The following is a 124129-nucleotide window of genomic DNA, read 5'->3' as shown; positions in this document are numbered from 1 at the left end:
GTTTCCATCTCATTTTGTCGGGTAATTGGGTGTCAAGAGTGTCCCACAGATTAAGCAACGACGCCAGCGACAATCAGGGATTTAGAGATTGTGTATGTTTTTTTTTTTTTTGGGGGGGGGGGGGGGGGGGCGGGGGGTTGCTCATGTCTCTGATAGACCTAAGGGGGGTCTGCTATGTGCTGTTAAACATAAGGCTCTTATTTGTTATTGATATTTACTGGGTGTCAACTTGCCTGCCGTGTCCGAGGAGGGATTAGTGGACAGGCTGACAGAGAAGGAAAGGCTTACTGGAACAGTGAGATGTCCACTGGCTGTGCTGTCTCAATTACATACAAATACACACACACACACACACACACACACACACACACACACACACACACACACATACACACACGCACACATTTTAAAATGATCAATTGAAAATGTTTATACAAAAATGTTCAAAGAATAAAAGTCTGCCAGGAACGTTCACCTCTGTTTACCAAATCTAAACACACTTCAGACTTTAGGCTCAACCAGCAACCGATCTCTCTTCTCTTTATACCCCCTAGTCTGCCTTGGCATCGCCCCCTCTGTGTACCTTTGCTCTCTCTACCTGCAGCAGGTGCAGTGTGTTCAGGTGTGCTCAGGTGTGTTCAGGTGCTCAGGTGTGTTCAGGTGTGTTCAGGTGTGGGTGATCTGATTGGCAGGTGAGGTAGGGAGCTTGTTCTTCCTACGCTGGCTACTATTCCTAGCCTGATGAGCCAGACCCACATTAAAATGTAGGGTCTGGGCACTCACCGTTTGCAGTGCTCAGTCCGAGGGGCGGGATAATCGGTTGTCTTTCAAATTCCCTCTGCACGCAATAGGACAGCGGCAGCACTATGAGTCCCATGCGTTTTCCCACTAGCGGAGCTAGTTCAAACTTTTGCCAACTTAAAACAAGCTTAACTCGTGTCACACTGTTGGCCAACAGCAACATCCATCTTCTTTGTTCTCAAGTAGCAGGGAATTCAAGCCAAACCGTTGCAACTATGCCATCAATCATTATGTTAAGCCCGCCTAACGACTCTATACACGATTTGATTGGCCTGATAGAAGTTTACTTTTTCAAGCTCACAAGCCAACGGAGAGTTGCTAGACTAGCCCTGGAAGAAAATGTAATTTGCTGCCGCTAGGGTGCGTCTAGATTTCTAGGCTATACTCCTCCTTCAGTGTTCCGCAAATACAGTAGGTGGTGACATGACTATACTACACTTGCCCCACACATCCCCGCCGACATTTTTAACTGACAAGCATTGGATAAACAGTGGATTTTATTGAGTGGTGCTGACAAAAATTGAACTGAATCGTAATCAACCGAAGCGATCAAAAACAATGAAATCTAATGTCCAAAGTGTTTTATGGTGTTTTAAAGGTAAACTATGCAGTATTGGCAATTTCCTTACTGTTTTCTCGGTTTTTGCTTTTTTTTCGCTGGCTCTGTCATGACGAATGTCTGAGAAACTCCATCGCTACCTTTTTCTAGCCGGTGCCTGGCGTGTATGTTTATTTGAATGCAGTAAAGCAATTCGTTACACTCGTTATACTTCCTGACACTGAGGCCATCGGCCCGCCGGCCCACAGTTGCAAGGGTGTTTTTTCCGCTCACAGGTGCTAGGGGGAAGCGAGACGGCCACCATTCAACCCGAAAAAAGTCATATAACCATTCCAATGACTCTGAAGCTGAGTCTGAGTGACTTAAATGAAGGTAAATTAAGCTAAAAAACTTGCATATTAAGCTAACAAACCTGCATAGTGTGCCTTTAAGCCCCCAATGTCGTCTTCCAGGCAGCGCTGCATTGAAGGCACTAGGGTTAGGGTTAGGGTTAGGTGCCTTGAAGTCGACGCTCGCAGCGCTGCCTTGAAGTCGATGGTGGGGGCTTAAAACACCATCGAGAGTCTATAGCGTGCCACACTCATGTCGGTGCCAATGTGTGGAGCGCTGCATTCCGAGCTTTTGGCTTTTTTCGCATTGCATAACATCCTCTAGACATAGTTTGAACTACATTTTCAGCTTTTAAGTATATTTCATTACATTATTTATTATATTCTTTAATAAATGTACTTATAATTTGGAATCCGCATGGCCTTCCCTACATGTTTCTATGCCTGAGTCGGTGTGCGTAATGTTATATGCATGCATGGATGCAACACACATTTCCAAAATTTTCACACTCATGCACAACTAAGTCATTAAAACTTTTATCAATCTCTCCAGGATTTCGCGAGGATTTTTTGAGATTGTTGCGATCTAAAATGCCTGATTTCGTGACAACTTTTCTAAAAAATTGCGATGGAAGTTGCGGTGTTTTTAGCGGTTTGTTGCAAAGAAATTGCGAAAGGAAGTGAAAATTGCAAAAATAGTTCCAATTTTTTTTTTATTATTATTTTTTAATTGAGGGTAATTAAGGTAAGTAAGACCAAAATTACACTGATCATCTTGCTGCTTATTAAAAAGGATAAGTAAAGGTAAATAGTAAGGGTTACAGAAAATCAAAGTAGGCCTACTTTATTTGTGTAAATACTTTGACTGGGGTAATTCACAAAGCAGTATAACCTTTCGTAGAACTGTCCAAAAAAGACAGCCCCCTAAAGAGATGGCATAATGTCATATGTTTCAATACTTTCACATATGTTGTGAGTAAGGGATAATGTATTGTCCGTCGGTAATTATCAGAAAATAAGTCCCGACAGGGAGAACAGAACCCCGACGCGCAGCGCAGCTACTTGCCAAAACGAGAAAAGAAACCTAACACAACGAATCTTTAAAAATGATTTTGCTACCGTTTCGTGTCTTCCGCTGACAAAATAAATAGTTCGCCACACAGATAGAACTTGACAGTTTCAGGTGTTGCGTGGCAACGTCTTACTAGCTTTCCCTTTCAATGAAATTCCATTGCAATAAGCGAACGGAATTCTTGCGGAGGGATATGAAAGACGTTAATCAACCCGTTGCCATTGACAGCGGTGATTATATACTTTGCCGGTGATTTATATAGATTTAACATAGGCCCGAACATTGGGAAGGCCCATTCATGTGAATGGAACTTTCTGCAGCACTCTGAAGAGCTGTGTAATAATTCATATTAAGTACATATCTTTTTAATAATTCATATTCTGTGACTTGCATAATTACTAATAGCCAACTAAGTATCTAGTCATTTCATATTGATTTAAACTATTAGACTACACTTTTCTTTAATGTTATTACATTGGTGGTGTGTAAGTCTAATTGACTGCCTACCACTTTAAGGATTTGAGAGTAGCGTAATAACATATCTAAGTGGATTGGAACGCTTGCATCTCACTGTTCGGCTACGACTGGAAATACGTTTTTGCATAGTGCATTATGATATGTGGATAGAATTCGGGATGTTTTCTATGTCATTAGTTAAAATAAATGTTAAAAAATAACTTGTATGAAATCATTCTTGGATCATAGAAGAGGTAAATGTCTTACAATGTTATTCATTTCTATGATTTTGGTAGCACTGCACTACACAAACTGAGCCCACAAGCTAGCAAACATGACACAAGCTAAAAGGACATCTCCAGGTGTAAACGTTTGCCAATGGGTTGCATATTGTAGCCTACTCAAATGTCAGTAAACCAAGTAGGCCTTAATTAACTTACTTTCATACTGTAGCTTAGGCAGGTTAGCAACACTAGGTTGAGATGACAGATGCAAGTAAAGCAGATCATTAACGTTAGCCTTAGCCTTCTATTTATTGTCATCAAAACTGCAGAGGAGTGAACAAGTTATAGGGCAGTCTCTGGTGTCTGCAGAAGTAAGTGTGGCATCTGAGTCAATATTCTGCGCGAGGGGCTGTTGTGGTAGGTGAAATTCAAAGTCAAAGTCAAAGTCAAAGTCAGCTTTATTGTCAATTTCTTCACATGTTCCAGACATACAAAGAGATCGAAATTACGTTTCTCACTATCCCACGGTGAAGACAAGACATATTTTACCAATTTAAGTCCACAGACAAACATAACATTCAAGTAAACAAAAAAGTAAGTAAATAAGTAAATAAGAGGGCACATATAATAATGAAAAAATAAGAGCAGCAAAATTTGGTTGAAATTGTGCAGACAGTCAATAAAATACTAAATACTAGTGCAAAGTCAGGCCAATAAAAGGTAATTTTCACGAGGAAAACATGATGATTGGTCAAATTTGCGAAAAAGTTGCAGTGTTTGGACAAAATTGCGAGGTTACCCAGAATTCACAAGGATTTGCTGAATTTGCGTTAATTGTTGCAATCGCAACATCGCAAATTCCTGGAGGGACTGTTTTATATACAGAGAATTTAGGGGACGGCATCTAAAAATAGTAATGACCAGTAAAAACCAACAATGACACACAGCAAGCTGGCCAAACAGGCCTTTCAAAAAGTATATAGACCAGCACAGTGCATGGACTAATTTTAACTCATATTTGCCCCAAGGCATGAAGCAAAAGATACCCTTTGCTGATAGTGTATGAATCCCTCATATCAGATATACAACATTCTTCTGAAACACAACAAAAGATTTTAAAGGTGATGGTGACTGTTTTCACATTTGCACATGCTATGTTTTAAACAAAATGTTACATGTTGAGTTTATAAAGAGCCAGATTCCCACCTCGCGCTTACCCACTCAGGCTGTATGAGTAGACACACACACACACACACAAAACACGCACACACACACACACACACACACACACACACAGGTGTAGTGACCCAGAAAAACAAACTAAACAGGGCCAATGGATTCTCACCAGAGTATCCCAAAACAACGCCTCTTGAGGAACAAAGAGACACAAGCTTTCCCCAAACCAAGGAAACAAGGATAATGGCCAAGTGTGTTAGAGAGAGAGAGAGTGTGGTTGTGTGTGTGTGTGTGTGTATGACAGATATTGTAAAAGAAACAGTGTGAGTGCATATCCAAGCAATTTGGAAATGTCATGCAAGTAAATATTTCATTTCTCTTCGCCACCAAAAAAAGAAAATAAATAAAACTCCACAGGACAATGACCACGTCTGTGCATGTCTTAAAACCCCTACTAATGCTTAGCACTTGCCATCACCGGCCTCAAAAGCTGCTTTCTCACTCATCTTCAGATCTTCATCAAGTGTGTGTGTGTGTGTGGTGTGAGTGTGTGTGTGTGTGTGTGAGTGTGTGAGGACATTTTGAATTATTAGGACATGAAGAGGTCACCCCTCTTGGTCATGCGCTGTAGTGGGGGCCAGCCCATTCATAACGATGACACATTATTTCTGTGTGATTTTCCTTAAGTAAGTAAGGAGAGAGAGGCTGCAGCATGTCCCTCCGTATGAGAACACACTTGTTATGAATCTGAAGTTGAGCTTTTGCTACTTCTGGACAAGTTTTGGTGAGCTTTGAGAAATGACGTGCAGGAAGAGCTGGTCTTAGTGTTCACTGAACATCTGTACATTTAGCAAATACAGTTTTTCTAACATGCATTTACATCAAAAGCATATACCACCCTCCTGAGCAATTATCTAGGCACATAAGAAATACTATTTTAAGTTATATAATACTGTGACACAAGTGGTATAGCAGCTTATTATTTCAGTAGAATGCAAACAAGTTGGATGTTCCCCTGTTTCCATTTGAACATCTCCTTCACAAGCTAAGTAATAAACCAGGCATAATGAGATAGGGCATATATTATTTCTGAGACAAGAAATATGACAGTCTGTTCTCTTCACTGAAGCTGACATTAACTGTAACCTGCTGTATAAAAAATAAAAATATGCACAAATTCAGTTTGAACACTGTTTAAAAAGTTTACAGAAATAAATATAATTAAAGACATTTAAGAGTTTCTCAAAAAATAAGTACAAAAGTACTTGATGACTAATTGTATCATTACACTCTAAATATAATGTGTAAAATTGTGTAATCATAGAAATATTTGTATAGTAAGTTTTTACACTAACATTGTATCCCCGTCACAGATTAACAGATACACAATATCTTATTTAGGCTGCAGTGTCTGTTGAAGTTGGTTATTGTTGTTTCTAGACCGATGCGAACATGTTACTTATACTAGTTTGGGTTATGGGCACTGGACCATTTCGGGTGTCCAGTGCAGTTGTGCCGATAGTGGATCTGTGTGTTCTGGCTATCCCGTGTGTAAAGAGGAAATACGTGGTCTCGTAGAGGCTACAGCTGGCCATGGACAAAAAAGCCTTTACTTCCTCGACTATTCCTATATTCTCTTCTCCGTAGAGAGAAATAAAGAAAGAGAGAGAACAGCGGACTGATTGTTAGAGCTAAGGAGGCTTCAGTGCTGAGAGATAGACTGAAAGAAATAGATAGATAGAGAGAGAGAGAGAGAGAGAGAAAGAGGGAGAGAATGGGACATTCATTATCCAACAACACTCTTTTGAACACCCATGATTGTGTGTGTGTGTGTGTGTGTGTGTCTATCTATCACAAATCACTAGTAGCCTGATCTCATCTCTTCAGTGGGGCCACAGAGCCCTGTGACAACCCATGATAAAAAAATCAACCCCCAACACACACACACACACACACACACACACACACACACACACACACACACCCTCACCCTCCTACTACATCATGAAGCTCTGACACTGGGCTCGTCTGACTGACAAGCACCACAACACACACAAACACACACACGTACACATGCACACACACACACATTTGTCGACAGCCACCACTTTACATGTCACACAACTTCACACAACGCCACATATATATGTCCTCTCTCCTTTCTCCATCCTCTCCCTCTCTTTCTCTCCCTCTCTTTCTCTCCCTCTCTCTCTCCCTCTCTGTCTCCCTCTCTCTCTCTCTGTCACACAGAAGCACATATGCACACACAACCCTACATAGGCCATGACCAAAGAAGAGAAGGTCTGCATTATAAAGACATCACCTTTTCTTGTTGCCCCTTCTGGACAATTAACACACACGTTCTCCACCTCCTCTCTCTCTCTCTCTCTCTCTCTCTCTCTCTCTCTCTCTCTCTCTCTCTCTCTCTCTCTCTTTCAGCAGAGCTGTTGGGATCTATTTATTTATTTTTTAATTTATCCTGCAAGATGTCGTTTTTGTTTATGTTGTCTTAAACCCTCCATTCTTCAAAGACCCAACCAGGAGACACTGTATAGGGAAGATAAATAGAAATTCCTAACTCCAATGCCTCATTTGTCATGGTACGAATTCCAAGAGAGGAATCTCGAAATAGCTCAGGCGATGTTAATGTGCATGGCCTCAGGCAGGATAGCATGTAGGAGGCTTTGGTGATATTTGCTTTTTGCATATTTTGTTCTCTGTTTCATTTCTCTCTCACTCTCTCTCTCTCCCTTTCTCTTTCTCTCTCTCTCTGTCTTTAACACAGATATGCACTTTCCATTGCGCGCAGCAAACAGAGATCTCTTTCTTTTTTTCTTATTATTTTTTTTTCTTTCGTATTTTGTTATTTATATATTTCTCTTCCTGGCATGTGTTGTAGGAGTCTATGCCCATTATTTTGCTATGACACCAAATTTTTAATTGAATTGAATGCAATTTATTCTTTAAGAAAAACTTTTAATTAAACGCCATATGGACGGATTGTGAAGAAGTGGCCTTAGTGGTGTTCCCTGAGGGACGTTTGAGGCATAATTATGAATATGAACTGTAATGACACACGGGGATTTGAATGGAAAGTGGCAAGCTAAGAATACAAGCTATTTATCCGACTGTGGCTGTTGTATGCAGTGGGTGTTGTGGAGAGAGAGAGGCCCCTCGGTGAAGCCAAGGTCCCCTGGGGGGTATCCAACGGGGGAAAGCAGCAGTAGGGTCAGTTGTGAGAGAAAGAAACATAACCCCCACCCCCTTTTCACACACACACACACACACACAAACACACACACACACACGCACACACACGTACACACACACACAGACACACAAACACACACTCATACACACATCACTCACACCCAGCCCTGCCCTGACTGAAAGAACTGTGGTAAAAGTGAGAAATCGCTCCGTACAGTAGTTCACTCTTCATTCTGTGATAACACCTGTGCATTGGCAGTTTAAAGGTACCACAAAATCTACAGCTGCTCCACATTAAAGACTTTCTGTGGGAGGCCATTCCAGTAGGACTTTTAGTAAGAGTTTACCTCCTGGTAAAGCCAAAGTTAGGTGACATCTTTGAACCAAAAAAGCAGCATTTACTAATGACAACAGAAGAAATGTTGCATGATTGAAGATATATGATATTCTGAACAATAGACAAATAGGTAATTCTGAATGAAATCTGGCTCAAGTAGGAAAGAGTAGAATCAACCACAAATAACAAATTATCCCAAGGATATTGTTCAATAGACAAGGCCTGGGCTTTCATGGGTACAAACGTCATCAGACGTGAGGTTATGGAGTCAAGGAGGACAATTTTTGCATAACAATGGAAGCAAGGTTTTTACGTGATGAAAAAACAAAGTTTAAAACCAAAAGTGGAAAACACATGGGGGGTGGGGGGCTGGGTGAAGTCAAGGAGAGATTTAAAAGCTTGTCGTACACAGAGATGTTGTGAGTGACGAGAGAGTAGAAAGTAAACACCAAGGCTGAACCTGGAGAGAGACAAATGTATGAGAGAGGGAAAGAAAGGGAGAGGGAGAAAAACAAGAGAGAGGCCAAATTTTTTCAGCACAACAAACTCATTTAGGGGCTAGTGTGAGGCTCAGGAAAAAAAGGAAAACAATTATCCGACTTTGTCCTCCTCGGCACCGCTTTCATTTGCTTGGTGGGTTCCTTTGTTTTGCCTTCCTCTCTCAAGGACATATTAATTATTTCTGATGAGGCCCGATTTTTCAAAATAAATATGTTGGAACATAAAGACGTTCTTCCGTCCCATCACTTAGATCGTCACTCTTGTGATGTTCTTTTCTGTCTGTGAAAGACATGGAAACGGATTTGAAAGCGTCCTCACTCAGATGAAGAATGTGTTTGTTGTTTGTGCAGAGGGCGGCAGTGGTGATGGTGGTGATTGGGGGGGGGGGGGGCACAGCGAAATATTTGAATTGAATGCACAGTTTATGTTGCCATGCTACCTACCTATTAAGTCTTAACATCTCCGAAGGTGCTCAGGCACCCTTGCCATCACCCCTGAAGAGAAGGCTGACCAAAGGGTTCAGTAAACACCACCGGGGATTTTTAAAACCAGGCCACGGAACCCAGGCTTTGGTTAAAAGGAACCGTTCCCTCGTCCAAGCAAAACAATTCGCACCCACAAACAAACACGCAGGGGGAAGGAACAACGGTGAAAGGCTGGCTGTATGGCAACGGGCACAATGCTGATTTAGCCTTGAAAGCTCAGGCGCCGCTGCTGAGTCAGAGGAGGTCAGGAGTCATCGCTGCATCCAGAGTCCAAGGCAGAGCAGGCGAAGAAAAGAAGAGGAGGAGGAGGAGGAGGAGGAAGAGGGGAATTAGAAAATGCCACACACACACACAGGATTAGATTAGATCAATCTTTCACACTTTCACAGCCAGCAAGGCCTATTCTTCTCCATTTTTTTGTGTTTTCTTTTTCAAACAAGAGGCCTCGGCCGTGTTTACAGACGAACACGGAATGAAGACAAGCGTATAGGATGGCCTTCGAGTCGGAGACGCATTCCACATTTAATTGAGGGCAAAAAAAAAAAAAAGAAAAGAAAAAAAGAAAAGAAAAGGATCCCAGCTAACTAGGGCCCAGTCCAAAGCAAACTTTCCCCAGCTCTGATTTGCTAAGCCTGGGGCGACGAGGTTGCGCTCTCCTGGGGAAAGCCCACCCGCCCTCCACCCTTTTGCGAAAAAAAAGGGGGCATAGATGGCCTATTGTTCCTCCGGCCCTAGATCCTCAGAGAGGTAATAGTGCGACGACGACGACACCCCAGCAATCCCAACGAGCTGAGCCGGTCTCTCTCTCGGCCGCTGGGAGAGGCTGTGTGTGCAGAAACTCACCAAAAGGCCTTGCCCTTAAGAATGGGGCCCATTGTCCTATTTCGGGGACTTTTGTCCAGAGTGCCATAATACTGCTGGAAAAACAGAAATTAGTTTCAGCAATGGCGTCACTCTCCCCTGAATAACTAAACTACATCATGTGAATTAACAGGCGTATATATTTTTGTTAGGATTTTCTTTCCTTCTGTGTGAGAGTAGCTGTGAGCACTGTAGCATGTATGCGATTTCCTACATAGCTGGATGAAACAGGCTTTAGAATGTGGGGAAAATGGAGGGATTTCAGTCTCTCCTCCTCTTCATCTCTCCTTGTCTGCCTCCTCTCCTCTTCACACTCCTCTCTCACATTCTCATGCAGATGGCAAAAATAGAGAGATGGCGAGGAAATGTCTGAATCAATTATTATTCTGAATAAATGTAAATAATATGATGTTAATAAGCTATGTGTACTAACAGCACTCCGGGTTCAATAGGCATTTGTAATAGCTTAGAAAAATAAAGACATACATTTACCGAGAAAGTAGGCTATGAGAATATATTATGTTACATGCCACTGCTAACTATAGGCAAGCGTATTGGCATCAAAATTCTGCCAGACTATTACATTTAGTTCAAACAGTTTAGCTAACGTCATATTGCAGAAATGAACATGATAAACATTTATAAAAATTGAGTCTAATAGGCCTATCAATATCTTTACTGCACTGAAGTTCAACATTTTACAAGCAGTTCATTTATGTTGCGTTTTTGGACGCATCTCACAGTGTAATAGAAAGGTACTCCTAGCTTGTCCCATGATGGAGTCCACGGAGAAGTCCGTCTCGGGCGTATGGTCGGTTGTCCACCACGAGCAGTTTAGATGGTTCGCTGCTGTCACCTCTTGGTTGGTTTATGAAGTGCAGGGGAAAGTTCGGTCGGTGTTTTTGCCCTGGTTAAGCTCTCCAAATCGCAGGTTCTTTTCCATCCCTCTAATAAAGCTAAAACGACCATGTGGCCAACGAATGCCAGTCTGAGGGAAACACGGAGACGTTGGCACCTTCAGAGTTCAGCATTTTAACACTGAGGTCATGTCTTCTGTGGTTTATATCCATAGCAACGTACCTGCATATTTCCCAAACACGGCCAAACACTTGGCCAATGAATGTGTGGAGGAAATGAATGTGTGTAATGTGTGGTATAATTCACATCACATCAGGGCATCAGGATTAAATATGTGCCAAACAACACTGACCGCCACTTGATTTTTCTTGTAATCAATATAAGATTGTTGTTTGAATAAAATGCTTAAATGCTTGTATTAGTTGGTGTTTTCCATTAGATATGACCTCAACTTATTAATGTAGGCTACATAATATCCCAAACGGCCAGTGTGTGTGTGTGTGTGTGTGTGTGTGTGAGAGAGAGAGAGAGAGAGAGAGAGAGCGCAGACTACTCACAGCTTATGTGATGTTGCTATGCCTCCACAAGCTTGTACACAGTAATTTTACGCAATTCAATGTTTGCTTATTAGCACTGTCATTCCCAATTCTAAATTTATCGAGGCCTCTCTTAAGCGCCTGGGGTAGCCTACTACTGGCACGCGTTTAACGGCTCTTCATTCTCCAGATGTTTGTCAGGCTTGCTTCTCGAGGATCTTCTTCGGCTGGACGGCCTAATTGTTGAGGTGCTGAAATGGTCGGGAGTCAGCAGGCGTCTGCGCTGGACGCTCGGGGGGAGATGCAGAGTGGGCGAGGCGGGCTGGTCTAATTGCATTGGCGCTGAAATCTAATGATGACCACAGCGCTTGTGGAGAGACGGCGGCCGCGGAAGCATCCTGTGTCTGCGCTCAAGACAGCTCTGAGTGGCTAGGGAAATAAGGGCACATTTAGGCAAAACTTACTGAGAGAGAGAGAGAGAGAGAGTGGGAGAGAGAGAGAGAGGGAGAGTGATGCAAACTGTGTGAGCTGTGTGAGAATTTCCAACAGCAGTCTCTGTTACGCATTTTGAAACCTCGCTCATTTAAGGCCTTCCACACAATGCCTCCTTTCTCTCGGCGACAGTGGTGATTTAATACCAATGCATTTATTGTAGTGTTATGGAATTAAGGGAGGGGCCGATAGACTCACAACAAAAGGATTGTATCCATTATTTGACGTGGCCAACAGAAGCCAGGCTCGCTGACAATCGCTGCTTTGGTATGGGCCTACCATGATGACAAAATAACACAGATTAGCCCGACAGGGCTCGACAAGAGTTAAGTGTTGAGCGGCGAAGTGATGTAAAGCCCGTTTGATCCAGGAGGATTCCGGGGTGTAAAGCGTTTGAGGATGGCAATCCCTTTGTGATGAGAACACATGTTTTTCTTTTTTCCCCGCTCGGCGCTTTATCCCTCTCCACTTCTGAGCCTATTGTATTTATCCTCTCCAGCGGCAGCTGTTCGCATTGTAATAGCCCCGGTAATCTGCAACAATATCTTTATCTGGCGGGTTTATGACCAGCTGTTCATATTGTCGCAGCGATTTTATTTTAATCTGATTCAGGATCTCTCAGACCGTCAATTGTGACTTTGATCCTAGTCCATTATGCAGCATATTGTGTAGAATCTGTCTTTGCCAGGATGCAATAAGGCCTCAAATGGAAGAGAGAATTTGGCAAAGCGGGTGGGGGAAAATGTAACATCTGGCTGCTGACAGATGTTTTTTTCTTCTATCTCATCTTTGATTCAAAAGAATCCCCGCCATTCGCAGGCGGCAAAGCAAGCCAGCAGATATCCCAGGAGAAACAAAAAAATAGGCAAGTGGTTTTCATCACACACTCTTCATTTGTGTGCTTTGATGCATCTCGACCAAAGGCCTGACCATATTCCCACCGTCCAAGTATTGACACTTACAGATTAATTCAGGGCTGGTGCAATGGGTAGAGAGTTGCGCTAAGGCCTACACCAAACACCAACAACTCTACAAAACTTATCTTATTGTTCACCCATGTTGTTGCAATAGCCCACGCGTTATATTGTCATTAAGCCAAGGCTTTTTAATTTGGCACATCCTGTGTCTGTCTGATTAAAACACTGTATAAAATGCGTCCTCTCAGCAATTATGCTGGCAGGAACGTTCAGGTCATAATGTTAGTCATCAGCTCCAACGCATGTTTTAAAAGATGTTCTTTGACGGCGGCGATACACAATTAGCACTAACAAGTCTTTCGATAAAACAATGGAGAAGCATAATGAGGTTACCGCGAGACGGAAAGTGGAGCGCTTGCAAGCTGTGTACAATTACCCAAAAATATAAATATCCCACCACGCTTTAAACAGCCATTAATCAGATAAAAATAGAGTGAAGGAGCCTTTTTGTGATTAACGAGGTGAAACTTGTGCTAATTACTGTTTCCTCCGCTAGTAATTAGGTTGGCACATTTAATCAAGATAAATGAACGCTCTGACCCGCTTCCCCTCTCTCTCTGCTAACGGCATTGTTATCTGCTTTCAGGCTTATTTTGCTCGCCTTTAAGATGGCACTACTATCGTCAATGTAATCCAGCGGCACTGTGTCAGTATGTATAACGGTGATACGCTCCATTGCCCTAAGAGCTAATCCATTTGTCACAGTCAGCTTCGTCCCACGAGTCTCACAGGTTTTGGAAAAATCGTTGTAATAATAGTGCGTGTGCGCCCCCTTATGGCATCATATTTGGTGGAAATGTCAACATTAACATAAGCAAACAGTTATGGACCATGGAATCAGACAGATAATATGGCTCAACTACGTTAGTGTATGCTCAGTCTTTCCAGACAAAGTTCCCAGGTACCATCACCTTAGCTAGGTAGGGGATATCCCACAGCAGCCAATCAACAACCAAGCCTATTTACCATCAAAAACAAAATCACAAAGCAACCTTTGTGGGCAAAAAAGCCATCAACAACAGAAAAAAACTTCTATCTTGTTTAATAGGAACACCCAATTACTAATGAACAAATGGCATGACACAATACACTGTAGGATACAATATTGTCTGTGTGCATACTTCAAAACAGGTGTGATGTTTGCTGAATAAACTGGTGTAATACTTAACCACTAATGAACAACCTAGTACCCTGAAAGCCATATTGTAGCCTGTTTTTGTGTATGTGAGGTCAGTTTCGCACAGCATTGCGCAGTGAGCGTTTCAGCTGAGAATTCAATTGTGACCCTAAGTGAAATGAAAATTAGCTATCGCGTCGACATACAATATTGAATCTCATAATTAAGACAGAAACCCTTGGGGGGTGTGTGTGTGAGTAAGAGAGGGGGATGGGGGTGGGGTGGTATAATTCAATTACTGACTGAGAGAACGGCAAGGCTGTTGTAATTATTACATTCCACCAAATAAATAAATAAAAACTTCACACACATAATAAGACAAACGAGATACAGAATTATCTGCCAATTCTGTTTGGATGTATTGTTATACTTTGCCTCTCGCATGGATGAAATGCAGAAAAGTGTGTGTGTGTGTTTGTAAGAGAGAGGGGAGGAAGAGAGAGAAACGTTTTGATTAGAGAAACTTTCTTTTACTGTATTTCTGTATTGTGTACTTTCACGCCATACCTCTTTAATAAGAATTGCTGACAGCTAGTTCAATTTCTGCTGCATCTTTTTTCATTTATGACAAATTAAACAGAAAATAGAACAATGCAAAGATTGGGTAGTTATTTTTTATTTTAATTCCAAGCACTTGTATACAGAAAAATCAAATGATACATACTTCACAGTCTCCGTTACTTTTCATCACTAGTTTAAAATTCCCGATTATTTCACTTGATAGCATAGGCTACTTAGAAAAAAAAAGCATGAAACTTTTCTATGTACACTTCTTACAGTTTTTCACATTCATCACAAGTCAAGCCAAATAAGATATTCATTCTGTACATATCCACATAAGCTATACATGCCATAGAGTAATTTCTTAGGGCCTTTTTTGACAAAGAGAAAAGCTCAACAGAGATGCTTTTGAACAAGTTTGGCTGAACAAGTTTGCCTTTACAATGGATGAGGGTCAGATATTATGGTCCAAACATATAATGAAGAAGGTATTTGGATTCTTAATGACAGAAAGCGTGTATTCCTCTGTGTGTGTGTGTGTGTATGTGTACTGTCTGTGTGTGTGTGCACGTGTGTCAAAGAGTGTGAGAGATAAGGGGGACAAGCCCTTTCAACATTCCAGGTGGAATGTTTGCTACAGAGAAGAGGCTTGAACAGGGCTAGCAGTCAGGTGCTTGGAATGATTTCAAAGCACCACTCAAATGGAAGTCATACACTCATTTTGGTAGAAAAACAAGATGTTGTCATAAAGAAAGAAAGGAAGACGTTAGAATAAGCGCAATGTGGAAATCTGAGGCATAGTCATGAATCTCATTCTAGGTCCATAACAGAAACAAGGAAAAGATTCTCCAGTACAAACATGAGAAGCGAGAGAGGTGAATCGTTAGATACTCATTAGAGCACTCACTACCCCATCACACACACACACACACACACACACACACACAGTGTACTTGTGTGTGTGTGTGTGTGTGTGTGTGTGATCAGTCATCAGCTTCAAAGTGCATTCTCTAAAAATAACTACCTGGTCGTCATGGCATCATGTCACATATGACGTCGTACAGGAGTCATGGGGTGGCACTTGTGCTTTTGACACTGTGATGTTATTGTGTCCAGTAAGGGTCGAGGTGAGGGTCAAACGTGTTCATAATATCACTCACCACAAGGCCTCACAGTGAGATGTGCCACCCTTCCTCCAGTCACCATAACGACCGTCATCTACCGAACTGCAAATGTTGTTGGGCATTAAAATGAACAATGGTCTTTTTCAATAAGGCAACCAAACTGTACACAACATCCAGTACAGACACACGCCTACACACCTGCAAAAGTCCTCTCAAAACACAGTTTCATTTAAATAGGTATAAAAAAAAAACTGCCTCTTCCACTTTGTCATCTTAAAAAGTCAATATACATTGTTCATTCTAGGTGGAAAAATACAATGTGCAGTATGTACAAGCAAAAACAGTTCAGCACTTTGGTGTAGGTTTCCTGGTCCTCATGGCAGTGACCACTGGAACAAATCTAGCCCAGATCAGAACCAGAATTGAGCTGGGTCAGAGCCAGACCTGGGCCAGACTCAGACGGCCATGAGGGCACGGACTAAGTCTAACTAACTTCTAAGAGGGAGCTTTTCTCTCTGTAAAAGTACAGTGCAAGATGGCAAGGATACACAGGGCAACATTTTGGCAGGGTTTCTGGGTCACATTTGTTTTTCAATCTGAGGATCCTTAATTGTCAGTGGGGCAACTTGTCTCTGCCATCCAATCGGAACACTAGGAACCGGTCATGTGACTGTCCAGTAACATTGTTCAAAATGTCTCCCCAGGTACCATCACCTTAACTCTTCACCCCAGCACAGTGAAAACAAGGAAGCAAGTGAAAAGAAAGGAGGTGGGTGGGGAAGATGAAAAAGGTGACAAAAAAACTATAAAACCCAAAACCGTTTAGTTTCTGAGGATCACAGTGATTCGTCAACAGGAAATGACAAAAATACCTTTCTCAAAGAAAGAGAAATAAAAACAGAAATATTATCTTCTGCAAGCCATTGGTCCCTGATTAATGCATGACACCTTGACTGCATTTAAACATACAGCACAGTAAGACAAAACAAAACACACAACCTCAACCGAAACAAATAACACATATCCCATCACCGCAGTAACAGATAACCATAGCGTTTCACAATCTCCATGTCTTTCTGTGAACGCAGATGCGCAAGCCACTGCAGCTGTATCTGCCCTTTCCACTTACAGTAACACACATTATCATCGCTAACACTCACACCGCTAACAGATAGCCGCTTGCTGGACGCCAAATCCCTTCTCACAGACGCGTGTAAACATACAGAACTAAGGTGGAGTTCGTTCACAAAACTCACAAAACTAGTGGTCATTGGCCCAAACCCCAAGTCTTGTTATTTATCATCTATAACTCATCAGTGTAGAAGTACATAGGATTAGAAAAGGCCTTATGTGGACCGGTCAAACAAAGTGAGAAACAGGTGTAGCTGTTTCATAGAGGGGAGGGGGAGGGAGTCCAGTTGGTCCAGTTGGCTTGGCTAAGTATCGTGGTCCGGTGAGAGCGTATTCGAGGTTGGTCCGGTGCCAGGCGTTGTGGCATGACAGAACCGGAAGCAAAAGTGTGAGGGAGGTCTGTAGGGGCCAGTCCTCTCTGTGCCCTTTATAACGGGAGGTGTGCTGGTCAATCCTTTAAACTGTGTGTGTGTGTGTGTGTGTGTGTGTGTGTGCGTGTGTGTGTGTGTGCGCGTGTGGGTGCGTTTGTGTTAGTTCAGTTTAGTGGTTCTGTACAGTGTGTTTATAATCTGAGAAGTGTGGAGTGTGTGTCTGCGAAAGACTTTTTTGTGGTGATGTTATGGGTGTGTTGAGACCAGTAGTAGGGCAATGATGCAGTTGGCCATGGTGTCCACTAGGGGAAGCTGTTCTTCAGAGGGCACAGCACTCTCTGGGGAGAGGCCACAGTTGTCTTCGGGTTTATTCAGGAAAGTTCAGGGCCATCACTTCGGGCTTCATCTTAAAGTACTGGCTGAAGCGAAGAATGGCATATCTGAGGTGGATGAGAGGGAGGGAAAGAGACAGACGAGAGAGAGAGAGAGAGAGAGAGAGAGAGAGAGAGAGAGAGAGAGAAAGAGAAAGAGAAAGAGAAAGAGAGAGATCAGCCCTATTACCAGAAAACCGTTACTGAACTACAACATAAAACCGAAGATTACGTAGATGCAGAATACAGTGAATGATGGTAAAGGCCTTTGTTAGGAACTCACCCCAGGAAGTCAAAGTCAATGGTGGAGTACTGGGCTTGAATGAGGGCCCAGAGGCCCCAGAAGAAATGTGACGCCTACAGGAGAGGAGACACAAGAGGGAAAACAATGAACTGGGGCTCCGCCATACTTGTCCATGGCATGCTAGTCACCATACAGCCCATGGCAAATCAAAAACAGCACTGGAGACATTTCCTTAAACATCATATTGATGTCATGCTGCTACCATGCATGCTGAGAGAGCTTACAAAAGCACATCATAGTCATCTCTTCACTCAGTGCAATCACTTTCTTTCTATCTCGCTCTCTCTCAATTCAATTCAAAGGAGCTTTATTAGCATGACTGTTTAGATACAGTGTTGCCAAAGCCAGTGTTAGAGATAACACAGTAGAGTCACAAAAGAAAGAAAATAGACATACAGCAATGCAGGTAAACACGTGAAGACAGAATCAACAATAGCATATGAGTGAGTGTGTGTGTGGGTGTGTGTCCGCGTGCGTGTGTGGGTCCGTGAGTACATATATATGTATATATTTGTGCACAGGAACATGTATGTGTCTGTTAACACAGACAGGTCTTTTTTTTCTTTTCTATACCATGTCCCTCATGTTGTGACATTTTAAGACATGTTGTGCTGCCAGGGCAGCAGGAGGCCCTTCTCCAATAAGTATGGACATCTTTCTCTCTGATACTACTGCTACAATGATGATGATTACAATTCTGAAGTGGAGGCATACAGAAAAACATGGCATTTCTGAGAATATAAGCGCAGTATTTTTATATCTAATAGTAAAGTCTTCTGTTACATTTTACTTAAAGGTATCTACATAAGAGTGACATGACACTGTCACGAACATGTCATAAACATTATAAACAAGTCATAAATGTTTATGACATAACGCTTCTGTCAAAGCGTCATTCGTTTTTTGTCATGACAAGTTAGGGGTAGGGTTAGTTTTAGGGTTATGACAGTGTCATGTCACTCTTATGTAGATACCTTCGAGTAAAGTGTTACCAAGTCTTCTTTAGAATACTACAAAGAGTCATTATAGTATCTATCTGGAGTCACTCTAGGTCAAGTCAAGGTCAAATTCCTACTTACTTAATACACAGTTATTTTAACAACTCAGGAAAGTCCAGATTCAATTAAAAAAAAATCAAGCTCAAAGACCTAGACTCTGGCTCCTAACATCAACAAAACTGCATTCTTGATCTTTTTAGGATCAAGGACAAAATTAAATTGAGCTCACACCATATTATCCCTACTTAATCCTTAGAATCAATTGTTTAGTCAGTTGAACATTCAGCATGGTAGTGAATGAACTAAGCGACAAGGCATGCAGCACTTTACTTGCCATATAAAATAATTGAATTTTGTTAAAAAATATTTCAGTGATAGAATCAATCACCCTTTATGGAAATTCAGCAAGTCAGTCTAAATCGATGGAAAAAGCGCGAGTACTGAGCTTTGTTTGTTTTTCCAGACAGACCTACCAGGTTTGCTAAATGCGTAGGTTGGGTGTCACAACCTTTTGAAAGCCCTGATACTTGTAGAATGTGGCACATGTTTCACAAAACCCCCAGAATCCTTTGCACTCACAGATATGGCAAATGTCAGGTCGGGATCATTAGAAGAGAGCAACACGCTCTCCACGTCGCGTTTCCCTTTTGGGGATTTCGTATTAAATAACGATGACCAGGCAGTTTCTCATATTATTTTTTCCTCGTTTTCTTCTCTCCTCTCGCACTCTCGGGCTTTTCCTCTGGTGTGGAACAAGCAAATTCTGCGCGCCAGAAAACTCAACTTCCTCAAACAGGCCTTAAAAGGTCAGAGCACGTGTTTTATCAACAAAACCCCACTACCTTCCCAAAACAGCCGAGGCATTTGTGAGCTCTCAAGAAATGATGTGCACTATCCAACCAGCCACGTCAGGGGGCACTCAGCTCGAGCCACCAACCTCACGGAAAAATTAAATAAACCTTTAAAATACCACAGAGTGAGTACTGACCTTTCACAAAGTAAAGACACATTTTTTTCCAAATTCCAATTATGAGCAAACAAAAAATGCTGCTATTCAATTCGTCATAACTCCACTTGGTGAAGGACTCACACGTGCCTGCGTACTAACTGCACTTCCAATAACAGGATGAGGCCTTGGTGCTCTTCAAAGAAGAACAATACTGAGGGGATCTCGACTAAGGAGTTAACCACCAAGTCATTTTGTCCTCCATGTCCTTTGTAGTCAAGGTCGAATAACTCAGCTGGAGGAGAGGAGGAGGAGTGGCTGAAGGAAGGGGGTTAGTTTGACTATTCTCTCAAATGCATTCTCTCATCACAGTAGTTGATGAGGCTGAGGCAATCTAGCTGGCGCTGTCTTCATGGAATGTTGACAAAATAGGGGGAAAATTGAAAAATCTTTTCCAAACAATTGCTTGCCCTCTCAGTCCTGTTGATTGAACGGAAAGGCTGTTTGTCTATTGTCTATTTAATTTTGAACGTATGAAAGTTTGAGGGAGGAATTACATCTTTTAATGATGTTTTGCTCGTTTGAAGGGCCAATCTCGTTTCGTAGACTTGAAAGAGCATAGATGGAATTCTTGGAAGAATAAAAGAGACAGTCGACACGTGAGTGCGAACAAACACATACACCTAATTAAGAGTTTCCTGTAAAGCAGGAAGTGACCTTTGTGGTGACTTTGTAAAGATAGGCGTAATAAGTTCCACTGACTTCAGTAATCAGAGACATGCTTTTCGTTTTCTGACAAGTTATAGTGCAAGTTGTAACGACATGGTGTTTTAGAAGAATTTCCGGTTAGCTCAATAAATCTTCAGTCGATAACAACCAAAAACTGACTGTCAGTGGTGGAATGTAACGAAGTACAAATACTTTGTTACTGTACTTAAGTAAATTTTCCACGTATTTGTACTTTACTTAAGTAGAATCTATAGTGCATACTTTTGACTTTTACTTCGTTACATTTTGCAGCAATTATTTGTACTTTTACTCCGCTACATTTCTACAACACCATCGTTCCTTTTTACGTTAGGCTACATTTTATGATCAGTTTTTTTGTCTCTGACAAACACGTTTGTTTTACCAGGGGGCTGGGTTGAGATTCTAGAGCACTACGTGCCCCTTTGAAACATAGACTTCTAGTCTAGACCAGGCAAAGCGTGAGCTTGTAGCCATCTGCATTCTGTAGGCTACAGTATATTCACCAGACCCATGGCTACACTGGACATGCAAATGTGTTCTGTGCCCCGAGCATAATGCTTGCCTTTCTCTCTATTATCTGCAGCGTTAAGGCCTCCTCCCCGATGAGATTGCTAGTCCGCGGAGCAGCGAAGTTACAGGCTATGGTCAAGCGTCTGTCACACGTCTGATCATTTGAGGCACAAATGAATGGTAGACTATTATAGAACCGCTGGCCAAAAACTAAACATTTTCCAGATTAGGAAATATTTCGTAATTGTGTGTAATCAAATAAAGAAGCTAAAATTGGGGGGTAGTAATGTGCGCACTCGTTCTATGTCTATGCGCGTCTGTGCAAGTGAAACTGAACCTCATCATAAAGACATCTTTCTCAACAACTTTTCTGTTCAATTGGGACCAGCAGAATTGGCATTAGGATCTATCGGACGTTTCCCTTGTCTACCCCGTTAAACTTAAGGTGTTTTGCTGAATGATATTAAATTAACTTAGCAGATCACCCTAGTAGATAACCAGAATTACATTCTCCAGAATTGTAAGTCAGAATGTAAACTGTGCCACAGATGGTAAGCACAATTACTGTACATTAGCTTAAAACTATCTAGCCTAGTATAACCTAAAACTAGCTTAATTAAAATGTCACAAAGCCCATAATAATGTTTTTATTAGAATGTAGATATTAAAAGAATAAATCATTATGCAAATACTTTTACTTTTAATACTTAAAGTACATTTAAAAGCAGGTACTTTTTACTTTTACTTAAGTAGGGTCGTCATTGTGGTACTTTTACTTTTACTAAAGTAAAAGTTTCTTTGCTTATTTGTACTTTTACTTAAGTACTGAGTTTCAGTACTTCCTCCACCACTGCTGACTGTGTTCCAACAGATTATACAGAGAAAATAAAAGACAACAGTCTAAATATAGACTTTTGAAGTGTGTAGTGTAGTGGTTAAGGAGCTGGGCTAGCGTGCAGTAGCCTGAACGTTGTCGGTTCAATCCACGGCTTCCACCGTTGTGCCCTTGAGCAAGGCACTTAACCCCAAGTTGATCTGGGGACAATGTGATCCCTTGTAATATAGCTGACATATGTAAGTCACTTTGGTCAAGAAGTGTCTGCTAAATGTAATGTAATGTTTTCTGGTCCTAACTGCTGTGGTCAACACTGCAGTGGTGTGTCTTATACTGCTCTCTCCCTGACTTAATCATCCGTTAGAAATACTTCCGCTTGTCATGAAGGTAATTGCATTATTTTGGTAAACTAGTGTCAGTAAAAACAGATTCAGTTTTTTATGCAAAAAGAAGGTACTAGAAGTAATTAGCTGAAGTGTGACCTCGTACACCAACTTTAGTACTCCACCTGTTTCCCTCGGTTAAGCCATCACTGTGGTAACCAGACTTCAAAGCTAATGTTTAATCCCAAAAAAATGGATAAGCAATTAGAAAGGTCAGGGTGGTTTAAAATGACGGCCTTCCTTGGCTGATCAAACACTTAATCCCTCACTGGAACTGTGGGCTGTGTGTGTTGGGGGGTGGGGGGGTGGGGGGCTGCGGCCAAGTGGTGCTTCAACATTGCTGTGTGGACATTATAAACACAGTAGCACTGGTCTTCACTAACAGATTTTCCCCTTGGAGAGAGACAGCTCTGTGACATTACATGGTAGGCCTACCCTCTAATATGGAATTACATGATTGTGGTTTGTGCACTGTAGCGTTAAAGTCATAGTTGGTATGATACTATTGAGCGGTTGATGTAAAATATTAACTGTGTTAATAAGTTAGATAGAGGTCATAAGTTAGTTACTAAGGAATTTATCCAGGCCACTGAGTCTTTTAAAAAAGCTGTTCACATACTTTGTTGCATTTAGCTTGTTAACTGTAACAATAATTCATAAAGGCATCACCAATAAATTATTCATTGTATTCTGACGGTACATTAACTTATAACTGGTGTCGAGCAGAGTGAAAAGCCTTTCATCTGTGGGCTGTATGCATACACTGGAGAGAGAGTGGATGTGTGTGTGTGAGTGTGTGGTGGCTGGGTGGGGTCAAAGGTTGGGGTCATGGAGAGTGTCATATTGTGTGTACTCACCAGAGCGAAGCGGTTGACCTGCACATAGAGCACCTCCACCTCGGTATCGGTCACCAGGCCGCCCTGCCCCTTGTGCTCCTTGTAAGCCTCCAGGTAGGCCCGGAGCCACTGCAGCTGCAGACATCGCCCAGGGTACAGGCTGTAGTCCACATCACTCAGACCTGTCAATCACACAGGAAACCCACCCATTTAGCCATACCACAAATGCTTTTTTTGTTTGTTTGTTTGTTTTATTTTTAAGACTGGTCTTGATTGTGTAGTAGTTTTCTTTTACCTCTTGTATTTCTATATAACAAGTTATTCATCAACAGGATTTCAAAAATTGGCAATATGAATGCAGTACCACCACAGTGTCAGCAGATGGCAGTAGCAAGGAGAGACCAGTAACATTCACACTGGGGAAGGGGCCTACTTTCAGCTATAATTTATACAGTGTATTATATTTCTATTACAGCTATCCAGTTATCATCATACATGTATGCACTTATATGTGTTGTGTCATGGTTAATATATTAATCTATTAGCTATCACTAATATCTTTACAAGGTGCACTACCTGCAAATTCGTTGAAGTGATTTCCGATGTCGTAGGCCTGGTAGTTGTAGCCTGCATACTCGTAGTCAATGAACTTGACATTTCCTGTGAAAAGAGGCAGAGTGTTTAGAAAGAGAGGCACTGGAGTCTCAGACACACATTGGCTCTGCCCTGGAATGTGGTACATGGGAGAGCTCTAGCAATCATGTCAGCTAAACTCAGGGACTGGAGGCAAGGTGATCTCCATGTTGGTGAGTGAGAGAGGCCTTTTTGTCTGGTGAGGACGGAGTAAGGGTTTGCATGCTGGAAAGAGGAGGCAGGTGTCGTTAAGAGTGGCATTTGATATGCAAAATTCACACCCATGCACACGCACACACACACACACACACACACACACACACACACACACACAGAGTGCATACATGCTGAATACAGGAGGCAGATGCAGTTAGAGAGGCATTTCAGACACACAGCTTTGCAAACACACACAGACAGATAGAAAGACAGACTAGCACAAACTTGTTGGCACGGCTGCAGTCATGCTGAGTTAGGCCAGAAGGGGTCTTTCTGGAAAATGTTAAAGAACTGTGCAATAAAACACAGGGATTGTTGGAAAGGGCATGTTTGCTGTATCTAAGCAACAAGGGGATGAAGAACTTTTGTCATGAGTTGGTCATGGGAAAAGTAGAGAAAGACTGACTTAAAGGTTGAGGGAGATATTGTAAGTTGGCCAACTTTTCTAAAAGACCACTCTATCGCCACAGATAGCACACCACAGAGTCTCTTTCACTCTCTCTCTCTCTTTCTTTCTCTCTCTCAAACACACACACACACACACACACACACACACACCAAGTCAATAACGGTGGTCACAGCAGATGAGGGAAGAAGTAGAAAAAAATGAGGTAGTCCTTCTACTGTTGATATGAGAGACACATCAGACACAAGACAGGAAAAGGCAACATAGCAAAAGCTGAGTGATGAGCGATTCTATTAATAAACAAAAATGCCATGCAGAATGAGAGAGAAAAAAAAAAGACTTGTGGGCAACAGTGCCCTCTACAGGTGAGAAGCTCACAGTGCAAAGCAGATCACGAGTTCATTCCTGAGATGTTGCCAGAGATGATGTCACAATACAAAGCCTTACTCTTGTCACCTGCATTAGATGTTCACTTATAGCCAGATTTCATACTGATTTCCTGATCATTATTACCCAGAAGCTAATAAACACTTGTGATTTAACTTATATATCGTACTTTCCCAGTGCAGTCTTTAGTGTGTTGGTGAATAGGTGAAGAGTTTTATGGCTTACAGTAAACATGTGTGTATGAGTGTGTATGAGTGTGTTTGGGTCAGCAGAGAGAGACACGTGAGGTTGTTACCGGGCGTAGAGTGGTCCTAGCGGAACGCCACTGAACACCTCCAGCCAGTGGCTATGCCCCTGTGCAGCAGACGGAGGAGACCGTTTTGGGGGCAACACACTTACATCTGTCACAGAACACACACAGCCTTCACTGTACAGACCCCCCTCCCACCCCCACCACACCCCCACTCCCCGTCAACCCAAGCCCAGCCCTGTCCACCTCCACCCCCCCTGCCCTCCTCTCCATCCTCCTCCACTTTCACGGCCACCAAACAATTCTCCGTTTTGTTTTTCGTCTTTCTCTCCACCTCCCTTCTCCACCTCCTGTTCACACACCTACTGAAACCAGGCTTTCCCATTGGTCAGTGTAGCACCCAACCAGAGGGCGTCACGGCGGCCACTATGCAAATAGAACTCTTGGTGGTTTCCTGTGCATTGCCAGTGGTGAGAGGATCTTAACTTTTGTTCTCACTCTCTCTCTCTCTCTCTGTCTGAAACTTTGTTGACATGATGCTTCACGGCACACATTGCTTTTGGTTTGTTTTGACTGCATGTAGGGGCCTGTAATTCGAGCTCATAGTGATGGGGAAGTGCTCAAGGCCCAGAATCAGCAAGGCTGCTGCTGCCTAACATGTTAACATTCTTTAGCCAGGGGGAGGAAAGCTTTTAGATGTTTTTTTATTTTTTATTCTTCCAGTTAAAAAAGAAGAAGAAAAAAACAGACTGAAGCACCTCCCTCTTTTTCTCTCTGACTGAAGAAGCTTTGTGGGCTCAAACATTTTGCAGAGGAAGTAGCTCTCTCTCTCTCCCTCTCTCTCACTCACACTCTCTTTTTCTCTCTCTCTCTCTCTGGGTCTCTGGCTCTTGTGATTCCTTGTGATTTCTAGGTTGCCATTCTCATACAGTGAGAGTTCTCCTGAGAGTTCTCTGGCTCTTGTGAGTTCTCCTGAGAGTTCTCTGGCTCTTGTGAGTTCTAGGCTGCCGTCCTCATACAGTGAGAGTTCTCCTGAGGCCAGGACTGTGTTTGTCTTAGTTGTGATGTTCTATATGCTGCGGTGTCATAGTGTTCTACATTGTGTACTTCTACTGTGGATTGCGCAAAACGATGAGTGGGGTCCCCGTGTGTGTGCTCCCCCAGGCCTGGGCTGCTGACACACCCCCTAGGAAAGAGAATCAAGGATCTGTGAGATTGAAACCCCCCCCCCCCCCCCAACCCCATTCCCACACCTATTGCCCCCCCTCCTTCAAAAGTACCCTGGTCCCCCTCCTAGACTGGGGTCTCTGGTGCAGACCCTCTGCAACTTTTTTCCAACCTCACATACAAACATCATCCGGCGGCTTGTGTTAATGAGTACTAATGAAAGCATTCCCAACAAAAAACATCAAGTGTAAAAAGTAAAAATAAAAAATATATATGAAAGCATCACCATGAAAACAAACACACACACACACACACACACACTTGTGTGCAAGCATACACACAAACCCCTTCTGCATTCTATTACATGTAGCAGTGACTGTTTTCAACATTCCCCACACAGTGCAGCCTTCCCCAAAAAAACTTGGAAATCCTCCCTCTTAAGGAGGCCCTGTGATTGGCTGGACAGGGAGGAGGCTGTTCAAACTCAAGCTGTGATTGGCTGGAAAACTCATAAGAAGCCAAGCCTACCTGAGAGGCCAGGTACACAGGCACGGGGAGAGCAGTGGAGGGGTTTTTGGGGTGGGGTCGAGGGAGTTTGGAAGTGTTGAGGGGGTATTGGAGTGGGGTGGGGTGGGACACTGGGCACGACGGAAGGGGGAAGGGGTGGGGTACTCACCTCCTGTCTGGCTGTAGATGATGTTCTTACAGAGCAGGTCGTTGTGGCAGAGGACCACAGGAGAGCCCAGCCCAGAGAGACTCTGCTTCAGCCACAGCATCTCCTCCTGCAGGCAGCGTGCACTCGGTACCTCACGGCTCAACCTGGAGCACACGCGCACAAACACACACACATACATACACACAGACACAGACACACACACACAGGTGCACATATTATTAACAAGTCAGGCTTAGCGATTAAGATTGAGAATCCAAAGCGAGAAAAGAGATCCAAAGCAAGTTCCTTGGTAAGATCCAAATAATGTTGGAGGCATTAAGCAACTCCAAATTCTCTCTCTCTCTCACACACACACACACACACACATATTATTAACAAGTCAGGCTTAGCGATTAAGATTGAGAATCCAAAGCGAGAAAAGAGATCCAAAGCAAGTTCCTTGGTAAGATCCAAATAATGTTGGAGGCATTAAGCAACTCCAAATTCTCTCTCTCTCTCTCTCACACACACACACACACACACACACACACACACACACACACACGTGAAATCATGACTTCCCACCTGGACTTTGAGCATCAAGGCCCATTTCGATGATTATCATGTGCTTCTTATTCATTTTCATAATTACATAACTACAGCAATAGCCACAGGTGATAACTCACATTCTACACAAAGCCCTTCCAACCGTTCAGCCATCAGTGGAAAGGCATGGCATTATTCAGCCTTCGCCTCCACCTCATTCTGACCATTTAAACAAACTCAAGCACGGGCATTACAAGCATGCATTTCCTCTGTTTCGCTATGTTGTGGTCAGTGTTGCTCCTCCAGTACCCATGTTTGGCCAGATCCGTGTACTGGACACTGGTATATGGACCCGTGTGGCACATTCTGGAGAGTGACCTTGGGATGACCCTGCATTGGAATGTGTTAAGTGTGGTGGCTTTGATGGCCCACAACCGCCATCCTGGTATGTTTTTTCAGCAACTGGTAGTTTCATCTGGCAGCCCTTCTGTGGGACTCAGTATAAACATATTTTGAGGGCCAGAGCAGGGTGGTTGAGGACAACGGCGCTGCTCGGGCCAAAATCATACGCACAAGGAAACTGCCGATGTGCTGAGTGTGCACGACTCTTACACAATCTTGTTCCAGGCCAGACATTTGATTTATCACACAGCTTCTCAGAATGCTGCAGAAAATTCCATTGAATTGAATAGGCCATTCTAATGCTCAGAGGTCTGATATTATTGAATAATGCTACAAAAAAAAAATCTTTTAAAATTACTCTGCAAGTAGTTCTTTCACTATAGTCTGCTTGTGGAGCAGAGTCATTTAATCAATACAATGTAGTTATTTTACTCAAAATAAATGCTCCAAACTCATTTTGCTGATACTCAGTCTTACAATATGGTGAGTGCAGTCTCCGACATTGCTGGTGTATGCCCAGAAAGTCTGGTATGTAACCTTGTGGCAGGTAGCATGACCCTTTTCAGGTACTCCCTTAGCATGCTTCAGCCTTTAAAGTGTAACTGTTGCCAAAATGCATCCTATGGTGTTTTTGTGAATGTACCCGAGTCAAACTTTCGTTTAAAAGCATAAGTACGTCTGAAGCACCACTTTTAAGCTCGTACGCGTTGTCGTTTTCGGGTGAAATGGCCTTTTGAATGGGAATCCTAGGGGCACTACTATTTTGATACAGGATCACGTCAAAATCGCTATTTTTCAAACACTAAGAAGGCTTGACACAACATGAAACTTTGATCGAAGTATCATCAGTGTCTCTACACATGAACTTGAGCATTGAGAACATTGTTGGTGTACACAGTTTAATAAAAGAAAGTTTTTGAACAACAGGATGCATTTTATTGCTTTCATGTGGATGTTTTGAGACATCCAATTGCTGACTTGGTCAATACACTGACAAAGAAAATCAAGGGGACCATAGTCATTTGGTGACAGAGCTAAGTTAATGTAGGTGTCATCTGCATAGCTATGATATGAAAAATTATTTTTGATGATTTGTCCAAGTGGGAGCATATAGAGTTTGAATAATAGTGGCCCCAGGATTGACCCCTGGGGAACACCACAGGTCAAGGACATTTGTGTTAAGGTACAGTTGTCGATGGCAACAAAGAAGTTCCTTCCTTGTAGATAACTGTACCTGTAAATCCAACCCAGTGTTCTAATCTGTGTAATAATATGTTGTGATCAACGTTTAAAATGCTGTACTAAGGTCCAGTAGCACTAGGACTGATGTTTTGCCTGCATCTGTTTTGAGGCATATGTCATTTAAAACTTTAATAACAGCTGTTTCAGTGCTGTGATTTGCCCGAAAACCAGATTGAAAGAAATCAAAATACCCATTTGATGTTAGGAAGGTGTCAGTGTTTGTATACATAATGCAGGGGCACACCACATAAGAAAGAAGGAAAACAAATAAAGAGAAGACTGGAAATAAACAAAAAGTAAGAGACAAAAACTTAGAAATTAAGAGATATAAAAAAAATTAAAAAAAGACTCAATTGAACAAATGTCCAAAAGAAAGAATATTGGCAAAAAGATGAGAAGGGCAAAAAAGCAGGCAAGCAAGACATGTAAAAGAGAAAAAATATTTTAAAAAGTGCCCTCGGCCCGTCTCCCTCCCTGTACGTACCTAAGGTTCTGGGCTGGGTCCTGGAAGTGGGTGGGCACCAAGGAGAAGTATTTGCCCATCCTAAACCAGAGGTCAGACTGCGGCACCCAGCCATTGTGTGCATGGATGGCGTGGTACTTCGCTAGCTGCCGTGCTATTAGCCTGAAAAGGACACAGAGACATAAGACACATTTGACACTCTACATTACAAACATTTATCAATTTAACCACTCATAAATCAATCTAAAAATATACCGGTATTTGGTACATTTGTTTCCACTGAGAGGTACTTGAAATTACATTCTGGCAGTGGTTGGGGAGAGGAAGTTTGGAAGTGATGCGTGACAACTTGTTGCCGCTATCATTAAGCATTATGGCTAATCATTACACTCATAGACTGTATATAACTATACTATATATACAGTCTATGATTACACGTCATCACTCAATAATAATAATATCAAGGCATGCCTAATCCAGCTGTACATCATATCCAGCAAACATCATTTATTCCTTCATTCAGGCTCTCAGCCAATCACATATTACTTGATTTGTTATTACCAGCATAACATACATTCTACCAGCTTCTCACACTGTTCGCCAGCAAGTTTCCCTGCCACAAGCCCAAAGCCTGTTGAATACTCAAGAGAATGTTCTAGTGTCTTAGGCCTAAGGAGATAAAAAGCCAAGATAATCCTCTCAAATTAGCTCAATTGACTAATGAACAGGGTTTCGCTAAGTAAATGTAAATATAGAAGCATTGTGTAAAACGGGGCTCAGAACTGGACATGAGATAGCAGTGAGAGGCAGGGGGTTATGAATGACACCCTGTGCACTGGCAGCTATACACAAAGGAAATGGCATGGCAAGAATGTGTGTGTGTGTGTGTGTGTGTGTGTGTGTGTATGGATGGGAAGCAACTGGTTAGTTGAAACTGTAATCTGAGGAGACCATGGTCTGGTGTTTGGTGGTGTCAATGAAGGGAAAATACAGTGTGCTTGTGTGTTTGTGTGTGTATGTGTGTAGGTGAGTGTGTGTGTATGTGTTTGGGTGTTTGTGAAAGAGAGAGTGTGAGGGAGGGGGTGGTCTGTATTTGATAGTATCTATGTTTTGAATAACTAGAGATCTATGTGACTTGTATTAGTTGGTACACGTCCCTCAGTACTATGCGTCTTTTGAACCATGAGTGTTTGAACATGGTTACATTTTTAATTTGTGTATGTGTATGTATGTGTGTGTGTGTGTGTGTGTGTGTGTGTGTGTGTGTGTGTGTGCATGTGTGTGTGTGTGTGTGTGTTTCTATGAAGAGTAGAAGTATAACAATGACTCCACAAACATGGCTACACATTTGTGTGTGTGTGTGTGTGTGTGCAACATTGATAAACATCGCTGAGAAAACTGACACAATTGACAAAATGATACACTGTTGTCAAAAGAAATATTCCTCCAGGGTTTTCTGATCATTCTCCTGTGGTCTAGTTGGTCAGTCACAATCACATCCCTGAGAAACTTCTGGAAGTTTTGTCTAGTAAATGTCCTTCCCCTTTTAGTCATGGGACTTTTGAGAGCTAGGCTGCGTGTAATCCATGTTTGGTGAAAGGTCTTTTTTATCTCATGCAGGTTCAATTTTAAAATACGACTGCATACCTTCGATAGCATGGGCCCACTTCCAGTGTGCATATTTTAAAGCCAACTAAATAACACAGTTAACTTCAGCTCCTGCCATTCACATGTACAGTATGTTGGGGCTATTCTTTAACTGCCTAAATACCATTGAACAGGTTTCAAGCATTTACCTTACCATAACATAACCTCCTCTATGACCGTGGGCTGTATATTTTGTGCGTTTGCTTAAGGCATTCATATAACTTTTGGCATATGTTCTGGGAACTGTGCATATTTTAACCAGTTGGAAACAAAAAAAAGTATCCCCCTAAAAAAAAAGATCTCATAGCTTGCATGACAGGGTGTTGTATGGTTTAAAACAGTGGTCACCAACCTTTTTGAGCCCAAGATCCCTAACCTCGCCCTGAACAAAGGCAAGATCTACCTTGAAGCGTCAAAAGAAAATCAAAGGTAAAATACTTCCAATTTAAGGCCTTTTATTTAGGCAAATGTATCAGGTCAAAAATATCACATCATCCACCCCCTTATACAGGCGTCAATGAGATAACAACACTTTAACATAGTCTTTACTTACATGATTTTATAGTAGCCTATATTTTTCATTTAGTCAAACAGTGACATGTGGTTTAATCAGTGTTGGGCAAGTTACTTCAAAATCGTAATATATTATGTATTACTTATTACTGTCATTTCAAAGTAATTCATTACATTATAATATTACTGTCTCTGAATTGTAAGGCATTACACTATTGTATTACTTTTAAGTTACTTTTACCAAAATATCTAGAAATATGGATTTGGAATTCTAAATGCAGTTTATTATGCTCAATGTAGCTCATTGCACTTCTAATGGAGGGTGATGTGGTACAACATAATGACTGAGCTAGGCTTAAGGCTACAGTAGAATGCAATAGGTGCAGTGATGGCTCATGATGCAATACAAGGAACAATCATAGCCAGAATTTTGTTTAAAGAAGACAAAAGGTCAAAGTCTGGTCAATTGTGATAGAAATGCTGTAACTTTAGGCTTAGGCCTACTCATTAAAATCAACAGAGAGCCCACTACCTGTATATTGTAACCCAAAACTTAAAGACATGTCAAGATAGGCTACACAGTGCAGCTACTGGCCATTTTTGAAAGTTTCACTTGTAAGTAGCCTTCAGTTTAACATATTTATCTAACACTGTATATCTTTCTTCTATTTCTGTTAGGTGCCGCTTCACTCAACTGGATGGTCAGGCTGACTGCAACCGTAGGCCTACTGAATAGATGGCAGGGAAGCACAGCACACGGGAATTTATAAATGAAGAAGAGTGAATAAATGCACTTGCTTTTCAAACTGATAACAAGTTGTCAATGGTTATTTATGCAAGCTTGTAGCCTAAACCAGACATACCTAGGCCTAGCCAAATGTATCCTGGCTGTAGATAAAGCAGGGTATGAATTTCCCAATATTTTGCCAGATTTATAGTGGTTTACTGCGGTTTAATATGAATTGAAATACCATTGAAATCGCATTGATCTTTAGTTTGGTTGTAATTTCAACATTGTTTCAATATTTATTTTAATTGAAATACAATTGAAATTCCGCTGGTCTATAGTTAATAAATCAACATTGTTTCAATATTAACTGAGGGTGCAAACTGATGTTAAATCAACATCGAAATCCGACATTGATTCAATGATTTATGGTTGACAATGTAATGTTGATGGCGAGCACTGGTTTAAAAGAAGATAATGATGCACTAAATGAGTTTAATGTTCTGACAAGGCTCCAAGTCTAGATTGTGCTATTTCCATATTCAAATCAGTGTTTCTGTGGACTTGTATAGGTGTTTGTCACTTGTAGCATGCCTGAGTGCATGCTCTTACAATGTTGGTGCATTGTTTACTGTCATTGTTTATTTTTATTATAATGCAAGTTGCTTTGGATACATGGGTCTGCTAAGTATTCCTAAGTATAACCATAACTTACCGGAATAACCCTGGACTGCGTATGTGTTCGGGTTCTAGTGCGGTTCCTTCTAAGAACTCGTAGCAGAGGCCGTTGTTGAAGGTGCAGTAGAGCTGGGGAGCACACCGGTTCGCCTGCAGTACCCGGAAGCTCTTCACCTCGTTCTCGCGGTCCACAAACAGCTCGGTCTTGTTGCCATAGATGCGCACCAGCACTACATCCTTCATCGCCCCGCCCAAGTAGCAACCAATCAGCTTGTTGGTTATTCCATCGGTGAAGGACTGGAGAGAGAAAGAGAGAGAGAGGATGGAGAGAAATCAGGGAGTGCAAGAGTTGAGTGAGACAAGAGGGGAATGAAAGAAAGAGGAAAGAGAGAAAAAGAAGGAAGAGAAACAGAAAGAGAGGGAGCAGAGAGAGGGATAAGATGAGAGATGGAAAAGACAACCAAAGGAAAAGAGAGGGAAAGAAATGTTGGAGGAGAGAGACAGGCTATTAATTGTACTACTATTCAATGTACAACTGTTCTTTCTGTATTCACATTACAGAACACTCAGATTGCTGTATTTTACCTTCTTTTATTTTTCTTCAAATGCCTTTATTTCCTTACTTTGTGGTTGCTTTGGCAACACTGTAGGCTACTCTAATGCTAATAACCTTTGAATTAAGAAAGAGAGAGAGACAAAGAGAGAGAGAGAGAGAGAGACTCAGGTACTTTCACACGTGTGGACTGCAGCTCAGGCCTTTGGCTGGTCCTCAGCTTGGCTGCACCCCTGAGCTCACACTATAAGCCTCCGCCTCACGCCTCTGCTTCTCCGCCAACGCCTGAGTCCGATGCTGATCCAATTACCATGACGCCGACATTCACAGCCCACCATATCCCCACCTCGTCTGGGGAGAAGTTAGGCACACCCCCCTCCAGCCCCGCTGCCTCCCAAATCATGACCTAACTTCACACCAGTTGCTGCAGCACTAAACTGACCCATGTTCCAAATCACCTGATTTCAATGCACTCTCCATCCCTGTCCTGCATAAGTCGTACCCTTGATACAAATAAGCAAAGCTTTACTTTTTTAATCCTTAAGTGGATAGCTAGCCAACTGTCCCGAAATCAAATTGCAATTGCTAATGGCTATTGATACAAACAAAATGAACTACATCCTGGGACCCGTTGGTGTTATCCTCGGCCCTAGTGAACAATAACTACGTAGTGTGCCTTTAATTCGCAACGGTCAGGAAAAACAGTGTCTGGCTGGTGTTTGGGTCTGCACTGACCCGTTCCCTTTCCCGCCACGTGGATCACATGAGGAGGTATTAGACCCAGACACAAAGAGGGGGCAGACAGTGATTTCCCCCTCCCATGGACCATGATTCATTGTTTTCCTCTTGTAAACAGCACCCACATTTCTGAGAGGCCTGACATTCCGCCCCTAATTGTGTACACTATCAGGGATTCAGTGGAAAAGACGGGAATGTCCGGAATTTTATTTTTCGGCGGAAGTCTGTCTGCGATAGCTGGCATGTGCTGAGTACACAATTTTTTGAACATCACTGATGAACTGCACAACACACACACTTTGTTTTTCCATATCCCACCCCCTTACCACACCCACCAACTCAATCTTTTGGCCTCTAACTCATTATCCAACACACACACACACACGCACGCACGCACGCACGCATGCACACACTCGCGTGCGCAAGTGCGCACATAATCCAACACTCTTTTGGCCTCTCACTGTCCAAACTACTCTATTTGAAGTGTAACACACCCCTTCTGTGTTTACACAAGGTCACTCATCTGTGCATCTTGCAATAACACTGAAACAGACGTGTAGAAATGTGTTATACATTAGGATTATAGTATTATAACCTTTTATCATACACTTTAGAATGACCATTCTCACTGCATTTCATAGCATCTTTATTGATCTATACGTAGCCTAGCCTAAGTGTACTGAAAACTTTTCAGGAATTGGGTCACAACTCACATCTTGTATTTTGGTAGGATCAGTGAGACCTGCACAGTGTTTCCCACATAACTGAATTGTATTTGTGGTGCTAGGTGACGGAGGTGCGGGAGTGTTGATCAAACATTCTGTCGGAGTCAATAAAATGAATAGCCTATATACTTGCCTTGCACGAAAAGTCGATATTGACAAGTAGCTGTAACGTTATAGTGTGCTAACCTCGACGACCCAACAGTATTCTAAGGTTAGCGTAGGGATACTGCTTCTTATATGCTTGCACATAACCTAATAAGAGAGAGTGAGAGATGAAATGAAAGGATTTCATCCCATATAAATTAGTACAACATAGAAAATCATTGTGTGGTGGTCAATGTTGATACTGTGGTGGGCCACTACAGATAAGTCAATGTATGGGAAACACTGCTGCACCTCTCTGTTGACAGGTATACAAACCTGCCCGTATGTGAATAAGGGAGATATGTGTGTATTCCCTTGGGAAAAACTATTGTGACTGTGGACCTGCGCTTAAGGTTAGGCCATAAATAAACAAACAGAAAAACTCACTGAAAGCTGGAGTATATGCAAATTTCTACTAATCTCCATTCAAATATCACGCCTTACCATGGCATGACATTTCAGGGGACTAGGTAAACATATTTTGTGTACAAAAAAAAAAAAGAGTTCTAAGGACTCAGTGCACATAAATTACTTGGGTACATTGGGTAAATGAAAAGAGAGTGAAACTGTCTTGCGGAAAACATGAGTAACTGGTCCTGCTTTCTGCTGCTATGAAACATTCATGGAGCCATCTCTTACGTAACAAAGTCGTTTTCAGGGACCATAACAAAGTGGGGTGCAGTGTAGCCCACGGAATAATTTTAACAACTGCATTGTTATGTAACTACACTCTCTGTGGCATCTGCCATACACCCCTTGTTATGATGTTAATTAGGCTATATTTTCTGAAACAATTGTGTGCTGTTCCCTAGATGGAACCCATTTTAAAACTTCATGTGGAAACTTACTGCACGCAAACATGTGGGATTTATTTAAAAATGAAAACAGGTCATCTATGTGAAAATAACAGCTCAATGGAAAATCTGAATTCATCCATAATAATTAATTCTTCGAATAAGAAAAAGGCTAGGCTATGTGTGGTATGAGCTACCACAAGTTACAAAGTATTCCATTCTAACTGCAGCTGCAACTTGTATGTGACACATTGTAATGTTCATACATTGGAGCAAACCTCACTGACAAGCCAGTTCGCAAGACATTTCGTGAAAGGCCCTATAAATTCTTGCGACAAACGCATTGCTGGGGTTGGATTTAGCTATCTCCCTGTCAGTGGGGAAAACTCTAAATTAAACTGAACTGCTAACACACAAGCCTATTCGTTAAACATGACTATCCAAGCGCAATGACTTCTCGAATAACGCGAGGTGGCTGTGAGGTTGTTAGAAACATTGATTAGCTAGCAACGGTCTTGGAAACCAAGCGAGCAAACGAAACCTTGGCGGTAAGCTCGCTTGCCACTTTGTCAGCCGCTGGTGACGCAGCTTCGCTTCGCAGTAAAGGCGCAACCCCAGGAGTCTGGTTTCTGCCTTATATAACAACCAAATAGCAGGCAAATCGTCAGAATGACGACCCTCGGAGTTCATTGATAGCGAAATGGCGGCACGTCAGGGTTAAATCTATTGAAAATTGTTATTAATATTACCTTCATTTTGACCTCTGATGGTTTCCAGTTGGGTCTCAGCTCCTTGATGAGTTTCAGCGCCCCAGTTCTGAAATCGTGTTCGTCTACTGTGACATCTAATTTGGGTACAGCGGGAGCACCCTCTGGTACATGAATATAGTTAGCCATAATCGGTTCGGGTAGAATGTTCACGGGAAGATACTGTAAGCGTCGGCTATGCACTTTTCAATGAATGCAAGCTGGCTTGGGTGTGGATTTAAACCAGGTCAATCTTGATGCGGCGTGACGTGACCACGCCTCTCTTCGAACAGCTCTCAGGAATATGAGCGCAGTGCATGCTGGTTAAATATGACTCACCGCCTACAGCGCCAGTCGTCTCTTCTGCAGTGAGCGGTCTGTCCAATGGCTCCTTTTCAATGACCAACGTATGACAACGCATCACTTCTACTATGCTTGGATGAAAATAGCACCTCTTCATTAATAGCGTCAGTAGACCTAGGATAAAAGTAGAATTGGTCATGCTACTAAAGCTAGGTCGACACTAAACGAATGTTAAAACAGTATTTGTCTGACCAAAGACATTTCTTCAATTTGCCATAATCTGACACTGCTTGAAAATTGGATTTATTGTGTTTAATCCTTTCGAGAGTACCAAGGTCTAAAGAAATACATTTATTAGCGATAAAAAAAACGTATTCACCATAAAAAATTATGTTTAGGTCTAGGCAATTGGCATATTGCACTGTAGAAAAAGAACACAGGTGAATCAAATTAAAATAAAGCATAGACAAATGCAGATATCAAATGCAGATATCATTATTGTTTATTATTGCTATTTTCCTGAATGGACCCCCCCCTCCACACACACACACACACACACACACAAACACACACACACAACAATATGAAGAAGATATTTTAAGTCTAGCCTACTTTATGTACTTATTAATAATGTATTTGACACTCTACTTAGTTACTAATTTATTTAATCAATGATTTATTTTGCCCAGACACTTTTGTGGTTAACTTTTTTCTCAGGACATTAATAAGAATACACGATTATTAACAACAGATTTATCTGAAAACTATGCGGATTTTTTTTTTTTTTATCCCTGCGTCGACTTCGGAACAAAATCATAAAGTAACGAGAACCACACGGACTTCTTTATCCTCGAGTGCATTTCCGACGGAACATAAAACCGTTTCCTGTCCCCGATGCTGCCTGGAGAGCCTGCCCACCTCACAGTTGGTGTGAGCATAGACATAATATACATAGACGCCGCATCGACCGCTACTCCTTACTAGCGCTGACGAGATTTGGAGCCGCCATCTTGGACCGGTCATCCACTCCACTCAGTGTAATCTGTTTGGCCTGTGAGATGAGCTGTCAGCGCACTTAATTAATCATATCTCACTGAATACCGAACAGATTCTCACTCGGTTTTTTTTGCTGCAAAGGTCATACATGTAGCTATGATACAGGACACATGATTTAGCGTATTTTAATATTCATAGTGGGTTTAACAGTAATAGAATATTCTGATATATGATATAAAGTGACCTGACGTCCGATATCAAAACTGGGAACATAATCCATCTTTGACAGCATAGACAAAACTAGTTTGATACAAGTTTAATGAGTTAAATATAGTTCACAGTTGACAGAAAAGTTCCATCAACAGCATTATTCACAGAAAGGTTCTATAAACATTTAAGTGAGATCAGTGCCATTCAGACATCTGAGGGGTATTCCAAGTAGGCCTATGTGGTTTAGTGACAAACTTGGGTAAATTGACAGAATAAGTTGTAAACCTTCCAGTAGAAAAGCTGTATACAGGAAACATGGTTGTGTGTATTTTAATATTCATAGTGGGCTTAATAGTAATAGAATATTCTCATATATGATATATTATAAAGTGATGACATCCAATATAAACACTGGGAACATAACTAATCCATGTTTGACAGCATAGACAGAAACTGGTTTGATACAAGTTTTAATGGGTTAAATTGACAGAAAAAATCCATTAACATTTTCAGTTCAGTGCCATCAAAAATAAAGTTTGATGAACAGACATTGGTGTGGCATAAGTAAAGGAAATGGAGTAACTGGGTTCAATATCAACAGCATTTGTTAGACAAGTTCCATAAATATTGTAAAGTGCAAGTTTGTAGGTTTGTTTCTGATCCTTAAAAAACAGACATTGGTTTGGCATAGTAAGTGTAACTTCATCAATTCAAGACAAAAAGGTGACTTGTCACTTGTACAGTGTCAATGGGTTCATCAACAGCATCTGTTATTTACAGTTCACAGAAAGCTTTCAGCCCCAATGAAGAGATTAAATAAATAAGAATTAAGAAACATTTTAGAAACTGCTAAGATCAGCCCCGTTCATTGCAATCAGTAAAGAATCGGGGAGTGTCTTCACAGGCTCAGTGAGACAGAGGTTACTGTCATGCAGTTGGTTCTATGATTTCGATAACTGGTGCATGTAATTTTGTATGTTCCCACCTTGCTAAAATTGCTTGGGTACACTTTGGCTAAGAAAAAAGTGCTTCAGACAGCAGGTGGGCAAATAAGATAGCAGTACATAGTGAAACTGGGTAAACTCCCTAAAAGAGGACTGAGTCAACCAGACGATGGGAAAATGGGACACAGAGTGGTGAATGCAGGTGATGAAGGTGGAGCTCATAAATCAAATATTCAGTCACAGTGTAGCAGATGCCCTCCAATACTGCAATGAAGAGCTGCACCTTCCTCAGTTCCAGGGATGTGAGGAGACTATTCAGTTCATTCACAGTCTCCTTGAGCAAGGCAGTTGTTCTGGGGAGATATAAAATAATTAAATTAATAAAATGAATAAAGGAATTTGAGAGGCATCTTATTCTTGTTAGGGTAAATGACATGTGAATAATACAGTGTTGGGCAAGCTACTTAGACATTGTAGTGAGCTAAACTATCAGTTACTCTGCTATGAATAAAACACTACACAATACTACCACCCAGTCAAATGTATTATTAACACAAACACAGCAGTAGGCTAGTTCTCTACATAGGAAGCTACTTTAAATTGTGCCAATTACACATGACAAGAAAAGTGTAGCTTGTGTGGCTAAGCCACTTGATAAATAAAGAAGTTAAGCTATTGAAAAGTTACTTTATTCAGAAAATAGTGAAGCTACCAACACGCTTAGGCTACAAGTAGCAGCTAGCGATTGCCCAATAATATAGGCTACAGTCTGTGCCACTTGTGTAAAATTCGCCAGCCAAATCTAGTATGATTTATTTCTACAATAGCCTTTTTGTGTCAGTTGTAATCTAAGTCAGTGTTATGGAATATGACTTATTAAGTCTCAGTTCAGCCAGGTGAACACCGAGTAAACAGCCTAGCTAGCTGGCTACGATTCTCATACAGTAATATCAAAGATCCTTGCTCCTTCTCAACTCTCTGGTAATATTCTATTCACAAAATACAACCATTAGTACGGTAATGTTAAATCTTACTTGAGAAAAGTAAATCCCCCGAGCCCTGTTTGCGATGGTTCGTCGATGTGAGCAGGAACATGCTGCACAGTACTGGCATCTTGTGTCTTCTGCTGCAACGCAACGAGGAGTATGACCGGTCCAAGATGGCGGCCGCATTTCTCGTTTCCAGCAGCCAATGCGGCGTCTATGTATATTATGTCTATGGGTGTGAGAGCTGCACCCACACGAGTTATCTACACACTGTAGCTGGTGGCACAACATTTTTGCCGGGTGTGCAGCTCTTTGTACTGTAGCAGATAGCATCGGCCTCAAATCCTACACATTTGGTTCAGCCGTAAGCTTTGTCTGCTTTGGTCTCTGACACTTGTTCGCGGAAGGTAGGTAGCTAGCTAGCAGTTCACGTTACCGTTATTGTTTGCTAGCCAATGCTAGTGACGTTGTATGTAAAGGCCGTTAACTTTAGCTTTCCTGGTTTTCTGCGAAAAGATGACACCGAAATGTTAATCACATAGATGATGGCTTGCTTTGTTCAAACAGTTTCAAGTTAGACCAATATAAGCCTTACGTCGCTTTCTAGCATGATTCAATGTTTTATATACATAACGTTAGCCCTGATGGCGTTGTCGGGCTAACCTGCTAACATTAATCAGCTAATTTTAGGTGACGCTCCAGTTTATGATGTTATCCATTTCCAGCTTCCAGTGATGGCTATGAGACAGACTCCACTCACTTGCTCCGGCCACACAAGACCTGTTGTTGATCTGGCCTTCAGTGGGATAACTCCTTATGGATATTTCCTCATAAGTGCCTGCAAAGGTAACAATGACATTTTTATTTCAACAGCAAAAGTTAACGATAGCTCATATTGATGTTGCTGTGTCTGGCTGGTATTTGGGATGTTGTTAATGTAATGTTAAGGTTTATGTGATTTACCTGTCTGAACGATCCAAGGTGAGTTGTGCTTTGACCATCTTATGCTTCCTTTAGATGGCAAACCTATGTTGCGCCAGGGAGACACAGGGGACTGGATCGGTACGTTCCTGGGTCACAAAGGCGCTGTTTGGGGAGCCACTTTGAACAAAGAGGCCACCAAGGCGGCTACTGCAGCAGCAGATTTTTCAGCGTGAGTACTAGCCAACATATGCACTGGGTACGGGTATGTTCATAGAAATATGCAGCCACGGTATTACACTTCAATTGACAGATGACATTGTACCTTGTAGACAGATGACAGATGTAGTGGTGATCTACATTCATGCAGTGTCATCTACCACCACGACCTATATATTCCTGTTGGGTTAAATTGTTCTCACTGTCAGACATAGGAAGTCTCACACTGTTACAGCTCAAATGAACTGATCTAAACCACCTGTTGTTTTCCAGAGTGCTGAGAATTAAATTGATATTGTTTTGTTTCCGTTTGTTTGTTTTGGATGTGGTATCCAGTAAAGTGTGGGATGCAGTGACTGGGGAAGAAGTTCTCACACTGGCACACAAGCACATTGTCAAAACTGTGGATTTCACTCAGGTAAACACACACACACACACACCCACACACCTCTGTACTTACAACATACTGTATGTTTGGTTTTCAGTGGTTGATCAGTTGTGGTGATGTGGATAAGATGTAGTCTCTCATTTATCCCCTTATCTGCAGGACAGTAACAGTCTGCTAACTGGAGGGAATGATAAACTGTTGCGTATTTATGATCTCAACAAGCCTGAAGCAGGTAAGTCAATATGAGTCATGTTTTCCAGGGGCCTATTCCAGAAAGTGGATTTTGTTAGAAATCTGAGTTTGTTAACCATGAGATGAGGATAACTCTGGGTTTCCTATTCCAGTAACTTAACTCAAACTTTGGGTTAGTTACCACAGTAACTGGCTCTGTGAACATAGCCTGCTCCCTAGCTGGTTTTCTTTAACAAACCCAGTGTTTCTCCATATCTCCTCCCTCCTAATGAGCTGTTATTGGGCACATGGGTTGTCATTTTATTTCCTTTATCGGTCCTACACAAAGGCGAATTAATTTACATAGGCCCAAGGAGGATTTTGAGATCCCTAATAATAACCTTAGTCAAATGATAGCATTTTGAAAGCCTATTAGCCTATGGAGTCACTTTTTCCACCTAGGCTATATGGTAATAGCTCATTAAAAGTAATTTAAAATGAATATAGGCTACTGTATTAAAGTCATTGCCAGGTGCAGCAACATCGTAGGTTAAACATATAGGCTAATCTTAGTAGGCTAAAGTTTTTGATGGCTTGTGCCATAAAAAAAAAGGGCGTTTAAGTAATTTTTAAGTCACTGGTCAGGAAATATAGCGCTCATAAAACAAACTATTGTGCTATATGTGCAACCACCAGTTTAACATAATCTACGACTGTGATGGATTTTCCTTCGAAAATTTGCACGCTGTGCTTGTAGGGATAACTTCATTAAGTGACATAGGGGTGGGGTAAGTTTTCTAACTAGTTGCCATGGTGACTCGTCATTTCTGAGCTCCGTTGATGATGGCTTTTCAAAGCCATTGGGTACGCACTGAATTCGGAGTGAACAAACAAACTCTGTGTAGATTTAACTAACCCATACCTGCTGTGATAGAACCAAAATATCGGAGTTTCCCATCTCAAGGTTGATCAACCCAGAGATCAGGGTTAGACAAAGAGTTTGTTAAACCTCCTTTCTGAAATACTCCCCTGGGTTCTTTTTAGACACAAAGGAAATGGTAAGCTTTCTAATAGAAAAGTCCCTATGACTTAAATAATAATTGTAACTAAATAAAGCCAATTAGCTCTGCTTTTAGGAGGTTTACCATTTACTGTGAGTTAATTTACGCAGGTTTAAGCCCTATTCAGACAGGAATAGTTTTACGTGGAGACGTGGAGTAAAGTATTTTTACCACAGGACGTCTGTAATATGAATGGGCAATTTGCACAGGATTAAATATTACAGATGTGTTACAATTTCTTTACCCCACGTCTCCATGTAAAACTAATCCTGTCCGAATAAGGCTTTAAGCGTCTCCATGCTCAAAAAAAACGCAGAAACTATGTTTAAACAGGATATGATGGAATATCTACATACATTTTTACAGAGGGTATTCGCACATGATTAATATTACCCGAGGTTTTTTTTTTAGGACCGTTTTTATTATCCATAATAATCACTGACATGGCACATTCGGTCAGGACTAAACCCCCTGGTAATAATTACTTTACCCCACATCTCCATGTAAAAATAATGCTGTCCGAATAGGGCTTTAGTTGAAATAACCCCGGGTTATTTCCTAATGGGTGAATTTATGATATAATCTATACTTGGTTGGTACACTTTTCCTTTTGAGTGGTGATCATCTTAAACCTCTGCATCCTCACTTCCTTTTCTCAGAACCTCAGGAGATTTCAGGTCACACATCAGCCATTAAGAAAGCCCTCTGGTGCAACAACGACCAGCAGATCCTTTCTGGTGGCGATGACAAAACTATACGGTGAGATCTGTTTATGACCTGTTTACTCTGTGTGTTTCGTTTCGCTTTCTTTCTTCCCCCAAAAAAACTCTGTTTGTGTAAACAAAGAGTAATGACCAATGACAACAGGACTGAGAGATATCTGTTTGGAACTTAATGGCAGTGTTCTAATTTTGAATTTTGTTTGTTTGTTTCATGAATTTCACATAATAGGAGTGTCTATGTGACTTTAATATAAACTAATTAGCCCATCTAGCTTACATTGTTCTGGTTTATTTGCACAGCTTTTAACCTCTATGATCTTGGTGTGTCTCTGGATATTAAAAACATACACACAAGTGACCCTGGTGTACCTCTCCCTGTCTAGCCTTTGGGATAAAACCTCCGGTGAGGCCGTGAAAACCCTGACATTCGACGTGGCTGTCAGTAGCATGGAGTACATTCCCGACGGAGAGATACTCGTCATCACCTACGGAAAGACGGTGGCTTTCTACAACGCCCACAGGTGCAACAATCTTTACCTTTTTTGAATGATCAGATGCTGTCAAAGAGTAAATAATAAGGTCACTTTGCAAATATAAACATACAAATATAATTAATAAGATATTAGAATAACAGAAATATAATATTTGCAACTAATGCAGTCATAAGTGATATTTTTGTTATTCAGTGATATTTAAGTTATTCAATGATAATTATTTTGTATAGGCATAGTGAATGTAGGGGAGATTTTCAATTTCAAATGTTACTATTGGATTTTCAAGTCTAATAGTAACACTCACAGATGTTAGAGTGACACTGTAGCTACCCCTGAATCTGCTGGTACTGTACGTCTACATAGTAGCATATGTCTTGACCACAAGTTCTCGCCATGATGGATGAAGGTGCAACAGGTGGTGCTTCATTCTGAACCCTTAATACTAACAGGCAGACACCACTACCATGGTTGGATAGATTCCCATCTTAATCAGCTCCTCCTTACCCTACCATTTAATTCTAAACTAGACCTCAAACCAGTCTACAGCTTCCTACATTTATGTGAGACATTGCTTTGCACTTGTAATGTTCAAAGGACTTCCCATATTGACATAGCTCACTTGTGTGTATCCCAATAGGATTACAGTCCAGGTCATGGAAATGTGGATATCTTATTTTATAGATGTGTTTTTCTCTGATTGCTCTCGGTAGCCTGGAGCTTATTAAGACGGTAGATGCTCCGACCTCTATCCACTCCGCCTCCCTGCACCCTGACAAGGACTTCTTTGTGGCAGGTGGCGATGACTTTAAGCTCTACAAGTACGACTATACCACAAAGGAGGAGATGGGTGAGTACTGCAAAGACCTCAAGGGGACACAGGGTTTAAACAGAGTTCCCACGGGTCATGGAACTTCTGGAATATCATGGAATTTCAGAAAGTCTATAGTAAAATGGGCATCAAAAGTCAATTTTGTCATTTTTGGAGCAAAGTCCCATCAGGGAATTTTGTTGAAGCAGTTTAAAATGTACTTGCCAAAATACAGTAATACAAATACATTTCCATGCAGAATTGCTGTATATCTGGTTACTAGCTTTACGGCTTGCTTGAATAGCCCAAATTTTTGTATTCATCTCCCGCTGTAAAAAGGATTATTGACCGCTATGCGGGTGCTCTGAAATCATTGGTCAGTATATTGTACTATTCATTATATAGTAAGTTATGGATATTCAGGTTTTTTGTCAGGCAAAATCTGCAAAGTCATGGAATTTTACATTTGACTTGGAGTGGGAACCCTGTTTAAAGCAAGGAAAACACCTCTGCCTGAAGCTATAAGAAACTTTCAAATAGGGATGAATGGTTTTAGGGAAATAGTTGTTTTCTTACTTTTGTCTTATTGGGCAAGACCTATGGGCAAGGACTATTTTTGCGAGCCTTCGTTTGCAGTACATTTGTACTGTTGCGTGTGGTGCTTGTTCAAATATTGAAAAATGTTTGTTGTGTTGCCTAGGGAGGTAGCAAACAATGCTTAACAATAGGTTTTGGATAGTACCAAGCAACATGACTTCTGATCCACCCAAAACACTTCCAAATAATCAGAGCTGTGAGGTACACGATTAGTTGCAGCCTTGGCAACTCTTCCCCTGGGAATTATAAGGCTCTATTTGCATTCTGAGTAGTTCTGAGATATTGAGCTTCAAAGTTTTAGAATCCCATAGAGTTTTATTGATAAGTGGAACAAGCATCTTGGATATAATGCCCAAAAATGCATACAACTTAAAAAAAAAACACCTCACCTTATGAAGTTGTCACAGAATAAGAATATGTCAATAACTCAATTTTGACAGAAATGTCAGATAGAACCTTACAATTCTAAGGGGACGAATGTGCCAATTCAAATTGTCTTAAAGGACTTTAAGCCCTTCAGCAGATCTAAGTGTTTCTACTCTGGTCCTGATCATGGGAATAAAGTCTGATGCCCATTTATAGACACTACTCATTGCAAACTGATCATTGATAAACAAAGTAAATTGTCATATCTTACTTATTGTCATATCGGTCTGTGGCACAGTATGACCTTGAATGTCCTTTCCTGTTGACCCTGTAAAGTACACTTTGATCTGTTAAAGCTGAATTCTGTGTTTAGATGTAAGGAAATGTTTCACAGGATGGAAGATAACAGTTAGCATGCTAGCAAGGTTTTTCTAATATGTGCTGCTGTTGTTTGTCTTTGCAAAGTTTTTGCATGTGTTTTAGGTAGTTAGTGCAACTTGAATTGAACTAAATTTAGTTGTGTACCAAAACTCCACACTGCTACTGAACTTATATGCTGGTTGTAGAATGTAGATGGATACTTATTGCTGAGAACGTGTGTATATGTTGGTGAATGCTCTCCTCTTCTCCTCTTCCTCTACCATGCTACGTGTAGAGTCCTACAAGGGCCACTTTGGGCCGGTGCACTGTGTGCGGTTCAGCCCAGACGGGGAGCTCTACGCCAGCGGATCTGAGGACGGCACCCTCCGCCTGTGGCAGACTGCTGTGGGCAAGACATACGGCCTCTGGAAGTGTGTCCTGCCTGGTGAGTTTGGGCCCTAGCCTCCCTTCATAAGAGTGTTCAGCTCAAACATACTCATGTTGAAGGTGCTATGTAGTTTACAACATTTAGAATGACCTAGTAATGACAACAGAATGTGAAGCCATAATCTTTTTGACATGTGAAATACAATGTACATCCAGTTGGGTGAGCTGGGGGCTTCAGTCCCTTCTCTGCCCTCCAAGGTCGAGGGAGGCTTACTCCCTGTTTAGAGGTGTTTTACCCCAAAAACATTGAACGATTAGAATGGTCAATTTATATTGGAATGCGGGTTGTTCAGCTTTGACCATACTCTTGAGCTTTGGAATTAAGCTGAGAGTTTCGGATCTTACAATGATATGCAGCACCTTTATCATTTTATGTGATATGAATTTATATATAGAGTAGCCTACAGCTGTGCCTCACAAAGTGACATTTTTGCCTTGAGTTTGGGTGCGGATTTTTTATTTACCCCAGTTTTTCCAAAGCCAAACAAAACCAGTGTGGGTTTCTGGTAACAGGAGCATTTTAGGAAAATGACCTAGTTTTTCCAGACAGGTGTGGGAGATTAGGAAGGGTTACAAATCTCTAAACACAGAGACACAGACACACAATCCTCCTCAATTACAAGGATGTATTTAGCTCAATGCTGATTATTGTCAGAGCCACAATACCAAAACGAACCGAAGTTAAAGACGGACAGAAATGTACAAATAGACCGGCGTTTCACCAGAATGTGAGAACATGAAATGGCACTTAGTCAGATCGTTAAGCTATGTTCTCTGAGTGTTGCCAAAGCAACACATGATATCTTGCACCGTCCATTGATTTAGACACTGCCATGCAATATGGGTAGTGTGACAGTTAGACTGAGCTTGGTCTGGTGATAGTGAGACTATGATACAGTGTTTGTGTTGAGTTAAAATCTGCTGTAAAAAGGGACACTTATTTGAATAAGTAACTTGAGCTTTAGTCTATGATACTTAAACGTGTAGGGTTTCAGCACAGCACAGGGATTATAATCGCCAGTATAAGCATTGTACCCTGGAACGTGCTGTGCGTCTGCATGACTTAAGAGGTCAGGAGACATTCAAGGCCTGTGGTTGTGTGTTTAGTTGACTTTATTTTAGTTTAATTGTTTTAGCATTTGAGTTTCTAAATCGCTCTGGGTAATCTTGCTAGAATGGCTGCTTGTGTGCATTTAATATTTTAACAGTTCAGTTGTAACAAATGTGTTTTTTTTTTTATATTTAGCTTTCTTGGTGTTGCAGAATTGTTTCTAATTGTTCAAATTATTTCCTAAAATGAATGAGAAATCAGATAATAAAGCATCCATATTGTATGTACCCGTATCCCATACATGGATTAAGCTGAGTCCTAGATTAAAAGGTCAATTTAAAAAATATATAAATAAATAAATAATGTGCGGGATAATGGCTGCATATAACCCATCTCTCTGCTCACTTTCAACCTTATTCTTTTTGTGTATAGATCGACTGTGCAGAAGTGAATTATTGTCGTTTTGTTTTTGGTGTGTTTTGCTTGTGCAACAGAGGAGCTGGTGTCGGAGAACTCCGACACTCTCTACTGCCCACCCGAAATCAAGGCCTGATGAAGACCACCTGCCGGCACAGATGGACGAATGAAGGAAGGAATAAAGCGAGGGAAGGATGGATGGATGGAGAGAGGGAGGAAAAGAGCGAGACTGAGAGGATGGGAATAAATGGGTGGATTGAGGAGGCCAGGGTTCCATTTTCAGGGCCAGATTGTGCCCACCACCCCTTTACAATCCCCTGCAAAGGTGCTGTGCCACCCGGCTACACCAGGGGCTGACCTAGGTGCAGTGGAGGCTATGTGGGAATGTGTCTACTGATTACACACACACACACACACACACACACACACACACACACACACACGCACACGCAGGAGAGAAGCAGTAGACCTGTGAGCGTGGTAAACTCACAGCTGACAGTCACACTCCATCCTTTAGCCAAGTCCCATTCATTCATAGCTATCGCCCTGCTCCCCTGGTTGCACTGTGATCACTTTGGGCTCTAATTTGTGGTTTCAGGGGGAAAAAGAAGGAAAAAAAACATTAAAATTTTCATTTGTGTGTTCAGTAAAGGGAATTAACTCATGGAATTAGACACACGCGCACATACACGTTGTCTTTGTGGAAATGGTGGTCCCCCCCCCCCCCCCCCCCCCAAAAAAAAGAAATAAATAAAATTGGCTGGGCGTTTAATTAAATTGGAGAGGTCACTGGTGCATACTTCTCTCACTAAGATGTGTTGGGATTTACGAACTATAAAAAATGTCACAGGTTACTCAAGTTCTTTACTGTTGTTTATATGTCTTACGTTGAAACACATGCTTATTATTTTGGTGGATGAAATAAACTGATGGTGACTTGCCTTGAGTGTTCTGTTTTTGACCTATTCTAGTGACGTGACAAGAAAACGTGCGTGCTATCAGTAGGCTACCTGACTTTCTCCACTACGGGGCGGCATAAGACCGTGGTTAGCTTAAACTAATCAACCGTCACAACTCTACTGTGCAGTGTTTTTTTTCTGTATATGATCTGTTTATCAGGTCCAATTCTTCTGGTTTATTCATCAGTGTTAGATATATATGTTTATTGTTGCACAGTAGTTAGATGGCGTGTTTGTATGCCCCGTCCGATTATATTATTTTATAAGACTAGAGTTTTAATTGTTACCATATAGATGCAGATTTTAAATCATGCTTTAAGTACGACTTGCACACAACTGTAAAGCATCCGCAGTGAAATCTTGAATTTGTGTAACTATAACCTGTCAATTAATTATAAACCTGCGCTAGATACAAGTAAAAGTTAATACATTTTAAATAACTTTTTTACGTGCGTAATTATGTAGGGAGCGAATCTGAAATTAGTTCCACTCGCTCTTTGTCATCTTATGCAATTGTAGTTCCTATTTTAACATGTAGCAACATTGAAACAGCAGATTGTCTGCTATTGTAACATTGTAGTCAATGCAAGTTCAAGGCGCCGAAATTTGCATATCGGGTTACCCAATGGTAAACGCCCATCTTAAGTCAGATGTCCAATAGGGCTCCAGGATAGAGAGTGGTAGTTGACAGAATACAAATAGAATGTTCTTTTTCAGACACCGTAATACGACGCACAAACGCTGGCTGGGGCGAAGCAAACAAACATGTCGGAATTCTTAGACGACCCGTCTGTTCTCACTAAAGAAAAACTAAAGAGTGCACTTCTGGCCAATAATGTCTCTCTTCCTAATGGCGAACAGAAAAAGGACGTTTATGTTCAACTGTATCTGAAAAATCTGACGGCGCAAAACAAGAAAAAAAGCGCCCCTCCAGAAGCTTTCTCCAGCGACGAGGAATTGCCAGCCCCCGTGGTCTCTAACAGAAGCCGATCAGGCAGGGTAAGTTATGCGAGTCTTTTTTTTATCTCTGTGCGCAGTTAATTTGGGGACAAACATAGTCTGACTTGTTTCTCCCATTTTCTTTAAGCAGTCTGAACAGATTGGTTTGACTCGTTGAAGTCGCGCGTGGTTGGCGGGTTGCCCATTGACCATTGCATACTGTGTAGCCTAGGCTAAATGCTAAAAGTATAAGCCCATTACTGAAAATTTGAGTACCAAATTGGACCAAAACAGGACGCCAGACCCACATCATTAGTAAGGGACAATTCCCTGTTTACTTATCAGTGATTTAATGTGTCATTGACAACGACGCGCAATATTAACAGCTGTTTAATCAGCCTACTGTTGAGCTGTGGTGGTACCTTGGCTATGTTCAACACATTTAATCAGATGCTGTTGGTTATCCCGTTTTTTTTTTTTTTTTTTTTTTAGTTTTACGTTTGCTAGTGTTTGTATGCTGCATGTGATCTAATGAAAACAAACCGGCATGTTGACTTTGACTGAGGCTATGGCTGACTGTTTCCCGCTTAAATACTTCCTGTCGGTGCCAGTCGCGCACAATGGACAATTTAAATTCTCAAACATTTTGTTAATTTTTCCCACGTTTTTAAAATCTTATTTTTTTAATTGTTACGGGGTTTTTGCCCATCGAATGGATTTAGGAGTTTGTGTTGGGTAGGGTTTTACAATATAGGCTATTATAGTGATGATCACTGAAAACGTTGCTGCTGATGATGATAATAGTCATAATGATTCAGTTTGATTATCTGCACTGGTAAAAGCTTTTCTTAAGCATCTGATATTTTTCCTTGACAGTTGTGTTTGTACTTTAGCCTACACGTTGAAGTTGTGCGTTTTGGAGGGGGTTAGCTTAATGAATGGAACAGCTGCAAACAGTTACGCTTCCGTGATCTGTCGTGTTGCACAGATGTGGTATGGTCTTAGATTTCGTGGGTGCAGTTGTGTGTTAGATTAGTTGTTGTTGTCGAACAATGGACTCCCAACGTGTGCACACTACCTAAGAGATTTTGCCAAACATGAATGGAGGCTTTACCTATTAGGGGCAGCCGTGGCCTACTGGTTAGCGCTTCAGACTTGTTACCGGACGGTTGTCAGTTCGAATCCCGACCAGTAGGAACGGCTGAAGTGCCCTTGAGCAAGGCACCTAAACCCTCACTGCTCCCCGAGCGCCGCTGTTCTTGCAGGCAGCTCACTGCTCCGGGATTAGTGTGTGCTGAGTGTGTTTCACTAATTCATTGGGATAAATGCAGAGACCAAATTTCCCTCACGGGATCAAAAGAGTATATATACTTATACTATTAAGTTCATGGCAAAGCCATTGCCTATCCAATTTGAAGCAACACAATGGCCTGCAAAACAGCTGTTTAACTGTGGGCTTTTTTTTATTTATTTGAAATAAGTGATTATGTTTCCCGCCATCATGCATCATTAGTGTTCAGGCACAACCATTCCTGGAGAGAAAAAAAACTAAACAAGAGAAAATAAACTTTAGAAGACTTCTGGTTTGTTGGTCTGTCGTATCCTGCTTACTCTGTCACTCTCTGCTCTCCTACCTTGATAGTAAGTGGAGTGGTTGCCCATGGGCTGTGTGTAGTGGGTCGTTCATGTGCGTCTGGCTGTTTCTGCGAGCAACGCTCAGTCTCCCTTTATTGAGGAAATAGTTCTGCCCCAGGAATGTGAATCCAGCTGCCAGATGTGTCTCTTCCCTCCCCTTCCCCCTCCCATCTCCTCGCCTTCATCAAAGGGGCTCCAAGTCCCAGTAAAGTTCTCTAAACATTCATCTAAACTTCAGTAATCAAATACACTGTCATGCCAGATTATAGTTTGTCTGCTAAGGAAGGGGGTGGTGGTTAACACCCACGAGTGTGTGATCAGAGCCCTAATGTCAACATCGACGCATATGGATGAACTTTTGTCTCTGTAATTGGCTGTCTCTCACATACTCACTCTCTCATTCTCCTGTTGCTTAACCTGTTTTTTTTTTGTTGCTTCTTTTCAATTCCTTTATGAATAGCTCCTATAGTTTAAGAAGAGTGCACAGTTGGTGTTTTTCTTATGTGTTCTCTGAGGAAAAAACAAAACAAAAACTCACTTTCATATTTCGCTCACTGCGTAGCTCTGTCAAGCCAAAAGTCTCTGGGTCTGTGTTGAAAATGCAGTGAGCCAAAACCCACTAAGCAATGGACGGCCTAGACCGTGGTTAACCACACTTGCACCACTTAACTCTTCGGGAATGTTTCACGCTTGCGGCCGAGGATTGTTTTCATTCCGCTGCGAGATGTGCATACGTTCAGCAGGGCAGCAATGATGATGTCACTAATGCGTGACACTGAGGGACAGGTGCGAACTTGGAGGTGTGAGGTGCATGCCGGACATTTTTCCATTCAGGCTTTGTACAGGTGCAACCTATAAATCTGTTCTCCATCATCTCATACAGCTACCTAGGGCTATGAAAGTGTGCATGTGTGTGTTTGTGATGGATGGTGAAGGTAAACTCCAACTGCCTGAAATGAACTTTTAAGTACAGTAAATGAACTGAGAGCACAGTGTACCCCTATTAGGCAAAACTCTCAGCCAACTGCAAGGGTGTGGTTTTGACAAACTGACTGCTTTTCTTTGCAATTGGAATGCTAAGATTTAAAAAAAAATCTTACAGCTGTCTCTCTCACACTCACACACACAGACACACTGTGGGCATCCCTCCAGATCTGCCCCATTGTAAGCCCCAATTGAGGAACTTCAGTCCAAGTGGGTAGGAACTGAACCTCTTCTCCTCCTCCTCCTCCTCCTCCTCCTCCACCTCCTACTCTCTTTGCGCTCCCTTGTTCCCTCTCCTCTTTTACCCGCAATCTAACTCCTTATTTCTTTCTTTCTTTCTTTCTCTCTTCCTATTTTTTTCTCTCTCTTTCTCTCTTGCTCTCTCTTTCTTGCACTCATCCTTTCCCCATCCCCCTCTCCTGTTTTTTCTATTCCCTCACCTCTTTCCCTTCCTCCCTTTCTTTCTCCTAATCTCCACTTCTGTCGTTCCTTAGGCGTCCCCGCAGTCACATGTTTTTAGTTTTTCTGGGTTTGTAGCCGTGCTCCAGGCGGATTGTGGCGGCGGCTGCACCACACTCTCGCCCTCACCCCACCAATGTCTGTTACATTGTTAGCACTGAATCATGACTGGTGGATGTGGTGTTAACCCAGCCATAAACAGGGCTTGACTGTGTGTGTGGACGTACATTTGTTTGTTTGCCCAAGACTGAACTTGGCATAGACTGAATGGAGACTGGAGTGTGTGTTTATAAAGTAGTCGTGTAGGCTATGCACTGATCTGGTGGTTTCAGGACTTCCTGAGTGCATTTTAGCATTCTGCAAGCGCACTCTGTGAGATGTGCCTGAATTCAGAGGGAGCCAAGGTTTGGTGTGTGTGTGTGTGAGAGAGTGAGGGCGAAGGGTCTGTATCTTCTGTCAAGAGTTCTCTGTTGTGCTGCTCACTTTGCTCGGGATGCTGAAAAGGGCTCTTGGACACTGCCGACCACTGCCGAGGCCAAATGCGATCTCTCACATTAGTGAAAGTGAAACTAAATTTGTAGACCCACACTGATTCGGATCTGGTCCAAAATTGAATGAGTTCTTCTTTGGTGCATGCTACAGAAAATTAGACTGGTATTTGTTTGCGCAGGAAACTATTCACACAGAAAACATAACCTCACTGGTAGAAATGATGGCAATCTCCCTCATTTAAGATGCATATAACCTAGTATTCACACATAGTCAGTCTCTCTCATGCACAATGCACATGCATGTCTGATTCTCTCTGATTGAGAGTGATTGAAAATGGTGATAAGAAATCAGTTCAGGAATTATAGCCAAACTTGGGCTTGTGCCTGGAAACAGCTAAAATATGTGGTTATATATCAGGCAGAAGGCTAAAACTTCCCCAGTGTTTTGACATGTCTTTGTTGACTAAATATAAACCACTGAGCTTTTGGCTATTTACTGGACATCTACTGTGTCCCCCTGACTTGTGCATCAGACATTAAGACTCACTGAAACCTGAAAGTTTTGTGCTTTGTAGTCCTAACTGTCTGAATGTAAATGACTGTAGTGGTACTGTGGAATTTAGAACGATTGGCTGGTTTCCTCTTATGGTAGCTATGGGGAAGCCGGTGTCCAAGGCAACGTAAACATAAGAGGGCCTGTGGGGATGCCTCTACCTCTCTGTGATGAGTGCGTTCAGGACACCTGAAGATGCCACGCGAGTCTCTATCTCTCCTCAACGGAAAAAATCCTCAGTGCAAATATGTATGTAATTCAGAGAATGAGCGATCAGATCAGACTATGGCTGGCTAAACCAACGCAGCTGTGTGTCTGTCTGTGTCTGTGTTTCCGTTTGTGAAATCTAGTGCTTCCAAGTTCTCTGTAGTGTGAGGAATTGAATTATGATCTCTCTTTTTTTTTTACATTGTGTGTATGTGTGTTACCCCCCAAAGTTTGGTCCTATCTGGTATGATCAGATGCTTTTTTAACTTTAGCAAAGTGTATCTGAGAACTTTTCCGCACCAGACACACTGTGGCCCTATACACTACATCTCTCTACAGAATATTTATCATGTGTAGTTTGCATTGAAACAAACAGACTATTACCCGCAGTGCATAGTGGCTGTGTTCACATCAATATGGTGGCAATAATATAATTATTTTACACTAGCGTCAATATGGAAGCAGAAAAAACACTATTATGGCACTGCTTGTAATATCCCTCTACTCTAGTGTTGCAATCTATAGCAGCCGCGTGCGGGAAGTTCTGCAACAACATCCACATACGCACTCCATGCGTATTTTAGCCTAAAGTGACTCATGCCTATTTCTGCACAGTTTCATACACACGCCCCTGTCTTTTTTTCGGTTCCTGCTTATTTGAATTTCAAAGCAAAATGGTCAGGTCACTATTTCTCATATGTTCCCACCATGTAAATAAATGGGTCTCTAGCCTCTATCTTATCTCCCTGCAATACTAGTCTGGCTCTTTTCAAAGTGCCTACATTGCAATGGTAAATGGAAGTAGCAACGCCTACAAACATAAAAAAATATTGTAGGTGGAAGAATGTGTAAATGTATACAGCAATGGTAAATGCATTGTTCCCTGACTGCCGATGCGCTTTATTATCAGTTTGTAAAGTTTAGGTGAAGTAGGAAGTAACGTTAGGAATCCCTCCCTGATCAATGTTCTTGGATAGGCTGAAACAAGGATTTCTAGTTAGCACAAAGTCTACATCCATTACGATGCTAGGGTTCCCTTTGGAGAGTGACCAGACATCTCTCCATAATGTGAGTGAGGCAAGTGATATCAGGCTATTGAGGCGCTGTGAGTAATTTAGGGTAGAAAATAAAATAAAAAATAATGCTTTTTTCTGCGTCTCGCTCTGTTAATGTTTGGGATGTTTTGCTGTGCCTCTAACAGAAAAGCCACTCTGTCCAGTCAATAGCAACTGATTTGCAAATCAGGTCAGGTCACTTTTTCCCCCATTCATGTTCTCATAGTTTAAGTGTAGTGTAAATGGAAGTGATAGGAGGCTAATGCTTAGTGTCTATAATCATAACATAACCGTAACCATAATATGACCTCTTGTTGTTGTTGTTGTTGTTGTTGTTGTCTTGACAGAAAGCCACGAGAAAAACGGACAAGCCTCGGCCAGACGAGGTGGACGTGCTGGAGCTGAGTGATGAAGACCTGAGGGAGCAGCTGCAAAAGTACGGCATCAGCGTCGGCCCAATCGTGGGTGAGTATATGCGCCAGGCCCTCCCTCCACAGGGCAACGCTTCCTGTTCTTCCCATGCTCTTATTGGGTCATTTCCTATTGGATGTTAATGCTTACACCTCAGACATTTAGAGAACTGTCCTTTAAGCAAACATGTGTGTTTATTATCAACAGATGATCAGTAGTAGTTAATCAATGGGATGGAACAATAATTGTGTGTGGTGAGTGTGGTCGATGGTAGGCCATTCTAATCTCTCTCTCTCTCTCTCTCTCTCTCTCTCTCTCTCTCTCTCTCTCTCTCTCTCTGTCTCTCTGTCTCTGTCTCTGTCTCTGTCTCTGTCTCTCACTTTCACACAGCCTCCACCCGTAAGCTGTATGAGAAGAAACTGCAGAAGCTGCTTGACGAGGGGCCTCCTGAGGCCGTAGCGCCCCCTGTGGCCATCACAGAGACAGACGGAAACCACAACGGAAGCACAGAGTTCGACCATTACAGTGACAAAGAGGAAGGTAACCACATCACACTCACCCCAGTGCACACGGTGTGTCCCAGCTTGTTTCTATTTTTATATGTTAATTTCAGAGCAAACACCAAGGCTGTGTCCTAAACAGAACAAAAAAAAGTCATGCCTTTTTGCATTCGGTTTCTAAGATTTTTGCAACGATGCTTTTTGTAGATTTTCGATTGTCGATATCCCTCTTGCTGCTTTTAATCAAAGATTGTTTAGCTTTAACTCCCACTGATATCTCCACTGGAATCCTGGCAACAGTGTTCTGTGTTACTATCTTGCTAGGCCATTTGTAACAAAGTTCATAGCTGGTACATTGATGCCTGCTACAGCAAGTGACTTGTTAAACAGGCTTGCTCCTGAATTGACTGATTGGCTGCCTCTGTGTCATTTGTAATGAATTATATACATTATATACAGTAAATTAGACTGCTAGAAGATAATGGGGAGAAACTTAGATACTTCAGTGATCCCCAAGGGGAAACTTTATACTTTATTTATAATATATAAATATTTTGATTTATTTATTTATTTATTTATGCTACATTTGTATTGGATTAGAAGCATACTGGCACTTTAACTCTTAGAACAGATGAGAACATACAGTACCAACTGACATGTTGTCTGTGGTTCTGTCAGAGACGGCAGCACCGGAACCAGAACCCGAGCCGGAACCTGCCCCGGTGGTGGTGGAGAGGCCATTGAGGAGCAGAGGCAAGACCCCAGTCACAACTCGCGCCAGGAGCAGCCAGCACAACAGAGTAAGAAAACATGCACGCACACACACACACTTAAAGGGGTCATGTCGCAGGATATCTTATTTCAAAGCCAATGGACCCTTTCAACAATAAAAACAATGCTTGAACGTTCTATTTGGGCCCCAATCTACTTCCTCTGCATTAAGATAACAAATGGAATGTTAAAAAGGAAGTCTTGTGGGGCCAACTATGATGCTGATAATGGAACTCTCTTGAAAGGGTCCATAAGAAAAATGCTATGTCGATGTGACTGAGTCATACAGCGCTTTTACAATTTGACTGTTCCCTTCTCTGCCTGTAGAAAATAGTCATAGAGCACAGGCAAATTAGAAGTGTAGTTTCTACATCACAACTGCTCTCATTCGTTATGCTCCCTCCCCTGTTACAAATCTAGTAAGTCCCTTGGGAGATGCCTGAAGATGTTGGCCAATCAGATTGATGCCAACTATGCATGTACAATTTAATATCAAAGTAAAAGCTCAGCTACAATATCAGCCTCTCTTTCTTATAGGGATTTCATAGCATGCTAGAATATCATGAGAAAATTACTCAAAGCATTTTTTAAATAAAAAAAAAAAAGTCAGACATTACAAAAGTATCTCAAGGAATGTTATAAAATAATTGATAAGTTTATGTCATTGCTCCTTCAAGAACGCATGCACACACACACACAATATCTCTCTTATGAACGTGCACATACATGCGCACAGACAGACATGCATACACATACACTTAAGGACACAAGCACACAAATACAGATGTGCGTACAAGGATGCACAACATGATACTTTACCGTTGGTACTAAACAGGGCTATGCCTCATTTAATCTATTGGTACTTTTTCTGTAAAGCCACAGTTTCTGTAAGTTGCATCGAGTTAAGATTTCCTGTTAATTGTGTCAAAGTGTGACAGCGGTGCAGTGTGTGTGTGTTTGCAGCTCTCTGCTTGCACTTCCTGCCAGTCGTTTTTCTTCGCTCTCTCGCTGTCCTATGCACGCTTTGCAAGGCTTTGGGTATTATAACGGCTGTTTTGTTGATATTTTAAACCTACATTGTTTTTTTAAAAAAAAAAAGGGAGCCAACATGTCCAAAGCATTTCACCCACTCACAGGCTGACCTGTTCGACAGGTTATAGAATGTGATGGATGACATGATTACGTCCATGTCCACGAATCCTAATTTGGTTCAGATCTGCACTTACAAACATGTATAACTGGGACTGACAGATATCCTCCCGCAAGCAAGTAAAGCAGAGTTGAACAAGCACATACACACACACACACACACACACACACACACACACACACACACACACACACAGTAAATCCTGTGATCTCAAAAAGGATCACAAAAGAGTGATTATCATTGCACCCATTGAAATGCGCGCGCGCGCACACACACACACACACACACACAGTCTCCGCCTTCCTCCTCTTCTCATTGAGTGACGACGACGCCCCTTGCGCCTCTCTCATTCTCACATGCTAACTGCAATCATGTGAATCCCGTAAAATAACTGACTGGGACACACTCACACACTGGGAGCATTCATCCAGCTCAGGGTCTGTGTGCTTCAGACTGGCCGGTTCATGCATCCAATCCAAACTGGGATGTCCAGGACTCCAGGTGCTGGTTAAACGAAAAGCTAAACTTGTAAAAAAGGATTACAATCACTGCCTTTTTTCACCTTGCATCAGTTCCTCTGGTCAGGTGTTCACCACAAATAATAATAGTTTTGCATGAAGAATTCCTGAATCATTGCAAAACCAGTTTAGCTGATGCCATGTTGCCCAGTTTCAGTCATTGGCTACTTAGTGTACCCTCCCAACCAATCAGAGGTGCGTGAGGTCAGGTCAATCCAGGGCCAATTAAATGATTAGATTAGCCCACCATCTTTGCCGTTTGGCCAATCTCCAACCGAAAACACTTTAAGCTGTTGCAAAGACTAATCTTCACAATATGTTGTAGGATTTTTAGATAACATTTTCTTGTTTAATTGCTCATGAGATTTGTTTTCTGATGGTGTTAGTCGAAAGATGACTATGATCTCATTCATTCAATCACCATTACAATACCAGGAACAAACCTTTTTAGTGGTCTATCATAATCTATAACTTCCTAGTTTGGTTTGATACTGCTTTCAAGCTATTTATTTCTCAACATACAAATTTGCTGTGACAGGATAGTGATATGAGAAAGTATGTGCTATGCTGAAAGCATGAATCCAGGTAAAACTTTAAAATGGCATCTTCTGGAATGCCAGACATTACAATATATCTAACCTTATATCTAACAGGCCCTTGCTCCTGACTCTTAAGTCTCTTTCGGACCAAGTTGTTACGCAAACTTAGTTATAGGAACAGTCCACTCCTAAATCAGTTCTACTAACTACTCTCCCCCAAAACCGGATTTTCATTTGCATTCGCACTGGCCAAGTGGCCATAGGAACTGGTAGGGGGGCGTAAAGAGTGACTTAAGCACGGCGACAATGTTTATAGCATCATCACTTGTTATAGGGTATAAAATAGGCACCCACTCACCTCGCCAAATGCAAGTAAATTAACTAACTAGCCTACCTTTTGAAATTATTTGAATGACCCTCACTGTCTACTGTCGCTTCAATCAAATCCTGATGCTGCACGTTTTGCTTTTTTTTTGCTGTGGAAAACCGCTGTGATAGAGCAAGTATGCTGGTTAATAGTAGCCGTTAGTCATCAGATCTGTTTGGAAAATAGATGTATTCCATCGATGTTTGATTTTATTGTCACCGAAGTAATACATAACATCTGGTATTTTAGTGGAATTGTTGCCGGGTCACAGGCTAGTACGCTAAGTTACAGGTTATGACGAACATGGTGTCATGCAAGTGTTCTGACTAGCTTCTATTGCACTAAATTGAAGAAACGAGGAAACTGTCCATTGTCATAAAGTGTGTGCAATTATGTCTAATATTTTGAGGGATTCCTTGCGTTTATCCCGACAGTCAGCAGGCAGTGGAGAGAGAAATGAGGGACTTCAGCCTGTGCATCTCAAACTGAACTCGGAACAAAAAGATCAAGGACAGGGCAAATGAAACTGGAATGACGGAGAAGTTTAACTAGCTTTAACATTAGCGAGTTGTATTTGTGTGTATTCAGACTGGAGCAAAGTGCGTTCTGCATGCCGTCCATTCTCGTTAATAAAGTGTGTATGTATATATATATATATATATATCTCTGCATTTATCCCAATCTGTGAATTAGTGAAACACACTCAGCACACTGTGTGCTGAGTGTGAGGTGAAGCACACACTAATCCCGGCGCAGTGAGCTACCTGCTACAACAGCGGCGCTCGGGGAGCAGTGAGGGGTTACGTGCCTTGCTCAAGGGCACTTCAGCCGCTCCTACTTGTCGGGGTTCGAACCGGCAACCCTCCGGTTACAAGTCCAAAGCGCTAACCAGTAGGCTATGGCTGCCCCTTAATAAAGTCTCTGACCGTAGTATATTTTTCCGTATATATTTTGCTTACACAGGCAGCACGGATTTTAAAGAGGGCACAATTTGACAGTGGGTTTGGTCTAACTCATAAGCCAATCACATAGACCTATGCAAAAAAAAGGGAAAAGACCCTGCCCTGAACTAGGAGCTGAAAGAGTTACAGGAACTGCAGTCAGAGGAACTTAATAATCCCCAAATCCGTCTAGTACGAAACTCCGAAAAAAGGGGTTCTAGGAACGTTATGTTCTAGGAACTGCAAAAATCCCTCTGGTGCGAAACGGGCTTCACACAGATGGTATGCTGACTTCCCTCAGCCACCCTCCTCCTTTTCACTCACTTTTTAAGGTAATGAGATTCCATTTCCTGACCCATACCACATGATCGGGATTAGGAATTTCTCTCTCGAATCCCTCCCTCGCTTGACTCCGTCTCCTGTCCAAACTGTCAGTGGTGATTTAACCGATGTAGCATTCATCAATTCCCTCCTGACTTCTCCCCACTCTTCATCCAACTATCATCCTGCTCTCAAAATTACAGTCTCCATATGTAGAATCACAGATCACATCTGTGTTTAATCATGTTCCAATTTTCTGAAGATATTCTTTCAGGTTGACGCACTGGTTTTTCTGCACTCGGTCTTCTTGCATTGCACTGCTTTGAGATTGAAGCGATCTTCTTGGCATGTGGTTTCAGTCTGAGCCTCTCTCTCTCTCTCTCTCCCTCACCCCACCCTTTGGGTCTTCAGCTTCCTTCTGTTCAGTGTTGGTGGGTGACACCCCCTGGTGGTCAAACAGTGTAGGACAGCTTGTGTTCTACAGGGATGCACTGGTGTGGGGAGCAGGAGGGAGTGAGTGTGGGTGTATTTTAAGAAGGAGGGGGATTATGCATAGCAAGTATTTTCTGCCCTCCCAGGGAGTGACTTGATTGCTTCTGCAGACCCTTCATGTCCATTGGTCGTGTGAAAGAACTTTGGTCGAGTGCAACTGGTGCAAAAACGTGTGTGTGTGTGTGTGTGTAGCGTGTAGCGCCGGTAGAGGAAAAACCACAGTTGTTGGATGAGGAAGAGGATGAGGAAGAGCCGAGGCTGAACATTAAGAGGAGTTTCCGGCGTGCTTCCACTCTGCTTGAACTGGCCATGATTGCCAGCGACGACATCGTAATTCTACTCTCTGTTCTCCTTCATGAACTCTTTCCCTCATGAGTCGTCTTCTGGGTTCCCACAGTTGAGCACTTGGGTTGGAGTAAAGGCAATAATAAGGATTCAGTGTCCAGCGATATTCCTGGACCTGAACAAAAATGTCTCTCTTGATCTAGCCCACACACTGCTATTGTGCTTGTCCCCGTATCACTGAAAACACTTTTCATGAGCTGGGTGTGTGTAAGCCTGCACACGTGCACATGCATGTACAATTAGCCAGTGGCTAGTGGGGTTTGGTCACTTAGCTTGTTTGGTGTTTCTGATGAGCATTTTTAGTGGTTTTAGTGGTGGTTAAGTGTCAGTTTGGGAGACTGTTTATCACCATGGATAACAAATTGATGGCATTCATCATCACGGGTGATGAATGTTCACGTTACTGCTCTCTCTCTCCTCTAGGACTTCCCTGACTTCCCGCTATCTCCGGTAAAACCCCATGTTGGGGAATGGAGAACAGAACTAAGTGAAGTGGGTATATTTCACATGCAGGAGACCTAATTTAAATGATGGGCAAAGTCTATGTCTAACTAAAGCTAATTTAATAACTGGGCAGAATCTGCTGATTTAATGCTAAGAGCAAGATCTTAAGCACAAGCTTTGGTGGGCAAGCTCATTACTCCCTCATGCCACACAATGACTTTAGTTTTATGAGTGACTTTTCCCATTGACTGACTTTGCACTTTGCCCAATCAATTTAATTTATGGCCCATAGACCAGCAACAGAAATGACAATTGACAATTGAGAAAGCAGTAAAAATGAAGCTAGAGGTAAAATATGTCAGTGTAAGGACATTGTGTATAGTTTGCAAGTGGACATTGTTTATTTGTTGTTTTTATCAGATTCCTGTTTTTTTTACCCCGTAGTTTTGTTTGTGATGTCCAGTAAATAATTCCTGCTAACAACCTTTTTGTAATTGGATGTCCTTGTGCATTTGACTCTAAGGTCCTATTGATGGACAAAACTTTCAAAAGTCCACCAGTTGAGTCCTACACCATGGGTTCTACTATGCCCTACAGGCCAGCTCAGGTATTCCTGGGTTCCGATCCAAGTGTTGGATCCGAGTCACAGTGCTCACAGGAATTAAGATATGGTATAAAATATAAGGTGTTGTCACAGTGGTGCTTAAAGTAAGAGCTAGTGTGGAAACATGTTTGTTGATGCTTATCTTCTGTAACTTGGGTGTTTGTTTTTTACAAAGTGAATATATTGCTGGTGGTTGGGTTGCAAGATGCCTTCAGGATCCTTGCTCAGTTGCACTCATTTTTTGCATGCAAAATCCCTGCTCTTTATCCTACACACACACACACACACACACACACACACACACACACACACACACACACACACACACACACACACACACCTCATGGTTTATCCCCAACGGATCTCACTCTTTGTCCAAGGAGAATGGGACTTTCCAGAAGGTGAGAGACCCCCAAACCGTCCAACCTTCTGCAAGAACTGGGAACAACCACCAGAACAGCTCGTCTTCACGGCAAAAGGACAAGGTTAGATAGATAGCACTTTATTGATCCCCAGGGGAAATTCAAGTTAGAGGAGTAAGTCGAGTAAGAGGTTCTCCCTCTTTCCCCCGGGTTCTCCTTGAGATGCACTTTTGTGTATTTCTATTTAAGCAATTCCCCACCCTGACCCCCTCCACTCTCCTTCTCAGTGGACGTCCTGTGTCTAACGTTTGTGTACATTTCTTCTTCTTAGCGTGGAGGAACCTTCACTGGCTCCACTGACTCTCTGACCAAGGTTCCTGTTGTCTACCTTCATGATATTTCTCACACTAAGGTGACTCATTTTTCAATAGTTAACAGGGCAGTTAGAAAGGCTTCCCCAGACACTTAAGTAAATTAAGGTAGCAAAGTGATTTCTGTGGTAAAGATGGTAATGTCTCTGAGAAGAAGAATGCATATTCAAGGACATTCGTTTTTGGTAACGGAAATCTTGGTAGCCATCTTGAAATCTTTGTTGCACTGTATTAATCAGAGTTCCTGTCTGCTAAGTTTCATTCTTACATTAGGGATATCCCCTACTAAGTCATGATGATGAGGTCCATTACACTGGTGATTCTTTCTACCAAAGGCCAAACTTCCGGATCCCAGACCGCCGGTGGTAATCAAACCATCTGAGCCCTCAGTCTTTGCTGATGCCATTGAAGGCTCTCAGCACTACACTGCAGGTCACCTCATCTCCTCCATTACCAGTGTAGGGTCATGTCACGAGGACTCCTCTGCTCCCCCGTCCACTAGACAGGGCTCAGCGTCCGGTCAGCCAAGACATCGCAAGACGCAAGTGTCCCAGACAATCGAACAGGTAACTATCGAGTGGATGGCGACAGGTTGGCACACTTTGTTATCGCCTTTGCTTTATGTATGTGTGCGTCTACATAAGAATGAGCGTCAGTCTGTCAGATCTGAATTTTGATCGGAGTCATTCTTAAGACTTCATTAGCCAAACCCTGTGTAGTTTCCCAGCTATGTTAAGCATCCACGGGGACATTATTGTATGGACCTCCCTTTCCTAACCAGGTAAGCAAGGAGTCTACTACAGAGGTCCATAAAGTGGATGGCCGACAGAAGAAAATCACCCCCTTCCTCTTCCCCATGACCCCATTGAGGGGCCAGAGTGATAGTCCCTCAAAGACAGGGGTAGGAACCCTGTGTTATGAGAATGTGTGTGCGTGCGTGTGCTTGCACTGTAAGGGTGTTGTAGGTTGACAATAGCAGATGGCTTTAAGCGGCTCTGTTGCCTTCTCTTCCTCACTTGGTTGTGGTGATCCGTAGGAGTCTGCACTTTTCTCAGACTGAGGCGTAAGAAGCAGATGGGGTGGAAACAATTGGCTGGCACTTTTTCTAAGAAGCATTTCCTCGTCTCTTTTGGTGCTGCCAAAGGCGTGGATAAGTAGAATAGGAACTGGGTGTCTGACTCTTCTCTCTGTTTATGGCTACCTTGTGGTAAATACCATGCACACTGGTCTTCTCTGTCCACTTTGAAAGGGATCCATAGGATCAATATTTCACTTTTTTTACTCTGCTGGGTCTGTGTAATAGTGTGGCCTAGGCATTCTTAGTAAGTACACACACAGTGGTGCTTGGTGGGATACCTCACTTCACTCTATAGCCAATCACAACATGAGAGTACTGTCATACACACGCATAGTAAAGCACAAGTCCACATATTTATCTTCTGGTAGTCGCACTCTGCTATTGTTTTTCTCTCTCTCTGATACTCTGTCTCCTCCTTGCTCTTATGTGAGTATAAACATGCGTCCGTGTCTGCACAGATAGAGAAGGTGTCCACAGTGGAAACCCCTAAAGCAGATGCCAGGGACATGCTGAAGGAGATGTTCCCCAATGATGTCAACACCCCAACTGGCATTAGGTAAGACCCTAATCTCTCACCATTCACAAGGTGTGTACTGCCCTGTAATATACTGCAGATAAGTGTTTAAATGTCATTACCTTACCCATCAGAATTGAATTACAAATGACTTAAGGCTTTTACACAAATAAAGACTACAGGCAAATGTTATATAGAGCCCACTTGTAAGATGTTCTGTGGTAGTTTTCAGTTGTCTCATTGGTTTTCTTGCTCATTTTTTCTTATCCAGCGCCACTTGCAGACGACCAATCCGTGGGGCCGCCGCACGGGCAGGAATATCGACCGACTCCTGGCTGGATGACTCGCGTCTTCGGCTGACGGAAACCAACTACTCCTCCTCCTCCTCTTCGTACGTGGAGTCCCGGCCGTCCACACGCCTCCTCTCGTCTCCACTGCCTGCGTCCACCTATTCCTCGGCCAGTACCCTGCGGCAGGCGCCCGCCTCAGTCCTCACCGCCAGGGCGCCCATCAGTGGTGTGCCAGCGCGTCGTCGCCGCTGGCTGCCCGTCTGGGCGCAGGTTCTGGTGTTTGGCGTGCTGGCTGGCTTCCTCTTCCTCGTCTACCAGGCCATGGAGACCAACGAGAGCAACCCGTTTGGCTTCCTCGCGCAGCAGGCCGAAGAAGCACCTGCAGGGCAGACCAGCAAGTGAAGCCGTCGTCACGTGCGCGCGCACACACACAAACGAACACACACACAAACAAACACACACACACACACACACACTCAGCCCGCCACAACCGCCTCCAAAGTCCACCTGATGCACCCCAAACACAACTCCATTCCCACCCCATCCCAATCCGCCCCCCCCCCCCCCCCCATTTCTCGTCCCACCGATCTTCATCTCAACTGTCCATCCTTCTTTCCTCATTCTTGACAGTGACATTTCCTTCCACTCCTCCCCTCCGCATCCATCCAAACAAACGTCTTAGCCGCCATTGGAAGATGCTGTTCTTCCCCGACTTGTCCTCAAAAAGTTTTTGTTTGTTTGTTGCCCCCCCCCCCCCACCCCCCCCCCAACATCTCCCACTGGACTGAGACAGACTGAATCCTGACCCTCCAGCTCCCTCCGCTCCCTTCAGCTCCTGCTAGATCACAGATCTGACATGTACGCACACCTTAACTCGCACGTTTGTGTGTGTGTGTATATGTGGGAGTGTGCTTGAGTGCATATGACCAAGGGAGGGGGGGGGGGAGGAGGAAGAAATGCATTTCTCACCATCAGGGTCTCTAAATTGGATCCTACTGTCTTTGGTGCTTCCCCCGTGAGACAAAGCTGTCAGTTACCATGTTCAGGACAAATTCAGCAAAAGCTGAAGGAATTGCAATTCGCTCTGTTTGTCTCTTGCCAGCACAGATAGTCTGCTGCATCTGTCGGACACTCCTTGATTATAATTCACTTGCGATACTTACAAAGGCCCAATTAAGTTTTTTTTCTGAAGGCCATGTATTTAAATAATATATAAATATATACATTGTTGAAATAATAAAGTCTGTGTTTTCAGTAAAGTGTTTGTCATGTAACCAGGAAGGATCAGTTATTCATGTCTTCTGGCCCCAGGAGTTGCCTCTTGATCACCTCATCATGTGAACACACAAAAAAAATTCAAACTGCACCAAGATGTCCGAAAGATAAACGCAGAGTTGATAATTGACTGACCTTTATACTGTATTTTCTGTTTAGTTTTTTTTTCCCCTGAAATTATTTTTATTTCTATTGATTGAGTAAAAGCAGTCTTGTCAGAGTACTCTTGATATTAAACCAGGTGTACTCTCCACAAGTGTATTGGGTAACAATTATTTTTTAATGCTTTGGGGTTTGCTTTGTTTGTTTTGATATGTCAGCAGATTGCAATTTATGAATTTCTGCAATATTTTTATACAATGTTCAATTACAAATGCCAAGTTTTATTATGATTAATGGCTAATCACAGAATTGATGGATTTAGTTGCAACTGAAGCAGGGTCGTGGACCTCACTCATTGTCAGAAAAACATGAAAAAGCAAAAGTAAGCCATTGAATCATCTGACAAAATGTCAATTCAAACGTATTTATTTGGTGGTACACTAGCCCAAACCATGGGCAAGACGTGAGTGTGTGGTGGATTTTTTTTTTAATGCTTGGTGGATTTTTTTTTTTTTTTTTTAATTTTTTTTTTTTTTTTTTTTTTTTCGTATTGTAGTCTGTCCTGTATAATTTGTAGAAATCATAATAAAATTGTTAATTTCATGATTTATACCCGTTCGCCTTGATTTTCCTTTTGACCGTTTGCTTCACAGATTGTTCATTGTTATCATTCACAGCGATGTTCTTAAATAGCTGGTTGCTTAGCTAGTTTATCTTCATTAACTAGTCATTTTACACAGGACACGACCAAATTGAGTTGCTTACATGTCTACGTAGAGCAGCGGGAGGTCGATTCAATTGACTCCTATCCCAGAATAGTTGTCTAAATTGTAATCGTCTTAATACGTTCTTTGGCCAGGTACTTCGTGAACTTTCACTGAGGCGTAGTAATCCTCAGATAAATTGTGGCCCTTTAATTGGTGAAATTCCCAAGTGGCTGAACTGTTATAAACAATCTCGCAAAACTGCTGTCCAAAACGGCATTTAGAGCTAAGTTGAGCTAAGTTTAGAGCTATGTTGAACAATTTTGTGAAATGCGTGACCATGACATTATTGTGAAGTAGGCTAGTATAATGTGTAGGTCATTGGCAATTTGGCTAATTGACAGGGTTACACATCACACTTCTTGTAGGCTATAGTTTGCGCATTAAGACCCCAAAGTGGGTTGCATAGATAGACAACCAAATGTAAAACCCAAACTCCGTTATCTCCGTCTTCGCTTTAGACCCTGAGTTGGACGGGACTGGCTTTGTTTCCCCTACTTTTCACGTGACGTAGGGTAGTTAAGGACACATTAGCCAAAGAGGAGTCGCAACTTCTGATCCACTGTATACCAGCGAGGCACCGTGTGGCGACGACAGGATAATTACGGTAAAAATATCTCTCATTTAACCTTACATTTTACGCGTAATGGTGGTGTGACCCTTTACGTGCAAATGTATCATGATACGATCTTGGTGTAGGACAGTCGCAAGTTACAAGCTGTTAGTGTTAATAGATGGCCTACAGGTGAAATGTGTTGCTTTTGTGCTACTCTGCACAGTATAGGCTAGACGGCAGATGGTTATGTATGTTTTTTGTCTATATCGGTTAATAATCAGATGTGTCAAGCAACTTAGGTCGAATTAAATAGAAACAGATCAATAATCGTAGCTGTAGTTCACAGGTTTGCTTTAGCCTGTCATTGTTTATCACTCTGATTACTGTAACATTTGTTCATGTTCCATATATTTTAATTTCCATTGCCTATATGGCATCACAATATCATCAATGGTTAATATATCTTCCTCTAGATCTCAGCTGCAAGTAAACATGTATCCACACACGCTGACGCAGTTGGACAGGTGGAATCCTTTCAGCGCTCCTTTTACCGACATGCATCAGAATGAGCAGCCGGCACCTGAAGAGGCGCATCCAAAGCGTAAACTCCCGTCGGTTGATGACGGTAACTATAGCCTAACACAGATATTACCCTAAGAAATCACCATTGCACTATGCCCATAGTCAGCGCAAAGTGGTATCCGATTTCTGGTAGTAACCCATTATGTTACCCATTCTGCTACCTATTCTGTTTATTCTGGCGTAATATTGTAGAATGTTAGTAGTTTTCAAAGAGTTTGGGGATAGGCCTATAGATTAAAATCTCTACATGAAACACAGACCAAGCGTGAAAGCAAGAACAAATGTTTTAATTTTAGCATGCTAAGTAGCATGTTCTTAAAGCTACCTGGCTGCCTGCCTCTGGATGTTCCGGAAGGGAATAGGGTCAAATCCTCACTGGTTGGGCATCTCATAACATTATTAGTTTCATCTGGCATTAGAAAATATAAACATGTAATCCAATTATTGAATGCATACCTCTTCCATTACTGTTTATTTATCAGGCATTCAGAGTTAATTCATTGTTATTTTTTCATAAGCATTGACCTTTTTGACAACAAAACACAGCACTATTAACAGTTAAATACCAACATGTGTTGGTCTGTAGACTGCAGGTGTGCTAGGAAGAGGGCGTCTGTAAACTGTGCTGGCCTCACAGCTTGCCTTTCAGATGGAGAGTGTGGGGCGTTTGTACACTGGTCTGAGGAGGTGCAGTGGTTTGATGACCAGCACGAGGAAAAGAAGGACGGCACAGTGTCCAATGGTGTCAAAGCGACATGGAACAACACCCGAATCCTCACCCGGGCGATGGTTGCCAACGGCAACGGCGTAAGCACATTCTGATCCTTGGCCTCATCTATCTGTCTGCTTGTCTGTCTGTTATCCTGTGGCATGCCAGATCAAGTCGGATCAAAGGTGTCTGTGCAGACTTTTATTTTGACAGAGGTGGCATGAGCTGGGCAGCGGCACACACGCACGTGGCAGACTCACATGCGAGACAACTCCTAAACATGCCAGTCTAATCCCTGTCACTCTGTTATTCACCTGTCACCTCTCCCCTGTACCTCAGAATCTGGCATCTCTCCACATCTCTTCTCCTCTCTCTTCTCCCTTTGTCACAAGTTTTTTTTATTATTATTATTATTTATTTATTTATTTATTTATTTATTTATTTATTTTTGATCCTGTCTCTGCATATCCAATATGTGCAGCTATCTGCCAAGTTCAAGTCCATCCTGTTTTTTACAACAACAACAACTTGCATATGTAGCTCTTCATCAAAACACACAAAGTGCTTTACAGTGAAGGGGGGAACCTCACTAACCACCAATAATGATGCAAGTCAGCCATTTTGTACCGCTCACCACACACCAACTTGATGTGGAAAGTGAGGGAATGAATTCCCAGGTTGAGAATTCCGCCAGGACATCAGGGAACCCCCTTCTCTGCAATTAGTACCATGGGATCTTTAATGACCTCAGGGAGTCAGAGCCTCAGTTTAACGTCTCATCCAAAGGATAGTTCACTCTACTTCTCACTTCAACCTCTGTAACTTTTTTTTGTTTGCCTAATGTGTCCCTCCCCTCTTCCTTCAGTTCCTGCTAGATCACAGATCTGATATGTATGCACACCTTAACTCATGTGTGTGTATATGTGAGAGTGTGTGCTTGAGTGCATATGACCAAGGGAGAGGGGGGGGAGGAACAAAGGCATTTCTCACCATCAGGGTCTCTTAATTGGATCCTACTGTCTTTGGTGCTTCCCCCGTGAGACAAAGCTTTCAGTTACCATGTTCAGGACAAATTCAGCAAAAGCTATCATAAAGAGGGGAAGAAGGATTTCTTTCTTTCGCATTCTGCCACTGTCTCTGTGTCTGTCTATCTCTCTGTCTGTGTGTTATCTTCACTGTTATCTTAAATGTGTGTGTGTGTGTGTGTGTGTGTGTGTGTGTGTGTGTGTGTGTGTGTGTGTATGTGTATGATGTACCTGAACAGATACATAAAGCGCTCGGACGGCAGAATTTGGCGAAGGAGATGATGCCCAATGGGGTCCACATTCCAGCAGGCTTCAAGTACGTCAAGTAGTCAGAGTCACATAATCACCAGCCAATTGAATAGGCAGATAAGTAATGGGAAGGTCTGAAGTTGGTTATACTGGGGAGTGGAACAAAAAAGTGTAGTTGTAACGTATGATTGACCAAAGAAGTTAGCTTCTGTTTGCTGTTGTCAACAGATTTGAAAATATAACTACTACTAATAAAGATAAAAAATATTAAATATTAAAAACAAAACATAAATAACAAATATTTCTCATCTATTCTTAAATTCTTACCATCTATTGTTACAAGCCCAATCCTAAACTGGAACATATGTACACGCACTAATACATTTATTTGACATATATACTAATATATCAAAATATGTCTTACATATTAGTGAATCAACCTTTCCAAAGGTACAGGGGGATATTCCAAGTACGTGGTTTAGCTAATAGAAGAGCTGTATGGCTTCATTCTCTTTACAAAACAATGCCATAGAGCTCTTGTTGTAGGAGGTTTACCACTTACTCTTACTACTTGTCACTAAACCACGTACTTAGAACACCCCCCCCCCCCCCCCCCCCCCCCCAGGGGCGTCTCTGTAGTGAGGTGACTGATGGCTTTTTTGTGTCTGTAGACACTGGATCCCACTGTGGGCAAAGGTAGCTGCGTTCCTGTTCTTTGGCGTGCTGACCGGCTGCCTGCTCTACATCTTCCAGCCAGACGACTTCGTACCTCCGCCGCTTCAGGAAGAGGAGACAGAAGAGCTTGAGGACACCATCATGTTCACGTGGGAGTGGATTTCCATCATGGTGGCGGAAACTGTCGCCGAATTTGTCTTCATAACAAAATCGTTGTTCTCATTTTTTTAGTCTGGCCATGATTATATGATCGTATAAAGTGTTGATTGTACAGTGATCCGAAGTGGTGAAGACCCAGGAAATGGTCTCACTTTTACAATTGTGAATGCACAGGTGATGGTTTGCTGAATTGGACTTTTCAGGGTGTAATGGAGACGTTGTTTCTGAATGGTGGCAAAGTTTTTTGTAGAACTTTTGCAAGACTTTTTCTGCAGATTTGATTTTTCTTTTTCACATTGTGTCTGGCTATGCACATACGTACACACATACTCACATACACACACACACACACATATGCATGCATGTATACACACACACACACACATACACATGCATGTATACACATACACACACACACACACACACACACACACACACACACACAGAGAAACCCCTTCATAACCCTTTCTCACACCCCAATTTTTAGGCTTTCTATTTGACCCATAAGCAACACCCGCTGCCTCTCTTCGAAACAAATGTATTTTTTATTTTTAGGCAAAAGATTTCATGTATGTGTCTGTTGGTCGTTTTGGCCTGTTGTTTAACATTTTATTATGTTGTTTACACCCATGCAGTTAACCTGACTGATGCTCACACACACATTATTATCTATCAATATATCAATCTATATCTCTATCTATCTATCAATCGATCTATTTATCTATCTATCTATATATCTGTCTGTTAATCTATCTATCTATCTATCTATCTGTCTATCTGTCTCTTTCTATCTGTCTGTCTGTCTGTCTGTCAGTCTATCTATTTCTGTCTCTATCTATCTGTCTGTCTGTCTATCTATCTATCTATCTAACTCATCATAGCAATTTCACCATGACACCTTTGGGAAACATACACCAGATCTGCTGTTCTCTTCTTCATCTCTCTATCTTCTGCTGTCTGCCTTGCTCTCCACGCCGGACTAGAATACATAGAGTACGACGCCTGACCCATGCAGTCCATCACCATGACATACGTACCATGGGTTACTTGTAATTTCTCTTTTTTTACAGAGGTGAACTTCTTCTAAGCTGGGCAAGTCTCTTGTAGCCTGTGTGTATCATTTTGTGTGTGTGATGGTAATCATATTTATATTTTCAATAAAAATGTGTTTGTTATGTTAACAAGAGATGTGAGTGCAGTTGCTTCTATGACTATACCTTGGCATGTGTAACATGTAGTCAGTTGTACCTAAATGTATGCCAGAACAATGGGCAGCAAGTCAATATTTACATCAGATATTACAGTTTTTCTCAGTCGCTTTGGTGCTTTTTTTTAGATCAGAATGAAAATTCTCATAACTATTAGTTCAACCTCCACAACATTTAGTCATTTGTGCACATCATAGTAGCAATTTCTCCTTCCTCTGAACAAATTGCAAATACTTTTGGACATGTATCAGTTGCTTTCATACAATTCTCTGCTGTTTTTTAACATTATCATTTGCTTATGTCATGTCAGTCAAAATGAACTATACTTATGAATGCTGAATAGTCGTTCCCAATAAAACTAATAGTCTTCATTTCATTGCTTGAGTCATTACATACAGAATTGTTGAACTAGTTATCAAATTCTGTCACAGTGCTGTAGAATTGCAAAGAGCATACAGTAAAAATGTATGCATTCAGTGTCTTGTACTCACTTACTCACCTAACTACAGCAATGTGTAACTTTACTGTAGTTTTCAAATGGCTGTACAAGTACTGTATAGTGCTGTCTTGAGCATGTTCAGGTAGTGTCACCGAGTTCTGACCTTTTTTTGCATTGGAAAACACTGAGAGAACTGTCATAATGAAAACATGACAAAGCCATTTGACTATCTTGTTCATAAACGATGGTGTCAAGACTTCTCATTTTGATGACACTGATAGTTTCATTGACATGAATACCTGCTTTTGAGGAATGGACTATCCATTTTGAGCAAGTGACGTGCTTTTGCAGGTCATCCACTAGGTTTTGCAGTTTGCACTAATTGTTTTGAGAATTGCACTAACTTCTGTGCAAATGTTAATAGTGATGTGAGAAAAGCACCAAAGCGACTGAGAAAAACTGTCTGATGGACTGATATACCTCAATGAACAAATAGCAGATTTGTGATGGGTGGTGGAGGGTACTGTGTCTGTGCGATATTGAATGAATTGAATCAAAATAAGTCTTAATTGTGTTTTAATTATTCCAGTGACATCAGTCAGGTTCTGAGATTGTCCTTCACTGTAAAATAGATTTGACAGTGGATAACGTTTTTTTAAGCTTTATGCTTTCAGTGCAGCACATGTCATCATTTATCAACAGTAACAGTAATGTAAATGTCAAATGTTTTTAATTAGTGCTTAATCTGCTGGCATAAAACTGTGTTGCTTTGGCACACATTGCCATGTTCATTTGGATCTAAGTTTGGGCCACCAATTTCAGTCAATCATCTTCAATCCAGCATTTACGCACAGCGTTACGCAGAAATCTTGAGGAACATAGGGGGGAAGTATATAGCTGGGCGTTCTCTAGCGGCCGACTCACCTGACTCACAGCCGAGAATAGCCTGTCTCTGCCAGGTGTAATCTCTTTACTCATCCCTCTGTTATGGATCAACCGCACCCTGCCATTGAAACGTCTTGTAGTAGCTATTAAGTCTGATGTACTTTGTGATAGTCCATAGCCTAATGAAACGTGAAGTGCCTTTCCTGAAGGATAGTTAGGCTACTCCCGCAGTTTCTCTGTGGCCTAAATGCAATAAGCCTAGACTGGGATATTGTCTTACAAGTTCAAAGATACCCTTCATTATTTTATTGACACCGCAATTATTAGCCTGTAGTTTGTGTTTAAACGCATTCGGATGAGCCATAGCCACTCACCTACTACACTCTCACAGGGGACAAAACATATATCTATAAATATTCTATGAATTCTATTAGTCTCCAACTCATTTTTGAAGAACATACTCTTACATACGGGTTGTTTCGTCCACGAGTTGAAAAGGATGCACCTTGTCTCCCTACTTTGTAGAGAGTGACGTAGATAACGGGAGGACAGATTGCTTTAGCAGAAGGTCAGTTGACGCCTGGGAGCTGCTGCACCAAGGAGGCGTCGTTTCGCGACCACAGTGAAGTCAGGGTAATGCAAAACTGCCAATTTGTTTACAATTATATTTACAAAAGCTTATACCAAGGTTGTAATCGATTAATTCCTTGACTAGGCTTCTTTGTGTTTTAGTTGTTGAGATCTTTGAGATTGTGTCTCCCATGAAATGCCTTACATGGGTTGTAGGCTATTTATCCAGCTAATTAATCTGATTGCCTTAGCCCTAAGATAGCCCGGCTGGTTGTTTCCCAGATGGCAATGAATGAATGTTGTTTCCCAGAGGGCCAAATTTATAATAGCTTCCTTTTAAATTCCTATAGCCCTCCGCTCCAGAAGATGTATCCGTACACGCTGACGCAGTTGACCCGGGCGAACCCCTTCTGCACCCCGTTCATGGTCTTGCACGAAGTCGCGGAGCCTGGACACGACGCACCTGTTGAGCCACACCTCAAACGGAGATTCGCAGCGGCCTCGATTGACGGTACCGAGATATGGGGAAAATAAATATCAATAGCCAACTGTTTGAAATTTACCGGTTCAACAAAATTATGTAAAAAGAAAAACCTTTGCGTCAACATTCATTAAGTAAATGTAAAAAATCAAACATCATAATAATCATCTTCACTAAATGAATGCTCACATGTATAGTTGAATTGCACAAATGTTTTAATTTTGGCCTGCTAAAGAGGACTATCCAGGATTAATAAAGGCTATCTGGCTGCAGCCTGTTAAAATTGCGGCTCACTTAGGCTTTACAGACTAGAACATGAAGGACGAATTGTGCCTGACTGTGCTATGAAGGACACGAATAATTTAATGTCCCTGCATAATTAAATATATTTATTTGCAAGAATAGATGGAAACAAACGTTTCACAGCTCTCTGTCATAGGTTGTCATCAGCTCCTGAACTTGACCGTGACACCTTGGCCTTAAGCTCCTCACCGGCGTGCCTCGCACGAACTGGAAGTAGGCCTATGGCTTCAACAGACTTAGCTCCTTACCGGTGTAGCCATTAGTTTTTCCTTTACATGTGGATAAAACTATCACGTGTTTCTCTGTACAAGCCAATAAGGTAAAATTGTGTACCTGACAAGTTTCGGCTACCTTGCCTCTGTAGCCTTCATCAGAGGGGTCACGTGATGTTGGTGTGACGTCGTCTGAGCTGTGTTATATGGAGTTTTCCATCCCACCTGATGTGGTGGGGTGGCCGTGTCCCCTGGGGTGCTCCGGGGGGGGGGGGGGGGTGGGCGCCCTCTGCTGTCTGGTGGTTTTTCATACAACCGGGGGCGGCCCTGCAGGACTGTGTCCCAGGGCACCCCAGGGGACACGGCCATCCCACCACATCAGGTGGGATGGAAAACGCCATATAACACAGCTCAGACGACGTCACACCAACATCACGTGACCCCTCTGATGAAGGCTACAGAGGCAAGGTAGCCGAAACTTGTCAGGTACACAATTTTACCTTATTGGCTTGTACAGAGAAACAGTAAGAATTAGTAAAACAGTAAGCCTAATGAACCTCTTCAATATAAAACTATCACGGTTGCACGTGTCTAAATTGTATAAAGAAATCTAGTTAAAAAAACTCCATTATTGTCCTCTTCCAAAGCTTGCAGGGTACACCTCTGAGAATGAATTTTAGCCTACTGAGTGGCCTGGCTATGTTAGGCTAATAATATTGAATCCATTAGCTGACGAGGTCGTGTCACTCTGTTCAACCATGTCACTCTAAGTTTTTAATTTTCTTTTTCTATATTTCAAACGTCACTATTATTTTTCCACAACTCTGTGTGATCTGTGTATTTAAAATTAAGACTTCTAGACTTCTTCTCTCTAAATGAGTACCATAACTTCTAAAAGGCATATTATGTCTTGCATTATGCATATAATAACACCCTGCCATGTCAATTTCATGATATAGTTATAGGATATACTGTAGTTATATAGGATGAAGTTATAATGTCATGTTTTATGTACAGTGGAGAATAAATAACTCTTTTATTGTAAAGGAATAGTCATAAAAGTCGTGAAAAAAAACAGTAGATAACTGTTTTTCTTGCTTGACCTTCTTTACATGTGTCCCCTACAGACGCGGAAGTGAGCTGTGAGTATGGCTCCAATAAGTACTACGCTCTCTGTGGCTTCGGTGGCATCCTGAGCTGTGGCCTCACGCACACAGCTGTTGTACCCCTCGACCTCGTCAAATGCCGCATTCAGGTTTGTGCTGCCTCGACGACGCTTCAACGTCGCGTCAATATTTCAAAATACATTTACTTTGATGAGACATGAATAGACACACGGACACTGTACGAGTTGAAATACAAGATCAATCACCCCAACAGAGGTGTAGTTTAATCATTCAAAAATATTAAGACAGTCCATGACATTCTCTACAGTGGGGAACATAACCCACATCACCCATAAGAATGCTTGAGTTCGAGTGCTGAAAATAAGCATGTTTAGCTTGGTTGCTGCCTGTGGTCCTATGGTGCCTATAGCAGAGATGGGCCCTGTGGATAAGGGGTAGTTTGAGTTGAACTACTAGAGAAAGGGAGGAGAATGGCGAGGATGCTTTGTAATACCAGCGTGTGACTGGTAATGAGGGTTTAAATCCCTCAGAAAGCGGCAATGAGGTGAGTGATAGCTGTCAATTAGCCCTATAGGGTTCCTCTTGAACTTTGGAAAACGTCATCGAATGATCGTGATGGTGTTTGCCTTGCAGGTGGACCCAGACAAGTACAAGTCCATCTTCAATGGCTTCTCAGTGACCCTGCGGGAGGATGGCTTCCGGGGCCTGGGGAGGGGCTGGGCCCCCACCTTCATCGGCTACTCCATGCAGGGCCTGTGCAAATTTGGCTTCTACGAGCTGTTCAAGTCATTCTACAGTGACATGCTGGGCGAGGTGGGTTGGGAGTGGGACGGTAGGGTTGTCAGTCAGTCATTTACATGTGTGTAGGTAGGAAAGAACAAATTACCGTATTTTCCGGACTATAAGTCGCACCGGAGTATAAGTCGCACCAGTCAAAAAATGTGTCATGAAGAGGAAAAAAACATATATATAAATATATATATGTTGCACCTGAGTCGCAGGACCAGCCAAACTATGAAAAAAAGTGCGACTTATAGTCTGGAAAATACGGTATGACTATTACTTTAAGCACTTTTAGCACTGAAGTATTCAATGTCCTGCTGTAGTCTTACTGCATTTACTGTAATGCTAATTCTTCAGTGGTAATAGAGTCATTGGGAGAGTGGATAGACAAGTAAAGGATAAAACATTTCATAACATTGTTAACAATTAAGTTACATTTATTTTTGTATTGCACAGCATAGGTATTTGGTGTCTGTAGATTTTTAGAGGTGTTTAGACAGAATTGTGTTGGTTAAAGATTAGTTTTCTTTGAGTGTGATCTTAAAGCAGCACTAAAGACGTTTTTTGAGTTCAAAATTGACCTATACCACACCTGGCCCTGTATGAAATACAATGCAAGCAAATGGAGGAGCGGTGCATTGGTGTGTTCAACAACACTCAGATCCTACAGAATTGCACACAGCTCCTTTAACTCACGTGTGCCCTGAGCAGGAGAACACCTACCTGTGGAGAACCTCCCTGTACCTGATGTCGTCGGCCAGCGCCGAGTTCTTTGCCGACATCGCCCTGGCGCCCATGGAGGCATGTAAGGTGCGCATCCAGACGCAGCCGGGCTATGCCAGCACGCTCCGCGAGTGTGTCCCCAAGATGCACGCTGAGGAGGGCATCAAGGCGTGAGTACAGAGGGGAAAGGGATGGACCGTACACACACACACACACACACACACCCAGACACACACGCATACTGACACACACGCATACACACATTTACGTGGTGTATTAATATATTCATGAATATATTCATATTTACCATTTAGACATATGTACACCTGAGAATACATGCTTGTATGCACACTCACACACTGAAGGACCATATTGTTTCTTTTAATTAGTTTGCTGTGTTTTTGAGACACTTCACTCAGAATGTTCCTTACTTAGCCTTGATAGCCTGCAGTCATCGCCTTTTAAAGATGATTTGCCTAACAGTGTATCTTCCCCCTCTCCCTGCCATCCTCTGAGCCCCTGTGTAGGTTCTATAAGGGTGTGTACCCACTCTGGCTGCGGCAGATCCCCTACACCATGATGAAGTTCGCCTGCTTCGAGCGCACCGTCGAGACGCTCTACAAGTACGTGGTGCCCAAGCCCCGCAGCGAGTGCACCAAGGCCGAGCAGCTGGTGGTCACCTTTGTGGCCGGATACATCGGTGAGTGACGCGGAGCGACACAGACACAGGGAAAGAGAACTCTGAAACACACACAAACACACACACACACACACACACACACACACACATACATACAGACATACAAATGACAAATGTGTACAATGGTCACAGATAGAGGGTGGAAGAGATATGTCATATGTCAGTTTGCATTGTTTACATAGTTTACATATGTTGGGCATCGGAGCCATTATACGAGGGTGGTATGTCTCCCACCCACTTTTTATAATTATTATCACCCCCCCCCCCACACACACACACACACACACACACTTTTGCCATGCAAATATCAGTGCTGTTTTAACACTGTTCATACAATTGCGCCAACGCCCATGTCAAATCCATTCCACTTCATTACAAATGCTGCAGTGAAACTCCATCTCACTCTCAGGTTTTCACTGCTACCTGCTCCACACAGCACAGATGTATGCACACACACACATATGAGTGGTAGCCGTTGGAATATTACACACAGCTCAAAACACTTGCGAAAGCCTTTTCGTTTTGATTACAGTGGTGCTACGTGCTAGGTAATGTTAAATAATGTGTTTAAGTCAATAAAACACTGCTAACATTAGTGAACAGTTTTTGTGAGTGCTACTTTGTTAATTGTTTGGGGAACTGCGAGTAAGGGGCTGCGACTGCACTACCTAGGCTGCTGAAGTGCCACAAGGGCACAGCAAATGAACTTTAGAACTAAGCTCACGATATTCAGACAGGCCCAAAACGTTAACGGCCCACCAGAAATCCTCCCGAAGCTCCCGATTAGCCACTCCGGGCCTGCATTCAAAACATTAAAGAAATTAATTGAATAGATATTGCAACTGCATGCAAGGTTAACTAGGCCTATACCGTGTAACGTGTATAACGTGTGTGTGTGTGTGTAACGTGTGTGTGTAACATGTGTGTGTGTGTGTGTGTTTCTATCTCTGCAGCTGGTGTATTCTGTGCAGTTGTCTCTCACCCAGCTGACTCTGTGGTGTCTGTGCTTAACAAGGACAGTGGTAGCACTGCTATCCAGGTAGTGAAACGCCTTGGGCCCAAAGGTGAGATATATACTTACAGCACACACACACACACACACACACACAGATACAGCCAGAGCCAGATAGATATGAGACACAAACATGCATGCGGTCAAAAGGACACACACAACATAGAGACATACTTACTAACACTAGATGGTGCTATTGAGTAAACTAAACACATCATCCAAGTACTTCCCACAATGATGATTATATTTTAGAAGTTATGTCATATATGTAAAAAGTGCCTTCACACAACTTATGCGTAGAGATATGTTTTTTTGTGTGTGTTTTTGCATGTGTGTGTGTGTGTGTGTGTGAACCTTGGTGCAGGTGTGTGGAAGGGCTTGTTCGCTCGCATCATCATGATTGGCACCCTGACTGCTCTGCAGTGGTTCATCTACGACTCAGTGAAGGTCTACTTCCGCTTGCCCCGCCCACCTCCTCCAGAGATGCCCGAGTCGCTCAAGCAGAAGTTGGGATTGGCTAGCCACTAATACCCTCCCCATTTACCCAGAATGCAACATTGGCCTCTTCATTCTCCCATCCACTCCCATCTACAGCGCACAGCTCTGTTTTTGTAAACATTCATCAGCTGTATTAGAGTTAGTCACTTGACAGTTCTGCCCATGCATCTGAAGAGGAGAATACCATAACAATGAGAAAATAAATCTTTAAAAAAAAAAAACACACATTTTGTTCTTGTAATGGTTTTAATATGAATGGATGAATAACAAAAAATCTCTAGCATTTTGTAGCACAATGCTATGTGTAATTGCTGTAACACGACCTGGATATTAGCATAAAGTATCAGACCTATACTCTAGATATTACAATTGTCCTTTAATCTTGCATTTTCAGTCTTGGTGGAGGTGTTTCAGGACTGAGTTGTGTAGAGATAGTAAGAATAATGGATAGTACTGCACAAGTTTCCCAAAATGTCATCACAAAGACTGTGTGTGTGTGTGTGTCACAAATGATCTCAGACAAGGTACTACTGTTACATGTCCTTTTCTACCAACAGAGGGAGCACTATCCCTAAAGTTCAACAACTAAAAGGTCTTAAGGAGTGTGATGTATACCAAACAAAACTGTTGAAGAGATTCAAGCCAATGTATTTTCACTGTTAGATACTTACCTACCAAGGGACCGATATGCCATATTTTAAAGGTCTACCTCTGGTGGCTCAGCTGAAGCTGCTTAACATGGAGGGTATCTTTGAGAAAATGCCTATACTCTATCTAAGTGTTGCACAGTAGCCTACTAGTACAAGATCTGCTTGTGGCTTTCGTTGACTGAAACACAGATGTAACATTTAGTTTTGTAGAACTGAAAACAGAACTGAAGCGAAAGCAAAACACTTCTGGACAAATTACGTTCATTAACAGATATGTCATCTCTTGTGTGTTCTCACAAAACACTAGATCACAAAACGGATTTCAATTAAGGATATAATAGATGCGGTGAAACAAAGCAATATTTGCAACATAAATGACTCGCATTGATTTTATAATTATTGAGTTTATTATTAATCAACACTGACATCAATGTTTGTCTTTGATAAGACATCATTCATCATGGAAACATATCTTCTCTGCAGGCTTGTCTACATCAGAGCAGGAACATTAAAAGTGACTGAGAGTGTTCTGTATGGGAGAGAGGAGTGTGTTAAAGGCCTGCTCTGGGCACGAGCATGTGCACAGCACTCCCCAAAGCAACCTGAGTGCTTTATATGCCCCTGCTTCCTGTCATCAGCCCACAGGAGTGCCACACAGATTGTGTATCTGTGTGACCTCATTTAAATGAAGGTTGTTTTCATTTAGCAAAAATCCATAATATCCTGGGGTATTGGTATCAGTGAGTGTGTGTGTGTGTGTGTGTGTGTGAGTGTGTGTTCATAATGCTCTAATAGCACAGAGGAGCACACATGCGTCTGTATACGGTTCAAAATCACCAGGCTCTGTTTTTCATGAGCCGTTCTGTGCCATTGTTGTTGCCATTAGAATCCATTTGCTTCCTATTGTTGTGACTCTGTCTCCGGATTGCTGGGGACATAATGGAAATGTATTCTGGGAAATGGACTCCCAGAGTTGGCACATCTGGATTCTGAATGTTGCTATGATAGCAAGGGGCAAAGGGTCATAGGATATGTAGTCATGTCTGTTCATGTCTGTCCCCCCCCCCCCCTGCTCTATCCACAAGCTCTGGTCTGCCTTGAAATGCTGGCCTGTTGAATTATGCGGCTCAAGCTTTCACACATTCTGATAAATTTTACACCATCCATTGATATTCTGTGTTATGCTTTCATTGTGACACCCATTGTAACATTAATTCACAGAACATATTGTCACTTCCCCCCCAGTATACATCTTCAGCAATGCAGTATTTGAAGTTAGAAAATAAGAAAAGTTTTTTTATTGAGACAGTAAGAAAGCATGATGAGGCTTAATTCAATTATTGAGGATGTACAGTATTTAGCTCGATGGTGTTTTAAGCCCCCACCATCGACTTCAAGGCAGCGTTGCGACCGCCGACTTCAAGGCCTTGCCCTAGCCCTAACCCACGCCTAACCCTAGTGCCTTCCATGCAGTGTTGCCTGGAAGATGTTGGAGGCTTAAAACACCATCACGCATGTTTTTATGTCTGCAAGTATGTCAGCATGTGGCCTACTGTGTGTGTCTATGTATTTATGCATGTAAACCCATGGAGTGTGTGTGAGTACACGTACGTGCATATCCACTCACACACCATTCCAGTAACTAGAGTGACCATCACTGAAATTGGGTAGCTGGAAAAGTGTAGCTATGGACCACGTGGGGGACTAGTCCTGATGCTATTTTTAGCTTGTCTCATTAGCTCTCACTTACTGTGGACATCTGAACATCTGTTTTTCTTTTCAAGTTGACACCACAGTGTTCTGCTACCATGTGTTTGTTCAGTTTGTCGTGTAAGCTCAGGGGCCCTAACACCATTGTCACATGAGTGGCTTGTACAGCCCTGCATGACGTTGTCTTTGTTATGATGAAGCCTAGCCTCGTTAAGCTACTATGTTGAGCTTCACAGCTCAATTTCTGCTGGTTTTGCACAGACACAATATGATCACAGTCACACCTGAAATGCAGTGAATGTGAGTCTGGTCATACCAGAATTAGATGAAACCAGAATAGAGTTGTGTGTGTGTGTGTGTGTGTGAGAGAGAGAGAGAGAGAGAGAGAGAGAGAGAGAGAGAGAGAGAGAGAGAGAGTGTGTGTGTGTGTGTGTGTGTGTGTGTGTGTGTAAGTGCATGAAAGGGAGTGCAAAACCATGAGTAGCCTGCATGACTTACAATGAAATGTGAGACCGAGGGCAAAGTTCCACTTGCTATGAGAAACAGACATGTGGTTGACCTCCATCGTCTTTGCAGCCTGGCTGTGTGGAATGCCATTTCATTTATGCCAGCCAGGAGTGGACAGACACATGCGTGGATGACCTGGGTCAATCGCCCTCAGATCTTGCAGAGTTGAGCACCCCCCCCCCCCCCCACCCACCCACCCCCACACACACACACTCTTCTTCTGCCACCATCACAAGAGGCTTACCAGCCTTCATTGGAAAGAACACAATGTCAGCGAGATAATCATGAGGGTACATGTTTTTAAAGAGGTTTCTCAGAAAGGCCTCCTAAATCAATGATGGTTCTTTTTTATGTTGTTGCCGGTTTCTTTCTTCCCCATCGTTTAGCTCTCTTCCCCTCATCTCCGTTGAGTAATCAGTAAGCACCTAATCAGTTAAGGGAAGTTAATGAGTTAGAACCACCACCAAGGGCAGACTGGCTGCGTGACTTTCATCATATGACTCCACTCATCATTTTAATCTTCACATCATGCTCTTTATTAGCCATCTTGTTAGACCTAGGATGCATATATATATATATATATATATATATATATATATATATATATATATATATATATATATATATATGAAGAGTTCACATGCAAAATCCTATAAGTCTTGAATTTCCCCTTGAGGATCAATAAAGTATCTATCTATCTATCTATCTATCTATCTAAGTCTGTCTCACCACTTTCCTTTTAAATGAACATTTTTTATTCATTTATTTTTATTCATTTTATCTCCTATTGGTTGTTGCTTATAACTCAATATTTTAGACCAAGAAGCAAGTGGTGTTTAGCTTTGAAAATAAATTATTTGATTAACGTATACTATATGTATAGCATTCACTCACCATCGTTATCTCATTTTTCACGGAGGTTTCATTTTCATTCATCATTGGCTGCTTATTAGCACAACTTGTTTGCTGTTCACTTCTCGGGCAAACATGTAAACTATACTGTATGTAAGTGGGAGAGTCTGTCCCTTATAGCTACATACTCCAGCTGTAACATCCATATTAGTTTATTCAGATGTTGCGTATCTTCAGGTTTTATACTTTATCTGAATGTACACTGTCAAAAAGGATTAGAGAATTCAATGCAATCCTGTGAAGCAGTGCGTAGTTTATGTGAAAATGTAGTGTTGTGTAGTATGTAATAAACTTTTAAACATTTTACAAGTTTATGTAAAAGTTTTTGTGCTTCACAACATGTGATCTGGCCCAGTATAAGTTTATTTGCACAAGGACTACACTGCACATTCACATTCTATAGGTTCTGTGTTCAGCATGAGTTACCTGGGTGGCATATATGGCTCTCTTCATGATGGAGAAGTTGTCTCTCTCCAGGATATTGTCCATGTCAGGGATCTCTCCCCTGGCAGGGAGGTGATGGGGAGGTAATCAGAGAAAGTGTGTGAGTGTGTGTGTGTGTGTGTGTGTGTGTGTGTGTGTGTGTGTGTGTTCGTTCATACATACCACACACACACACACACACACGCTTTATCAAATTGTATTCAACTGACTTGTTTTCAACTGTTGATGTTTTTCATCCATAAGCAGCTTAGAATGAACATTTCCCTTTAGCAGTTTATCAGTATGTTTCATTGACATTTAGATCGTATATTTTATACTATTATGTTTAAAACCAACCACACAAAGAAAATAAAACAAACCCATGACTTCTTTGCTCCATGACATAAACTTTGCAAGTCATATAAACACATGAATTTACTTATTAGACAGGAGAGATAATGTATGACTTGAAATCGGTCATGTTCCATATGATGTGCTTTTTAAGTGGCGGAGGGGTGTTTGGGATTAGTGTCGATTTTGTCTTTTGCACGGGGTCACACCAGCTGCTCTCTTCCCTAAAGGGAACAATGGGACAATGTGCTCCTCTAAAAGAGAGCCTGTGATTGGTCGAGCCTCAGTTGAGCCTCTCAGTGGAATGCACCGATTGGTTGGGTGGCGTGGGGAGAGCTGGGAAGGTCAAAGAGTTCGGAGCACGAGAGGGAGAGATTGTATGTGAGGTATCTCAAAGTACTCCTGAGTTTGGAGAGCATATTGGGGCGGTGGTAGTGTAGTGGTTAAGGAGCTGGGCTAGCGTGCAGTAGCCTGAAAGTTGTCGGTTCAATTTCCGGCTTTCACCGTTGTGCCCTTGAGCAAGGCACTTAACCCCAAGTTGCTCCAGGGACAATGTGATCCCTTTTAATATAGCTGACATATGTAAGTCACTTTGGTCAAGAAGTGTCTGCTAAATGTAATGTAATGTAATGTAATATTGGTGTTCATAACAGTGACATTGTGATTTCCCGTGAAGTCCAAGATCATGTTTCCTATTTAAAGGAATTGTCAGACAAAAGGAGTCAGACAAGACCACTGCAAATTGGGCAGACAGTAAATATTATACATTCCATTGATTCATAACATACCTCACATATCAGTATTGTTTTATTGACCGTTATCAACAACTCTGGTGTGATAATCAAGGCTGTTAGGTGGGATGATTGCCAGTTGATGGCCAAGTGCTACTCTACTGTAAAAAGGATTTGTGTCCTTGAGTCCTTTTAAGTCGAATGGTAAACTTGAGTAACTGTTGTGGGATAAATAGGCTGTGATCCCTGACGTGGCTTGTATGCCCTATGGGTTTATTTGATGTGGCTGAGAATTGAGGTGTGTATGTGGGAGAGAGAAAGACAGAAGTGTGTGTGTCTGAGTGTGTGTGTGTGTGTGTGTGTAAGAGAAGACGTTTGTGTGTGTAAAAGAGTAAGTCATGAGAGAGTAATGAAAGAATGAGAGTGAAAGTATGCTTGTATGTGTCTCATTAGTTGTGAGTGCCAGTGTGTAGTTCTGGAAAAGATATCTCACACAGCCCAAAAAAAACTCTTGGTAGTATTAGTGGCCGGCCTACCAATGTTATGAAAATGTAATCAGAGACCAATTGAGAGCTTTGTTCTTAATCTCTTAATCTGAGCACTCTCAGCAACTGGGATTACACCCTGACCGTTTGATAACGGTCGCTGTACAAAATAAACATAGGACAGATCTTTGTGGTATCACTTATTCTTTAGCATACCAAGCAATGTCAGAGAGGAATGGAGGTTCTTGGTGAGGGAGAATGTATGACTGGTCTGATATGTGCTACTTATAGTCAGTCATGTACAGTTGTCCTTGACACACACATCTGTGTGTATAAATATGTCAGCAGTTGTCATGGTGTGCACTGTAGGCTCCTCGTGAATGATCGTGAATGATCAAAGGACATGACAGGATTGGGGTGGTGGGGGAGCTGAATGCGACAAGCATGTTGCATGTGCAGAGGGCTGCATGCATGTTACGTAACAACCTCACCCCCTTACACAATCTGCTGCAGCCTCCTCTGCAGGCCTCCGCTTGGACACACACACACACACACAAAGGGGTAAGGGAGGGAGAGAAGGAGAGAGAAAGAGAGTGAGAAAGGGAGAGAGAGGAGAAGAGAGAGGGAAGAAGGCAGAAGGGGGTAGAAAGATAGAGGAGAGGTGAGGAGAGGAGAGGTCCCTTTGTCCCACACAATGCCCTTGCCGGCTACTGCATGACTCAGATCCACTGTCCAGCCTTCTGCGGTCTGATTGGATGAGCTGATAGGTGGGACTTGGCTGTCATTGGCTCGTGAGCCCATGTGTGAAATTCAGGGAGACATGGAGGCAGACTGTTCAAGTCTTTCACAGGAAGAAGATAGACAGGGGGAGGAGGAAGAGAGGCCTGAGGAGGAGGAGGGGCAGATGCTGTTCATGTAACATGCTGATTGGGTTACGCGGCACAAGGAGACTTGTTGCTATGGATACGTCAATTTCAAATCATAGTGTTACATTCAGAGGAGGAAACAGATGCTGCTTTCACACACAAATCACATTTATGTCCCAGTTTAAAAAGCAAAAAAAAAAATAATTTACACTAACACACTATTTCACATAATGTCCAAGTTGCAGGTGTTATTAATTCATACATAATTGTATTTGACATACTGACGTAAACAGTGCAAGGAGACTTGTTGCTGTATCTTGTTGCTTTATATGCAGTAATTTTCAAGTCATAGTATGAGGTTCAGAGGAGGAAACTTAGATGGCCTCTAGTTCCACAACAGAAACACACTGTTCCAAACAGCTTTGTTATTCCAACAATTCTATCCCACATTTGCTGCCTACGTGGGCCTGTAAATGGGGACCTTGAGGCAGCAATTTTCTCTGAAAATGACTGACATTGTAGGAAAACGGTGGATGGCTTCCAAAAATGTTGCAAAATAAATCCTTTGATCCAATAACAGGCAGTAGCTAAGCATGTCACGATACAGTAACAGAACGCAGATAGAGTCACAGTATGCAACGATACCTTCCAAACACCCGCTTCAACGTGAATCCTTAAACTGTAAACTGACCCACAACTACAAAACATTCATTGAATATGAACACCCACTAAAAAAAAAGAGTTGCCTTCATTTTCTTTGGTAACTCCTTTTGTGCAAATTGGCAAGATGGGCTTTTTGGTCCTTCTATTGAAATTACAATGTGGATGCAAATTGAGTTACAATGGCCGTCTGCCTGTGGTGATTCTGCCCAAACCTCCTCCTGTGGCCTATTCTCTAATTGATGGCCGCTGATTGGCTTTTCTGTCTCCAGGTGAGAGCCTGGCACCAGTAGAGGAACCTTATTTACCATCAGAACACCATTTTGCAGGTGAATACAATTTGTATCACTGTGGTCAATTTTGTAGGGCTGGATCAAAATCTTACATTAACATGGCTCCTGTTAAAAAGATACATGTAAGTGACAGATATGCAACCTATCTGACCCTGCATTTTGACTGTGTTTTGAACACACACACATGCACACACACACACACACACACAAACAAACACGACTGAGGGCAGAGTAGTGTTTGCACAGATAACTGAAACTACGGAGGGTTCATGCAGGTCTGTTTGCTAAGCACTTCTGCACGACCATCCCATAGGCCATTTACCTTCATTAAGTCTCTCTCTCTCCCTCTCTTCTGCATACACACATACAACACTTTTGCATTGACTCTTTACACTCATGAAAGATCTATTATAAGCTACTCTATCAGGTCATCATGCACGGAGTAGGACCCCTCATGTGGATCCATCATTACAGTCAGACCCAGTACACCACGATGACTTAGCAAAACCACTCAGATGGAGTCTGGAACAGAGATGCATCTGGGAGCCAGACATTCTCATAACATTCTCATAAGCCTATGTTTGCTTTACTACTCATGATAGGGTCAATGGAGGGGCAACACGCAACCTCTGTGGCTAAACGTGTATGCAGGCTGTGGTTGTGGTCTTGATCTAACTCACATGAAAGCTAGCCAGTGGCACCTGAAGGAGGCATGGCCATCTGAAGGGGTGTTGTATAACAGGGCAGCCAATGAAGTTGGAAGTCTAGGGGGAGGATTTGTAGTGCTGTTAAAGTTGGCTCATTGACAGTGAGACAAAAAATATGGAACAGGACAAATAATCTAAATGGAATGTCAACAAACTATACATTGGATAGCTCATGTGTGTCCACAAATAATGAATGATGAATAATGAATCCATCACATCACCTTAAACCTGGCCTGCTGCCATGGAAGTTGTGTCATGGTCCACTGCAGCCATAATAACTTACCTAACCTACTAACCATTCTCCTTCCAGATCTTTCATCATTCATGTTGTCTGCTTAACGGTCTGCTTGACCTCTGACATGGCAGAAGGTGTCCAGTTTTACTCACAAGCAAGTGGCAAATGGCCTACAAGCCTTTGAGAGAAGGGTCATGGTAATGCGTGTTTATGTCAAAGCAAGGTAGACTGGTGGTTAATAGCCAACCTAGCCAGCTGTAGTTATAATGTAAGATAAGATAATATCTTATCTTTGTGCCATACCTGATAAAACCTATGATTCCGATAACACCAGGTAATGTTTCATACAACTGTAAGTCATTATGTGTCATTATGTTGAATTTATTAAGCATCTCTTGGAATGTGATGTATGAATATCCATATAGTCAATTATCATCATGAATTGTTATTTATTAGGTCAGGTTGATTTGCTACACATAAAACAAAAGAAATATACAGGAATTAAATTACTTGAACGCACTCCAGAGACACTTTCTTACAGTAAAACTTCAGGTGCACACACACAGTGATAGTGATTAGCGCGTGCCACACTAGTGCCATTGCGTCATGGAGGGCATCAGTGATTACAATAATACCGGTCTTATAGAGGTAGGTGTCAGGTCGAATTGAGAGAGCCAGTACTTGGCCAACAGGCTTTCTCCTCTTCAGAAAGGTACACGTCCAAAACAAATGATCAAATAAGCTTGGCAGGCTATGCCTCGTCAAGCAGTAGGCAGCGACGAATACATTATTTACATGGTTTTGGCACACAACACAATGGGTCAGACGTCCTTTGCACCCTCTTCACAGTTAAGTTCTCTCTCTCTCTCCCTCCCTCTTTCTCTCTCCTCACACACACACATCCGCCCTATACACGGAAGCTCAATAACTCCATACTCCCGAAGTCATCACGCGCTCACTCACTGCCTTGCCTGGCCACGGTGTCTGCAGCGTGCTCTCCGTTTCATCCGCCTTGTTGGACCAAAGGACACAAGCGCGTTTAAACTCGCTTCAACAAATGTATGTACTTTGGCTCTTTTGCTTCGAGTCAATGGTGAATAAGGCTAATGTTTATAATTATGCTTGTAGTTGTAGGCTATTGTATCCCCTTTGAATCACACATTACCATTTCCTGTCATTTAGACGTTTTATAAAAGAAAGTGGGGCTATAGTAAATACTACATCCACGTAACGTGTTTTTGCATTCTACAAGACCAGCCATGGTCACGTACACCCGTATATTTTTCGGACAAAATGGAAACCTCAGATACTGGCTGTACATACCCTACAATGAAACAAGGTTACTTTGTGTCTCTGTCGGTGTCTGTTAACGGAAATTTACTGGCTATGGTCCTGCACTAATGAATGCGTTGCAAAGGAATGCTTAATTATACAGTTGAACTGAAAAGGACACATTTCTGTTTTATGATAACAACCTTAATCTTAACTGCGATGACACATCGCCTCCGTTTAGTGGCCTCACTTAGCATACTCCTGAATGAACGTAACATGGTGGAATCTGACACTTGGAGAGATCCATCTTACCGTCTCTATGTTAACCACGATTGGAAACAGGCCAAAATGCAACTCCGCGTTTAACCTGATAGAAAACAAAAGACAAAAACAATTGGATTGACCGTTATAAAGCTTCGCACGCGTGTAATCTTCTAGGAGACCGAGAAACATCCAAATCGTCAAGGACATTACGGTCACTTGCGTCATTGTATAGATAACCGCTTTATTCTACAGTACTAATCAAATTGCTGGTGGTGAAAGCGGATTCGTTGAATGTGCAGAACAATTTGCCTATATGATAGATAGAGTTCGCACATTTTGTTTGAATAAGGACAAGACCTTGCTTACGTAACGCATAACCCTAGTTCGACATCTGTGAAACAGAACGTAACATAATGATCATTTATTAAAAAGGGGCAACGAGATACCGTCTACATCACGATACTGTTTGTGTTTCCATTTTATGCATCTTATGAAGCGTAATAGTTGTAATTGGGCCTAGCACAGGCCTGTCAGATGCAGTTTGGAACTGGCCCTCATTTTCCGAAACGGATACGTGCGTTCTCAGTGTCCTAGGGGTAGCTTACACTTTCATTATGAGTACATCACAAGCTGTAGGCCTAATTATATCGACAAGACAGTCTCTTTTGCTAGGCAACGAGGTACTGGTGGCATGATGCAAACTGTGTTTTACGCACAGCTTTATCAGACAACTGTGCTGCGCGGTGCGCCCTGAGAGAGTTTTGCACATTTTGTTCTTTACTACCTGTTTTACATTGACTCTGCTGGAAGTGATGGATCCGATAACTAGACCAGTAAAATGGTAGTCAGTATCTGCAGCTTCTGTAGATTATCATATATAGTTGTAATCTTTGCCATGTTTATTAGGGTGTATCTCTGTTCCTGTTATAATGCAAGTCCAAGAAGAGACTTGGTTGATTATATGACCTTCTGGAATTTTGACAGCACTGGTTTAAGTACAAGGTGAATGCCTAAAACCACTCAAAATGGTTCCAACATTTCAGTATTAGCAACAGTGTGGACACACTGGAACTGCCCTTATCAACGGATGTAAAAATATTCTGTTCCTGTCCTCTTTTTGAAGAATCAGTGAGTTGGTCCTATATTGTTAGTAGATGGGAACCAAGTGCTGTAACCAGTGCATTTGTTTAGGGATTTTAGAAGCCTCTCCATCATGCCCTACATTTAGTCCCATAGAGTCTCGAGCAACGTGATATGTTGGGGGTTGGTATTAACACTGGCAGAGAGCTCACAGCTCAGCCAAAAGCCAGTTTCACAGTTTTGGCAACAGTTCTTTGTGTACGACCATATGGTTTGATGAGTGTATGTGGTGCGTGTGGGGCCTGTGTTGCCCCTGTGTGTGCATGTGTGAGAGAGGCATGTCAGTGTCCACGCAAGCTCTATCAGGCGTTTAATCTCTAAACTGCCAACTACTCACATGAACACGCCCTAGTAGGGCCTGGTGGGTCATGAACAGGGATGGGCAAAAATACACCAAAATGTTATTTTAAAATAAAATATCAAAAACCCTAATTTTAAGTGTATCAAAACATACAGTAGCCACATCATGTATAAAAATAAAATCAAAATAAAATATGGTATTTTTGTATTTTCAAAATAATAATAATCTTTAAAGTCAGTAAATCACTTTGCAAGCCTTCCATATCTGTGTGTTTAGTGTATTCCTTTATCAGTACACTGACTCTGTTGATTTAAGTGGGCATTGTTTGAGAGCAACAGCTTTTCTCTGCCTATGACACATGCTGACCTGCCTGTTACATCTCATAGCCTAAACACTGTATAAGAGATGTAGTCAAAAAGTCACAACTGAACTTGACAAGTGGTACAAACTAATCACCGAACCTACTGATAGCCACTGAGTGTGGGCCTAAAGCAACCCAATACTATTACCTTTAAAGGTGCCATGTGTAATGTCTGCCAAAAAATCAATTCATACTCCATATTCCATAAAAGATGGGGGCAGTATACCTCCAGAAAGTGAGTTGGTCTACCCTAGATTAACAACCAAGAAACGTGTATTGCAGTTTGGCTGGCGGTTATGTTGCCCGCATACCGCCTTCCATGGCCGAAACTGGTATTAAGACACCTGTCGGGCTGTGGCTAGTAATTTAGCATGCTAATTCAGGTTGATATCTCTGCAGCACTATACCTTGTCATTTTTTTAATGACATCATCACCCTTATTTCTTCTCATTCTTTTGATGCGGGTAGCTCATTTTTTGGATATTTTTACCTCAATTCTTACACATGGCACCTTTACTGACATACACTGACATCCAAAGAAGTCTCTGACATTGTCTGTGCATGACCAGAATACTTGATATTGCTTTAGGTGATGCATGTGGCAACTCTTTGAGCAGGGCAACCACATAATCAGTGGAATGTGTTCCGATTGGATTATCATATTTATTTGCCTACTGATGATTGAAGTTCCCAAGAAAAAGAGTTTTCCTAACGTGCCAGAACCTACTCAGGAACATTGCCCAATGACATTGCTCAGAAACATGCCATTTGTATTATCAGCTTTGGAGGACACAGGCACATCACAGCCAAGTGTGTGTGTGTGTGTGTGTGTGTGTGTGTGTGCGCGAAGGCAACCTACATGTTACCAGGGCCGTGGGAAGTGAGTTTTGGTTGGGGGTGCTGTATTGGTTGGGGGTGCTGTAGTGGGGGGGCATTGCATGACACACAGCACAGGCATACATCACTGTCAAGAACATTATGGCTACACTACAGAAAAAATGCAAACCACAGATTGATACTAACGCAAACAAAGTAACCGTCTGCTATCTGACGCTACACTAGTAAGGTAACAGTTGCTGTAGCCTTGCACCGAAATCGACGGTGAACACGAGAAATATAAAACTGTTGAACACCAACATTAATAAAACGTAATAATTATTGACGCTTCTGACATGGGTGTCAAAACAGGCTAAAGACCCTATCGCACAGCATATTAGACAGAACACATTGACTCAAAACATATGCATAACATAGGCCTACACAACACAATATTCATAGGCTAGCCTACATTAAATTGATCCACATATCACAAATATAGCCTACAACAAATGCTGACATCATAAACGCACAGTGTAGCCTTTAACCTACACTTTCAAAAAGAAGAGAACGAACGCTCTGAGGCCACTGAAACAGGCATGCAAAGACACAGATGAATAAGTTCATCTACCTTGCTGAAGAGAGCTCTTGTTTGTGGATGGAGCTTACTTAATATCCATGCCACCTTTCACCGTGGTGCACCGAGACTCCCCGATAACACTATGCATCATTTTAAGCTGAAGATTGAGGCGGCCCGTGTTTAGCTCCTTGGGAAACTCACGGTAATATTCAGCTAGCCTACTTAATATGGCATATTGTCGTACCATAAAGCTAGCGTCATAGGATATCTCCCTCAGGTTTGTTTTGTTAATTTGTTTAGTTTTTGTTTAGATCTCCCAGGTCTAATGTAGGCCTAACATTTTTTAGTGCATGATGGAATAATAGGCAGGGGGACGGAGAGCTTCTTTTTTTTCTGATCGTGAGTGGTATGACATATAAATACGCGTGCTTTCCAGCACCCCCACTTCCCACGGCTATGCATGTTACTCATCTTGCACTGGATCATCATCCTGAATATCAGTATTCTGATCACAATAAATCTGGGCAAATATCTAACATAACCCATTATTTTAACTACAAAATACACAGCCATTTTTTTCAACCCAATAAAATACAAATAACAAAATGCTATTTTGTATTTTAAATACATAGTTTAAATAGATTTATCATAAATACTGCCCATCCTTGGTCATGAAGCCTGGGCAGGCACAAGTCAGCATCTCTAGCTTGGCACCAAGATGACACAGTGGGGCCAAAGTACATCTGTTTGTCATACAAGCACACGCATCCACCCTGATAAACCTGCCTTTGGCTGTAATCAGGGTTGTTTGGGCTCGTCCACAGGCCTTGTCGCCATCCATAGACTCCAGCAAGGCTTGTTTGTGTTTTCAGATTTGATGTGTGTGTGTGTGTGTGTGTGTGTGTGTGTGTGTGTGTGTGTGTGTGTGTGTGTGTGTGTGTGTGTGTGTGTGTCAGTATCAGGCAGAGTGATATGATAGCTGGTCGAAGGTTAGCCTTAGGGATGTATTTAACGTGGAGGAGAAGGGACGGGAGAGTTCTCCTGTGTGCGCTTGAAGTTGGATGACAAGTGAGGCAAGATGATGCTGAGGCTGCTGAGACCTGTTGCACAGTCCAGTTAGTGCCTGTTCTCCTCCCTTCTCTTCTCTTCTCTTCTCTCTCGCTCTGTGAGATATTGAGTTCACCTTCAGCATCTGTAACATTTTGAGCCTCTGAGGATCCATATGCTAATGTTCAGCACTGGGTTAAGGTGTCTCTCGGTGGTGGAAGGTATTCATGGTATCCTTAAAATGTGCTATTTTAAGACGCTAATCTTCTGTGTGTAGGAAGGCATGTGGTTGTATAGCCCATGCGCTGATCCTTTGCCTCCTCTCTACTGGATTATCCTCTGTCACTCTGTTTTGCCTGTCTGGGTTGGATTTGTTGCTAAGTGTGAAGTTTAGGTAAATATTAGTATGGTGATTGAATTGCACCCTGATGTGTCATAATGCATAGTCTAGGTTAGCTGGGCATGTGCCTTTGAGAGGTTTGGTTGCTGTAAGAAGTCCCTAACCCTAGAATTGAACATCTAGTCCTGTAGCTCAAATCACTGTCTTGAAATGTTATTGTCTGGTGTGTGAGCCACCTGTGCGGACCAGACTTAAGAGGTGTGTCAGGATTAGACATGAATGCCTGCAGACAGTGTTAGCCTCTGGCTAATGAGTTTAGCAGGGTCTTCTTTAATGAGGGACCTCTGACCCACGGTCTGGGTTTAAAATTGCCAGGTTTGCACTAATACCCTGAGGAAAGTGTTAGTAAACACATTTTTCACAACAATAGTCTAGTTGATATAATGGACATGTAACAGGTGACGTTGAGCCATAGATTTGATTTGATTGATTTGTTTCTTATTAATTTGTAAATTTAGATACAGCTCCTTTCACAACAACAGCCTAGCCTCTTATGCAACATATAAATATGAGCCATGATTAGTCAATGGTGGTTAGTCTATTTCCCTTATCTTTCATTTGTCTCTTATTGATGTGAAATGCTTGTGTAATCTGTTGCTATACCCACATGGGCACACATTACATTTAAGAAAAAAGGAAAAACATTTGAGTGTTGTAGAGTATATACTCAGTTTAAATATATATGTGTATACAAAGTAAACATGTTAAACATTTGAATATATATTGCCTCATTCATTCAGATAGCACCTGACTTGGGACCTGAGTTGGTCCAGATCGATGTCATATCAGTCCTAGAGCCAGATCCTCTTGGGGATTTTTGAATGTCCCCAGCCAGATATGTTTTAATTTCATATATTTACAGTGTACTTTTATCTCCCTGTTTAAATCTCTTCAAACATCTGTTTAAATTGATGCTTGTCTTTATGTTCACCTGAGTGTGTGTGAAGTGTGAACATATGTCTGACCTGCCTTGTTCTGCTTTCCCCCCCCCCCCGCCAGCGTGGAAAATGTCTTCTACCCTCCAGAAACTCATCACCCCCCTGGCCGAGGGCCCCGCTGAGCCCCCCAGGAACAAAGTGACCGTTGTGGGCGTCGGCATGGTGGGGATGGCCTGCGCCGTCAGCGTCCTGCTCAGGGTAGGTCTCCTCATAAGCAGCAAGTCCTTCAGTGTTAAAGCATACAAACATGTAAACAAAGACAAACAAACAAAAAAAAGCAGAGTAAGAACGTCATGATTTGCATTGTTATAAACGTTCACTCATAACCTTTGCGCTTATTTAAAAATAGGGTCTTTTAGTTTGATAAGTGCAAAGTGCTAACAAAAACAAGGTCTTTGATTTGATTACAAAAAGAAACACAAATGAGTAAAGTCATGAGTATTTTTACTCTGAACTGTCCTGTTTAGTCTGAAAATGTAACTTTTCATTTGTTGTTCAAGTGGCGTAAAAATGTCAGCACTATCAGGGTCAGTGCTAGCAAGTACAAGGTCATATTTTTTTATTCTTTGACCCCCCCCCTCTCTCTCTTCCTCCCTTCTGTAGGATCTGGCTGATGAGCTGGCCCTGGTCGATGTGATGGAGGATAAGTTGAAGGGAGAGATGATGGACCTGCAGCACGGCAGTCTGTTCCTTAAGACGCCAGTCATCGTGGCCGACAAGGGTGAGCGAGGCCACAGCTCACAACCTTTCACCTCTCTGCAGGGACCTTGAAACTCCCCAGATGGAGTTGTTGAAGACAATGTTAAGCGTTAGTTGATGTTAGAACATGCCTGGATGTGTAACGTGTGCTGCAGCATTGCTGCGGCTCAACTTGTGTGTGCTTGTTCACACTGGCAGCAGTTCTGCTACTGCCAACCTTATCATTTCATATTCGATAATGGCACAATACACATACTGTAAATATGCTTATAGTACAATAAGCCCCGAGAGGCCATAGGTTACACTGATTTTAAAATGGCTAAGGGGCGTCATTAGGCATGATGCGTGAGCGGAGTGCTTAAAACAGCTCTTAGCTGTTCTAAAATCAGTGTAACCTACGAAGTCGAGTGACTTATTGCTTTTCTAAAACGGTTACTGCGTATATCTGGCCAGATTTCATTAAATAAAGGCCCAGCAACGAGGAATGTAACAATTTATTCATAGATGATAATTTTGTCCGCCAAGATATATATTTCCTCTTTCAGAATGGTGGCGCAGTGACATAGAACGTAGTGTAGTCAACGTGTAGGGTTATGCTGGGTTTTACAACGGCACTGAACGCAATTCAGCCAGTCATAATCAAGGACCGGAACTATCCGTTTTAGAAAATGACTTTTCCATCGTTGATGAGCAGTCTGAACAGTTAAGACAGAAAGTTGACCAGTTGTGGCCAGAAAGCAGTCTCATCACTTTTTGTACCCTCATTCAGAGTGAGAGAGACAGCACTGGATAACCACTGCCCCATCGCCTACTCTTCTGTTAACATTTGGGTTTCTGATATTACATAGTACACGTTGTAGCTTTTTTGATAGTTAGTGACTGTCTCTCACTGGCTGGGTGACTTGAGTCACTAAGGCAGTACGCAACATGCAAGTAACAAACATGCAAATCAACTGGCACTGTAGACATATTTCACCCCAGGGTGTCCTGCCCGTGAACAGGGGAGTTCAAATTTGCAGTTTCATCCAGAATGTTTTTGTAAGATCTGATCAGTCATGTATGACTGAACATACAGAACATGATGTCCTCTTCCCTTGAACATGGACATCAAATACTTCTACTAATGGTTTTGCTTTACAGTATTCTCCATATATCTCCTATTTTTTGTCATATTTGCACCATACTTTCACTCAGATTTCTTATTTGGAAACACAGTTTTCGGTCTACGGTTTGTTTATCTTAAAGACACATAGCGCTGGTTTAGACTCTGATGAGGTGAGTCTGACATCTCCTCCCGTGCCCCCTGTTTCATCAGACTACGCAGTGACGGCCAACTCCCGCGTGGTGGTGGTGACCGCTGGCGTGCGCCAGCAGGAGGGCGAGAGCCGCCTGAACCTGGTGCAGAGGAACGTCAACATCTTCAAGCACATCATTCCCCAGATCGTCAAGTACAGCCCCAACTGCATCATCATTGTGGTTTCCAACCCAGGTACACACACACACACACAAACACACACACACTCAGGCACTATCTCCTGCCTCTCTCTTGTTATTACCCCCCCCCCCCCCCCCCCATGTCTTTTTGTACTCTCTTTTCTGGTCCTTTCATTGTTTCTTTCATTTATTTCTCTCTGTTCACATTCTTTCTTTCTCTATTTCTTTTTTTTCCCTTGTTTTTTCATCAATCTCACCCTGTCTCTGAGTCTCAAAAACATAACACACTAAATTGCCCTTACCATATTAAGAGACCCAGCCTGGAGGTCAACCCTGTGTCTCTTGTCTGCCCTCTAGTGGACGTGCTGACCTATGTCACCTGGAAGCTGAGCGGGCTGCCCAAGCACCGCGTGATTGGCAGCGGCACCAACCTGGACTCTGCCCGCTTCCGCTACCTGATGGCCGAGAGGCTGGGCATCCACTCCAGCAGCTTCAACGGCTGGATCCTGGGAGAGCATGGAGATACCAGCGGTGAGTGTGTGTGTGTGTGTGTGTGTGTGTGTGTGTGTGCGTATTTTACATGATTTGAGCTATAACTTAGCACATAACCTGCTCTCGACCAGGTTTGACCGCATAAGAAACCATGGTGATACAGTGATGCTAAAACAGAGCCACTTTCGTGTCAGCATACTCTGGCTTTGAGCGCAACATACCTCGCTAACCCACTAATCGAGCTTCGTAGTATACCCTACAGGTAGCCTGGGTGTTCCCATGCTGCCTTGCGCGCGATTTGATTCACGCTGCTAAGGCAGCCTGGAGACCATGGAGCAAATTTTCGCCTGAGATAGGGAACCAATCACAGAACAGGTGGGAAAGCAAGACGATGATGAGCTATGCACAGACGCATTTGATAGACATCCGTGGCACCCAATAAACGGATCTGGGCATTTTTTTCAAATACGAGAAAATGAACGTTTGGTTCCCAGACCACGTCTCATTGAGAAGTGGTGGCGCTAGCCAGGCTACCCTACAGGTAACAGGTTCACTTCATTTAGTGACCTTAACAATACCACTGAGCAAAGGAGACTAATTGCTGGTCCAATGGAAAGGCAATTAATGGCATTGGAAGTATGGCATTAGACTTGCAGGACAATCTGTTGTGTAATTAATTAATTAATTATACAATTAAATAATACAATAATAAACAAACAGACAAACAACATCACTTTTTGTAACATTTGTGGTTGTTGTTGTATTGTAGGGTGTTGTATTGTGGTGTTGTTTACACTATAGTCATAACAGTGTGATATAATGCCTTTTCTATGTAAAAATGGGCACACTTAGAATATAATAGAGAATTGCTGAGGCAATGTTGAGTATTGTATTGTGATAAAAAAAATTAAATGTGAAGAACAGACCTGGGACAATGTCCCCATATCATCTCTGCCCGGAATTTATTGGAAATTAGATGATTGCACAATGAAATGTGTGAAAATCCCTAAAATCGGACTATGTTGTTTCCTACCGGTCACAATTGTGACCAAGTATAAAACACTCCTTTTCACCCACTTTTTCAGGAAAATTTGAAAAAATAGTAATTGATTACTTCAAAGTGTTACACAAGACACATGATTTTGATATTTGTCTGATATTAGTCTGGGAAAAATTTGGGATTAAACGGGTTAAAACATATTTTAGGTTTTTTCATGTTATGCCTTTATTTGTGTGAATGAAAACATGAGAAGCACTCTGAGTGTAAAGAGTCTGTGCCCGTGTGATCCCCAGTGCCCGTGTGGAGCGGCACCAATGTGGCCGGCGTGAACCTGCAGAAGCTCAACCCCGAGATGGGCACCGACGGAGACAAGGAGAACTGGAAGGAGGCCCACAAGATGGTGGTCGACAGGTGCGCTCCCTAACTGTACTTTACCTACGCATAACAAGATGGAAACCCCTTTGGCTCACTGTAGCCCTTTTGACTTACAGTACAGTATTCTATAAAATATAGAATTCTATATAATTCTACTTAATTCTTCTATATAATATTTCTGAGAATAGTTAGACCTGCAAATGTCAGATATTTACTAGCTACTTTGATGGGCTTGCATGTAAAAATATGTTTGTTACGTATGAGTATGGTTCAAAGCCATATGAGATCAACATCATGCAATAGATTCCGGCTGTAAACTCCATACTACAAAAACAGATTGTGTTTTTGCAAGACTTCTCTGCAAATGTGCACATAGGTGCATTTCCCTGAAGTATTGAATGACTCCTGGCAGTCTGTTGGACTAGAACACATATAAATTAGAGAGGTGCTAAGTGGTGCTAATTTGTTGACCGCTAGCTGGACATGTTATTTTTTCACTATAATCAGCACATGCTGACTTTTTTTGCCTTCCTGTTTCCTGTTTTCTCTGTGGGCCATTGATTGACCTCTTTTGTGTGTGTATGTGTGTGTGTCTGTGTCTGTCTGCGTGTTTGTGTGCGTGTGTCTGTGTGTGCGTGTGTGTGTGTGCGCGTCTGTGTCTGTGTGTTTGTGTGTGTGCGTGGGTGTGTGTGTGTCTGTGTGTTTGTGTGTGTGTGTGTCTGTGTCTGTGTAGTGCTTACGAGGTGATCAAGCTGAAGGGCTACACCAACTGGGCCATTGGCCTGAGCGTGGCTGACCTGACAGAGAGCCTGGTGAAGAACATGAATAGGGTCCACCCCGTCTCCACCATGGTCAAGGTGAGGGGACAGGAGGATTTGTTCCCCCTTTCAATTTGCACATACACTACACACATGCAGGCATACATACACACACACACGCACGCACGCACGCACGCACGCACACACACCTTATGCAGTTTCCCCTTCTCCTTTTCCTGGTCTGGATCTTCCATATGTATTAGTACCCCCTTATTGTGCCATTTAATAGACATTAAACACATTAGACATTATTCTGCACATTTATTCTGTTTTTAGCTCAGACCAGAATGCCTTTCTTTTCTCTTCCTCTCTTTTTATTTCACTCACACAATTTAGTTTCAGATGTATATAATGATCAAATGTGATCATTTCTCATGGGAGGAGATATCTTTGAGTGCTTGTCACTGATTGGCTGTTGTGTTTGATTGACAGGGCATGTATGGCATCAATGATGAGGTGTACCTGAGCCTGCCCTGTGTGCTGAACAGCACCGGCGTGTGCAGCGTGGTCAACATGACGCTGACCGACGACGAGATTGGCCAGCTCAAGAAGAGTGCCGACACACTCTGGGGCATCCAGAAGGACCTGAAGGACATTTAGAGTCATGCTCTTGTACATGCCATACATATACCCAGAGAATCACACACACACTCTCACACACACACATACAGTATCTCAGTCTGATTTAAAAATTTAAATCGCTCACACTCTGAGCTACACTCCTGCCCTGACTGAGTGGTCACACTCTACACCCAATAACACACACACACGCTTGTTCCAAGTAGCACTCCCGATCTCACACACTCCAAGGACATGACACATGCACACACTCCTAGCTGTTCTCTGTGACGGATGTTCACCCTTACATCTCCGTCCAACCCTCCTTTGCCCGTAGACTTCCATTTTGGACGTGATTGCATTGGTCATTGTGTTGTTTTGCTTAGTGGTTTCTCAATTGCACCCCCCCCCCCCCACCACCACCACCATGAAGGAAACATCGTTGGATGTCTCATTAAGCTGGTGTAAGAAACCAAGAATGTGAGCTTTGCCACCCAACGTCCTCCCTATGAGCGTTGCAGTGTAGGGGCCAGAACCTCAGTCTATCTCCCTTCCAGCCTCTTGTATTCTACTCCAGCAGTGTACTTGTAGACACACACACAGCAGCAGTAGCGCTTTGTTGATCCCAGGTATGAGGAAGAGGATGATTTTTTTTTTTTCGGGCACTCCACTGTATCCTATATGTTGGGTCAATAAGGAGGTCTGCCAAGGTGGAGGTGAACAAACATGGTCCTTTTTTAAAAAATCAAAATGTAGATGCCATTCACGCTGTTGAATGTGTTTAAAGCTGACAACACTGATGTTTAAGTTAATAAAGATGTAAGCGGAATTAATTTGTCTCAGTTTGGTTCATGTTTGTTTTTGTGAAATAGTTGCTATGGTGGGTATTAAATTCAGTGCACTGGCCCCCTCTAGTGACAAAGAGGGAATGTACCTCAACTACAGAGTTTTAAGTGATCCATTCTAGTCAAAACAGCACTCTGACTGGAAGATTTAGGCTACGCCAAAAGCCAGAAATACAGGAGTGACTATATTTGGAGTTTACGAACCCCAGAGGTGTCATTCCAAGATATGTTCTGGTGTGTATCTCGTTTTACTAAATTCGGTGCTCATTTTATTAAATTGTGCACTCTTTTTACTAAATCGTTCTCTCATTGTACTATATTGTGCACTGATTTTCCTAAATTGTGGGCTCGTTTACTGTATTGTGCGCTCATTTCACTAAATGGTGCTCTCATTTTGAAATGAGCGCACAATTTAGTAAAATGAGCACCTACATTAGGAAATTAGTTAAAGTATGCTATTTACTGAAAGGAGTGCACAGTTTAGTAAAAGAAGTGCACTATGTAGTAAAATGAACGCACATTATACGGAGTTGTGCACACAATCTAAAAATGAGAGCACAGTTTAATAAACGAGCGCACGTTCTCCCGATACACAAAACAATCTTGCAACAACTCCTCGAGGGCTCCGTAGGAGTTAAATTTAAAAATGTTTCGTTTTGGCAAGAACATAATGGCCGCCATTGCGTCTAATACATTAACAGGAAAAGAGAATGGTATAAAAACATTTATTATTCATAATTATTCATTTACAACTACACATGCACTTGTTTTTTTTGTCTTGATAACAAAAGTGCGCACTAAGTAGGCTACAACATGAATAACACAACAGTTTATACTTTAAAAAAAGGTAAAACTTGGCTTGGTGGTCTAGTAGATGTAGATCTTTTCAGGTAGCGATCTGCCGGTCCCGAAGGTAGAGTAAAATTGGCAGGAGCTTTCTGGGTCCCGACTTCACAGTTGGAGTGTTGAGATTCTGACGTTTCCCAAATCGCAGTCCAAACGGGTTTATATTAAAATTACTCCGAGTTAGTCTCTGTTTGCAGGATAGGTGTATCAAGGCGTCTCGGTCCCTTGACAATAAGCAAAGAGCCTCATCTTCAGATGCTTCTGAGCTGTCAGTCTGTCTCCGAGTTACTCCTGCATACCGGCGAACCTTAAAAGGTGCAGGCTCTGGAGAAGTAAAATTGCCATACATAAAATGTTTTCATAAAAAGAAGACACTTTGCTTTCCTTTTAGTTTTAAAACAGTTTTCATACATTTTATTTTATTTTTATTTACATTTTTTTTTTACCTTTTTCAAAAAGAATAATGGCATAATCGGTCCTCTCTTCTACTAAAACTAAAACAGTTAGCGTTTAATTAATAGAAATGTTTGAGTAAAGTCAAATTTACCTTGGGTGCTGGTGGTAAACTCTGGATCTTCATAGTCCTGCATCAACGTCCCCGTTGCACCATATTGGCAAATTATCGCTGAAACTAGTAAAAGCACGTGCATTCTCATGCTTATGGGATACTGGGAGATTTCCAAAGTTATTTGACCTGCATATACTATTTTACGCAACGTCTCTTATAGCCAACCTGCTTCTCTCCGAACATAGCCACTCGCAAGATCTCTGTGTGCATATATACCACTGCGAGGTACCCTTTAATGACCGAGTCCATCAAGCATGGGAATCGAGCGAATAAGCTGGCTGCCACCAAATTGGTGAAGAAGAGTTCACTCGCCCCAGTGATGATGAGTAGTCTAATTGACGTTTCCTGGAACCAACGTTCACCAGTGCGCGCTGCCAGGCCATTATCTAAAATATGATTACGTGCCGATGGTAGGCTAGTTTACAGTTATTTAGGCTAATGAATTATTTTTGTTTCATTCGACGAAAATTAGGCTTCCCCATAGGCTTTCCCCATAAACAGTCATGACAACGATGATGGCCATAACCGTACACTGTAGTAGGCTACTGGTAGCCTAAAAAATGAAACTTCTAAATTAAATCATTTCGAGACACTGTTGTTTTTAACATATGAAGTTGCCATGCATATGAAGTTGCCGTGCATGGTTCTTAATACAGTAGGCCTAGGCAGCGATAAAAGCCATACAACTTTACAAAATGGGGAAAAAATGGCAGATGAAGTTTGTGACAATGATAAAAGAAAAGTATAGTACAATGAAATAAAATATAATGTCATATTTTCTGCCATTAGGTTTGACCTAACCAACAGACTTGTTGGAATGACAAATCTTGACATCTTGAAATGACAAATAAATTGGCTCTCTACATGAACCATTTTCTGCCCGCTAGATTAAATCAACGTCCTCCTTTTAACCATTTCGGTTGTCATAGCAATTTTAGCAAGTTTATATCTAGCTTGTATTTACTTGTAGTTCCATTTTATTTCTGGAAACAATAAGTGTACTGAGAGCAATGTGAATCCTGGACAAAGGAAACGAGTCATGACTAGTGGACACACAAGGGGTTGGTGAGTTCCTTCACCGGTCTGTTTTGGGCCGTATAAAAATAAAGATCAGGTGATGGTTATCTTCTCACGTAGTACTAAGTCATTTTCTGTTTTCATGGTCCGGGTCCTGTTTGTGAGTGAGTGGACTGACGCACAGTGTTGTTTGCTTTTGACAGAGTGTGCACTCTGTCGTTGGATCGGCATAAGAAAATACCAACAGCTTATTACCAAACTTCACCCAATACCACCAACATATTCATTAGTCATTCTGAAAACCATGCTTGACATTAAAAGCTGCGGGGCCTTCTTCCACGTCCGTATGGCGCATGTGTCTCTTAACACAGCTTGCCAAAACCAATGAATTACTGTATTCTACTGGAGTCACCACTTTCACCTTGATGTCAATGGACTTCAGTCTGGGGCTACCAGCGTCTAATTTCACCGTGGTTGTCAGAGGCCGCGTGGTAGGAGGGGGCAGAATTTGGGATTGCGAAAACGTTTCCCCTTTGGTCCATCGGGGTCTGCCCATGACCACCAAGGTACCGTCCGTTACGCGCGAGTGCGCCTTTTAGCTTCTTTATAGCTAGCAGCTGGGCTCAGTCTTACGTGCGCACAATATCGTTTCATGTGCGCGGCCAATTTAGTGATTGAAGACTCATCGATTTCCATTGAAAGGTATTAGTCAGAGGTCATCATGAGACGCATGTCCAGGTCCCTATCCATTACATCCTTAAGCGGCCTCTCGCTTCAGGAGGAGGACGACAACATCCCCGTGGAGAACCTGCTGCTGTTTGAGATTGCCTGGGAAGTGACAAATAAAGGTGGGCATGAAGCATAAAACTGTCTTTCACCTGTTGCACATCAACCAAGGAGAGAGACCAATGGACAGTCCTTAGGCTACTGCATTGTAGTCAGGCTTCGCAGCGCTATGTTTTTGGGTTACAGATGATAACGTAGGTCATTATCCCATACCTGTCAACATTTAGCTTTCCAAAAACGGGAGATTTTTTTTTCGGGGGAGGGGGGTGGGGGGTGGGTGGTCAGTGTTTATACCGGATCTGTGTTTGCATATTTAATACGTTTCATACACGTGTTATAACACTGCATTTCGGTCGTTGCTTTTATCTTACCATTACCTTACGCATGCCATGTATCCGCCAGCTCTACTTCCAAAGTCTACTTCCAAAACTCCAAAGTTGCTTGCTGTCAGATTTGGTTCCGAGGGCACAAATTCAGTGTATCAACAACACTCAATAACAGTTTATGTGATGTGTTAATCAATTAAATTCCCAACAATTTCACAACAGCTAGTTCTGGAGTAGCCTAGGCCATTCAACTAGCCCGCTTGCTTACGACGAGACTCAGTCGGCACCCGCTTCCTTATTTGGGTTTTGACATGCCAGGTTTTAGCCTATGACAAAACGGTTGAAATTGAAACTAAGTGATCGTGTATGTGTAGGGTGTATTTCATACACAATCTGGCAACCTGAATGGATCAATGATTTTAAAATGAGTTTGATGGCCATGCAAATTACGGGAGTTTTCCGGGAGAAATAACAAAACGGGAGGGTGCTGGGAGATTACCTTGAAATAAGGGGGAAACCCGGGAAAAACGGGAGTGTTGACAGGTATGCATTATCCTTGTCTAGTCTATTGACAGCTCTATGCAGTTCTCTTTTTCTCTTGCATGTTACATTGAGTGGGCCATATTGTTTGCGTATCGCATAACTGAGGGGCCTCTATAAAAGTTACTTGACCCCACTGGTAGATGGAATATTCAATCTCTCTACAGCATAGGCCCAATGAATACTTGTAAGGGAAAAGTCATTGCTGTGTTTAAATTCACATACTTCTGTAGCCTACTTACAATACCTAATATGAGTGCACAAGCCAATGCACTTGTGTATTCATATAGGCATTGTAAGGAGAGAAGTATGTGAATTGGACACGGTGGGACACGGGAGTTCATAGGACAGGACCCTAAGAGTAAATATTGCATATATTGGGCCTCTTTGGCTCTCGTGGGAAATGGACCTCTTTTCAGGGGTAAACATTAAGCTGCAAGTGAACAGAAATCCCACACTTATATCACTGATACAAGATATGACCACAATGTAAGTCGGAAGGGAAAATAAAATAAATAAATAAACGTAAAAATATACATGTATGTATCATTTGTATAATTTTATGAGTGTTATAAAATGTTGCCGCATATCTGAACATTATATTCCACGATAATCTTTCTGATGGTATTCAAACACATTCATCATCACGTGAACTGTCAGTATAGCCCTGTTAAAGTCCAAGTCTTCCTTGCTATTTAGCTAGCTGGCTAAAATGGACACCAAGTTTTAGCAAAAGTATGCTAAAATGGACACCTTTTTGAAAGTAGAGCCAAAGGGAGAGATATTTTCAATTTTTGGATGAGTACATTGAGGGAAATGGACTTGACTGGTCTTGTTGTGTGAGAGTGTGTTCAGATGGGGCCTTGACTATGACTTGGAATCACTGGAGTGACAGCTTTCATCAAGTAGAAAGCCCAGAAAGCAATTTTCGCACACTGTATCCTTCATAACAAAGTGCTTTTGGCTAAATGGATAGAGGATAAGCTTAAATTATTTTTTATTTTATTTATTTATTAATTATTGCTGATTTGCTGTAGTGTTGACAATGGGTTTAATAAGACATATTGAGAGAGAGAGAGAGAGAGAGATAGAGTGTGTGATTTAAAAGTAACATAATCAAAAGGAAGGAAACTCGTAGACAGAGGCCAGTGGATGCCATTGAAAATGGGTTTAGTGTATGGCACATGGTTCATCACATATTTGTGTGACACCCCCCAGTGGTAGCGCTATATCCACACGTATCAGTATTTAGACTTAGAGAAAGCTTCTGTGAGTGAGACAGTAGACATTTGTGCAATGCTCTGTTTAGATTATTTCATTATTCTGTAATGCTGTGCATTGTTTTTAACTGTTTACCTACTGTCTACAGTTAACTGTTGTCCCACACTCAAAAGTAAGAGGATTCACCAGTACTGTATGTGCACAGGTGTTTTTTTGTCATATGTGTCATTCATGAGTATGTGTGTGTGTGTGTGAGTGTGTGCCATTGTGCACATGTGTGCATACGTGTGTGTGTGTGTTTTTGCCCCTTGTCCAGTTGGAGGAATCTACACAGTCATTCAAACTAAGGCAAAGATCACGGGGGATGAGTGGGGTGATCATTTCTTCATGATGGGGCCCTATTTCGAGCACAACTTCAAGACGCAGGTGGAGCCATGTGACCCTCCGACGCCGGCCATCAGGAAGGCCATGGACGCTCTGACCAACAGTGGCTGTCCGGTGCGTCTGCGGTTTTTAACCATGATTTCTGAAAGCCACCAGCAATTCTGTGTTATCTATTTCTTACTTGTACATAGTGGTGTAGGTTTTACTTAATGAAGTATCAATACAGTAACGGTAACATATGCTGTTAGTATTGATGTAAAGTAGAAACAGTAAGTAAAGTATTAACAGCATTTTCTTTCATCTACATAACAGAAGCTAAAATAGCTGCACAGCACTGGTTTAGTCTTTCAAAAAAATGTGAACTCTTTATTAAAAGATTTTATCTTTATTAGTGAAGCAGAAAATTCAATATGCCCCAGGGGTGGAAATGCGGCTTAAAAGCAGTAGCACTTTGTGTCCAGCAGAGGGCAATCGTCCCATTCCTGTGATGGACTGTCCATGGTTTTGCCAGTATGATACCAGGGGAGCAACCCCAGAAAGGCAATTTACTCTTAGCATGTGATAGATTATTCAGATTCAGATTATACAGATCACAACTAAGCCTATGGTTTTAAGCATAACGAGTACACAGATAAAAAAAGACTTTATGTTTCTTTATTTCATATTTATAACATCTCTCTCTTTCTCTCTCTCTCTCTCTCTATCTCTTTGTGTGTGTATTTCTGTGTGCTTGTGTGTGTGTGTGTGTGTGTGTGTGTGTGTGTGTGTGTGTGTGTGTGTGTGTGTGTGTTAGGTGTACTGTGGGCGCTGGCTGATTGAGGGCAGTCCCTTCGTCATCCTCTTTGATATTGGGGCTGCAGCATGGAACCTGGACCGCTGGAAAAGAGACTTGTGGGATACGTGCAGCATCGGCATTCCATACCACGACCGCGAGGCCAGCGACGCGCTCATCTTCGGCTCGCTGGTGGCCTGGTTTTTCAAAGAGGTCCGACTCCGTCAGTCTGACCACAAGCACTGACCTGTACCTTATTATAGCAATGCATGACCTACTATTAGATACATGAGTGCAATCTGGGATTCTTCATTTCATTTCATTTCATTTCATTTCATTTATTTATTTAAAGGACAGTGCACATTGATCAACATTTCTGTAAATGTGCCAGTGTTAGCCAGCAGGCTAATTTTCAACTGTAGTCCATTGGCAAGATGTTATACTAGGCACATGGTGGCTAAAAAAAGAACATATTAAATCACATAGCAATTAATATACAGCAATAAAACATAATGCCATAATACTAGCTCCAATAAAACATTTAAAACATAAGACATATAACCATACAGCCAAACAACCCTTAAGGGATCAATAAAGTAACCACCTATCCATCTATCTATCATACATACACCATGGGTTACAGGACAGCTAAACTATAGAGGCAGACCTACATTAATGTATTATGAGAAGTGCTCACATTTTTGTATGCTCAAAAGCCAGTCCTTAAGATGGTGTGTGAATGTATGGTGAGAGGTGGAGTTTCTAATGTCCACTGGCAATTGATTCCATAGTTTAGAGGCTCTCACAGAAAAACATAATTGGCCAAAGGAACTGGACCTAAGAGGGACTACACAGTCCCCTCTTAAGGCAGACCTTGTGGTTCTGCTGCTAGATTACTTTTGTTGTATAAGAGTGGAGGGGGAGCCTTCCCATTAATGATCTTAAAAATTAGGCATGCATCACTGTGTTTTAAAATATTTCCCAACTGAGTAGGTGATATTTGTTAAGAATGTTACAGTGGTGGTAAAGTTTGTTTTTTTTGTCCAAGACTTTAAGTGTTTGTTTGTGAAGAGATAAAATAGGCCTTAATGTTGTGCTACATACCTGGGTCCAGCTTGTCATACAATATGTTAGGTGAGGGATTATCATAGTATTCATGTATAGCTTTGCTACAGGTGTTGTCAAACAGTTCCTTATATACCTAAAGTTCGCTAGGTTATATTTGGTTATTTGCACTACCTTTCTCACTTGATGTTTAAATGACAGAGTAGAGTCAAGAATAATGCCCAGATATTTAAACTGTGTAACTGTTTGAATGACCTCCCCAGACACACAGACAGTGGGTTCACAGTGAGATACAGTGTTGCTTTTGCTAAAAAACATACAAACTGTCTTCTTAACATTGAGATACAACTGAGAGCAAGTAAGCCATTTACGTACATGTACCATTGTATCGCTGAGCTTGGCAGCAGCTTGGGCTTTAGTTTTTGCATGAACATATATGACTGTATCATCAGCATACATCTGTACCTCACATCCAGTGCACACTGATGGCAGGTCATTTATGTAGATGCTGAACAGAATAGGGCCCAGGACAGATCCCTGGGGTACACCAAGTTCGTTCCTCAGGGGTGGTGATGTCTCACCACTAACTCTCACACACTGAACTCTCTTTGACAGGTAAGATCTCATCCAGTCAGTAACACTGGATGAGAAATTAAAATAAGACATCTTGTGGATTCTTAAGGGATGTTCTGCTCAGGAGAGCCTTTTTGTCTCCATGGTGACACGTTTCATGTGAGACTGAGAATATAGGAGATTGTCTGAGTATATGTAGTGGTTACAGTGCTGTGATGTTCCTACTCAGTGTTGACATGATAGCAACTTCACAGGTGGTACTTACTTGCACATATTCACAGCACTGTAGTTAAACCCTTTCTGAGTTTTTCATGCATGGTACCCTGTACATCCAGATTCAATTGTGCTGTATAGTAGTAAACATTCCAATGTAGACAAGCCTGTCTGGTGAATGTTACTGAATATTTTGTTGTCACCAATTATGTGGCTCTGAATTTCCAGTTGTCTTATGGTGTTGTGTGCCACTGCCATATTGCACAGACTCCTGTCCTGGTGTGAACAGCCATTGTATTCCACATTGGCCCAGTCATCTCAGCTCTGAATGTGCAAAAAAATGCAAATGATCACTAGTGAGATACAGCACAATCATTTATTTTTTTTCAGTTGTGAATATGACATCATTGTAACATTGGACAAAAACAGTAACAGGCCTGCTGATATACCAGTCTTCAGTCTACCTCATGTAGACCTCATATAAACATGAAGAGTGTTAGCATAGCATGGATAGTATGTCATGGTATGGTATGCATAGCATAGCATAGTATATCATGGTATGCATTAGCATAGTCTAGATTATGGCAGGAAATGTACACCCTCTCATTTCTGACTGTAGCCTACAAAGGATACCTGGCACTGTGTATTGGCTCTGGCTGGGCTGGACCTAGCTTCTCTCCTATTTAAATCATGGATGGGCCCAGATGGTCAACCAGTGCGGCCCTGTTCTCACCTGAGACAACTGTGCTTCCTTGTGTTTTATAGTTAACTAGTCAAGTATTGGTAACAGGGTTGTTTTGTTTTACCAAATTCATTACCATTTGACAAAACTAAGTAATTCATATTTTTGTACAACTGTTTATCAGTAATTTCTATGTCTGTTTACAGTACTGACTAAATATGTTTGTGTTGTTTCCCAGTTAACGGATGAGATTGGAGAGGAGCAGAACGTCATCGCTCATTTCCATGAGTGGCAGGCCGGGGTCGGTCTTGTGCTCCTGCGCTCACGCAAGGTCCCCATAGCAACAGTGTTCACAACACATGCCACCCTGCTGGGACGCTACCTGTGTGCCGGGAACGTGGACTTCTACAACAACCTGGATAAAGTAAGAACTCTCTCTCTCCATCTCTCTCTCTCTCTCTCTCTCTCTCTCTCTTACCCCCAACACACACACACACACACACACTTTCATGTACACATTATTATGTATTCCTAGACATACCTGTACTCTCTGACATGCACCCAAATAACCACAATTATCCCCTTAGAGACATAAAAATACTCTTCTCTGATTGGCTGGTGGGGTGGCTGCTAATTCTGTATATTGGGACACCTAAGTTGATCTGGTAAAAAAAAGTGTAATCAAAGATCCTTGATTACTAGCTCTGCTTTAACCCTCTCTGGTGTAATCACCGTTCCATATCAATGGTCTTTTGAATGATAACTATAACAACCATAGTAAATGACGGTTGAACTAGGAAGCTGGCTTCACAACAATGGAATCGACTGTAAACAAGCTAACTATCCACCGTTGTCACTGTTAGGACAAGAGAAAGTAGTACAAGTTGGCTTGTTTTTAAACGGAACCGCTTGTTTCCTTTTCATGCTATAAAGGCATGGCTATTGCTTATGGTGGCAGCCAAGGGATAAGCGGGATAGTTATCCCTTACATATTCCGACAGCTGTTTTTGTTCAACTGAAAATGTAAAACATCATGATAAACTTCATTGCGCACAGAAAGCCATGATTTTGGATGTCAATTGAGCATGGAGGCTCTAAACCTGCCTTTTCTCACATGAACTGAATGAACTCTAATGTACTGAATGTATCATGAAACAAAGTATCTCTCTCTCTCTCTCTGAATGTGTGTGTGTGTGTGTGTGTGTGAGTGAGTGAGTGTGTGTGTGTGTGTTTATCAGTCTGTTTTTGTGGAGTAGGAGTGTGTGAATAATTGGTGGCCATTACCTTGTTGGTAAAGGTCATTCTGGCCTACAATGTTGGAGTGCTTATTAACAGATGACCTCACTTGATGGGCAGCTAGCTTGTCTCCAGGGTTCTGTGTTCTCCTTGCGTACCTCATAAACACCTGACACACCTCTGGATGCTTGAGCTTTAGCAGTCAATTCGATTCAATTCAATTCAGTCAGCTCAATACAATTCAATTCAAATCTATTTCAATTGTGCTCAGGTCGGCTAAGCCCAGATACTCTAAAATCAGTTCATTCCAATACTAATTTTCACTAGTTTATCCATTTTAGATAGAAGGGCAGGGGTCTTTATTCCAAATTAGAAATCTTCTGTTCTAGCTCAGTAGTTTTCCTGCAGGATATCCTGTCTTAGGATGGAGGTGATCATTTTGTGGCAAGGTGACTTCAGGCCGTTCAGTTCTTGCCAGTTGACTTGGCTGGACCATGTGAAGTTGTGTTATTAGTAACGATTACTAACTAGCTACTATATAGTGACTATGAAGGTCAACACATACGGCAAGCGACGTGACAGTCGAACGCGACGAGGGAATTCTGTTCAGAGCATCTAATCGCTTTATTACACACGCTACTCCCTGTTGGATTTTGGCACCCATAGATTAGGTAGCCGTGGCCTACTGGTTAGCACTTCGGACCTGTAACCGGAGGGTTGCTGGTTCCAACCCCGACTAGTAGGCACGGCTGAAGTGCCCTTGAGCAAGGCACCTAACCCCTCACTGCACTGCTGTTGATGCAAGATGTGATGCAAGATGTGTCTCATCTGTTGTTCCTCGTTGGTGGAACACACTGCCAGTTCCTACAAGGGCAGGGACATCCTTCTCCACTTTCAAAAAACTCCTGAAGACCCAGCTCTTTAGAGAACATCTACTCTCATAGCAACACTTACAACAAGTCTTACTGATCCTAGCACTCACCAGCCGTTTTAAACTGACAAGTAACTGTTAAAAACAGCACTCACCGACGCACTTATTCTTACTGTACTCTAATGTTTTTTAAACTGTCCTAAAATTGTGAGAATTGTTCTAAAACTTACTGTTTACCATGTTGTTAGTCGCTTTGGTTAAAAAAGCGTCAGCCAAATGTAATGTAATGTAATGTAATGTAATGTAATGCAAGCAGCTCACTGCGCTGGGATTAGTGTGTGCTTCACCTCACTGTGTGCTGTATGTGTTTTACTAATTCACGGATTGGGATAAATGCAGAGACCAAATTTCCCTCACGGGATCAAAAGAGTATATATACTTATACTTATACTTATACTTATAGATTCAGTGGAGATACTGACCAGACAGATGTGTCTATTATGACATATCAAAATTGCTTTGAAAAATAGAAAGAGGCCAATTAGAGCGATGCAACAATGACGGCCGTTCCACCCACTCACTTCAATAGATTCTATTCAATTCTGCTGGTCGCCTGCCATAAATTGCCATCGCATCGCTTGCCGTGTGTGTTGGCCATAAACAAATGAAAAAGTGGAAGTAGCCAAAAAGGTCAAGCAGGAAAGGTCAAGCAGTAGTAGGAGGAATGTTTATCTATGAATGTTCACAGTCTATTCAATTCTCTTAGCAAGAAAACATAGCTTCGCGTCAGTTCTCAAAACATACACTTTTACTACTCGTCACTGTGGCCTACACACTTTTCAATATGTAAAGACTATGCTCATTGAGTAAACACATGCAATCAATATGCAATAAACTCAATGCATCACCATCTGAACTCAAAGGGCACACAAATTTCAATTATGGTGGAAACAGAGAGCCACAAAATTATTAACAAATCCATTAAAAGCTCAGAATCAATAGATATTGCATATTATTGATTGACTAATATTATTAGTATGCCAATATGCTTTGTATCAATAGAAGGTAGACATTTCAAAGACACCGTTGTTGTTGGAGGAGGGCGATGAGAACAAAGAGAATGAGGATATCAAAGACAAGTAGTTTCAGATGAAAGTTGTCGTCATTCATTCATTGATTCATTGATTCATTGATTAATTCGTTCATTCATTCATTCATACATTCATTCATTCATTCATTCATTCATTCATTCATTTGTTCATCATGTGTTCATTGTCATTTGCATCGCTGTAACTGCAATATGTGCATCGTACTGTAATCTTTTTGGGCATCCAAGGACTATATCTACAGTATACTGAGTCAGGAATTCATTAGGTTGTGAAATGGTAAGCTAGTCTTTAATAGGCCATTCCCTGTGTGTGTGTGTGTGTGTGTGTGTGTGTGTGTGTGTGTGTGTGTGTGTGTGTGTGTGTGTGTGTGTGTGTGTGTGTGTGTGTCCCTCTCAGTTCAATGCTGACAAGGAAGCCGGGGAGAGGCAGATCTACCACCGCTACTGTCTGGAGCGGGCATCTGTCCACTGCGCTCACACGTTCACCACTGTATCGCAGATCACGGCCGTGGAGGCCAATCACATGCTGCACAGGAACCCAGGTGGGCCAATCAGCACACAGCACCTGTATGATGTTTCAGTGATGATAACTACTAGCATACTATCAACCATAGACACTAGGACCAGGAAGCACCTTGGAACCATAGATAGGATACTTACTTCTACTTCCAAGACTCACTGATACTAATTATAATAGAATAAAATAGAAATGGCCTTTGCATAACTTAACTCACCCAACAGAATACATAATCATTAAATACCAAGTCCAAGATAGGTAAGTAGGATAGTTGTCTGCAATTTACTGTATACGTATCACTGTTATAGATACAGTTACTGTTACAGGTATGTGTTGCAGTAAGAGAAATTATTGGTGGTTTCAAAAGTTACCGGTACTGTTTGTTCCCACAGATGTTGTGACACCCAACGGGTTGAATGTGAAGAAGTTTTCGGCCATGCATGAGTTCCAGAACCTGCACTCCACAAACAAATCTCGCATCCAGGAGTTTGTCCGAGGACATTTCTATGGGTCTGTAAAGATTTGTTTAGTTGTGTCCCACTTGTCTGAGGAGTAAACTATGAGGCAAGGTTACCCAGGTTGGGAGTTACTACTGATCTCAAAACAATGTCACTTCAGAAGCAATGCATGCAGTAATGTGTTCTTTTGAAGATCAGCAGTTACACCCAAAGTTTGTAACTAGTAATCTTGCTTCATAGTGTAGCCCTTAGGCTGTCTTAGTGCTCTTAGTCTCTGTTTGATATTGGTAGCCTTTATTTACCAATTTACCATTTGTTGGTCGTTTTTTGTTTATCAAATCACTATTGATTTGGACCCACCTTGTCATCTAACTAGACATCTTGACTTCAACCTGGAGAAAACACTATATTTCTTCATCGCTGGCCGATATGAATTCTCTAACAAAGGGGCGGACATCTTCCTGGAATCACTGTCCAGGCTTAACTATTTACTGAAGGTATAGTACTTCTAGAATTTGTATATCTATCTGACTGTCTTTCTTTCATTCATTCTTTCTTTCTTTCTTTCTTTCTCTGTATATTCTAAATGACTTTTTCAGCTGCCATGGTCAATCAGAATAAACCTTAAAATAAAACTAAGTATCATCATTGGTGCTTACTGTGACTAACACTGACCCTGAATCAGCAGTGGTGCCTTTAGTGACCCGGTGTCCTCTGCTTTACCCTGGTAGATTCATAAGAACGATGTGACAGTGGTAGTCTTCTTCATCATGCCTGCCAAGACCAACAACTTCAACGTGGAGACACTAAAGGGACAAGCTGTGCGTAAGCAGCTCTGGTGCGTCACACGGGTGTGAAACACGCACACACACACACACACACACACACACACACACACACACACACACACACGCGCACGAACACATGCGCGCGCGCACACACACACACACACACACACACACACACACACACACACACACACACACACACACACACACACACACAGACAGACACATGATGGCTGCTTGGGACACTTCCTTACACAGCCCAGAGGCCTGCAGCGGGGTTGATGTTCTTCAATAGGATTACACACACACACACACACACACACACACACACACACACACACACACACACACACACACACACACATTCTTTCATATCCACCCCCACTGTCATTACCTCACTTCCTCTCCCTTTCTTTTTGTCTTTAATCATTTTCTCTTTTCGATTTTTCTCTCTCTCCTAGGGACACTGCTCAGTCAGTGAAAGAGAAGTTTGGCAAGCGTCTGTATGAGGCATTGCTGAAGTAAGCTAAACAAACACACACACACACACACACACACACACACACACACACACACACACACACACATACACACACACACACACACACACACACACACACACACACACACACACACACACACACCACCAACTAAGACAAATTTTACATCTAGAAAATTAGTGGAATTTTCTGGTGAGTGCTAACAAGGGTGTTGGCTTTGAATGACAGCGTGTGATGGAAGAATTAGAGTGTGAGTGTGTATGCATGCGTGTGTGTGTGTGTATGTCTGTGTGTGTGTGTGTGTGTGTGTGTGTGTGTGTGTGTGTGTGTGTGTGTGTGTGTGTGTGTGTGTGTGTGTGTGTGTAGTGGCAGGGATCCTCATGGGGGTGTGAATGAGAGGCTTCCTCACACCCCGGAAGGTGAGAGGTGATCACCCCACCCTCCTCCCAAAACACACATGTGCACACACTCACACGCACGCGCACACACACACACACACACACACACACACACACACACACACACGCGCACACACACACACTTCCTCTGATTACCTCTCCTTCACCTCCCTGCCAGGGGAGAGATCCCTGACATGAACAATATCCTGGAGAGAGACGACTTCTCCATCATGAAGAGAGCCATCTATGCCACCCAGGTAACTCCTGCCTCATGCTGAACACAGAACCTATAGAATGTGAACGTGCAGTGTAGCCCTTGTGCAAATAAACTTGTACTGGACCAAATCACATGTTGAAGCACAAAAACATTCACATAAACTTGTAAAATGTTTAAAAGTTTATTACATACTACACAACACTAATTTTTCACATAAACTACACACTGCTTCACAGGATTGCATTGGATTCCCTAATCCTTTTTGATAGTGTACATTCAGATAAAGTATAAAACCTGAAGATATACAACATCTAAATCAACCAATATGGATACTAAAGACTATGTAACTGTAAGGGACAGACTCTCCCACTTACATACAGTATAGTTTACATGTTTGTCTGAGAGGTTAACAGCAAACAAGTTGTGCTAATAAGCAGAAATGAAGAGTTCAGATGCAAAAGCCTCTAAACACCACCTCCGTCAAAAATGAGATAACGATGGTGAGTGAATTATCTCCACACATAGTATACAATCATTTTGCTCCAAACCTCTAAATACCACTCTCTTCCTGGTCTGAAACATTGATTTGTAGGCGAAAAAAACAATTCAAATGAAATACAAACCATTGTTCTGCGTGACAAACTGTGTGTGTGTGTGTTGGGGGCAGGGGGGGGGGGGGGGGGGGGGGGTGGGTGTATGTGTGTATGTGTGAGGTGTTAGAGGGCCTGAAGGATTCCGGTTTTAAATACGGGGGGAGGAGATGACCTATGAGTATATGTTGCCATTCATTCACTGACAGGTCTGTTTTTTTTTATGAATGGCTGGATTTAGTTTTTGTGAATGAGGGGAGTGTGAGGTCACAGCCAGGTTGCCATGAGTTACAAGTCACCATGACAATAAATATCACCAAACGATGAGGGAATTCCCTGAAGCTCTGTCTAGAAATAAATCAGGCTGCTGCAATTTAGCGACGTGTGACATTATTTAATCCACCTTGTGACAGCAGTCAATCGATTGAATGTGTTACTGTGATATATGTCCCCCCACAAGGCAATAAATGAAAATCTACTCAACCCACACTTTATTATCAATATTTTTGCACCAAAAAGTAATTGTCAGTAAATTGTTTGGGTGCGTAGCAGTGAATCCCCATTGCTGGATGAAACATTGGAAAAGGTTGTAGGGGATTCTTTTCTTAAACCCAAAACATCAATCATCTTGCTTTGTTTTTGTCATGAAGGATAAGAAAAACTCAAGGGAAATAGTCCCTCTGCCTAATTATATAACTTATGAGTATGACAAAGGGAGAGTCTTGAGAATAAGTATTATTAATGTTTTTTATTATCATTTGTTGTGAATTATTTATTACAAGTAATTTAAATGATGTTCATCTGCACCTCATGAGTAGGGCCGAGGTCTTGCTAAAGCACAAAGGGCAGATTCTCAGAAGAGGATGGTCATCTGAATGAGTTTTTATTGCTCTGTCACTTATGTCCTTTCCTTGCATTCATATCCATGGATCTGACTGAGAGACCTTTCATTCATGGATCAGCAAATATATGGATTTTTTTCGCCATTTTTTAAAATCCTTGTCCACATGTTTTCTCTCTCTCTCTCTCTCTCTCACACACACACACACACACACACACACACACACACACACACACACACACACACACACACACACACACACACACACACACACAACAGAGATACTCTCTTCCTCCAGTGACAACACACAACATGCTGGATGATGCTAAAGACCCCATTCTAAACAATGTGCGTCGCATCAATCTTTTCAACAGCCGCAACGACCGTGTGAAGGTATGCTGAGCATTCACTACCTATTAATAACCTGTTATGGGCCGAATGAATGAATCACATCTTCCTTGTTTATTATTTATTTATTTATCATTTGTTTATCTCTCTCTCTCTATCTATCTATCTGTCTGTCTGTCTGTCTGTGTCTACCTCCCTCCATCCCTCTTCTCCTCAGATCGTGTTCCATCCTGAGTTCCTGTCCTCCACGAGTCCTCTGCTGCCGATGGACTATGAGGAGTTTGTGCGGGGGTGCCACCTCGGGGTCTTCCCCTCCTACTATGAACCTTGGGGCTACACACCAGGCACAAAACATAACATAGGAAATCTCTCTCTCTCTCTCTCTCTCTCTCTCTTTCTCTCTCTCTCTATCACTTTAACACACACACACATACACACACACACACACACACACACACACACACACACACTTACTTACCTACTTGTCACTTACCCCATACCCCATGTTTTCTGCAGCGGAGTGCACAGTGATGGGAATCCCCAGTGTCACTACCAACCTGTCGGGTTTCGGCTGCTTCATGGAGGAGCACATCTCCGACCCAGCAGCTTATGGTGAAGAACCCCCAATACAGCCGCTCTAATGTCCCCCGCACCTCATTCACTTTACAGTTTTTTAATCGTTATAAAAAACTGCAAAGTGAATCTACATGCCACACAATTTCTGAATCTTCTCACCCAATCCCCCACAAAATCAGCAAAACCAAAAGCGAATTATTGGCCCTGGACTCTGTTTTCAATTTCATATTTTTTAGAAAATATTACACACATAGTTCACACAAAGGCACAATGATCAGACCTCGAACCCTTGTGTGCTATTTGTGCTTTTTAAGAACAAAAAAACAAAACAAAAGACGCTGTCAAAATGCAAGATTTGAAAAGCTATTGTTTTTCAACTAGTGTATATCATAAAGCGATGTTGGGTAACGTCACTTCTGTTGACGTTCAAACAAAACAGAGAGCTAGCTCTTTTCTCCATCCCCCTCCCTTCCGTGCAATTGAAACTCTCCTAAACACGCATCTTGTCGGTGATTGGCTGGAACAGTTTGTTATGTTTTTATGGTCCAGGCTGGACCAGATTGTTTTTGTTGCAGTTTTTGGAGCCTGGGCTGTCTATAGAAAACACGTTTTTTTTTACAGTGTATTCAGGGCACATACAGCTAGTGGATGGTGAGGTGATGTTAGCTGTATGTGACAAAAAATGTTTTAGCTTAGAAATCGCATAACATCGCTTAGAGCGCCTTTAATTTATGTTTTGCATCGTTCATTTTCAACGTGTATAGTTTTATTCTTTTTGTGATGCTTATTTGTTACTCTTACCATCATCTACTGTCCTCTGTATCCTTGCAAATCCTCCTCCCCCTCTGTGGCAGGCATCTACATTGTGGACCGGCGCTTCCGCTCGGCCGACGAGTCATGTAACCAGCTGACCCAGTTCATGTTCGGGTTCTGCCAGCAGTCGCGGCGGCAGCGCATCATCCAGCGCAACCGCACCGAGCGGCTGTCGGACCTGCTGGACTGGAGGTACCTGGGACGGGTGAGTGAGTGAGGACTCTGGACCCACTGTAGACACATTCAGGCAGTCACACACACATGCATGTATGCACACACACGTACATACACACACACACACACACACGCACATGCATGCACGCACACACACACGCACACACACACACACACACACACGCACGCACACACACACACACACACACACGCACGCACACACACACACACACACACACACATTCACATCATTATCTTCACACTCTTTTTACCTGCCACATCTTTACACCGACTATGGCCTATGAAACAGTATGTGAAACAGTATCTAACTTGTATAGCAAAATATTCTGATAATAGGTGTTGATGATGAATTATTACAGTTTTTCTCAATCGCTTTGGTGCATTTCTGACGGATAAAAACTGTAATATTAGTATTATTATCAGTTATTATCAGCATACTATGTGCTGTATGCTTGAAAATTGCATTATTATTATTATTATTATTATTATTATACTGTATGCTGTCATATATTGCTCTTTCCAGAGTTGGCTAATTGGTGCATCCTGCTGATTACATACCTATCACCTTCTTATTGTTTTTATCCAGTTCTACATGCGAGCCAGAAAGTTAGCCCTCAGCAGAGCGTTCCCTGATAAATATGAGATGGACACCTTGGCTCCGCTTCAGGTGAGCAGTCCAAACGTTTTCAGGATCTGGAGCCTGCCCAGGGTCTGAGAAATGTGCATTCATAACATGGTCTGTTGCGTTCAGTTTGGCTCACACAGCAAACCGTAGGCATTCAGTTTCTATAAATATACTGCTGACATTACAGAGAGAGCGAGAGAGAGAGAGAGAGAGAGAGAAACTTCATTACACAGTAGTTCTATAATCACATTCACAAACTAGAATAGCACTCATCAGAGTGCACACCTCTGCTAATCGCCTCAGATCTGTAACAGATCCTTGGCTAGGGAGGGTGTTTTCACCTTGTTGCACGGTTGGTTGGTTTGTTTGCGGAATTCTTCGGTGAGCCAAGAACTAACCCATTATAATGTGATCTGCTCCAAAAATCATGAACATCAGGCTAGTAGTTTTGCATAATCCTGATAACCAACCAACCATGCAACAAACAGGCAGAGATGAAAACATAACCTGAAGGCGAATCAAAATACAAACAACAATACTGTATACTGTACTTGATCTTACTTGCAGGCTGATGATAGACAAAACTCTCCTATAAATACACATGTATAGCAATATGTATATACATATTAAATATATATTGGTACATGTGTATTTATAGGAGAGTATTGTCTATCATTTTCAATTTTATTATTATTATAATAATATATAATTATGGTCATTCTACTATACTGTCATTAACTGTACTGTTAACTGTAGTTCCATGTTAGGATGTGTGTGTGTGCTTGTACTGTATGTGTGCATAGTAGTTCAACCACTGGTCTTTAAAGTGTATTTAGGTGAGGAGAAGGTGTGAACCAGAGCTCTGTGTTATTCCTGTGACTGCACAGGGAGGCTTCCTGTCAGGTCTGACCCATTTTCGGCGAGGTTAATTGACAGAATAACATTTGGCTGAATGGCAAGCGATGATTCGCAGTACTACTTCTGAGCTTGGTTCGAACATGCCGACATCCCTGTTGTGCAGGTCTTTCAGAGATCTGCAGGTGAGGAGATGCACACAGAGACACAGGAACGCACACACGCACGCACGCACACACGCATGCACGCACAATTTCACTTTGAGCAGACAGGTTTATATGAGCCTGGCACACAAGGTTTCCACTGCACAGTGGGCTCTTTGCGCAAGAGTATGAGTATCCTTGTAATATTGTAACAAATTCTGAAACATAAGAAAAAATTAACATCTGTTGCAGGCCACTTCCTTTTTCAGGGAAGCTGTGGTGCAAATGGCTGCAGTGTCCATACCACATTTGTGTCCAACTATTCACCGGGACCTGGGTTTGAATCTGACCCACCCAGTTATTTCCTGATCCCACCACATCTCTCCCTCCCACTCGCTTTCTGTCACTCCTATTTGAATAAAGGCAAAAAGCCCAAATGTAGACAAAAACACTTTCTTTCTCTGTTTTATATTTCTTTTTCCCATATTATCAAGCAGATATACCCTCCATCCTTTGTTATTGTTTGAGATGTAACTTATAGGGTATAGTAAATAATATTTATTTTTACAGGGCTTAAAGTAAGGGACATTTCTACATCTGAAAGTTATCAGTATTTTCCTTTATATACTGTACAATTATATGTTTTCTAGCTTTAAACAGCCTGGCCCAGGCCTAAATTCCAGCACTGTGTCTGAGAACGTTAAGCCCTGTTCTTATGCACTACAGTTTGTTTTGAAGTAATCTTGTCATTTATGAAGTATGTGAGGTCAGTGCCAGCGTGTTGTTAAAGTGTGTAACGTGTTCTCTTTTGTTTGGCCTGCCACAGGCGGAGAGCTTCCGCTACCCACGCCCCCAGTCCGTGCCTCCATCCCCCTCAGCCTCGGCTCATTCCACCCCCCACCACTCTGACGTGGAGGACGAGGATGACGACGAGCCCTACGATGAAGATGAGGAAGCCGAGTGGGACCGCCAGAACATTAAGACGCCCAACGTCATGCTTGGGACTGGCAAGACGAAACAACCAGAGCAGAACGGCAACTAAATGCCCCCGTCTTGTCTTCAAATGCCCCCGTCTTGTCTTCAAATGCCCCACTTTGCCCCCTTTACTGGTGAAACGGCTTTCCTTTGGCCTTCTAACACCCAAGAAGAGGAAGATTTATGTGTCTAACAAAATGTCATACATGATCTCCCAATACAGTGGTGTTATGCAACTTAATGGATCGCAAAAAAGTGAGTAATATCTATGGTGTTACCTGACAGAGAGTTTCACCATCAGTTTTAATGGCAATTAATATGGAAGCATATTAGGACATTATTATTCATTATGTGCTAATATTGTGCTAATATTGATCCATAAAAGTAAAGGATCTGATCATAACTGTTTGAGCCATTTGGACACTGAAGTCCTTTGTGTTTACCCTCTGGGAATCAATAGTACTAGATACTATTAAAAGTCAATATCTAATCACGTAATATGTTGAAGTGACGCAAACATCTGTCTGTCAGTGCAGGAAAATACCCTGATAATCTGAGGATAAAATTGGAAATAAACACCTGACATATTATTTCTCTGGTGGTGAATGAGTGGATCTGTTTTTTTTGTGAGAGTTTGTGAGACAAATTCACTTCACAACAGTGGCTATGAA

The 124129-nt window shown here is 42.1% G+C and overlaps 7 protein-coding genes across 15 annotated transcripts; 6 read left to right on the top strand and 1 right to left on the bottom strand.

Moving 5' to 3' along the window:
- Positions 1-7336: 7336 nt before the first annotated feature.
- On the bottom strand, positions 7337-37036 carry etnk1 (ethanolamine kinase 1). 2 transcript variants are annotated; one of them, XR_006026546.1, is made up of 9 exons: positions 36747-37036; positions 33081-33340; positions 29500-29640; positions 26847-26989; positions 23688-23771; positions 23133-23293; positions 17833-17906; positions 17410-17618; positions 7337-7349 (listed from the first exon to the last, which is right to left on the bottom strand). XR_006026546.1 is itself a non-coding variant. In XM_042079417.1 (8 exons), the coding sequence occupies exons 1-8, from the start codon at positions 36891-36893 to the stop codon at positions 17546-17548; spliced, it is 1083 nt and encodes a 360-aa protein (XP_041935351.1). In that variant the 5' UTR covers positions 36894-37036; the 3' UTR covers positions 14652-17545. The 2 variants fall into 2 exon arrangements, 1 of the variants encoding a protein (XP_041935351.1); XM_042079417.1 differs by lacking the exon at positions 7337-7349 and having other exon boundaries at positions 14652-17618.
- Positions 37037-40420: 3384 nt separating this feature from the next.
- Positions 40421-48932, top strand: LOC121697758 (serine/threonine kinase receptor associated protein). Of its 2 annotated transcripts, none has more exons than XM_042079421.1 (10): positions 40421-40589; positions 40908-41028; positions 41200-41335; positions 41659-41740; positions 41870-41942; positions 43602-43701; positions 44048-44185; positions 44869-45005; positions 46585-46734; positions 48282-48932. In XM_042079421.1, the coding sequence occupies exons 2-10, from the start codon at positions 40917-40919 to the stop codon at positions 48338-48340; spliced, it is 987 nt and encodes a 328-aa protein (XP_041935355.1). In that variant the 5' UTR covers positions 40421-40589; positions 40908-40916; the 3' UTR covers positions 48341-48932. The 2 variants fall into 2 exon arrangements, with proteins under 2 accessions (XP_041935355.1, XP_041935354.1); XM_042079420.1 differs by having other exon boundaries at positions 48270-48932.
- Positions 48933-49867: 935 nt separating this feature from the next.
- tmpoa (thymopoietin a) lies at positions 49868-67491 on the top strand. Of its 7 annotated transcripts, none has more exons than XM_042079411.1 (13): positions 49868-50162; positions 55834-55951; positions 56288-56437; positions 57076-57197; positions 61689-61826; positions 62265-62333; positions 62809-62892; positions 63273-63374; positions 63583-63663; positions 63958-64188; positions 64404-64523; positions 65159-65256; positions 65486-67491. In XM_042079411.1, exons 1-13 carry the CDS (start codon positions 49929-49931, stop codon positions 65904-65906), a joined length of 1968 nt encoding a protein of 655 aa, XP_041935345.1. In that variant the 5' UTR covers positions 49868-49928; the 3' UTR covers positions 65907-67491. The 7 variants fall into 7 exon arrangements, with proteins under 7 accessions (XP_041935345.1, XP_041935344.1, XP_041935347.1 ...); XM_042079410.1 differs by having other exon boundaries at positions 63270-63374; XM_042079413.1 differs by lacking the exon at positions 61689-61826 and having other exon boundaries at positions 63270-63374.
- A 647-nt stretch (positions 67492-68138) lies between these two features.
- On the top strand, positions 68139-71892 carry LOC121697759. Its single transcript, XM_042079422.1, has 5 exons — positions 68139-68252; positions 68675-68826; positions 69421-69590; positions 70757-70833; positions 71438-71892. The coding sequence occupies exons 2-5, from the start codon at positions 68694-68696 to the stop codon at positions 71670-71672; spliced, it is 615 nt and encodes a 204-aa protein (XP_041935356.1). The 5' UTR covers positions 68139-68252; positions 68675-68693; the 3' UTR covers positions 71673-71892.
- A 2781-nt stretch (positions 71893-74673) lies between these two features.
- On the top strand, positions 74674-80731 carry slc25a3a (solute carrier family 25 member 3a). Its single transcript, XM_042079419.1, has 8 exons — positions 74674-74765; positions 75053-75213; positions 76826-76953; positions 77459-77638; positions 78320-78501; positions 78859-79031; positions 79985-80095; positions 80408-80731. The coding sequence occupies exons 2-8, from the start codon at positions 75069-75071 to the stop codon at positions 80569-80571; spliced, it is 1083 nt and encodes a 360-aa protein (XP_041935353.1). The 5' UTR covers positions 74674-74765; positions 75053-75068; the 3' UTR covers positions 80572-80731.
- A 9242-nt stretch (positions 80732-89973) lies between these two features.
- On the top strand, positions 89974-102399 carry ldhba (lactate dehydrogenase Ba). The gene is made up of 8 exons (XM_042077903.1): positions 89974-90130; positions 96252-96388; positions 96794-96911; positions 98205-98378; positions 98681-98854; positions 100109-100226; positions 100924-101047; positions 101441-102399. The coding sequence occupies exons 2-8, from the start codon at positions 96260-96262 to the stop codon at positions 101606-101608; spliced, it is 1005 nt and encodes a 334-aa protein (XP_041933837.1). The 5' UTR covers positions 89974-90130; positions 96252-96259; the 3' UTR covers positions 101609-102399.
- A 2742-nt stretch (positions 102400-105141) lies between these two features.
- On the top strand, positions 105142-124048 carry gys2 (glycogen synthase 2). Its single transcript, XM_042077902.1, has 16 exons — positions 105142-105690; positions 108032-108213; positions 108893-109084; positions 111643-111828; positions 115017-115161; positions 115529-115646; positions 115971-116091; positions 116326-116432; positions 116844-116903; positions 117459-117537; positions 119208-119321; positions 119494-119620; positions 119793-119888; positions 120707-120870; positions 121447-121527; positions 123310-124048. Exons 1-16 carry the CDS (start codon positions 105564-105566, stop codon positions 123523-123525), a joined length of 2115 nt encoding a protein of 704 aa, XP_041933836.1. The 5' UTR covers positions 105142-105563; the 3' UTR covers positions 123526-124048.
- The last annotated feature ends 81 nt before the right edge of the window (positions 124049-124129 follow it).

The sequence above is a fragment of the Alosa sapidissima genome, chromosome 22, assembly GCF_018492685.1.
Source record: "Alosa sapidissima isolate fAloSap1 chromosome 22, fAloSap1.pri, whole genome shotgun sequence".
NCBI lineage: Eukaryota > Metazoa > Chordata > Actinopteri > Clupeiformes > Clupeidae > Alosa > Alosa sapidissima.
Note: the sequence above shows the minus strand (reverse complement) of the source record. Positions and strands in the feature narration are given on the sequence as shown.

Excerpts from the sequence above, each read along its gene's own strand:
- slc25a3a (XM_042079419.1), top strand. The coding sequence starts at position 75,069 with ATGTATCCGTACACGCTGACGCAGTTGACCCGGGCGAACCCCTTCTGC. Across the intron at positions 76,954-77,458 it reads TCGTCAAATGCCGCATTCAG|GTGGACCCAGACAAGTACAA; the intron begins GTTTGTGCTGCC and ends TTTGCCTTGCAG. Across the intron at positions 78,502-78,858 it reads GCTGAGGAGGGCATCAAGGC|GTTCTATAAGGGTGTGTACC; the intron begins GTGAGTACAGAG and ends GCCCCTGTGTAG.
- tmpoa (XM_042079410.1), top strand. The coding sequence starts at position 49,929 with ATGTCGGAATTCTTAGACGACCCGTCTGTTCTCACTAAAGAAAAACTA. Across the intron at positions 57,198-61,688 it reads GGAGCAGCCAGCACAACAGA|CGTGTAGCGCCGGTAGAGGA; the intron begins GTAAGAAAACAT and ends GTGTGTGTGTAG. Across the intron at positions 63,664-63,957 it reads ATGATATTTCTCACACTAAG|GCCAAACTTCCGGATCCCAG; the intron begins GTGACTCATTTT and ends TTTCTACCAAAG.
- gys2 (XM_042077902.1), top strand. The coding sequence starts at position 105,564 with ATGAGACGCATGTCCAGGTCCCTATCCATTACATCCTTAAGCGGCCTC. Across the intron at positions 116,092-116,325 it reads GGCTTAACTATTTACTGAAG|ATTCATAAGAACGATGTGAC; the intron begins GTATAGTACTTC and ends TTACCCTGGTAG. Across the intron at positions 119,621-119,792 it reads ACCTTGGGGCTACACACCAG|CGGAGTGCACAGTGATGGGA; the intron begins GCACAAAACATA and ends TGTTTTCTGCAG.
- LOC121697758 (XM_042079420.1), top strand. The coding sequence starts at position 40,917 with ATGGCTATGAGACAGACTCCACTCACTTGCTCCGGCCACACAAGACCT. Across the intron at positions 41,943-43,601 it reads TCTCAACAAGCCTGAAGCAG|AACCTCAGGAGATTTCAGGT; the intron begins GTAAGTCAATAT and ends TCCTTTTCTCAG. Across the intron at positions 46,735-48,269 it reads CTGGAAGTGTGTCCTGCCTG|CTTGTGCAACAGAGGAGCTG; the intron begins GTGAGTTTGGGC and ends TGGTGTGTTTTG.
- etnk1 (XM_042079417.1), bottom strand. The coding sequence starts at position 36,893 with ATGGCTAACTATATTCATGTACCAGAGGGTGCTCCCGCTGTACCCAAA. Across the intron at positions 33,341-36,746 it reads CATCAGAGGTCAAAATGAAG|TCCTTCACCGATGGAATAAC; the intron begins GTAATATTAATA and ends TTCTCTCTCCAG. Across the intron at positions 17,619-17,832 it reads ATTGACTTTGACTTCCTGGG|ATATGCCATTCTTCGCTTCA; the intron begins GTGAGTTCCTAA and ends CATCCACCTCAG.
- LOC121697759 (XM_042079422.1), top strand. The coding sequence starts at position 68,694 with ATGTATCCACACACGCTGACGCAGTTGGACAGGTGGAATCCTTTCAGC. Across the intron at positions 69,591-70,756 it reads TGGTTGCCAACGGCAACGGC|ATACATAAAGCGCTCGGACG; the intron begins GTAAGCACATTC and ends GTACCTGAACAG. Across the intron at positions 70,834-71,437 it reads CACATTCCAGCAGGCTTCAA|ACACTGGATCCCACTGTGGG; the intron begins GTACGTCAAGTA and ends TTGTGTCTGTAG.
- ldhba (XM_042077903.1), top strand. The coding sequence starts at position 96,260 with ATGTCTTCTACCCTCCAGAAACTCATCACCCCCCTGGCCGAGGGCCCC. Across the intron at positions 96,389-96,793 it reads CCGTCAGCGTCCTGCTCAGG|GATCTGGCTGATGAGCTGGC; the intron begins GTAGGTCTCCTC and ends TCCCTTCTGTAG. Across the intron at positions 98,379-98,680 it reads CATTGTGGTTTCCAACCCAG|TGGACGTGCTGACCTATGTC; the intron begins GTACACACACAC and ends TCTGCCCTCTAG.